We start from the raw sequence: 144,179 nt of genomic DNA, 5'->3' as shown, positions 1-144,179 counted from the left end.
ACAATGGAAGAGCAGACAAAGTACTAAATTAAGGACTGTGTCTTGGGATGTTGCTTCAGCGGTTGATCATGAGATGTCTAATTTTGCTGTTTTCTGTATTTTGTGTTATTCTTGCCTTAATGCTTTAATGGAGCTTTATAATCTCTCCCCATTGGCTCCTTTATCATCATGGCGGGTCTTAATATTAGAGAGGATGTTGATTAAATGAAAACTTTCCAGAGAAGCTCTTTCTCTTCATGTTACGTTTTGGATTTATTCAGTAGTTCCTTCTGAAATAACTGGTGTATCATGTATACAGTATCATAGAATAATGACCATTAGAGTTAAATGTTCTATACAGTAAAATTATTGTTAAAAAGTCATTTGCATATATTATCCACCTGCATGTGCCAATTCTTGTTACCAACTTCTGATGTCACACACAGTTCTTTCTCTTTTAGAATTGTGGAACAAATGCAAAGTCAACAGATCAGCCAAGAAACCACAAATAATACAAGTGGTAGATAAGTGAACAAATCCACTTCCAGACATGTTAGAGGTTTTGGGGTTAAGAGGTTTTATATGTATAAGAAGTGAAAAGAAGAGATAAGCCAATAAAAGGAAAGCATATTATTTGTTTTGAGAGAATGGGTAGAGATTTTCAGGAAATCAATGCTCTGTTCCTTTATGTCTCTTTCTAATCATGACAACATTATCAACTGTCATGAATCTGAAATAGGTGTACCATTTGGCATGCATATGAAATTGTAATGAAGTAAGATGTTTGTTGACTGTCACTCTGATAGCAATCATAGATACAACTAGTTTTGGGTAGCCTACTTAAAGAGGGAAGGACTTGTGGCCTTCTGGTGTCCTGGCCTCAAGGATAAAATCATTAGTATAGCATAGAAATCCAGCTAAGCAAAGGAGGAAACATAAAGGTACAGCAGTATAAACCATTGACTTGCTATTTATAAATTAATTTTTAAGAAGAGGGTTTGTTAGCTAGTTTGGGTAGTTGATTTCCTTTCATTGAGTCAAATAATTTGTGGAAAATGATACACAAATGATCTAGAACATAGATACATAGACTAACCCCTTATTCTTTCATTAAATCAGATGATAAAGTAGGAGGATAACTGGAATGAAGTTGTAATAAAGAATTAATGAAATTGACTATGATTATAGATTTCACACTCAAATTATGATTATAGCCATGGCAGCATATCCTAGAGACAGAGATCTGCATGGAACATACTGTAGTGGTTTTAACAGGCACAATTCATATGAATGTTGTTTTTAAAGTCCTTTACTGTAAGGCTGTCTTTTGGGGGCATTCTATCTCTGGTAGTTACATTCTAGATCTACCTCTTCCCCTCCCCTAAGTTTTTCATGGAAACTTTGAAACTTCATAATGATGTATAAGTTCCTTATCTAATATGGTGGTTTGTAGTGTGGCCTTTAGGTATAAGTTCATGATTGGGAATCTTAAGTTAGTATGATAGAACTCATAGACTCACCAGCAACATTTGTGGTACTATGAATATCAATATTTGGAAGTTTCTTCTGATGGCATAGAGTAAGTAGTGTATTTCATAGCTTCTACTTTTACTTTCATCATCTTACACTCAAGTATCTTGGAGATGAAGCCACCATTGTATCTACAATTGAAGAGGCTCTAATAAGGAAGTTTTTTATAAGTCCTGGGCAGAGTTCACCTAGCTCTTATTTTTACCTAATCCTTGAAGATATTAAGTATTAAATAATCTCTCTTTACATCTGCAGAAACTGGAACTTGTGATGATATTTCTAATGTCCCTCCTTAGATTTTAGTTTTCTTAATGTTTGTTGAACAAGAATAATAGGAGCCTGTGCCAGCAATTGAAGCTTCTAAAGAAGAAAAAGCAGATATAGCTTAGATGATGAAAACCCTGTTTTTCCCCCTACCCATTATCTCCCTATCCTTTCTGTCCCACTTTGTAAAATATCTTGGTGGCCCAATGTTCCCCCAAATGAAACTTTCAGGCAGCAGCTCTTCTTGTCTTATCAAGACTTCAAGCCTTTGGCTGCATCTGACAACTTTCTATGAACTCTCCTCTTCCCCAAGTTGGCCTTCAAACGGCAGGCTATCTGGACCCTTAATTCTGGTAACAGAACTGAAGCCTGGAGAGGGCAAAGGACTTGTCCAAAGATTTGAGAATAACAAAGTCTAGATTCTGGAAACTGCTTTTTATCCAATATATTTCAAGCTCTTTAAAACACCTTGATGAATAGCTGGGGCAAGGTTTTTTTTTTTTTTTCCCTTCTTCATTTGTATAAATGAGACAGTTGAGAACCAAGGAAATGAAACTGCTGGTTCAGGGCACATACACACACATAAAATAGTGGCATATCTGGGATTAAAGGCCAGGTCTTTGGAATTTTGGTAGGGCATCATAATGTTCTGGATTGGGGAATCCCAATGAACAAGGCTTGGTTACTGACCCTGGAAAGATGAAAAGTCATTGAGTGGTAAAGGCACGAATGGAAATTGATTATTAACATGACCACACTGGGAGGTACAAAGGCTTAATGATTTGAAAAAAAAAATTGCCTTTGAAGAGCTCATAGTACTCTCAACATTTTGAAGGAAAGACAAACAAAGGTAAGGATTGGGGGTTTCCATGGTAGCAGACAAGGTTGTCTGGGTCTGTCTGTAGTCTGGTTGAGTATTACCTCATACTGTTATCTCAGGATCTGTCATCCAGAGGTATGGAAATGCAAGGAGGATCTGTCTTGTGTAGGATCTACTTTTGGCCCTTAAGATTTTCATTGATTATACCTGTTGATACTGACTGGAGGGGAGGAAGTCTATGGATAACTCAGAAGAAAGGAAAACAAACCAGATGGAATCAAACAAATGAAGTTTAGGTAGGTCAGTGACTGGGCCTTTTTTCAAGTACTCACTGTCAGAGATCATCGATTTCTATGGAATGGGCAGAAGGTAGGGCTCTGCTATATTGAGTCTCACAAGAAAGCACCTCCTGTATCATTTATGACACCATCATTCTTTGACATTGCAAACTTCCTTTTGGAGTTGAAATTGTAAAATCTGTAGCTATTTTGTTCTTCTTTGTTATAATCTATCTAAGGATTTGGGCCAGCCACAGTTAATACTGTCTTTGAATCTACCTTCATTCTTGGCCTGAAATATATGCTTGGTGAATATTTGTTGATTGTCTGGTTTTGGAAGTCACATAAAGGCTAGAATATTTCTAATATAACTTCGGATGTTAAAGTGTCCTTGGTTCTTGACACCAGGTTAAAAAAATATCATGGGTAATACAAATTTGCAAGTCTCCTAGTCTAATCAGGTGTTGTGTAAAATTTGTATCTTGATTTGAAAAAAATTCTGTGTGTGCCAGCAGATTCTGACTGGTGGAACACAAACATAGGGATGAATGTGAGGTTTCAGGGTTCTGGCGTAGGGTTTGTGGAATGCTATCTAAATTGTCTCCAGAGCTTTGTGGTGCCTGCCAAGCAGGAAAAAAATGGCCATAGTTTTCCTTTGAAGGGTTTTATCTTTAGAACTTTGTGTAGAGTTTCCTTAGGTAACACTGCACTGCTGAAAGCAGACCCTTGGAAACCAAGGATGGATCAAATACCAAGTTTGTGCTGAGAGCCAGGGAAGCGGAAGTCAGGTTAGGCAAGGGAAGAAAATGGAGAGAGGGTGAGAGGAAGGAAGTAATAGGAAGCGTAAGCAATGTGAGAAGGAGTCTGGACATAAGGTTGATGCTTAAACTGGGAAATAAGCCTGCTGTTGGCTTGGCTGGTTGTCATCTCCTAGATGACACGCTGTTCAGAAAGAGTTAATGTGTTCCTCCACTGAGGCAAGCCTTCTACACTGACTGTTTCAGCACTAGCTTGAGAGTCATCAGGTTCATCTCAGACATTCTGTTCAACTTAAATTTCACTGATATTAAGAAGCTAAGAATCATTTCAAACTTTTCCAAGTGTTTGTAGAAACATGACAGATTGTCATGGGACAGCAAGGAATTTAATACAAATAAAACAGAAGTACAGTCATGTCTGAATTTTAATATCTGAGTCATATATTGAGGAAGCTACTCTAAAACAACTACATTTATTGAGGACCCACTGGGGGAAAACACTCTAGATAAGTTTGGATTTGTAATTTTTTTAGAAAGGAAGAGGTAAGCTTTTGCATTGGAGTGAGTTGAGAGTTTATGAAAGAATACTCTGGAACAAACCACAGTTTTCACTTGGGAAAAGTTTGAACCAGCTATGGTATGTCAAAGTAATGTTATAGTCATAGTTTGGTGAAGATAATCCGAGGATTTCCTGTGGGAACTTTATTTCTCTACCCTCTCTTAAGTACCTGCTTTATTATCTTTCAAACATAAATCAAATTGTGCCTTTGTCATTGGGATTGTGTGAAGATTAAAGATGATTATTTATATAAAGTGCTCAACACAGTGCCTGTCATATGGTAAGTGCTTCATACGTTTTGGCTATTAATATTCTTATAGGTCTAGTTGTCTGCTTTATTATAGCATTATAATTGGCTTTAAACTTCATATTTTGATAAATTTTTCTTTACTAAAAGCACCTCCAAGTTACTGTTAGATAATATATTCTGAAAGGAATTTAAGGAATTAATCACAACATTGACTTTTAAAGTTGCTGCAAAATATTTCAGCTATGAAAGTAAAATAAACAATGATCCAGTAGGAACTCATGGGCCACCCTACCACTTAGTATAACCAAACATTTATTGATGCAGTCCCTTATTTATGGCTTACTGCTTTCATGTCTGGGTAGTTAATAGGATTCTGAATTTGGTGCAAGTCACAACCATGTTTCATTATTGCTGTTACATTTGGAACTATCCAGAAAGAACATAATACTTCCTGGACTTTTGGAAGGAATTGCTTTCTGGATCCCTTATTGATACCCCAAACCAAGGATGCCTAAGCCACTTACATGAAATTGTATATTTTCCTATAACCTACTTATATCCTAGTCTGTTTTTAAATGATGACTGAATTGTTTTTCCCATCAAAGTAGTTGTTATAACACATTGTTTAGGGAAAAATGAAAAGGGAAAACTTGTTTGTATTTAGTATACATCCAGTTTTATACTGTTAAACATTCTGCATTTGTGGTTGGTTGAGTGTGTAAATGTAGAAGCTGTGGCTGTGAATAACTGACTGCATATCATTTGTTTTACATTATTTCAGCTTCATGTACAAGCCTTCTTCCTGTATTAACTCTTCTGCAGCTGCTCCCCCTTCAACCATTATCTATTATAGATGCTAATATAAACTTATATAGTATAGAGGTAAAAATAGCTGTTTATTATCAAAGAGATAGTTCTTTTCTTATTGTAAAAGTGAAAGGGATTATATTTCAAATAGTAGATTTAAGACTGTGTTTAGGTAAAAAAAAATTTGAAGCTTTTACCTATAATTACAAATTAGTCACAAATATTATGTACCTTTTCTGTGATTGTTTCCATTTGCTATAAAGAGAGTATTCTAGCATGAGAAGTGGGAGCTACACTAATCTATCATAATACGATTTAGACTGTAGTAAGGAATTATGCTGATCTAGCAACATGGTGAGAGTAGATTCTTTTCTAAGGTCCATGACCTCAGTAGACCTGGGAAGCTGGTTAAGTTTCTAGTACCAGGCATCTTGGCATGATTTCCCTCCTGTTGAGTGGACCTTAAGCCCAATTAGATGGCTATTTATTGCATATCTTGCTATGCAGGTAATTGTCATGTGGGGTTTTATATGTGCTGTAGCTAGGTAGGACTGTTTGTTTTCCCCTCTTGACAGCTTGCTCACTGTTTTCTGGTGTAGAAATCATCAAACTGTAGTGTTTTCTGTCCCAATATATACACCTACATCACCACTCTACCACCAGGGATCAGGGAACTTTGTGTAAGAAAAAGCTGAAAGACTGTTAAGAGCCAGAACACCTAGAAGTGTGCAGTGAAAGTCTTTCATAGAAATGGGTTCACAAGCAAGACCAGAATAATGGCAATATCAATGGGAATGTTAACCATGGATAGGGGAAAATTTCATAGTATCCCTCTCCTAGACAAAGAACTAATGACTGCTGGGGGAAGGAGAATTAACCTCTTCCAGGGATGCAACCCCTTATTGGTTATACAATGAAGAGTGATCAGTCTTGAAACCATCTATACACAAACAACAAAAGCAAACTAAGCAGGTTATGTACATATATATTTACACATATTGCAATAATAATTGAAGAAAAAGAGTATATCAACTTGAAAGTGGGGGACATAAGAGTGGTTAGAAGGAGGGCAAATGGGAAAGGCTAAAGGGAAGAAAAGGATAGGGGAAAGTGATTCAATTCAATTAAAAACATATTAATATAGTGGGTAGCCATTTCAGCTTTGATCTGGAAGTTCCAACCCCCATTGAGGCTTCAGTAATTGTCATGCCTACAAGGCGGGGCTGAGAGAGGATGTTGAAGACCTGGGATCCGGATGCAGGGACTCTCTTGGTTCCTGGACGCTGGACGCTGGAGGTAGACCAAGCAGAGTTCTCCAGAGAACACCGCCGGACTGCTCCACACCTTTCCCAGACCCTGTAAACTATCCCTTCACTTGTAAGTTACCCCACAAAATAAACCTCCCTTTTAACTACATGGAGTGGCCTTAATAATTTCACCAATATATTAAAAATTGAAAATAAAAATATTTTGTACCAAACATACAACTTACTAAACCTTGGCTGGGTGATTTTATTATTAGAATTTTCAAAATTCAGAGTAAGTAACAGTTGCTTGGATTAAGAAACTTGGCATCTTGCCCATCAAGTATGAAACTGTCATGAAAAATAGTTCATTTCACAGAAGGTATCAAATGAAGCATCTGTGAACTATGCTCTTATGTGTATGAATTTAAGTGTTTAATAATATCCTAATTTTTCATTTTCAAATCCTGTTTTATATTTGTGCAGTGTGACATTTCTCTCTTTTGTTTATTTTATTTTATATTATTGAAATTCAAATTAACAGTTTCCCTTCCCTCCACTCTTCCCACTCTATCCTCCCGATCTACTGCTCCTCCATCTCCTTTCAGAAAGTAGCAGGCCTCCAAGGGTTGTCAATTGAACATGGCATAGCAAGATGCAATAAAACTAGGCAAAAAACCTCATGTTTCCTCCTCATGGAAAACCCAGTAGGAGGAAAAGTACCCCAAGAGCAGACAAAAAGAGTCAGAGACACACCCTCTTCCCCTGTTAGAAGTCCCATAAGAACTCCAAGCTAACAATGACAACATATATGCAGAGGACCTGGTGCAGACCCATGCAGGCTTTGTGATTGCTGCTTCAGTCTCTGTGAGACCTTTTGAACCTTGCTCAGTTGATTTTGTGGGCCATGGTCTCCTCTTAAGAAAAATCACATGATATTTAAAGAATAGGTGTTTATAAATTGTGTTTTGGTAAAGTTGCATTGTTACAACCTGTCAAAGATTATTCCAAGTATTCATTCCTCAGTGTTTGAGAGGATTCCTGTACTTTTTTCTTAAAATTCATTTCTAAAATGTTCACTATAACACTGTCCCAGAGTTGTTGCTGTTTTTAAATTTTATTATTATTATAATTACTTCACACTATTATTATTATTATTATTATTATTATTATTATTATTATTATTGGTGGTGGTGGTGGTGGTGTGTGTGTGTGTGTGTGTGTGTGTGTGTGTGTGTATGTGTGTGTGTGTGTGTGTGTGTGTGTGTGTGTGTGTTTGTGTGTTTGTGTAGAGGACAATTTGCAGGAATTAGTTGTTCCCATTATATCAATTCCTAGGATTGAACTTAAGTAATCAACCTCAGCAGCAAGCTTTTTTATCCAATGTAGCTATCTCATTGGTGTGCTAGATGGAATTTTGAATAGTTCTGTGTTTCTCTTTTAGGACCAGTTTGTAGCTTATCAGCTCAGATATAATGTACTTGTTCTTAGATATCCATCTTGCATTCCAGAAACATTGGTGATAGGAATCATTCACAGTAGCATTACATATCATTTGTGAGGGGTTTGGGTCAGTTGAGGTTTTGATACCTGGCCAGGTATTTGATGTGTTGTTGTTGGGTATAATTCATCTGGCAGGTTATTATTACCATATTTCTGAGTGAGATGTCTTAATTTTCAGGTGTTGACATCATGTATACCTCAGATACTGGTAATAGAAAGTTATTCAGGGAAAATTTAGAAGGTTGACATAAACTAAAATTCTATGTTGCTATGATTAATGCAAGGTTGACATGTTAGTTTGATGTGCATGTGTGTATGTGTGTGTATGTGTGTGTGTGTGTGTGTGTGTGTGTGTGTGTGTGTGTAGACATATGATTTTTGAATTGACTTGCTTACTTTTATCTATGTAAGTAGGATATGTTTGAATTGTTGTTTGCCTGTTATCTTCCCATAAACATTTATCAAATGTTAGTATTAATGCCTAGTATAATGTATATAGAAATTATGTCATCTTTGAAGAATTCACTCAGGTAAGGGAGACAGAAAAGTTGTGAAGTACTTCATTTGACTTCCTATATTGTGTGTTAGAGGAATATAATAGAAAGAAGTATTATTTTATATAGAATAATTTCTCAACGGAGACATTTTCAGAGGATGTGAGTCTTGGTGAGTGAATCAGAATTTGCCACATTGAAATGGAAAAAAGAATATCATTTGTAAATGCTCAGGAGCATGAAAAGAATGATCAGCATGTGCAGGGGGTAAGAGCAAGGCTGGGAATATTAACAGAGTCTGGGTGAACTGATTACTTTTGTGTTACTGTTTCCAGATTACCTAAGAGAAACAAATTCAGGAAGGGAAGGTTTCCTTTGGACCACAGTTTCAGAGGGTTTCAGTCTAACATTATGGCAGGGAAGGCAAAGTACAGCTGCTAGGTCTGCACTGACAGGAACGTATGTTGGATTGAGTCAGAAGCATGGAATGAGGCATGAAATAAGGACACTTACTGTCTAAAAGGTTTACCCTATTTACTCACTCCTGACAACTGAGCCCCACCCCAAGGTGTCCAAAGCATTCCTAAACAACATCACCAGCTGCAGACTACACATTCAAAGCATGAGCCTTTGTGGGACATTTCACATTCAAAACCATTATACTGGGTCGGATCATGAAGGACTGCATATCTCATGGTAAGAATCTTAGACTTATTTTTTGGTAATGGAAAATGGGTTGAGAGATTTACATAGGAGTTGAAAATATGTCTAATAGGTTTTATGACTCTCCCCTAAAATAGTGAGCTGATAGTAGCAGATAGGGACCTCTTATGATCTGGTTTAGTCCAATTAACCTGTTGACGCAAAGTATAGTGGCTCAGGCCTATGATGGTTGATATCCCATTTGATTAAATGATAGAAGACTGAGTCAAGAACTGAGAATTTAAAGCCAACACATCTACAAATGGAAACCTTGTCTAAAACCAAAATATTCCTGGAAATCAGTTAAAAAGGTGTGGATTAAGTCCTTGCTCTACTATCTAGTAGCTATGTCATCTTGAGAATGATAAGAATTCTTTCAAGAGTACTTGGTGCAATGTAAGAGCTATTGGATTAATGGATTATTTATTACCAAAGAAAAGTACACAGTGATTCTTTGTGGTCCAGTGTTTTCTAAATCAAACGACACTGTTTTAATTTTTCCTTATAAGAGTGCAGATCTGGGACTGAGCCCTGGGTCCCTGGCTATACTGTTCTTATCATTTTTGCTTTCATAGACTGTACTTTTTGTCTCTTGAAGCCTTTGCTTGATGAAAAGCAGTTGAGCCTTTTGTTATTGTCAGTGTTCAGTGCCCATTGTCATTTTAGTATTGGGGACACCTGAAATTAAAATTAAAACAGAGTGGTTGTTTGGGCCTGCTCCTTTCAATTGGTATTTCCAGAAGAGCCCTTATTCATAATTGTCTGGTTCCAGAATCATGCTATATACGTGTCTATCCCTTTGAAATAACTGATATATTGTCCAGGCTACCAACATTGCTCATTTCAGCTTGGTAAATACATCACTTCATTGGTGATCTTTAAATGATGAGTTATGGTCTGCTTTGTGTTCAGCACAAAATGTTCTTAGTAGAAAAGTCTCATAGTGACTCTAAGCAAGGCTATTTTTTGTTCTCCTCTGTGGCTTTTGCCCACATGCTTGCTTTCTGTGTAGCCAGAGCCCCATCATTGTAGCCGACATGAGAAGTCCCACTAGCAGAACATGGGAAGTTGCTTATAAGGAACAGTACAGGTATGCTAGATCTTATATGGAATGAGAAGATCTCTTTCTGTGTTTGCTATTTTCTCAACATGGCATCTGTGCTAGTTACCTGAGACTGTAGTGTCAAATGTTTACAAATTTGGTCCCTTGGAACAGCAGAAATGTATTCGTACTTCTGGAGACTACAAGTCTGAGCTTAAGCCCTAGTAGAGTCGGGTTGCTTCTCAAGACTCTAGGGTATTTCCTTGATGGTAGTGGGTAGCAGTCCTTGGAATTTCAGTCTGTTTTCTCTGTGCTACCAGAAGCTTCTATTTGTGAGCATGTATCTTCCTTTCTCTGTGTCCATGTTTCTCTCAAGTTGGAGGCATATAATTCTTTGAATTATAGCCCACTCTGATCCACTCTGACCTCATCTTAGCTTGGTGACTCACCAAGACAAAGAAAGTCCCGTTTCTAGGTATTGAGGGAGAGTATTTGAATCTTTCTTTTCTCGAGGACACAATTTAATCCACAAGAGTGGCTGCCTGTATGTTTCCCCTTCTTCTGATACTGAGGAAAATGAAGTCCATTTTATACAGTAGAATAGCAATAATTTTATTCATATGGATTAAGTACCATATGAACCTGAAAAAGGAAGCTAGAAGAAATTATGTCTATTCATTTTAATTTCATGCATTGAGCCAAGGTACTTGAATAAGTCAGAAGTCTGATAAGGGATAGAGAACTTTTCAGGATCCTCAGATTTTTTTCACATTAAGTTGAAGACCTTTAAAATGTCTTCATAAGAATGTTGGAAGTTGTGGCAGAAGAATTTCTTTTAGCAAGAGACACTGAGAAAATTCCTATAAAACCAAAAGAGCTGGAAAAATCAAATCCAGCTTGGAACTGCCTATAACTGGCATTCTTGGCTGTTTATAGAGAGTGAATTAACATGTCAAACCCTTGCCAGATGCCAAATCTCTCTTCCATGCATTTCAGTTGAATCTGATCAATATTTGAATGAGTTGTTAATCTGGAGTAGGCCCTGGGGATTCACTGATTCAAAGGGTAAAGGCTAACCCTGCCTCTACTGAACTCACAGTCCAGTGAGCCCTTAAATACTCTTGGATTCATTTATCAGAGGTCTGAAATTGAAGGAAACAGGAGGGAGATCCAGTTCAACTTCAGTCCAGAGTGAATGTGTGTGTGTGTATGTGGTGGGGGAATAGAAGGACTGTGACTTAAAAGGAGAAGGAAGAAGGAGTCATCCAGCAAAGAAAGAGTGCAAAATGCTGGCAGAACAAATACATTCCTCAACAAGAGGAAGGCCATGGGTGAGAATCTGCAGGTGAGCAAGTGACAAAAGCATGGAAATATATCCAATTTTGTCATAGGAGGGATCAAAACTATTAAAACAATCTCTCAAAGATTTAATTTCCCCTCCCAGGGCAATGGGAAGTCATTTCAGCTTGTCTAGGCCAGGAATGATCGATCATTCAGGCTTGGGACCCTTAATTTCCAAATGAGAATAAGCATAACCTAATTTACAATTTGTCCATTCTGGGTCAAGTCATTATTCCAGAGCTGCCCACCCACCCTGGACATAGGTTCACAATTAGCCCCAGTATGTAGCCCATGCCCTAGAGGTGGACTGTTCCCATTGGTACATTAGTTTTTAGGTTTTAGTGTATGGTTACAGACTTCTGTGTGTGTGTGGCCTGTGCGCTAGTCCCCACAGGAACTCTTGCAGCTCAGTATACACTGACCTTGCTTTTTAATTTAATCACCCTGTAATTACCTCAGGGCTTCCTCCATCTTTTGTGCTTGTTTATCCTGAACTTTCTATTTCTTCAGATCTGTTTTTACCTTGATTCCCATGATTTAAAGACTAGCTTCCTCTTGCTGAAGTGATACTAGTACATAGATGCACTCGTTAATTGTACCTCTGTGCATGGTGCCCTTTGCTCTTGTTGGGGCAATGAAGGAGTTTATCTCCATTTTTCTCCAGATTGTTATAATTTTTCACTACTGTTCTGCAAAAATGTGTTTTTAGTGCTCATGCCCAGTGGCTACCCATGAAGTTTCAATAACAAAGATATATTGATTATTTATTTATTTCTTATGTATATACCTGTGCTTTATAAGAGCTGGCTGCTGCTGTGAGGTCACAGGTGTGACACATACCATCTTCAAAGTCAAATCTCACATGGTCTTCAAAAGGAGGGGTCTTGCACATGCCCCTAGATTCTAGACTTCTGTTTTAAACATTGAGTACCAAAGTAAGAAGGAAAAAGAGAGACAGAAAAAGATCTCAGAAGAAAAGCATGTCTTTGGGACCCCAGGAAATCACCCAGGTCCAGAGCAGACTACGAAAAGTAGTGTGTATTGATTGAGGAAAAAGGTGCAGAGGGCGGGAGGGGCAGTGTGAGGAATAACAGAAGGACCAGAGCCAAGCCACAGACTTTGCCACCTTACTCTGCTTAAGTTCTCTGGTCTTGAATATGTGGCATTCCTGTAATCATCGAGACATTGTTGGGTTTTGAGTTCATCTCTTCTGCGTTGGTTTCTCTCTGAGAGTGAAGCCCTTGTGTTTGTCCATTCTGGTAACATAGTCAGGCCCAATCATTTGGTGTTCTGTGGCTCATAGGTGTCTCACAAATTATCCAACTGTTGAATAAAATTATAAATATGTTAATACCAGCTTTTTCCAATAAAATAACAAATGTTACATCTAAAAAAAGTAGAAATACTAAGTTTACTTCTTTTTATAGCATACAATATTATTAATTTACATTTTTAAGTGAAAAATGAAACTACAATTTAATTAAAAAGTTAAAACTTGTTAATAGTGAACTTTTGCATTTATGGAGTAACTAATTTGTCCCGACCAGCGGGATCTTCAGCAGAGACCCTAGAAAGGGGAATGGTGAATGAAAGGGACAAGAGACACAAAGAATTGACAGCAAGACAGTATTCTGATCAAGCTGCAAAAGTTTATTTTTCTCAGGTGGGTTTTATAGTTAGCAGACCAGGAAACGTTCTTTGGGAAAAGATCAGGGGGCTGTTGAGTTGCCAAGCAACCCAACCAAGCAACCTAACCACAAAACATTGTTACTAATGGTCACTGTAGCAGAAAGATAAGGAAATGTTAAGTTATTTTCTAATAACTCAAGACTTGTCCAGGCATGTCAAAAGTTTCTGGTTAGTGGCTCAATACTGGACAACAGAAACTTAACTCAGACAAACAATATGACATGGCTCTTAAAATTGTCCTTGACACTAATTTACTCACAAAGTATAAAATAATTATACAGATTACTAATTTGTAAGCACATGCCATTTTAATGACAATGTGATCCATTTTTTTCTATGACTCAGTTTGGTCTGTGACTCTCAATTAGTTCAAACTAGTTTCAAACTCCCAATCTTCCTGCCTCAGCCCCACCATGTCCAGGTTTAACACTGTGATAAAAGTTTGGATTTAAAAACTATTTAGAGTGTGTGTGTGTGTGTGTGTGTGTGTGTGTGTGTGTGTATCTGTGTGCATACCTGCGAGTATGTGTGTGCACCATGTGCACAGATGATCCCTCATAAGTCAGAAGACAGTGTTAGATAGCTAGAAATTGAGTGACTGGCAGATATTCACTGTCATGTGGGTGCTGGGAACCAAACTTGGGTCCTCTGCAGGAGCAGCAAGTGCTCTAAACCACTGAACAATCTCTTAGCCCCATGATCAAGTTTCAAAATGTAATTTAAAACTGCTATTTTTACAAAAAATAAAAATTATCTTCTTGCAGATGTATTTACCCAACTATTTTAACGTGTTTAATATGGGGAAGTGACTTCAAATTTATCAACTCTTAGGTAGATTTATTTATTTGATAACCTAATGCTATAGTGAATAATATTTTTAGAATTAAATAATAAAATAAACCAAAGATCAAATTTCAACAACACTCAAATGATAACCAATGACTGTCAGTAGATAAGCAGCTGCTACTTTGCTTTATATCATCTATATGAACGAAGTACTAGTGAAGGACTTGGCCTACTGCACAGGCTAGATGAGAGAGATATCCAAAAGGGAAAGAAAACTTACATTATTAGGAGCCCCCACAGCCAAGCAAATCCTCTTTGGCTCACATCTCTGGAAGTCAATATGGACAGCTAAAACTGACAAGTGGCCACTTAACAGAATATCAGAGAAGCTTATGTGGCTCTTCCTCGAAAATGTACCAGTTACTACTTTCCTTTTCTGAAGCAAATACTATTGTGGAATGTAGCTAATCTTTTTAAGGAAAATTAAAAAAATCTTCCTAATTCCTATCGGTTTGTGGGTTTGAGGATCACTTCACCATGTGCCAGATGGTGTGACATCAATCTTTTAAATTACTAGGCTGACATTTCAGAGTTCTTCTGATTCCATCTTTTAACAGGGTTAGTAGCTATTACTTTGGATTTTTGTTAGGGACCTATTAGTAGTAATTCTTTCCTCCCTGAATATAGTTATAGGATGTTCAAATGTATCTGGGGTCTGCAAAGATGGCCTAATGGTTAAGAGCACTGGTTACTCTTGCAGTGGACAGGGATTCAATTGCCAGCCCTCACATGGCAGCTAACAATCACCTGTTCCAGGGAACCTGATACCCTTGTCTAGCCTCTGTTGGCCCTGCAAGTACGTCTTGCAAGTGAAACACTAATACACATAAAAGAAACATAAATTAATCTTGACAAATATCACTAGAGAACTCTTGTACAAAATCTTTGTGTAAAGTAAGATGATGGAAGTTCTGAATATGAACCATTTAGAGGGTATCTTTTACTGGGTAAATCGGTGACTGATTCATTATTAGTTGTAAAGAGTTTATAAAAATACACATGAAGCTTATTTCTCTTAATGAGCTGCTAATGTGCCTTTAGTGGAGACTCGCCTTTGAGTAAGGGAGAACAGATTTCCAACTCATAGAAAAAGTAAACTATCAGGGGTACCTGTGCTGCTTTCAGTGTTGTGGATGTGCATCTGGTCAAATAATCTTATCAAGTAGCACTATTCCACAGTGTTTTTAAGTAGTGCTAATTAGCATTTGGTTTGGAAAATGTAATTACTTGAATGGGAATTTTGACCCAGATATCCAGCTGTTATTCTTAGCACACTTTAAACTTAAACACAGTTTTCTTTCATTATACACCCTAGACAGATACAATGAGTGGGAATCCCTTACAAATGAGAGAACTTTCAATCCCTGAGTCTGTTACACAAACTATTCTTAATATAACATAACATGTAAGCTCCTTTTTCATCTCAATTCCATATTTCTATTGCAATTTTACATCCTCAATCTCATGTACTCCAGTATTCTCTATTATGTAGATAGGCCTAGGAATGGAAAGCCTTTAAAATGGTGCAAATGAATGATGTGTTAAGTATTACAATTTAAAAAAAAGGTGGTGTGAGCATTCTGAAAGAATAGAGGGAGATGAAAAGTTGAAAAAAGCAGAGGAAAATAATCCTGAAGGGAATTTATGGGTTTTGTAAATACATCACCAAGTCATCCAGATTGACAGCAAAAAAGGTCAAGGCCATTTTAACATTACAGGGGACCAAGCCCAAGTTGCATTTGAAAAGTGATGAAGTTTTGAGTAGCTCAAAATTGTACTTAAGATTTGGTACTGGTGACAAAAATGAGTCAACGCAGGACTCTATGCCACCTACCTGAGTGTCTGACAAATTAATTGTTATGGGTAGGGAGTTCAGGACCCTACTAGACCCTTCCCATGATTATCCTTAAAAGTTCCAGATATCCAGGCTTCTGGGACTGCATGTAAGACATATTATGTAGGCACATCTCATATTTGAAACATATTCATTCAAGTGAATAGCTCAAATGCAGATTTCTGAATGTGTGTTGTTGAACTTTACTGACCATTGAGTGCTGAAGACAGACACACAATATGTACTTATTCATGTTTTTCAACAAAACCTTTTGGAGATTTACTATAATATTTTATAGATTCATAAACTAGTAGCCACTGACATTAGAAAGCCCACTTATACTGCAGCTTTCTGGCTCTATGACTTCGGAAAGTATCTTTAGGGTAATTGGTTTCAGAGTTGTTCTTTTATTTTCTTCATTTGAAAACTAGACTTGGTGATTTGCTAAATGGGCTACACATAACAAACATACTCTCTTACCAGGGAAATATTACCCTTGGTACTGAGAAATTTTAGCATGAGTTATAGTGCCTAAATATAAGAAGGCCAATTTCTGAGTAGCATATATATATACATTTCTATTCTAAATAAGCAGGTGTGCATTCTGGATGTGACTGGCCATGTAGATGTGGGGTGAGAGGAGAAGAAAAAGCACAAGAAACATATACCACCCCAAAAAATAATAAAAAGACAAAACCAGAAACCATAATATACAAGCAAAAGGACAGTAAGACAAAAAATACCCAAACAAAGCAACATGAGGCAATGGAGTGCATTCTGTGTTGGCCATCTAATGCTAGGCATGAGACTTACCCTTAAGTGTGGTTAATATACTCAAAGGGACTTCAAGGGAGAGAACTAGTTTTTTCTTTACAAGCAGGTGCCATTTACAGATAACTTCTTGTTTGCAGGTGGTAGCCCTCTCATTGCTGTTACTCTGTCTGGCTTGAACCTGTGCAGTCCCTGTGTGTGCTTCCACAGACTCTGTGAGTTCATAAGTGCATCAGTGCTGCTGTGTCTGGAAGACACTGTTTCCTGGGAGTCAATCATCACCTCTGACTATTATTTAAAATTTGATGTTTGACGTTTGTGTGTACCATGAAACTGTCATCATGATTAACATAATTAATAATAATTAATATAATGATACTTTCCTTCTCTTTCCAAGGTCTCCTTTTGAATCCTTCTTTCTCACCTCTCCACCATTATGATGACCATACACCTATTTTAGGGAAGCTTCTAATGCTCATTTGAGGGAGACTGAAATATCTTACCTTTTCTGAGTACAATGCATCTATAATATTTAAGTTTCTTCATGTATCTCAAGAAAATCAATATATCACCACTGAATGTAGAAGCAAATATAAGAATCTTTCTGTTTTCCATTAAATTAGGCATTGAGGAGATTTGCAAAAATATAAACTTTTTTTTCTTATTTTCAGTTTTGTTTTTTTAAACTGGTAATTTTTCATAAAATATAATTATTTTTGGAAAGAAAATTTGCTTTATTCATATGAATATGTACTAGGTATATGATTGCCAATTTTAAGTTAAATTATACCTCCATAGCTTTTAAAATTCTTTCCTATTTTGATGTTTTTAATTTTTATTTATTTATATTTTGTTTTAAGTCAAGTCTTGTTATATAGTGCTGTGGGATCTCGTTCTGTATGCTGTGGATATATGCTGCTCTGATGGTTGATAAATCAAACACTGATAGGCCAGTAGCCAGACAGGTAGTATAGGTGGGGCTAGCAGATTAAGAGAATTCTAGGAAGAGGAAGGCTGAGTCAGGAGTTGCCAGCCAGAAACAGAGGAAGTAAGATGACAAGGCAGAACTGAGAAAAGGTACCAAGCCATGTGGCTAAACATAGATAAAAATTATGGGTTAATTTAAGTGTAAGAGCTAGTCAGTAATAAGCCTGAGCTAATGGCCAAGCAGTTATAATTCATATAAACTTCTGAGTGATTATTTTATAAGCAGGCCATGCTACTGCGGGGGCTTGGCAGGACCTAAGAAACATCTGACTACAGTGTAGCCCAGGCTGGCTTTGAGTTCTGGGTCCTCCTTCCTCTTCCTATAAGGTGATGCAATTACAGATGTACTCCACCATGCTTGATTCAGGTTTTATCTTAATACAATAAATAGTGTCAAATATAACCCACAGCAATAAAAGCTTGCTGTAGTACTCGTGTATCCCTAGAAATCTCAATTTCCTTAGAATTCTCCCACTTCTCAATTATTTTTAAGATTCTGAGATCAGGGGTTGGGGATTTAGCTCAGTGGTAGAGCGCTTGCCTAGCAAGCACAAGGCCCTGTGTTCGGTCTTCAGCTCTGAAAAAAAAAAAAAAAAAGATTCTGAGATCAAAATATTGAGTGCCATTGTTATGGAGGTTTTGATGCCATTCTAACATTGATGGAATTCTCCCCATAAACTGTTGGTCCTTATGGAGGTTCTTTGCCGTAAGCAAGAACATCTCAAGATTTTACAGGATTTGAGAGGGAAGCTCACTATGTAGCCCTGACTGGCCTCAAACTGCCTTAGCCTTCTGGGAGCTGGATTTCCAGGCATATACTGCCATGCTTGGCTTTGAACCAGATATTGAATGTAGTACTTACCAGAGATGCCCTTCCAGAAAATACGTTCTTATTTCCTCCATACCTGGCTGGGCTGTGGTAGAACTTCATCAAGATAAAGTCAAGACTGTCCAGAGCAGGGCTGGACACAGTCCAGGGTTGATCCAGGCTTTCCTAGGCTAATAGGCTTCCAGTAGAAATAGTTTGATTGTGGTGGTGAGGGTAGTAGTGCCTAGTGAGACAGAAAGGGAAGGGTGAGAGGGAGCACTTATTATGCATGGCCCATACATCTATCCTTTTGATTGAATAGTTTTCAGTTTAGGAGTGGATAGTTTCTAGAGCTGATCATTGGCAAAGAAAATATGTAGGGAAGTAGGGACTAACAGATTTGGGGCTTGCAGTTATGTAACTGGGAAGCAAGATAAGACTGGTCTTTGAACCTGATACTGCACTAGAAAGGTTGGGTAGATACATGCAGTCAGCAAGTCTTAAGAGATGTTGTGCTTGGAAGTTTCTTTGGACCAGTATTTTTTTTAATGTGTGTGTTGAGACAAAGACTCACTGTATAGCCTAGGCTGGTATCCAACTCACAACAATCCTATTGCCGTACTTTTCTCAAAGCTGGAATTCTAGGCATGTGCCACCAGGTTTGGCTTGGAACCAGATATGGAATGCCATACCTATCAGAACTCGCTGCCTGCAGTCCTTACTTGGAGGAGTTTGGGGCTTATATACAACTTGGATGGAAACAGTATCCAGCACCTAGAAGCTCTTCATTAGTTTTCCTTCATGTGCAGAAAACATTTGGTTTAAGTACATGCAAATTGGAAAGAAAGGGATTATCCTTCCTTAGCTGAGCCTTCATATCTTCTGCAGAGGGATTACCTTGCTGAAATATCCCCTCTAGCCTCAGTAAGTATTGATGTATATACCTCTTTGACCTGTGTTAAACTTCCATTCATTTGAAGATCTCTAATCCAATATTAGTGCCCATTCCAGTGGGAGCAGGGGTGCACTGGCTATTTTTACAACTGTTATTATTTTGTAAACATTTCACTTTCAGCAAGGCTCATGTTATGGCTGATGTGTGGAAACCTGTTCATTTTTCCAAAGCATGGCACACCTAGAAATGTGTTGAGTACCCTGCAGATGACTATGGAGGCATTAGGGATTTTCCAAACTATTGGATCTATTAATAGAGGCAAGAGACATGTGGAATCAACAACCTAGATTACCAAATAAATATCTAGACTTAAATGAGTTTAAAGACCTTGTACCAAATAAATATCTAGACATAAATGAGTTTAAAGACCTTGGGTTCCCTTTTGAAAATCACTATAACATGGTTCAAGGCAAGACATTTCCCATAGGCACTGCAATCCCATGAGTTCTTTGTATTGTTTATTTGTTTTATCAAGCTTGAAGACAGTATTTATATTGCTAAGCCCTAGGGCTGATTGTAAAGCTCAGTGTTAGAGTGCTTGCTTAGCTTATTCAAGGCTCTGGGTTCAATTAACAGTACCAAGGGGAGTGCAACAAAAATTACACTGCCAAGCCCTGTCTTTGACACTGTGTTTTTACATTTTTCTTGTGAATGGCCTTGGATGATTCTCTAACTACTTATTTTTCTTTTCATTTAAAAATCTATCAAAACTTTCTGTTTTTCTTAGCCTTCAGCTCATGTTTTATGTGGATAATGACAACCACCTATACAATAGAAGTAAGTTATATTTAGCGAGTGTTTATTCTGCTCTTTTTCTACACTAATATATTTAACCTTTATAGCAACCATTGAGACAGGCATTATCTCTGCTATTTCATAGGTGGGGAGGAAACTAAGGCTCAAAAAGATAAAAGCAGTCACAAGACTTGAAAATAAATAGGCAGTCCTTGTTATTAATCATTGTAAGTCTGAAAGCCTGGAGCCATTTATTCCCTTAAACTATTAAGAAATAAATATATGCTATTTAGTAGCAAGTTTTGAAGAACTGTGTGCTTACTTGAGGTATTCTTGTAAAGTATTTTGTTACTTTCTGAAATTTTACACTTTGTCTATTTGATTGTCTGTGGTGCCATTTATGTTTTTATATGGTGATATTTTTATCATTTCTCTCTTTCAGTTGTCATTTTTATCCACAGAACCTGTAACTGATTATCTGTGCTATTTTTCACTTTACAACTACAATATTTACAATAAACATCTCAGTCATTGCTTGCAGCTTAGAAAAAATATGATGAAACACATTTATTGTAACTGAGTTTTGGAAACAGATGCACTTCAAAAGAACCAGTGTTTATAGTACCAGTTTAGGTCTCACAGAAGGCACAGGGTTGGCTCATTTTTCCTCAAGGCTCCTCTATCAGAACATTTGATTTGAGCCTTGAAATGTCTCTGGTCAGCTTTGAACTTCAAGGACCTCTTTTTTTCTGGTCCTGAGAGTAATTGGTATGTGATTCTCAAAGTGAATCAAAACCATGTTCTGTGTTTACATACCATAATGTTGACTGAGTTGCCTTACCAGACTCTTGCTTTAAGATGGTTACTGTTGCCTTCTAGGAACCAGAAAACTTCATAGCATAGATTTGATATCCATCTTCATGGTTGTGATAGTTAATCTTTATGATAAACTCAAGAAGACAGAGAAAGGCCTAGAGAGTTATTTAAACCCATCTCTGGCTATATCTTTATGGGTATTTCCAGACAATAAATCATTCAATATCCCATCGATGGAGTAATTTATTGTTGGAATCATAATAAGACAGTATGATAGGCCCAGGGTAATAATAGCAGATGGAGCCTAGTTGAAGGAAGTAGTTCACTAAGGACATGTCCTTAGAGGCTGTGTTTTGTCCTGTTTCTCATTCTATACTCCCTTTCTCTGCTTCACATCTGTTCTGTGATTAACAGCATATGGACAAATATGATGGACGGAACCCTATGAATTGATGAGCCCCTATCAATCCTTCTTCTCTAAGTTCTTTCTGTCAGCTAGTTGGTCACAGGAATACAATACAAAAGTAACATGTGAAATTGTTTATTATGGATGGAAATAGGACAATGAAGAGTTAGAGATGAACAAGTTAGTGACAGAAGGGTGAAAGGCTGTGAAGAAGATGCACAAGCCACTGGACACTTGCCTTAGTCTAGAGATTTGAAGGCTTCCTTAAGAAGTGTAACTTTTCTGCTGGGATGGATGGCTATGGAAAGGTTAGTCTATGGTAAGAAGAGAGGCAAGCATTATGGAGAGTTGGGCCAACATGCTAGAGGGCATATAAGTACCAGAAGTACTAGCATTGTGGTAGTAGAACAGAGAGTCCAGCAATCCTAAAGCAGAAGGAGCAAAGGTGTTGTCACAAAATGATGCTGGATTTGAATCCTTTTCTAAAAGGAGAAGGGAGTCATTAATGGTTTTAAGCCTGGTATAAAATGATGCAACTTACATTCATATTTTGTGAAGGTCTATGTAGTTACAATTCATTGCATGAATAATTATTGAACATTTACTACATTTTAGATATTTTCCTAGGCTGTAAGAGTAAGCCAGGGACTAATTGACAACAAATGTCTTGCCCTTGTGGAATTTACATTCAATGAGGTGCAGAAAAGTAAGCAGGGTGTGACTTTGGAGTACCCAAGAAATAAGGAATGCTGTGACATGTGGTGATATTTTATTTGTGCTGAAATGTGGTGATATTTAATTTGTATGTTAATAAAGTTTGCCTGGAGATCAGAGAAAATAGCAAGCCATTTCAAGTAAACACAAAAGTCAGACAGTGGTAGCACATGCCCCTAATCTGATCACTTGGCAGGCAGGGTCTCTATGTGTTAAAGGCCATATTAGGGAACACAGCCAAGCTTGGTGACACATACCTTTAATCCCAGTACCAAGCATAGACACCTGGAGGTTTGTAGAGACAGGCAGTGACAAGGAAGTGAGGTAGTTGGGCAAAGATAGCCAATGAGAGGGCAGAACACCAAGGCAACAAAAGCCTGGGTAGACAGGAAGTCGTGGCATTTTGGAAGCTGCAGAGCTGGTGAGGTAAGGTTAGCTGGTGGCCCTCACTATTTCTCTCTAAATCTTTCACCCCTATATTTGGTTCCATGTTTTTTTTAAATATTTAACAAGATCTCTTGGAAATTCGGCAACAGTGACAAGTAGCAGAGGTCCAGGATTACATATAGGTAAAGGGTACTAATTTATAGGGAGTAATAACTTACAGGAGATGGCATTTTTAGCAGAGGAAGTGGGAGAGGGAACCATGCAGGAATATATTATTTTAGACAGAGACAAGAGCAGGTTCAAAGACCCCAAGGAAAGAGGTAATTGCTATATTTAAGGCTCAGTGAAAAAGATAAGTGTCTGGGGGTACTGTGAGTATCAGAGAGTGATGGGAAGTGAAATCCTGAGATAGCATGAATGAGAGTATGGAGAGCCCTGGCAGTCAATATAGCAATTTTAATTTTCATGCTGAGTTAGATAAGAAGCCACAAGAGTTGATGTAGCACACATGATTTTTAATTAAATTATTCTGATTACCACTCTTCCCGAAAACTGTGCATATACTCAAGAATATACATGCTGCCAGATTATGCTGTTGAAGTAGAATGGAAGACCAATATAGAAACAAATGACAAGAAGAACCAGGGAATTGGTGTATACTGGACATAAGACCAGAAAGGTATAATGCAGAAAACATTTGAAGGAGGGAGAGTGTAGAAGCAAGGAAACCCATTGATTGGCTGTTATATTAGGCTCTTTCCAAGTTACCTTTGTGTATATGTGACAAAAATACCTGCAAGAGAAAACAGAAAAGAGGGAGGAAGGAGTGGAGTCCAGGCCAAAGGGTGCCTATCTCCAGTTAAGCCTTACCTTCTAAAGTATACAGATGTGACCAGCACAGTAAGATTTAAATCTTCACTTTCAGTCTGTGTTACACATAAAAATTCCAGACTTATTAACTATCTTTTCTTTTTGTCCCCTTTCCAGCTTTCATGTGTCTTTCTAAATCAATCCTAGTTCAAACCAAAGCAATTTTACCTACCACACCAAAACTATCCTATGTTTTGTGTTCCTGGAAAATCACACCATCATGTTGCTCCATCCAGACAATGAAGAGTCATCTTTGACTCCTTCTTTGTCCTCACAGAAAAATTCTACACTTGGCCCATAGTTTACTCATCAGCCAGTTCTGTGGATGAGCTTGTTGTCTTAGTTAAGCAACTTGGGGAGCAAAGGGTTAGTTTCATGCACACTTCTGTATAACAGTTCATTATCAAAGGACAGGAACTCAAACAGAGGTAGGAACCTGGAGGCAGGAACTGATGCATAGTATATCAAAGATGTTGCATACTGGCTTTCTTCTCATGGCTTACTCAGCCTGCTTATAGAACCACCAGGCTAGAGATGGCACAATCCATCATGGGCTGGGTCCTTACTCTTTGAACACTAATTGAGAAAAGACTTTACAGCCTGATCATATGGAAGCCTTTTCTTTCTCTCTTGAGGATCTTTCCTCTCCTATGACTCTAGCATGTGTCAAGTTGACATACAACTAGCCAATACACTTATGATCTATAATATCTGCCTGCCTACAGCTCTGCAACTTCAAACCAGCATTCAGGTACCAAGCCATGAATGCCTTTTGAGAACTTTTGGAAACTTATTTGGTATGTGTCTAAAAGCATTTTGGGGTTTTTCTTTTCTTTAACTATATCTTTTCTGCTACTCTCTTCTACTTATTTGCTTCTGTTCCATTCTTCCAAAATAGCCACTTGTGGTACTATGAAAAGAATGGCACAGTATGTGTATTAGGCATCCAGGAAATCAAATTCTAGCCTTGTTACTGGGACTCTGAATATGCTGGCTAAACTCCTGGAGACAGTTTCTGTCTGTTAACCATTATAAAAAGGATGTTTGCTTACTGGATTATTGTGAAAAGTCATGGGATAACATAAGTGATTGGTCTGTCTCATTGTCTGCCACTCATTCATTCTTCATGCATTGATGAATGAATGAATATTCTGTATCAGGATCAGTCCTGGGAATTATGGATTGTGAAGAGAAGAGTTGACATAGAAGGCTCTCTTTTGAAAGACTAGCTTACATTATTGTTTGTTGGCTGTCACCTGAGAATTTGAATTTCAGAAGCTTCTCAACAGTTTTTTAAATGACAAAGTGTCTAAATTGTCTGAACAATGTGGCTCATGCAGAACACTTCTTTTCATTTGGGATGTCTGGAACGTTGTTGTATGTTTGCCAGAAAGTATCCACATGACCAACTTCTGCCTGCCAAATCCTTGAGTACTGAGTTTAATGATCATTCCTGGTAAATGAAATTTCATGTGTCACTGCAGTTTGCTGTAGGAATTAAGTGTGTATTGCAAGAAGACCCTTGCAAACTTTACCTATTTCTTCCGGGATTTGCTTTATGTGTGCGTTCCTGTTTGCTGATTTTACTTTGTGTATTTTTGTTGAGATAAATTGGAGATGTGATTGTGACAATTTCCTGAATTCTGAGAATCCTAGTGAATCACCAAACCTGGGAGTGCTCTTGGGCCTTCTGGCATGTAGATATAGACATTTCCTTTTCCCTTTACAAAGTTCACACTTTAGATAGAAAACCTGCCATAAAAGCATGAAATTACAATATAGTGAGTCAAGTTTAGTGACCTTGAGTAGCACAGAGTAGGAACATTTACCCCAGCTCTAGTGGGGAGAGATAGGAAGAGATTTGTGAAAGGTTGATCATTTCAATTTAATTGTGGCTAATCAGAAGTTGTTTAATGACTTTATGCTCAGTTTTTGTATATTATAGTCTCGACAGTGAACCACAAAGTCCCTTTTTTTTTTTTTTGAGCTGAGGATTGAAACCTGGGCCTTGCACTTGCTAGGCAAGCGCTCTACCACTGAGCTAAATCCCCAACCTACAAAGTCCCTCTTTTTAAGGAAAGCTTGACTGTTAATTGTTGTTGCTTTTGTTTTGTTTTGTTTTGTTTTGCTCCTTTGGGGGGCCCACCACCCAGCTCCCACATAAATCACACAGGGAGGTTTATTCTTAATTATAATGCTTGGCCTTAGCTTGACTTATTTCTAGCTGGCTTTTCTTAACTTTAAAATGTCTCATTTATCTTTGGCCTTGGAGCATTTTATCATTCTACAGTCCTGTATACCTTTCTTTCCTTCTTACTCCATTCCTGGCTGTGCAGCTTGCTGGCTGGCCCCTGAAGTCCTCCTCTTTCCTCTCACATTCCTTCCTCTCCCCCCCCCCCAGATTTCTCCTTCTACATCTCTCTGCCTGTCAGCCCTGCCTATCCTTTCCCTTGACTTGCTATTGGATATTCAGTTCTTTATTAGGCCATCAGGTGTTTTACACAGGTATAGTAACTCAGCTTCACAGAGTTAAACCAATGCAACACAAACAAAAGTAACACACCTTAAAATAATATTCCCCAACAGTTAACAAGTTGACTTGTGTGCAAATCGTGATACTATTTGATAACCATGAATATGTGAGGAAACTGCCTTTGTGAGATAAGTCGAGTAAAACAGTTGTGTGGGAGCTGTTTTCAACCAAGACAGGAAATCCACTAAGATGTAGTAGCATATGCAAAGTATCAGTGCTAAGAAAAACCGTGATAGATCCTGTGACAATTAAGTAAGTCAGCAGTGAAAGAGTGAAATGTGAAGGGGATGTAGGAAGGAGCTATGTTTTGATAGGTAGTAAATGCAATATTGAAGAAAGATGAATGGATGAGGTGAGCTGTATTGAGAAATAGGAGAAAAGTTGGACTTGGACAAATAGGATGATTGCTAACTGGGATTTGAACATCCACATGAGGTAGAGAGCTTGCATATGTGGTGGCATCATTTGGTGTGGTTCATTGGCATGTATTCTGTCGTGTTACCTGGGATTATTGCTTCTCCATGTGGACAAATTAGAAGGGAAATATGTCAAAGAAGTTAAGAATATTGACAAAAATTGACTGATGTTCTAAACTACAGTATCTAAGATGGAAGGTAAGAGGGCTCTATTATACACTATAGAGACCTCAGAACTCCAGCTCCTCTATGTTCTATACAAGTACTATGTAAGTAGGAATAAAACCCCAGTAAAACTAGTAATAGAGATTCATTTTAAGAGTGGGTTTGTTCTAGATGAGTGTAAACTCCAGGAGAGAGTGTGCATATTCCATAGATCAGCATATTTTACAAGTTATGGGTGGGTACATCAGATGGGTGGGTTAGAGCAAGATGGGGAGAACTCTGCTGTAGCCACTGAATACCACCTCACATTCTTAGCCATTTGGCTGGTCAAAAACTGGGATTTTGTTAAGCTACTATGTTCTGAAAGCTATTTATCTATTTGTCAGGATGTTAGGTCCTACACAGTGGGGGAAGAGAATGACTATTTAGTAGGCTAAAGATTGCCCATGACCAATTATAATCTGCCTTTAGAACTACAACATTCCAGCCTCTCAACATCATTGAAGTTTTAGCCCATCAATCCAATTTTACAAAAACATCTTATTTCCAGGAATCTTCATTCATAGTACCCATGTGCCAAAGCCACTAGTGTATGTAAGAAAGTGTCCACGAGGCCTTAGGGAAAAGCAGAAGATAGAGCAAAGTAAAATTTAGTATGACATGAGATGGACAGCCTGTCTTTGTTCCTTGGAAATGTATACACAGTAGCCACAGGATCAGTCCTCTCACAAGATGCCCCTTAATCCTCTGTAATTTCTTTGCTCTAGCCCCCTATTGATATTTGGTTTTTGTTCACAGTCCTCTAAGAATTATCATCAACTTGAAAAGTCTGTTAGTGCAGATTTATACTTGCCTGGGGAACCTGCTTACACAGGCCAGGCAACCCTGCCTCTGGAAATCTGCTCTGATTATTTACCAGCAGTATTTCCCAAATTGTAATTCATAAAAAATGCTGGTTCTTCAATACGTTGAACAATGAAGGGTTCCAAGGCCAAACACTAAGAACTGGCTCTCTTAAATATTCGTAATCTTTATCAGTTTCTAAGAAATCTGAGAACATGTTCAGTGAGAATGCTTTTGTATAACCTAGCATTATGAAAAAGTATTTGTCTACAGGAATATTTCTTTTCCACCAAAAAGTGTATGGATTTTTCTCTTATGAACAATGGCCATTTACTTAGAAATAGGTGCATATTGCAATTGTTGTATTTTTACTCTGCTAATAGGAGATATTAAATAGGAGATGTTAAATAGGAGATGTTAAATCACATCAAATATGAATTCCTGCACTTGATAAAAATTAACACATTGAAATATTTTACTTAAATTGTCATTCTTATGTTAAGTAGCAACATTATGGAATTAACTAACAACATTTCATTTTCTTTTGGAAAATTTTTCATAGTTAAGATTAGAATCTGAAAGGGAAAACATACATTTCTAGAGTCTTTTTGCTCTTATTTTAATTAAAAAAGGACAGCATAAATTTCAAACTAATCACATTATTTACTCAGAAGATAATGATTAAATTTGTTTACAAATATGTACAATTCAGTCACAAAAATTAGTAATATACATGGATTTATCTGATTCCTTTTTAAATATGAAAAGATAAAGGTACTAAGAAAGCATTTGATTAAGCCATACTAAGAAGTAAACAGCAATTAACAGCACACTCATAAACAAAACAAAACAATAACAGCTAACACCTTGATTCTGAGACAAGTGTGAAACTAATCATCCATACTTTTCAGTAAGGCAAACAAGATTTTGAACTTTTATGAATTGAATAGAGCAATAATGTGGGGAATTGCTTACATGGTGCTTAGAGGGAGATGAGTTTCATTAAATGTTTGTGTTTCTCAGGAAGAAGAGGTAATACATAATGAATTGTGCTTGCACCTCCTGTCTTCAAGTAGGAGCAATGCCAGGAGGCAGAAACAGTGGGTGGATGAGTAATAAGCCTGAAATCTAAAATGAAACTCTGGAGAAAAGGCTGATAAATTCTGTAGATGATTTTTAAAAATAAAATTTGCAACTGTGTGCCCAACTTAAAAAAGGAGGAGGGAAACAGATTCATTAAATTAGGGATGAGATGGAAAGTCTGACAACAAATATAAAAACTTCAGAAATTTGATGAGAAACAGTACTTTCTACTGTATACAATAATCAGATAAATCAGAATGAGAATACATGACTCCCTGCAAAATTACAAAATATAAAAACTCGTGCAAGATTAAGTAGGACACATGAATAAATCAATACCAGAGAAAAATACAAGAAGTTATTGAATTATTACCAAGTAACCAACACATCCCATGGATCTTTAGCCCCACTAGATTAATATGGAAGAAGAAAGGCCCATGCAATGCTAATAATGATTTTATACTGTGTGCTATTGTTGACTAGCAGGCTGTCTCTGCTGCCACCATTGCCTCTCCCTCCTCTTCTTCTTTTTCCTTGTTTTCCAGATGTTCCCCATCCTTTTCCTTCCTCTCCTTCTCTTTCCTCTTCTTACACACACACACACACACACACACACACACACACAGACACAGACACACACACATCCCTGTATACATATATGAACATATATACACATATACATGTTCTAATCCATTTACAAATTATATATGGAATTATTAGTCTGTTAGTAAAATAACTTAACAACTGATATATAGGCTCAAGAAAGTTCAGTAACTTGCCTGAATCATACAACAAATAAATGAAGGATCTAGGATTTGAGTCCAGAACTCTGAGTACAAAGTTCAGTTTTTTCCTATTCTATATTTTCTATGAGAATAAAAATTTTTTCTCATAAACTATTTTTAGATGTTTAACTGGTACTAGTTTATCTAATTCCTAATTTGCACTTTGAGATGCCATTTTGTCAGTATTCAGATTGGAAAAGATAAAGATCAAAACTTATAGGGTGAGCCTTACCTCTGGATGTTCATTATTATACCACTTAAAATTTTATCTGTATTGAGCATGGTGGTACATGCCATTTAATCTAAGGGCCTGAGAACTAGAAAAGGAAGGATCATGCATTTAGGGCCAGTATAGTCTATAAAGTGAGCTCCATACTAACTTGAGGATGTCCTGTCACAAACGAATTTAACTCAGGAATATAAGATGGGATAATAGGATGGAAATAAATATTCTAATCATAATATGAAAATATAGTCAAAACAATGTTTGTGGCCAGTGGAAATAGCCACAAACATTGAGGACCTGAATCCAATAACCATTATCCATATAAAATCTAGCTGGGGCTTTGTATACTTGCAATTCCAGTGTGGAAGAGATGAAGACTGGAGAATCTCTGGGATTTGGTTGGCAGCTAATCTAACTGAATCATTGAACTGAATCTGTATCAGAAAAAAATAAGGTATAAAGTGATTGAAGAAGACAACATCAAACCCTGGCCTCTGCACACATGTGTACACATACCTCCCACATGAGCATGCCTACTCACATACACACACAGAAAAAATTACTCATCTCAATGGTTATTGAAATTGTATTTGGCAAATGTATCAATTACTTTCAGAGAAACCTGGAAAAGAATATGAACTTTACTTAAATATAAAATCCAATACTCTATTTTATGGAAAAAAGAGCATCCTCATAAAAACAAGAAACATTAAAATGATGAAGACATATGAAGTTGAGTATTATTCTTTCCAGATCTGTGAAGAATTGTGTTGGAATTTGATGGGGATTGTGTTGAATCTGTAGATTGCTTTTGGTAAGATTGCCATTTTTACTATGTTAATCCTGCCTATCCATGAGCATGGGAGGTCTTTCCACTTTCTGACATCTTCTTCAATTTCCTTTTTCAGGGACTTAAAGTTCTTGTCATATAGGTCATTCACATGCTTAGTTAGAGTAACCCCAAGATATTTTATATCATTTGTGGCTATTGTAAAGGGTGATGTATCTCTGATTTCCTTCTCAGTCTGTTTGTCTATGATGTATCTCTGATTTCCTTCTCAGCCTGTTTGTCTATTGTATATAGGAGGGCTACTGATTTTTTTGAGTTGATCTTGTATCCTGCTATGTTGTTGAAGGGTTTTTATTAGCTGTATCAGTTCCTTGGTTGAATTTTTGGGGTCACTCATGTATACTATCATGTCATCTTCAAATAGGGAAAGCTTGACTTCTTCCTTTCCAATTTGTATCCCCTTAATCTCCTTATTTGTCTTATAGCTCTGGCTAGAACTTCAAGTACTATATTGAATAAGTATGGGAGAGGGGACAGCATTGCCTTGTTCCTGATTATAGTGGTATTGCTTTGAGTTTCTCTCCATTTAATTTGATGTTGGCTGTTGGCTTGCTGTAGATTGCCTTTATTATGTTTAGGTATGTTCCCTGTATTCCTGATCAAGAACAGAAAGGGAGAACAAAGAATAACAGACCATGATAAATGAAGACCACATCAGAACAGGAATAGGCAGAGCGCTGGAGAGGTCCCCAGAAATCCACAATGATACATCCTCTGCAGACTGCTGACAATGGTCGAGAGAAAGCCTGATCTGACCTAGTCTGGTGATCAGATGGCCAAACACCCTAACAGTTGATCTGGAACTTTCATCCAATAACTGATGGAAGTGGATGCAGAGATCCTCAGCCAGGCCCCAGGTGGAGCTCCAGCTGTCCAATAGTTGAGAAAGAGGAGGGGCTGTAAGAGCAGTAATTGTTGAGACCAAGATTGGAAAAAGCACAGGGACAAATAGCCAAACGAATGGAAGCACATGAATTATGAACCAAAGGCTGTGGAGCCCCCAGCTGGATCAGGCCCTCTGGATAAGTGAGACAATTGAATAGCTTGAACTGTTTGGGAGGCATCCAGGCTGTGGGACCGGGACCTGTCCTTAGTGCATCAGCTGGCTGTTTGGAACCTTGGGCTTACACAGGGATACTTTGCTCAGCCTGGAAGGAGGGGACTGGACCTGCCTGTACTGAATCCACCAGGTTGAAATGAATCCCCAGGGGAATCTTGGCCCTGAAGGAGATGGGAATGGAGGGGAGGGGATGGGGGAAGTTGGGGGTGGGGGCAGGAGGGGGGAGGACATGGGAACCCATGGCTGATGTGTAAAAAATAAAAAAAAAATGACCAATAAATGATGAAGACAGGACTAAGATGCTATCATTACAAAAGTAATTTTAGGAACATGAGCCATAGCCATTAGTAAGGAAAAAGAAATCAGAATGCCATCTGCAAACAAACCCAATCCATTCTTCAATAGTCCTAGCACCTCATGTATATCAGGCACCATGAAAGGTACTGTATCTACTCCTCAGAAGGACTGTGTATATCTAAGACATACAAACTCATCACAAGATAGTCGGTATAAATGAGCCTAGCAACATCATAAAATCCAAGAGAAATTAACATATGATTTTCATTGCAAACAACTGATAAATATAATGAGGAGGTAAATTCATTTGCACTGGAGACAGATACATTAAATAATTGGATATTAATTTAATTTGCGACATGAGATTTATTTGAATAAAATTATATGGTCCTTATGGGAGGAATAAAAGACAATAAATACAAGGAGAAATAACTTGCTTCAACTGCAAAGACAAAATATGGGACAATTATATTTGCTGAGTTACTATATAAAATCAGTACATGCCAACTAAAGGCCCAGTACAATACTTATCAAATGTAATGTATTGCTAGGAAAATTCATCAAGACAAATAGGCAGGCAGAAATGCTGGTTTTCAATGTGATTACTGGAAGTCATACTGTCATGTAGTTTTTCCACCTTGTTTCTGTATCTACCCTGTTGCTAGCACTGTGACCACATAGTAAAAAGCACTCTTCAAATATTTGGTTGAAAGGGATCCTTATTGCAGGGTTTTGAAAATGTCCTAGGAACAAACTAGTAGATTTCTGAGAAGTCTTAGATAATTTATGAGATAGAAGTTCAGAGACTGACCCTCATTTTTAAGTAAGGCAGGAGTGATCATAGTTTGAAGAGGAGGGTGAACCTTGAGCTAGAAGTCTGCCTATATATGACATTATTTAAAGGAAGAGAATGCTCTACCTGTATGACTCAGTGTGAGGAAGACTTGGAGAGTGTAACCATGACAATGGAATTCCTTAATCACTATCTTCTTAAAGTAGTATGAGAAGCTTAAGTGAGTATAGCAGTCTGTGGTCTCCTTACTTTCTGTCACTGCTTTGGGTATGGTTCCTCTCACTTTTCTTCTTTTGGGGCCATGTCTGGGATGAAATCTTTCTTAGATCCTCATATTAAAAGTGCCTTTCTTTACTATGCACTTATGCAATAATTTACTTACTCTATATGGCTTACCTATAGCCATTCAGAGCCAATATATCTTGATGTATATATAATTAATGATAAATATACTGCATGGTTTCATTATATCAATATATCTCTCTCTCTCTATCTATCTATCATCTATCATCTCTCTCTCTCTCTCTCTCTATATATATATATATATATATATATATATATAACTTATATATGCATGTATGTATATATGTATGTAGGGGAGAGTGAGGAAAATGGATTCAGTTAATTACATGTCTATAAATATGTATAGCATATATGATTATAATAGATATTCATACATATTCTACATTACATACACACACACACACAATTTTCTCCTGACTGTTTTGCTGAAGAATCATGTTTGGGAAGAATGACTGCATAACATTAGACAGAGTACCTTCCCAAAGAAGCTCCTATTTATTTATTATTTTCTAGCACCAGGGACTGAACACTGGGCCTTCTGCTTCCGAAATGAGTCTTCTAACACTGAGCTAAATTATCAACCAAATTAAATGCAATGTTTTGACTGATCATAATGTTGCCTTGCCTAAATAGCTAGTGCAGGTGCCAGGATGTATTGTTGAGTGTCTGGTAAACACTTGAAGTGAAATGTTCTCTGGCCATTGTTATCATTGTTTTAAGTAGCAGTTATAAAACATTTATTAATTTCCCTATTTGTTAGCTGCACTGGGAACCTCTCTAGTCCCTGGTGACTGACTAATAGAATATCTCACAAAGGGAAAGAAGTAGCTATTTATGAATGAATTTTAATTTTCATATGACCCTATTTCCTCTGCCTATTCCTCAACCTTCTCTTCCTCCCTGCCCCTACTCTTCTTTTTCCTAAGTCTATCTCATTTTGTTTGAAAGAGGCTCTTACTACATAGCCCAGGCTTGTCTTGGACTTGTCATCCTCCTGTCTCAGTCTTCTAAGTGCTAGGATTATAGTGTGTATCACTATACTCAGGAGACAAGACAAACAACCTTCTTATCAGCATTTCATAAATGAGAAACTTGAAGTTAGTTAAATTATTCAAGGTCATAAAGCTAATGAACAGCAGAGCAGAAAGTTTACTGAATGGCTTGACTGTTGTGGATGTAACTCTGTATAAATAAAATGCTGAATGGCCAGTAGCGAGGCGGGAAGTATAGGCAGAGCAAGCAGAGAAGAGAATTCTGGGAAGTAGAAGTGGAAGACTGAGGCAGAGAGACACTGCCAGCCACTGTGATGAGAAGCAACATGTTAAGATACTAGTAAGCCATGAGCTACGTGGCAACTTATAGATTAATAGAAATGGGTTAATTTAAGATATAAGAACAGTTAGCAAGAAGCCTGCCACGGCCATACAGTTTATAAGTAATATAAATCTCTGTGTGCTTACTTGGTTGGATTTGAGGGGCTGTGGGACTGGCGGGTGAGAGAGATTTGTCCTGACTGTGGGCCAGGCAGGAAAACTCTAGCTACAGCTTGACTGTGCTGAAGCCCAAGCTTCTAATACTTATTCCATTTAGTAGGTGGAACCTTCCTACCCCATAAAGTATGCATGGGTCAAATGAAGAAGGACACTGGTGTGGAATAGTACATACTCCAGACAGGCTAACATATGCTCCCCAGGAGTAATTTACATCAAGACTTTGGAGAAAAATTATAGTAGGCAATTTGGAGAGCCAGGTGGGCGTTTGGATTGGCAACAGAGAATTGAGTAGAGATTTTGGTCTTATTTAGGGCAAAGACTACAATTCTCAAGCCTTCTGAGATCAGGAAAAATTAAGATAGTAGCATAGACTTAGACGATTTGGAGAACACACTTGCTCTTGCATACAGAAAAATAAGAAGCCACTTACTGGGTTTGGGGAGTCTCATTCCAAAGATGGTGAATAACACTGGCTTATGAGAACTGGATCCCAGGACCAATGTAATCCAAAAATTTCTAGTCTTTAAAAAAAACTGACTGCAGTTTATCTTCCCTGCTCTCCCCCATTCTCTCTCCCAACTACCCACTGCCACCCTATCCACTCTTCCTCTATTTCTATTCAGAAAAGGGAAGGCCTCCTATGGCATCAACAAAACATGGTATATCAAGTTGCAGTAAGACTACGAACCTCCCCTTGTATTAAGGCTGGACAAAGCAACCCAAAATTAAGAATAGGGTCTCCAAAGCCAGCAAAAGAGTTAGAGACAGGCACTGCTCCCACTGTCAGGCGTCCAACAAGAACACCAAGCTACACGACTGTCACATAGATGCAGAGGACATAGGTCAGTCTCATGCAGGCGCCCTGGTTCACATTTGGTAAGCTCCTTTGAGTCCAGGTTAGTTGATTCTGAAGGACATTTCTACTCCTAATGCTGGGATTCTTAGAAATGTATAGTACTAGAGCTGAAAGTCCAGTTTAAAGAACTTCAGACATAGGCACAGATGTAGAAGTAGAATCAGGATATAGAGTCCACAATCATATCTGAAGTGTAATGAGACCTAAAGTAACATCAAAATTTGTACCAAAGTAAAAAAAATATTGCAGGATGGATAAACATTCTCCCATTATATTTCTTCCAAATTTTATGTTGAAACACTATATTCTATAGATCTAGGTACAATCAGAATACATATATAATACATTTAAAACAGGTTTGACTCCTGGTGTTCCAGGGCTTGATGGAGTTATGATTATGTGTATCTTCTAAGCTCCCATTGCACTGGCAGAAGTAGCTACAGGTATCTCCTTTACTTCTGAAAGGCAACATCTGAAATTTGAAAGTCATGCACATCACAGGCTATAAATAAGCTTCATTTTGTTCCAGTCATGACTGTTTGCTTAAATATAATAATTATTCCCTGTTGTTTAAGATATAAGCATGCTTGCCTTTCCCACTCAACTATGAGGAAACAGTGGCTCATAGGAGTGAAGTAACTGCTGAAGGACAACTAGTCGTCAAATCATATCATGGGAACAGATGAAGAATCCTAAGTAGATACAAACACTTGTAGCAGGTACCTGGGGTATGCATGCCATCTGATATGTAGGTAACTTGGAGTAAGGACGCATGGATTGTGCCATGAGAACCAGGACTTATCCTTGCACCGTGCACTTATCACCTGCCATTTATTCCTAACACTCTACACATTTCAAAAATATTGGCCCTACAGAAGCCTGTGTACCTGTTAGCCATGTGTCTTCATTTATATAGCCTCTCCTAAGGCCTGCCCTAGAACAGATCCGGTACCTAGGCCTCATTTGCTTAATCAGTTTACCTAGAATTCAGTTAAGGGCCAGGGAACCACATGGTAAATGTAGAAATTCTTCCAGAATGTATTGGCATTTCCTCAAAGGCAAAAAATTGTTTTCATTCTTCACTAATTATTTTTTAAATGAATGGCAAGTGGATTGCTACAAAATCCATAATTTTGCAAGTGGAAAGAAATCACAGAACATCATTTTATTGCCAAAAAATTGTTGGTACTGGAGACAAAAATTTTTCTTTTTTTCTGAATCAGATTGGAGACATTTGTGAAATAATCAGTCCTAAATATGAATATTCCCACAGGGAGGCTGTTTCTAGGGAGACTTAAAAATACTCCTGAAGTCAGATATGTAGCAATTTCTATATTTATGGCATCTCCCCTTGATTCCAGTATGGATTTTAACTGATGGACTCTTGTTCCATGTCATGACTATTTTGTTCTTATAATGGACAAGGCATCTTTTTTTTTTCTTTCTGCCTTGTAGATAGCAGCATAAAACATGCACCATGTGCTTTGGGTAATTAGATTCCTGTTTTGGAGTCTGATAAAATGTTTGCTGTCTATGTGGCTTGGATGGGGCTTAGCAATAGCATCTCTTCCCAGAAGAAGTATGTCAAAGAGCTTCCATTTGGAAGCTTGGGTTGGTTATGCTCACCCATATTTAGCCTGCCCTTCACTTCCTGTCTATGCTTATTTCTGTATCCTGTGTGGCTTTTCTGGCTTGACTATAGTACTAATAGTGACTATTGAGTACAAACTGTACACAGGGCATCAGTGGTGGTTTGAATGAGCTCCCCTTTAGGCTCATATATTTGAATGCTTTCTTCCCTATTGGTAGAATTGTTTGGGAAGGATTAGGTGTGCCTTTGTTGGAGGAAGTGCATCACTGAGGGTGAACTTTGAGGTTTCAAAAGCCCAGACATTCCCATTTAGCTCTCTGCCTTCTGCTTGTGGATCAGATGTATCCCAGCTACTTTTCTACACAATGCCTGCCTGCCTGATGCCATGCTCACCACCATGATGGTCATGGTTCTAACCTTCTGGAATCATGAGCCCCCAAATTAAATGCTTTCTTTTATTAGTTGACTTGGTCATGGGGTTTTGTCATGACAGTAGAAAAGTAACTAAGACAAATAGACTTCTAACTGAGCTTTAGGAAAACCAGTGAAGAACTTTTCATTGTTTTCATTTTCCTGATGAAGAAAGCAAGACTCTATGAAAGGAGGTACTCTGGCCAGGCTGACTCACAGTAGGAACTACAGAGCTTTGATTTGACCCAGAATGCTTAACACTAGAGTTGTTGTGGTTTTCTTTAAAAAAATTATGCATATGGAATGTTTTGCCTCATGTGTCTTTGTATCATCTGCATACAGTGTCAATAAAGCCCAGAAGAGGATTGCAAGTCCTCTTTAATTGGAATTACAAATGATTGAGAGACACCATTCAGGTGCTGGAAATTGAACCTTGGTCCACTGGAATAAGAGCCAGTACTCTTACTTTTTTCATTTTATTGAAAATAGATATTTTTCTCACATAATATATTCTGACAACGGTTTCTCCCTGATTTACTATTCCCTTCCCTTTTCCCCTCCCATCCAGATCCACTCTCTTTCTGTCTCTCATTATTAAACAAGCAGGCTTATAAGAGAAAAAAACGTAAAAATAAAATATAAAACAAAAAAGCAAGATAATATAATAATAATATGATAAGATAAAACAAAAACTAACACATCAGAATTGGGCAAAACAAACAAACAAACAGGAAGAAAAGGGCCCAAGCATAGGCACAAGAAAGAGAAATCCACTCATTTCCACGTGGAAGCCATTATATATGCAAAGGACCTGGTGTGGGTCCATACAGGCCCTGTGCATATAGCCAGAACTCTTGAACCCCAACCCATCTCTTCAGCCTTTTCATTGCCATTTTCATGTGAGTGGTCAGCCTACCTGTGAAAGGAACACCCTGTGCTCACTTATAGGCCCTGGGTATGTTGTGGACATCCAGAGAAGTATTTGAGGATTGAAGGTATCAGAGTTGACAACCATGGAGGTATTGGAAGGACTGTGCAAGGTTTATCTTAGAGAAAGACTTGAATGTTTGTAAAAGCTAAATTGCCACATCTTGTGGGCTTTCACTATGTAAAGATTTGTGTATATTCATGTATTATCTTAATTGCCTACTATTCATTGCATTGATGAGAGAGAGTTTCATGTCATAGGATTATGATGATGGCTTCGAACATGACAATTCCTGATAGACAGAAAGATTGACAGAAAATTCTTAGACACATATACTCATAACTTGCAGGTAAGAGTACTAGACACCATACAACGATATATGGGTTTCACATGTGAACATAGTGAGCCAGCAAGGCTGTGGGAAGAAGATTTTGTAGTATCAACAAGAGGAGGTTTCCTGCTTCCCTGGGAGTATGTGACTGATTAGTTTGAGTAATTCTTCAAGCTGGCACAGAATAGAAACATATTACACGTGTGCAAATAAGAAGTATTCCTGGTCCTTTCAATAAGGAGAATAAAGGTCCTATGTGCTGGAGCAGAGGGGTCGGGGAACATGTGATCAGGGTGTTTGAGAGCCTTCTGATTTTTCTAAATGTCAAAGCAGCACCAAATGGTAGGCCATGATTTTAGGCAGTAGACCACATTTATTCAGCATACACTGAATACTGAGAACTTGTCTCAGTGTTGGAGATACAGTGAGTAAGAGTCTGGCATTCTAATAGAGAAAACACCCCATAAAATATCCAACATCAGATTGTGATCTGCCCCTTAAAAAAGCAAAAGATGGGGTTAGTCTTATAGCTAGGGAAGTTCACTTTCAGGAGGATATGCTTAAGTTGTGACCCCAACACTGTGTGGGACCGTATGAATTTGAGAACAGTTCTGGTTTGATCATGTAGGGGCTTCTCAGTGATAAGAACCCTGGGATTTGAAAGAACCCAATAAAACATTTTAAAAGATTTTTGAAGAGGGAGATTATGTGCTCTTTACCTTTTTAAAGGGCTGAATATTTGTCTTGTCTGAGGACAAACTTTAGGAAGACATAGAGGTGTTACCCAACATATCTAGCACTTGGATGGAGGTAGTGAAAAGTGATTGATTTAGGGAAGCAATTCTCAGCCAGGGCTAACCCCTCCTCCAGGGACATCTGGCAATGTATGGAGACTTGTGATTTCCAAAACACAGGGGTGCTAGGAGCCCCTCATGGATTAAAGGTCAAAGAGTTACCTGCTCAAAATATTAATAGAGCTAAACATTGCTTTAGAGCCAAATTCCTGAAGATATCTCTAAGAAAAGATTTCAGGATTTGCTAATGGGTTGGATATGAATGTGATATGCAAGAATGATATCAGTGATTTTGATCTGAGGGACTGAGTAAATGACATTCTATTTACTAAGAACAGGAAGCTTGGAGGAAGTTTTGGATGGCAGTAATCAGTTTAGCTTTGAATAGTACAATTTTGAGGAGCCTGTTATGTAGCCAAAGATATTTTTAATTTATTTAAAATTTTTTTCATACCAACTACAGTTCCCCCTTCCATCCCTCCTCCTGCTACCTTCCACTGCCCCCTCACCTGCTCCCCATCCATTCAGCTAAAGATTCTTTAAAGGAGACTGAGAAGTAACCAGGGAATCAGGGAATGGGAATCATTACTGGTTGCAGTCCTGTTCAGAAAAGGCTTTAAGTACCAGATTCCACAGGAAAGTTGAATGAGATGAGAACTGAAAATTGCTTTTAAGGAAGTAGCAATGGGAAGTGAATGGTAAACACTGCACACATAGTTCCAGTGAAGTGGTATCAGTGAAAATCTGCTTTGAAAAGGTTCTGCCCTCCTGTGTGTTTTTAACAAACTGCTGCATTTCTTTGTGGGTCTAAAGAGACTTGAAATTAGAGCTAGTTATATTTGCTTCCAAATAACCCACTGCCATGATCGCCATCTCCTGTTTCAGACAATGGATCTGAGGTTTTGTCATAAGTATATCTTCTGTTTTCTGACACTTGCATGTCATAGGGACTTGATGGTCCTGAAAGGATGTCCCCTCCCAGTGTTAGCAGTTTTCTAAAGATTGAAAACTAAGTCAGGTGTGCCTTCTTATATCTCTTGCCCTACCACCTCCTTTATGAAGCTCATAGAGTCTTATCCATTATCTTCTGCTTTAATTACCCCAGGGTTAATTAGGATGAGAGCCCTTGGAACTGAGTCCCTGAACTGAGTAAAACTAGACAACCCTAAACCTGCTTGCTTACCTTACTTCAGCTGGCTTATAGAGACCACAGTCAAGGCCCATTTGCCTCCTGACTGGTCCAGGTTCTTCCTCACCTGGAACTATATGGTATGGAAAGCACCCCAAATTTAGGGTACTGTTAGTATACAAACTCTTTCTATCTTGATTCTCACTTCTATTCTATGTTTTCTTGCTATTAACTGGGATCTAACATTCTGAATGCCTTCTTCATGATCACACAAGTGAGACCATTTCCTGAATCCAAATTTCCCAATATAGACTCATGCTTTTCCTCTCTATCCTTCCATCTCTTTCCTTCTCTCTCCTTACCTTTCTTCTCCTTCTTCCTCTATGTCTCTATCCCCTTCTTTCCCTTTCTCAGCCTTACCTACTTATTTTACACTGGGTGTGGAGATGTCAGTCTCAAAATGTCCCAAACATGTACATCTATTTTGATTATTTCATAGGAAATGAGCATTGGTACCACATTCTCTGACAGGCTCTGTCTATTGATGAAGAATAGAAGAAAATGTAATCAATTATAGTGCTGTCAGAATCATTGCATTGGAAACCCTAAGAGGAAAAAAACAACAATAAATGATTATGTGCTTCTCCCAACACCACTCTCTACTATAAAATGCTCCTATCACAGGCAGAGAGTCGGCCTTCCTTGTCAGGAGAGTGCCACCTGAAATTATTAGTGAGTAAAGTTATAATTGTACGTTTGTGGTTTTAAAATGAGTAATACACTTGTCATTTTCCCTGCCTCCTCTGCCTTCATTAGTCATCTGTGTTTCAGTTGTGAATCTCCTTGTCAGTTCAGGCATGACTTCAGGCTGAGGCTAGGGAAGCAGGGGTTTAGGTCTTTGGAATGGTCTATAACCCACAGGGACATACAGCTGCCCATGGCATATCCCAAGTTAAATGAGATCAGAGCCCAGAGACAGTTCTTAGGAGGCCTGTAGCAGTGGAGGTTTAAAGTTCTTTTTCTTTGGCTGGTACCTGATATTTCTGGTTGGTGGCTAAAAAAGGATATAGCTTGAGGACACAAGAGGAGTCATAGTTTTTCAGGGACCATAGTGTTATTGATCTTTGCATCACAACCTGTGCCCCAAGGCAGGTCCCGCTACCCAATTGAAAGAGCCAAATTAAATGTGGAAAGCAGAAAAAGGAGGTTTACTAAATGTGGCCACATTGGGAAGAGAGGCAAAGAGATCCTGCAATACCCCTATGCCAGTCAGTCTTTGGGTTCTGAAGTGAGATCAAAGTTTAAATAGAGGGCCATTTATATGCACATCTAAGTAGTCCTTGTCTAGATGTGACACTACCCACCACTGACCCATCATTATTTAGGTTTCAGTTTCATCCTGTAAGGTGGTCTGATAAGAAAACAAATTCTTCCTCTGGATGGTGTCTTTCTCTTCTTCCAGCATGGCATTCCTGAAGAAATCCCTTTCTTTTTTCAGTTCATCATTTCAATAGTCCAATAGCCAGGTTGAGAGACAAAAATATCTCTTTAGAATAATATAGTTTAAAGGCTGGAGATATGGCTCAGTCATTAAGATCTTTGTTGCTCTGGCCGAGAGCCCATGTTTTATTCCAAGTCAGAGTCATCCATAACTCTAGTTACAAGGGTTTGAAGTCCTCTTCTGGCTTCCTCATGCATCAGGGACATATGGTGCACATACATACATGCAGGCAAAATATTTGTACACTTAAAAGTAATTAAAAGTAAAAATGAAATTAAAATTAGAATGCAGTGTATTAATTATTAAATATGAACTCTGGAACCAGACTAGATTTCAATCCCAAATCTTCTTTTTATTGGTTGTTGAATCTTGGGCAAGTTATTTAACATCTTTGAACTTCTAATTTTTCATCTGTAAATATAGGAGCAATTATATCTACTTACTAGAGCTGATGTGTAGATAAAATGAGTTTGAATGCAAGAGGGAGGGATTTGGAAGATGAGAGACCAAACTGCCTAAGTTCAAACCTGGTTTCATGGTTTACTTGTCAAGAGACCCTTGGCAAGTAAGTGCCTTTAACTTTTTGTGCCTCATCTACTAGGTTGGGATTAAGATAATAGGGTTGTTGTCTAGACTAAATGTGTGAACCTGTATCAGCCAATTGAAAGGGCACATGACACATGGAAAAACGATTTACTGACTTATTTGTTGAAAAGGTTGTTTAGATGCCTGCACATATTGCTACTGATTGTTTATAGAAGTAAACAAAGGCCATATGGACAGTAAGAGTTATAAATACTGTGTGCTTTAGAATCCAGCAGAACAGTGAAGCTGTTAGAGATGGGGGTTTCCAGAAGGCATCACAGAACATGCATCCCCTTAGCATCTGTGGGCTTACTGGAACTGAGTTTGAATCCTTGTTCGGCTCCCTGTAAGGGGAATGATCTTCAGCAACTCACATCACTTTTCTCTGCCTCTTTTTCTATATTGGCAAAATGGAGTTGAAAGTGTACCTTTTGGATATGTATCTAGGATCACAGCTCACTCCATTGTTTCTGTGATAAAATAAGGCAGCATATCATGGCAAAAGGGTGTGACAGAGACATTTCTTGCCCTCATGGTATTCAGAAAGCAAAGAGATGTAGAAGAAGGAGCCTGAAATAAGTCTCCAAGGATGCAACATTAAATGATACACTTCCTTCAATGAGGCCCCATGTTTTTTTTTACATCACCTCTTAACTATTAAGTTATAAATCTGTAATTATTAGTTCACCTAAAGATCTAAGTTGATCAGTTCATCACATCAGAGTCCTCATTGTTCAGTCTTCTGTCAATAATTTTATTAATGCTCTAGGGACAATGAGTCTTCAACACCAAAACAAAAAGACACAGTGCTGTGGTTCGTAATCAGCGAGTGGAGTGTTATTTAACCCTTGCTACTTACTCATAGAGTTGACATTAATACAATTAATACAGTCTTTAAGGGAGTGAAAGTTACCAGTGAGTATGAAATATAGAAAAAAAACTTGAAGGGTTTAAAGGAAGGTTTAGACATTGGCAAAGAAAGGCAGGAGGGGGAGAAATTTTCTGGGATTTCTGGTGGTGAATTACAGGCTAGTTGGGATAATTGGACAGGTTCCTATAATGGGAGATTAGGCTGAATTAGAGAATGAAGAGCACTGGATATTAAGATAAGTATATAATATTTCTTTTGATAGCCATAATGGCACCAGTCATTGAGTAGGGCATGTGAAAGAGTTTCAGAAATATTATATCAGTTTGACTCAATGTCCAAAACTGTTAAAGCAGAGAGGATTTGATGATCCTTCTTTGTGTATTGGCCCTACTTCTTGATATATACATTTCTATAAACTTAGAAGCTACTGTTTATCTCTGGCCATTCAGGATCCCTGTTATTATTACTTCCTGCAAGAAGCCCTGTTGCCATTTGTTCCCCATTTCCCCATTTTTGTACTTGCAGAAAAGTGTGCAATCTCCAGAGGCTCTTATTTTGCAAATCTGTGGAATATTGTTCACGATGAAACTCCATCATCTTAGGGAGTCCCTAGTGGAAGAGAACTGGCCCGTTCATTATAGCATCTTATCTCCTACTCCAGCCAAAATTAGTTGTTTGTACCAAGGAGTTGATCCAAACAACATAGAACAGTGAGAAAACAGGAATGCTTTATTAGGCAAATGAATAGGTAATAGGGGAAGGATAGATAATTCATTTTTATGTCCTGAGCAGTAAGGAGGTATCTATGGGATACAACATATGTACGCATGTGCTTACATGTGTGTGTATGTGTGCTGGATTTAACTTACAGGATTGTATGCCTTTCTGAATAGTGGTAGGCTCCTTGGGAAAGGGGAAGAAGCACTTGTATTTCAACTCATCTACAATCCCTGTAGCTTAAGAAGTGTTTCTCAAACGTTGTAAAGTAGCAGCATCCCATATTCAAGTAAAATTTTAAGTGAAGGACAATGGATGAAAGAAGGGATAAATGAGTGGAAAAACAGGAATACAATAAATAATATGAGAGACATGATTATAACATACTCCTTCTGGACCATAATCTCTTCTTTTATAGCATATGGGAAACTTTTAAATGGTATTTCTCAACCACTAACATTTTAGACTTAATTTTCTTGCAGCATTGGACTGTCACATGCATTTTAAGATACTCATAACAGCCGCTTCCCAGTTGTGACAATCAAATATGTCTCAAAACATTACTAAGTCCTACTAGAATCAGGTGCAAAATCACCTCTGGTAGAAAGCATCTTCAGTTCTCATTTAATGGTAGTTGTTATTTTGTTATGATTCCCTTTGGAAATCCTTACAGTTTAGCAATTTTGCAGCTCACATGGTGACTATTATTCTTACTGTCCAAGATGCTAACACAATTATCTGATTTTCATATTTCCTTTTTCATTTGTGTTTCCCAGGGAAATCTATCAATCAGGAATCAGGTGGTTGCCATGGAAGAGACTGGAACATGTTCAATGTGAACTTTCTTTCCTCCTGCTGTATGTTCTTTGATTTAGCCTTTTTTGCCTCACTAACATTCCCTCCAGTATCCTTTTCTCTCTTCTTGGTTAATGAGCAATAGTATAAAATGTAATTTTTCCTTTTCCTTTTCCTTTTCCTTTTTTTTCACCAACTAGGAGCAACAAGGTTCAACTTCCAGAACAACTTGTAGTATTGCTTTCATGAAAATCAGTGTCTAGGATAGCAATGAGAAGAGACACTTCTATATTAATATTTATAGTTTTTTGCAAGATTCATGAAGATGGCAAGAGTATTTATGGGGAACATTCAACTACCAGAGTGGACACTGCTGCAATTCGATTGTTATACTCTGTTGCATACTAATTACCTCAAACAAGTTGGTCTTTTGGGGCAAATTAGAAATATTGGTTTGTTCATTTTATGGAGGAAAAACACTGATGGGAAAATAATATTTTAAAAGTGAGAAAAATAAATGAAGGATATTAATCATAGTACCATAATCTGAGCCTTTCACTGTCTTAGAAATTGTATATTTTACAGGAAAATTAGCAATGATATCTCATTCTGTATTCCATGTTAAGATTTCAAAGTGGTCCACAATCACTCTGGTTGGTTTTGCTATTTGCAACTAGTCGATGCTCAAAAAAGTTTTGTGGAGTTATGTTAGCACACAGATCAATAATTTGTCCATTTATTTTTTGAATGAATGTATCCCTTGTAGTTTTGTTTAAAATGAGAGAAACATAGTTTGTCCATGACATCACCTCAAGCTTGAACATTCATCTAAAAGTGTTAATTAAACTCCTGTTATGTGTCAGCCATGTGCTGCATGATTGTGAACCAAGCAGTCTGTAAAGTCAAAAAGTTGATATTCATACTTGAGGAAACAAAATGAAAAATGTCAAAAGAATGAAATAAATACTTGTTGAAAACCAGTAGGAAGTACTATGAAGGAAACAAATATTTGAGAGGAGAATTTGTATCAGAAAACCTATTCAGTTCAAAATGGCAGAAACCTTTCAGAAGAGTAGACCGACCATGTAGTTCTCACATGACAGAAATCTAGAGGTGAGTAGTGCAGAGTAGAGGGTGCTCTCTATATAATGTCACCAAAACACAGACATTCTCCTTGAGCTTTCTGCTGTTAGGATCCTCCAGAATCAAGCTTGCTTCAAATCCTTAAATTTGTTTCTTGGTCCAACTTACCTGTTGGTCTTTTAATCAGGGAGGAGATGGAAGAGTCCAAAGGGCCTTCCTTTTCGTTATGACATTTCTGTTAGAGAACAATCTTTAGAGCCTCACCCAGCTACTTCCATTTACTCCTTGCATACACAGAGGGCTTAGGCAGGTCTTTTACCTAGCTGCATAGTCACATTGAATAAAATGGCATCTTTGTGGTTAAGAAAATGGCGGTTATTGGGCAAATATGAAATAGAGTGAAAGGATGTGAGGGGTATGAATGAATGGTAATAATTTTTGAGGGGTGGAAGGCTGTGAGGAACAGGTTTGGTTAATAGCAAAAGTTTACTTTGGGATACATTGCCTGTGAGATTGTTGGTAGATTTCCTGTGGAATCTGCAGGAAGACATATGACTACTTGACTTTCCATGTCCACCTCCAGGATTTCATTAAAGAAATTATGACTAGAAGGAGGAGTTGGGAGAGTTAATGTGAACATGCAATGTGTAATACACATTCTGTTAACTTAGATTGTATTTTATGTATTACTTAAAATAAGAAAGACACATTTTTTCTTCCTTGCTCCTTTCTAGAACTATCTAATGAGTACAAAGTACTGTTCTAAATAATGTGCATATAAGAAGGTAGAGAAAAAAACCCAAATATCTCTGTCTTTATGATAAAGAAGGTTGAGAAGAGTTGGGTATGTGAACTCAAACCCAAGATGCTTTCCTATTCACATGTCTATACTACCCATTACACCATGAATCCTTGTGTGCAAAAGATTGTTATTAAATCTGATTGCTCATCTTCTGACCCAGGACCAGGGATTTCATCAGTAAATGTCCATCTGGTAATCAGAACTGCCCCAGCTTCTTTCTTTTCACAGAATTTAGTTGTCAGGGTCAAGGTTTGGGTCCACATATCAACCTATTTCCTTTTGTTGGATGAACAGTTGCCCCTGATTCATCTAATTTGTATGTCTAAATTTTAGATAATCATGTTTTCCAAAGAATAACTGTTTTTCTTTTTTGCTTAGTGGGGTTTGTTTACTCCAAGCCAAAATAATTCTGACTTGCTATGCAAACAATTTCATACAGAAGGTATTTCCTCCATGAATGTGAATTTTCCTCATTTTCTTTTTAATAAGTCAGTTTCTAGTTCACCAGGACTCAGGGCTTTGGAAAGAGACCTCAATTCTCTACTCTTCTCTCAGTAACTCATGATTTAGTCACTTGATGGCTTGTCATCAGAGTTGCAAAGACATTAATTATTTAAATTAAGCAGGTGTTAAGAAACTCCAATGTCAGTTTTGTGTTGCCTAAAGACACCAAATAATTTGAAGTAGTGCAGCAGGAAGAACTCTTAGTCATCTACAGTTCAGTCTCCCTAATTTTCTGGAGGAGGAAATGGAGATTCAGAATAGCAAAGGCATTTGGCCAAGTCAAGCAGTTAGTGGCCCTATATCTGCGTCTCACTCCACTGCTCTTTCTACTCAGTCACGCTGTCACATGTACACTATGTAAAACACATTATTGCCAGGTGTGAAGAATTGTGAATGTGTCATCACTAAAGAGGAAGGAAATGATTCATTAAAATTTAAGCTTGCATTCTGAATAGTAGACCAAATATAGTCAATCACCACCTGGTTTCAAATAGTAATATTTACTACTGAATGGCGTAGCTGTTTGAATTCTTAAAAAAAAAAACATATTAATGATTCTGCCAAGGTTTGAGTATGATATAGCTAAAAGAGTGTAGTAGTCGAGCGTGTGAGATGGCATGTTTCTAAATTGTGACTTCACAGTCTACTCGCTTTGTGAATCTTTAATTAAAATTTCTCAGAGCTGTCAGAGATCCTGGCTGGTATAGGTTCATATACTGGAAGGAAGAGAGAAGCCTGGGAGATGGGGAGGTAGTGGTTTGTTTTGGAGCTATAGATTATTGCTGAATTTTGCTATGTCTCTATGAGTAACCCCAGCCACTAATAATGATATTTGGGCAACAGTGTTGACAGACATAGCTATTGGATACAATATCTTCAATTTGCATTAGATGTGAACATTTGTCTCTATGTATTTTATCCTGTTTTGTTACTATTACAAACACTTTTATTTTTATTTTATTTTCTGGACTAGTACCTAGCCTAAATGATGTGAGATGCACATGTGTGTTCACACAAGTGCTTAACACAGGAAGTGCATGTTGTGCTTATCATGCATGAGGTATAGTTTTAGATTCTGGGGATTAATTATAGCAGAGTGATACAGACATGTGAGGGAGAATAAGCAGAGTGCACTGGAGGAGATGGGTTGTAATACTGACAACTGCGCTTTTTCTGGCACTCACTATGGGTTAGCAATGAGTAGGTATTATGTGTACATTACCTCACTGCATTGGTACAGTTGACTTATTAGACAGGTACTTTTATTACTTTCCTTTACAGTGGAGAAACTGAGACTGAGGAAATGAAGCAACAAACCAAGGGTCACACAGCTAGTATATGATAGAGCTTGGATTTGAATCTAGTTTTGACTAGCTCCAGGAAAAAGAGAAAGAGAGAGAGAGAGGAGAGGGAGAGGGAGAGGGAGGGGGAGAAGGAGAGGGAGAAAGAGGGAGGAGAGAGAGATTTGGAGTCCTGCATATAAATGTGCGTGCACCCATGCAGGCCTAGCAAAGTTGGTATTAGATATCTTCCTCGATTGTTTTCTACTTTATTGAGATAGGGTCTCTTGCTGAATCTTGAGCTTGTTAATTCCTGCTGGTCTATCCAGGCAGCTTGCCAGCGGGATCCTCTGTCTCTGTCTCCTGTGTATTGAGATTATAAAAGGCTACCAATCCTACTCGCTTTTATGTGTGTTTTGGGGATTAAAACTCCAGTCCTCATGCTTGGTGTGGCAATATTTTAAGATGAGAATTGCTAAGGGTTACACATGTGGGTCTTCAAAACAAATAATCATTGAATTGTTCTCTTTAAAGGAGTGAATTGTGTAGCAGGAGAATTAAATCTTGAGTTGTGATTGTAAAAAAGTAAGGTTACTAAATGTTTACTGCCTATTAAGAGCTTAGTACATGTGGTCTAGTGTTGAGTTTTGTAAATAACTATTTTATTTAATATCACGACAGCTATGTGAAATAAGTATAACATAGCCCACAATTTACAGCTGAGGCAATGAAGGCCAAGACTCAACTTCAATGTCTGTTTGACTCTAAGGCCTGTGGGTTTTCTGTCCTCCTAAAATAAGGAAGTAAGCAGTTTTCTCTTTGGTGTTAAAAACAAAACAAAACAAACAAACAAACAAAAAAAAAAACAGGACCTCAATTTTTGTTGGTCTTAGAATTTATCCTTGTTTTTCCTCCCAAATGGTTTTAGAATAAAACTTTGCAGTTTTTCTGACACATTACAGCCTGCATATCTTATTTTTCTAAGTAACAGCTGTGGAGGAAGGGGTTTTTCACCCATTAATTTAATGATTAAATTTTAATATGTCATGTAATAACTGTAGATTGAAAAATGCTTCATGTGTAAGGAATTTAGAATGGGGAAGATGTATGAGCTATTTGTTGTGCTCATTTTTGGCAATGCTGAAGAGTTTTATTTTAAATGTACTGTTCATTTTGGGTGTTCTGTTTTGTTTCTCTTATGTAAACTTCTCCCATTTATGACAAGCAGCAGTGTGCTTTTTTTCCTCTAGAAATAGATAGCATTCATAAACTGAAACAGTTTCATTGGGGACATTTTCTGTGGTGTTGCAACAGAATTTTCTTGGCAGAAATGCTAGAATCCTATAAAATACAGCTAATATTGATATACTTTAATCAAAAATTTTTGTTTAGAAGTAATAAAGTCATTCACTGTTAGGCGGCCCCAGTTCTATCCTTATCATTGCTGCTGAAAACATCATTGATCTTTGGAGTCTGATGGCATGCCTTTATCGCCTCAGATTTTCTTTCCTTCAGAAAATTTCTGAGGGTTAGAAAAGAACCAAGGATCATCAAACCTTGTATCATTGGGGTGCTGTGCTGTGATGAGCCATCTTTACTCATATCTAATTTTTCAATTATGAGCTACCTTCTAGTCCCCATAGCAAACCTTTGTCAGAGAGTCTGTGACTGTCCCCTTTCTCTTCAAGGTAACCAGAAGGTGTGATGCAGCTTTGTCCTGTTTTTGCAGGTTTGCTCAGGATGGGATACATTTGCCCTCTCCCCTCCCCCTAGGCTTTCTTTTTACTCCCTCCTCTCTTCCTTCCCCGATCCCTCTTCATTTCTCTAATCTCCTCTCTTTACTTTCCCTCTCCTCTTTTCTCTCCTCCCCTTCCTCTCCCTTTCCTCCCCTTATCTCCTCAGCTCTCTTCTCTGTTCTCTTCTGTTTCATTGGCAACCAGAAGCCTTTCTGTATTTGGAAATAAATATTAATGAGCTTGTCTCATCTCTTAGAGGAGAGGCAGATATCACTGGACAAGGTTCTAAGTATGCAGATAATGGAAAGTACAAAGTTTATGGTGTTTCTGATACCATTTCATCTCGTTTCTCCATTGCTTTCATCATACGTTTTTCTTCTAGAGAACCCACTTACCTTATTTAAAATGCCTTGTTTTTTGTGTATATGACTGCACCGATTTGTGTTTATATTTACATATGCATGTACATATGTCTGTGGATGTATTTGTATGTTGAAGCCAAAGGCCTCTTATTATCTTATTATGTGAGAGAGAATCTGTCACTGAACCTAGAGTTAGTGACAGATTTGGCTAGAGTGGTTGGTCAGGAAGCCTCAGAGGTCGTTTGTTTCTGGCTTCCCACCTCTTGGATTACAGTTGCCTTGGTTTATACAAGGACTTGTGGATCTGAACTCATGTCCTCATGCTCATACAACTGAGCCACCAATGAAGCCTGCCAAAGTCCTTTCTTTAAAAAAATCTCTATGTACCATTGTTACTTAAGTCTATTTGCATATGTGCAGAATGAAATCTGAAAATATACATTGAAGTGCATTAACCTTGGTTGTCTATAGTTGGTACATTTATAACACATTTTAGTTGATATAATTTACTTGCACGTGTATTCTGATTATTTCTAGCATAAGTTGGTAGGATTTTTGTTAAGATAAGAAAAATGACAAAATAAAATATTGCCCATGATCTGAATTGGCATATTTTCAAAAGCTGAATCTGTAATATGCCTTTCCTTGTGCTCCCGCCTCTGAAGCAAGCAGCTACAGTGTTCTTCTAGGAGAGCTGCACAGGCAAAGAAGGGCTTCTGAGGCATTAGTGTTTCAACAGCCCTCTACGTAGAACATTTGCCTAACTGCTCAGAGCTGACAACTGTAGATAATCAGAGGTCTTTAGGCTTAGGATATGTGAACCACAGGATGTATTTTTGTACATTATTCCCCATGCATACAGTGTGCACATGAAGTGAATGCAACAGCAGAACCATATTTTCTTCAGGTCTCTGATTCTTCAGGGATTTGGCAACGGGCATTCTTTGTGCTTTTCTTGTGAGTCTTGTTATACAGTCTAAGCTGACTTTTGACTTGAGATCTTTCTGCTGCCACCTCCCGATTGAAGGGATTACAGATGTGGGTCACTACACCTGCTTTAAAATATACTATTTTATGGCAAAACCAGTCTTCCATCATGAGAAGAGAATTTGTGAAAAATGAGAACTATCATCTGTGTAGGTTGTCCACTTCCATCATTGCTTTTGATCTTCAGCCTTGACAGAATAGCAGTTGTGAATTCATTTTACAGATAACAAAGCTGAAGTCTTATGTGGGTAGGAAGAAAGTGACAGAGCCAAGACTTGAATTCAGATTTTTTGGCTTTTTCTACTTCTCCACAGAGTGTTCATTAATTAAGCAAGGTACTACTAGGTGCTCATTAATATGATCGCTATTGCTGCTTCTGCTTCTCATTATCTTCCTCTTTCTTATGACCAGTTGTGCCATCATTGTCTTCAATATTTTTGTGTCAGTTAATATTTTTATATTCACAAGGACAAATACCTATTTGTGAGTAAGTCTTCCTAATCCATGTTTACAAGACTCTTCAGAAGGGGAGGAATTGCTACCAAAGGCACACAGCCATTCCCTTTTCATTTCCTTCCTCCTTCCATCTTTATCTTGTTCTTTAGTTACATTTATAAATATTTATTTTTAAGCTCTCCTTCCAAAGATACACTTGAGATTCAGGCTTAGCCTTGGCAGATGGCCTGAGAGGGCAGCTTTCATAACCCAATCCTTCTCTCTTCATCAGCAAAGGAGAAATATTTCAGGATCAGCATATTTATCAGTGACCTAAGGCTTTTTGATTACTTTCCATCTGTAAGACCTAGGTTTATTTTTCCTCTTGGCTTTTTAAGAGGTTTCTTGTAGATAGTGTGTTTGTAATAAAAAGCTAATTGCTCTAATTTTGGGGAAAGTCATTGTACAGAAACAATATGCTTTTACCCTCACAGTTATGGTTTTATATGTTAACTTACTATGTTGTTATTACAAGAGGCTGGAAGCCATTTATGATGGTACCTAGAATGGGCCTCTATCACAATTTCTTATTAATGTCAATTTATTTCTCCATAGCTCACCTGTCCATTTTACTGGGTATCTTAAGGGAAGGACTATGTCTTAATCACTACGTCCCCAAGGACTCATCCATACTAAAGGCAGAACATCAGTGGAAAAATACCATGATCTCTGTGCAAAGGATAATTACAAGCTGGTAAAATCTGGGCATTTCTAGAGGCTTCCTCACTTGTTCATCAGGAGTAGAAGTGGCCACCACACAGATGCTGTGCTGGGACTGTTCCTGATGTTTCTTCCATTTCACTTCTTGGAGTCTTCTTGTTTTTTTCTCCTTAGTCATCATGGTGTTTACTGCATAATTCAATACAGTCCATTTGACAGGGCAGAGTTGGAAACCCATCTATAAGGAATGTCAAATCCCAGCTGAACCCCACATATACTGTGTTAGGCATATGTTCATCAATAACTTTGTAATCCTAACTAATGCCTAGAAGTCTCCTTTACCTGGGGCTATTTGGGGTAGGAGGGAGACCTGTGAGAGGAAGAGAGGAAGGACTGGAGAGAGGCCTCAGGTAGTAATATGAGAAAAGATATCATTCATTTCTCGTTGCATTTAGGATGATATTTAAAGTCCTGTGTAGATTGTTGTGTGAGAAAGTATAGGACATGGAATGAATGTTGCCATTAGGGAATGAATGCTAATGAAAGTATGCTTTCTAGAGACGTGAGCCATTATCTTGCTTTATCTTCCCACATTGTCATTTTTCTAATTAGTTCATCATTATTTTACTTTTAGTATATTTCTCCTGCCTGAAATACCTCCTTGCTCTTTGGATGTCTAAAGTAGGCTCCAGTCACTGCCTATGCATACATAGTTCTATATAGTAGCCTGTCTTATGGTTTGTATTGCTGTGACAAAACACCATGACCAAAGAGCAGCTTGAGGAGGAAAGGGTTTATTCAGCTTACACTTTCATATCATATTTGATACAAGGTTTCTCTGTAGCTTTGGAGCCTGTCATGGACTCCTGGACTAGCTCTATAGACCAGGCTGGCCTCGAACTCACAGAGATCCACTTGCCTCTGCCTCCTGAGGGCTGGGATTACCACCCGGCATGGAGGCATTTTCTTAATTGAGGTTCTCTACTCTTAGATGACTTTAGCTTTTGTCAAGTTGACATAAACTAGCCAGCAGACTGTAGCTTCAGGGAGCTCTCTCTTTCCTCTCTGTCTTCAGGCTCTGGCTGTGCTGTCTATCCTGACAATTTAACCCTCAGTTTTTCCTGTTGCACACTGATTTATTTCCTTTACTGAACTGGTAATCCCTTAAGGTCAAGGATTAAATGTAACTCATAAGCATAATAAGGAGCACAATAATAATCTCTATCATTTGTTTTAGTCATTGTCATGTACTAGGCCCTGACCTAGGTCTTTTTATTTATTTTTATCATGTATGTACTTATTTGTTTGTATACATGTGTGTACCAGTGTGCATGCAAATGTTGGTGTGTACATATGGAAGCCAAAACTCAACCTTGAGTGTTTTACCTTGACATTCTCCAACTTTTTGGAAAAGATCTATTTGTTTTGATTTTATATACATTATTGATTGCCTGGATGTATATATGTATACCATGTGTGTCTGATGTAGAGGTTAGAAGACATTGAATCCCCTGAAACTGGAGTTATGTACAGTTGTGAGATGGCATGTAAGTGCTTGGAATTGAACCTGGGTCCTCTGTAAGAGCAGCAAGTGCTAATATAACCACTGACCCATCTCCCTGGTATATCTACCTTATTATTTTTAATTGCATTATTTATTTATATAATATTCTGTGTGTGTTTGTGGTGTGTCTGTGTGTGTGTGTGTGTGTGTGTGTGTGTGTGTGTGTGTGTGACATGCCACAAACTGCTTGTGGAAGTCAGAGGACAATTTGTTGGAAATAGTTTTCTCCTTCCACCCTGTGGGTCCTAAGAATTGAACTCATACTGTTAGACCTGGTGGCAGGCACATTTACCTGCAGAGCCTTCTCTCTGTAGGTTTTGAGACAAAGCTTCTTTTGGAACCTAGAGCATATTGATCTTGCTAAACTTGTTAGATAGTCCCAAAGATCCTTCTGTCTCTTCCCCCACCCCTGACACAGTGATGGGATTACGGGTATATGGCATTGTGCCTAGCTTTTTTATATTGGTTTTTGGGATCTGTATGTTGGTTTCCATGTTTGTGTGCCAGGCACATTACTGGCAGAGTTATATTCTTAGCCTGGCCCTTTCATTTGGTGACAAAAAGGAGTAGTCATCAAGGGGCCACTGTTACTTTTGATCAGTGTCTCAATAGGTATGTGACAGAACCTATATTGATTGGATGTTAGGGTTCCTCCTATTTTCCATTTTTAGAGAAGAAATTAAAGTGCAGACAAATAAGGTGACTTTCCAAGAATCATATACTTTATAAGTACAGAAGCAGGGGCTTTAAAATCAGAACTTCTGTCTATACACATATTTTTATTTTCCTCTTCTGTAGTGTGGCAGTAGTGTATGTTGGGACCTCAACATGCTGTTTGATGATGATAATTATCATGTTATAAAACAGTGGGGAAGGAAGAGATGTGCATGCATAAACAACCCAAGTAGCTACAGATACTACATTGTATTATAAATGTCATAGATATTTTGAGAAAAGTCATGACTGCTTCATAGGCAAGAGAAAGCTTGTTCTCTACCTTCAAGAAGGAGACAATATAGTAAAGGAAAGAGGAGACAGACAAAGACAGGTGGTAAGGAGAGGCTCCAATCATCCTGTACAGTCATTCTCCTGCATTGACCCAAATTCTCAGAGAGGCTTAGTGATCTTTTACCACCACTGTTCAAGAAAAGCAGATAGTTGCATAATATGGAAGATGGCTTGAGGCTTTGTACTACGCTTATGTTTCTCAAAGGGACAGGGAATGAAATTATGTAATGATAATGACCATCAAAATTACCTCAATTTGTAAGTTCTATCTTCAATACATTTATATTAGCAAATATGTCAACACCATTGTTAACAGATATAATTTGGGAGAGAGTTCACAAAAGCAACCTTCTATCTATCAGAGTGTGACTCATGTATGGACACACAATGTTCTTATGATGGTAGCAAGTCAACTCTTCTTGGGAGTTATTCTAAGCAAAATCCTGTTCTGTATCAGTTAAATAGAGCTGTGGCATGGTGCATCTGGTGGTCTGCTGAAACAGCAAACTTGATTTTTAATCTGCATTTTCCTTCTTGTACTACAAAACTGGGGCATTAATTGATTTCATCCATTGCAGATATTATATTTGTTCTGAAGAGTTTATACTTCCATACATTGTAATTTTTAATCCTCAAGCTTTCAGTTTTGTTGAAAGGCAGCAATAGCAAGCCCATCAGATGTTCTTATTCAAAACTGAAAACCCTTTTCTCATGTAACAATATGATAGCATGTCTGATTACAAAGCAGAGCTAATGGCATGTGTTCTAAACAAGTGCTGCAGTGAAGCAGCAGTAAAATAAATCACATGGCTTTTAGAAATCTGAAGTAACCTATTCAATAGTTTTGACTTCAAGATGATTAAGAAATACATTTATTGATTTCCAACCAAATCAGAGTGTTAATAATCTCTGTAGCAATGACACAATATTGGCTTCTTGTCACCACAGCTTTGTGGAGAGCACAGGTTTTGATACAAAAAAAAATCCAAACATTTGTCAGCAGGTCAGAGTTGATGCCCTGTGCCCGGCACATGTGAGGCTGAACAGCAGATTGTTCCCAGTCTTGATGGGGTCTTTAAGTTTCAATAGACACAAGTGTATCTGAGTCCTGAATGAACCCAGAGAAACCACTTACTCATTTGATTTGACTTTTCTGTTTCCTGTCTAGATGCTAATCCATAGCAATCACCTTTCCTCACTCATGGTAGATGGGAGAAGAGTGCAAAGTGCCTCATGTTAAAGTTGAGGGCCAGTCTTTCCTTCTCAGCACACAAGAAATCACATGCCTGAAGCCAAACTGTAGGAAGGTTGTGATGATTTCTCCAGAGCAGTGCTTGTCTGTTTCTACACAGTGATCCTTGCAATGGAGCTCTTCACTGTGTAGACCTGGAATCCTGTTGTTCTTGGATACTTGAATTTTGCAAAAGGCAATGACCTTCTTTTCCTCTTCCCTGTGTTGTAGTTATACTTAAGAAGTCCCAGTTTGACCTAGTTAGGACCAATATTGGGATGATGATCTGCTTTCTTCTATGCTGGCCATGTTTGGGCCTCCTGATCAAGTGCCTCGTGTTTCTAGTTTATATTCTTGTTCTTCCTTTGTTCTATGTTTTCCGTCTCTTGCCCTTCCCCTCTTTATTTTTCCTTCTATCTCCCTGTTTCCTTCCCTGACCATTGTCAGTACATTTCTGTCACTTCTAATGTTGAGTTCCGACCCCAGCAGAGGCTCTGGAGCCCAAAAGGAACACTGAGTTCTCTACCTGTACTTCTTGCAAAGCAGCTGCAATTGACCATATTGGGGTACCTAGTTGGTTTGTTCTCCACATTTCTTTAACCTTCTGCTATGTCCTTAGTACATAACTGTTGTACATGGGGAATTAGTCTTCTGAGCTTTTCTGTGAACTTTAGCTCATACCCAGTCTCTCTTGAGCCATGCTGTGATGAGAAATCACTTTTCCATTCAAGAAATTATGTTTCTTATTGGCAATACATGGTGTGTGTGTGTGTGTGTGTGTGTGTGTACACTATGCACATTTTTTTTTTTATTGAGGAGCAGGATGGTAGGTAGGGCCATTGCATTGCATTGTATGGGTGAGGCCCAGCCACATTTACTTGTCTCTCAATTGCTGTCAGTATTTCAAATGATCCTTTTGGGCTTTAGGAACTTAATGATCTTGGACCTAGTTCTTTTCATGATCAAAGGTCTTGTAATAGCCAGTTTCCTACCTCTTCAGTTTATTTTTCTTTGCTTTCTTCTATATTTATAAATTTCTTTCTGCAATCTCATGGCCAGTATAATATTTCTAACAGTTGAATCGGTGCTTCTGTGTTTGAGGTATAAGTAGAGAACCTAGTGATCCTCTTGTTCTACAACCTCAGCTGGGGACAGAGTGTGGCAAAATAGGCTCTAGGACAGAAAAGTAAAGTACCTATGGCTGGTAGCCAGCAACTTGAATGAACTCTTGGTTCTCTATTAGTATCAGTAATACAGGTTTAGAATGCAGAATACTTGTTTTTGAAATTGGATAATATTATCCCCTGCAGCCAAGCACTCCAGGTGGAACCTGCTGTTGTGGGTAGCATCTTGGCAAGGTTTGTTGTTTTAAAAAGAGATTATTTAAGTAAGATATGTTCTTTTCTTGTAATTCCATTGTTCTTTCCCACTTGTATTATAAAAAGCAAAGCTAGGTCAGCTAGACCTAGTAAATACCTTTTTGCTTGATCCAGTTCGTCTATTGCATTCTAAGGACAGGACAGAGATGGTTTGTGCTCGCAGGCAGCTAGTGCCCAGAGAAAAGAAATCAGGAAGCAGAGATGAACTTGCCAGTTACAGTCATGAAAGATACTCTCTATAGGCTGAGGTACAGGCAGGATACTGTTTTTCTTGGTGCTCTGGGGACAAGGGAACTAAGGGAAGAGTCCTCACAGACAGAGAGTAGAGACTTCCCAATGCTGACCTACTCAGATTCTCTTGCTTTCTCCATCTCTTCAGAGATCTGGAAGTACTGGGATTCCTTTAATAACCTTGAGGTGGCCCATCCTCATGTCACTGCCTTGGGATAAACCTGATGCACTTCCCCATGGAATATCAGTGCAGCACAGCACCATCTTCCTCCAAAAGTGTTAAATGCTTTAATTTTTTATGAAATGTGTATACAATGAGTATATTTAGCATATGCATGGAAAGATAAAAACCAAAACAAAAAATATATCTCCCTTGTAGCTTACCAGTACCTTACATCTTCCTTGTCATGGCAGCGGCTGGCATTATCTCTCTCCTAAGTCTTCCACTTCTCTTCTCTGCTTGTCCCATCTGGCTACTTCCTGCCTGGCTACTGGCCAATCAGTGTTTTATTTATTAACCAATCAGAGCAACCCATTTGACATACAGAACATCCCACAGCAAAGACCCGAACCAGAAGTGGGTACAATAATCAAAGGTCCTTCCTCAGTGACCTAATTCTGTCAGTTTGTCTCCATATATCAAAGGTTCCACAACCTCCCAACACATCTCCATATCCCAAAGGTTCCAGAACCTCCCAACACAGCACTACCAGCTGGTACACCAGGGTGTTCAAATGCAGGAGTACTTTTCTTGATGATATTTATTACAATATTATTTTTAATGTTCCTTTCAAATTCTTTCAGATCTATGAACTTCATTTTTTTCACCAAGCACAATCAAAGTTTTGCTTCTATTCCTTATTCTCTCAAATTTTTCCACAGCAAGTGGCTTTTAAGAACTGTTTAATGGGTTGCTTATATGTTTGTAAACACAAGCTGGCTATGAGTCCATGGAAGGAAGGCCCTTTAGTATCTGTCCCTATACTAAGATCACAAAGAAAGACATTATTCATGATCTAGTACATTCAGTGGAACTGAATTAAACTCAGTGTACTTAATTAATGGATATGAATTCTGGAACTATGTGAAAATGTCTTATCTCTAAAAACTCCTCATGAATCGACTAGATAAAATCTGACAGTTTACCATTTGAGCTTCATTCATTTATCGTAACTATGTATGGTCTTTATTAAATGTGCTAAGTTATCTTGGAAAGTGGAGGAGATGTTGTTTGGGGGGATTGACACCTAACCCCAGTTTTTCCTACTCTCTAACAAATAAGTAATTTGCTAGATCTTTTTAAAAAAATAATTTATACTGACAGAACATGAATTAGGAACATACTGAGTGTCAGGAATGGTACAGAAATTGAGAGCTTAAGAAATTTAGCTAAGGTTATTCAAGTAGTTGAATATCATAGTTGAAATTCAAAGGTTCGATGGATTATGTTCATCTATAATGCAAGCTATCACTTTTTTCACTACTTCTTCCTAAAATCTCAGCTGTTTATTGACTTTTTTATTTGAGTAGTTTGTTTCTGGTGCTATACTATCCTATAATCAAGTTTTCAGATATTCTAATGGTCAAAAGAGACATCTTGTTTGTTGTGTTTAGAATCTTCTCTATCTTGTCCTAATTTGAAGAAAGGAAGCTTCTTTTGAGAGACATTTTCTAATGGATGCAAGCCAAAAGGCACCAAAGAGGGGCTTTATGAAGGAGAAATGATATCTGAGTCGTTCATCTTTTTATCATTCACATCCTAATATTAGACTTAAGTTCTACCCTTGTCATCACCCATGGCTTGTAAAGTTCTGATTGGCCAGTGGCCAGGCAGGAAGTATAGGCGGGATAAGAGAGTAGAGAAGGCTGGGAAGTAGAAGGCTGGAGAGACACCGCCTACCGCCGCCATAAAAAGCAACATGTAAAGACATTGATAAGCCACAAGCCATGTGGCAAAGTATAGACTAACAGAAATGGGTTAATTTAAGATAGAAAAGGTACATAATAAGCAGCCTGCCACGGCCATACAGTTTGTAAGCAATGTAAGTTTCTGTATGCTTTCTTGGTTGGGTCTGAGCGACTGTGGGACTGGTGGGTAAGAGAGATTTGTCCTGACTGTGGGCCAGGCAGGAAAACTCTAACTACAGATTCGATTAAGTTATTTTGAAGAGCTCAAAATATCTTACTATTTATGTAATTCAGAGATTTTCAACTTTGATCCTCTTTTTAAAAGAAATTAGATTGTGCTGCCAGAGTTCATGAGCCACCTGCTGTCCTATATGCCAGGACTCCCCTGAGTGCTTCTGCCACCTGTCCTTACCTGATTCCTCTTGCTCCCCCTTCTCTTACACACACACACACACACACACACACACACACACACACACACATGCTCATTCATGCTCACACACACATACATACTCATACAAACACACAATAACTTACTTTAGATTTTTATCATATCCTGGGTTGTTAGGCTGCTATAACAAATAGCATAACCTTCATGGACAGCTTGCAAACCACTGATTGTGGTGGGTACTGTGTTCCCTGAAATATTGTGTATTCCCTGAAATAAACATATCTGGGGTCAGAGAACAGACAGCTACTAGAACAAAGCCAAAAATGGTGGCTAGAAAATGGGAAGAGTAAGCCATAACAGAAGTTGGGCAGTGGTGGTGCATGCCTTTAATCCTAGCTGGATCTCTGAGTTCAAGGCCACTTTAGAAACAGCTAAGCATGGTGACCCATGCCTTGAATCCCAGTTCAGCTGAGATTCAGGTGGAGGAGGACTCAGAAGCTTCCAGCCTGAGGAAAAAGGATCACCTGAGGAACTAGTAAGGTGAGACAGCCGTGGCTTGTTCTGCTTCTCTGATCTGCCAGCATTCACCCCAATAACCTGCCTCAGGTTTGATTTTATTAATAAGACTCTTTAAGATTCATAGTACAAAACTATAAGATGCCACAAACTGTGGCCCTCCTTGTTGTGAAACACTAACAGACTTTAATAAAAATAAAATCCAGTTTTTAAAATAATTATGAGTGACAGAATACTAAGGCAGCCATAGTCCTCTCCCTCTGTGAGAGGTCTGACATAGCAATCAGATAACTTCAGTAGGGCTCAACTGAGAAGCCCTTGCTGAGATCTCCATGTGAGGAGATCCATTCAGCTATCTTGATGTTCAGGAGCCCAACTCCAAGAAGCCAACCTCAACACACAACTCTTTTCTTCTAATCAACTTTAAATAGTGGGAGAAAAAATAAAACAAAACCCCAAATCCTAATAAGGTTAAGACAAGGCAAAGAGCTACTCTATAGATAAAACCTCCACAGAGGTCAACTGAGGAAATCCAGAGCTAGAACTGAATCATGTGGATTTCCGTGAATCCCAGACAGTTGTGTAACACCAATGTCAATTATTTACACATAGTTTTACATTGTGTGTCTCTTTCCTTTTTGGAAAAACCTACCTAGTACAAGCCACCACATGCAGAGACTGCTCAATGAGTGTGTTGGTTCTCCACAGCCCTTGGTGTAGTACAGAATCCAGCCAGTACCATTCTCCTGCGTTACTTTGACATGGGATTTTGTTTCTGTACATTTGGCTGCAGTATTGGTGGTAGAATATACTTTGATGGATCATCTCTACTTCTGTATTTATTTATTTATTGCTAGACCTCAACCACAGTCTTCTCCCCTTCCACTCTCTGCCTGTAGGATGTAATGTATGTAGTCATGCACTTTGTATTAATGTATTAGAAATCTACAGATCTGTTTTGCACTTTTTATAGTGTTGGATACTTATAATGAAAACTTTTACTCTAGGGAATTGAATAAATTTAGTCTTATTAGGAAATTAAAAAAAAAGATTCATACTACAACCGATATTTGTTGCTTATGAGTTTTCAGCTAGGAAGTTCAAGTTTAGTATTATGGTAGACTTGGTATCTATTGAATGTTTACTTCCTGACACATAAATTGTGCCTTCCCACTGACTGTCATGTGAAGTGTGAAAGAGTGCTCTGTGGTGTAGCTGAAGTTTTCCTGGTCCCGCTAGGCTCCCATGGTCCTGAGGTCCTGTAGCTGCTCAGACCCAAATTGTAGTGGATAGCCATCCCAGCATTGGCCTGGAAGTTCCAACCCCCATTGAGGCTTCAGTAATGGTCACACCCACAAGGCAGGGTCTGGCAAAGCAGCGTCCAGGATCCTGGAACCGAGAGAGAGACCTCCTCCCAATCCTTGGTCTTCCGCTTCCTCCTCCGCCCTGCCTTGTGGGCATGACCATTACTGAAGCCTCAATGGGGGTTGGAACTTCCAGGCCAATGCTGGGATGGCTATCCACTACACCAAATAAACACACAGAAGCTTATATTAATTATGAACTGTTTAGCCTAATGGCTCAGGCTTCTCACTAGATAGCTCTTATATCTTAAATTAACCCATTTCTATAAATCTATACCTTGTCACATGGCTTGTGTCTTACTGGTACTTTATATCTTGCTTCTTTTGGCAGTAGCACACTTCAATTCAGAATCTAAATTATTATGTGGAGATGTGGCAAAATTGCAAATTGGTGTCATGTGAGTTAACAAAATGTTCCAAAGACTTCTAGCTGCCTCCCTCATGCCGAGGCTACTTTGATTTTAGAGAGCAGATCACAGAAAACTATAACTTCCAACTCAGGGCGGGATGCATTCAAGAGTCATTTGATCATGTCTCTTTTTAAATTAATCCATATAAAGAACAAGTAAGGTATAATTTCCTTGGCTGCAGATGGCAGTGCATTTTTGTCTCTCATATAAACAAGCTGGTTTATGGCACTGAGACAGTTTGAGCAGTGTAAGCACATACACTGCTGTGTTAATGACAGTATTTTGGAAACCCAGACGAAACCTTGAGCTTTCTTGGGATAAAGTGTTAGAATCAAGCATTACTGAGTTAATCCATAACCCACTGTCCATTTTCACAACTGAAATAACTCCATCACACAAGGATGAGATTGTCCAGTACTATCAAGGCATGTAGCTAATGTAGCAAACATATTTGGGTGCACAGAGTCAATTTAAGAAAATGACATGAAGGCTCATCATTTGATCTAGCTTACTATTTATTTCAAAATAATTTTCTTTATTTCTTTTTTTTGTGAGACAGGGTTTGTCTGTGTAGCTTTGACAAATAATTTTCTTTAAAGTAGTCCAGCAAGTTAAATGAACACCAAACAGGAGCAAATTATTGCAGAAAGAACATTGGACAGGGACATTTGACTTCTAAATGTGTTCAGAACTTGTGTGTTCTCCATTTTGTAAAATAAAATATTTGAACTTTTAATCCTAACATCATGTGATAATGATTAAAGCATGATGAGAACTGTGCTTTTTAATATATATATATATATATATATATATATATATATATATATATATATATATATATATATTTCCCTAAAACACAAGGAAAGGTTTCCTTTAAATTTTTGATCTATGTGTGTAGTGTCTGTACATTGGACAGACAAAACCAAAAGAGGGATTTTTTTTACACCTTTAATAAAGTTACTGTTATACAATGCCCATAGCTTAAATTTGCTTTTCAACTGAAGTGAAACTCATATAACATATAACCCACTTAAATACAGCATATAGCCCATACACAATATTATTTACCCACCAACTCTTGTCTAGTTATGTTGTATCTATTCAACAGGAAAGGAAACCTCATAGTTATTTCCACAGTCTCTCTCCACTCCTTCCCTTATCAGAAGGTTAATTATGCATACTACATTTTTCTATCTAAGAAAGTGAATTTGATAGCAACAGAATGGTGCCTATTTGTGCTTCCTGGAGGGCTTAGGGCCCTCTAAAACAAACATATCAGCCTTCCAAAATTTGGCTCCTTTGAGCTACTTAGTGCTAGCTTCCCTATGTGTTGTTACATGGAACAATTACAAGTTCATTGCTTAAAAGAAATGATTAAAATTTAGGTGTGGAGGTACATGCCTTTAATCCCAGAACTCAAGAGGCAGACCCAGGCAGATCTCTATGATTTCAAGGTAAGCCTTGTCTGTATATAGAAAACTCTGTCTCAAAAGAAAGACAAACAGACAAACAGACAGAAAGAAAGAAAGAAAGAAAGAACAAAACAAAGAGGGATGAAGAAAGGAAGGGTGAAAGAAAGAAAGGTTACTTAAAAATGTTTGAGAAAGTGCTCCTATAACCAAAGAAAAAGTGAAGACCATCTAATTTCCAAGTCTAGGGTGAGTGATCATTTGGTGTCATACCTCTGGGCATTTTCCCATGCACTTTAACATACATGGAATATATTTACCAAAACAGGATTATGTGGTACATGCTTATAAACTGTGTGTGTTTAAATCAATACAGCAACTGATGTGATAACACTTTCAAAGTTGAAACAAGAGAAGGGTGAGTTAAAGGCAAGCCTGGACTATTAAGATCCTTTCCCAATGAAATAGAGAAAGGAAAGAATCCAAGACAATTTTATAAAGTACAAAACAAGACATTTGTTTCCCCATGTCATGAGTTCAGTAGACTCCTCATGTACATTAAGAGTTAGTGCAAATTAAGTTGTGGGGCTAAGCGTCCAAATAAATTCTTCATTTAAGAGACAAAAGTTATTAAAGAACAAATTAGTTGAAGTTCATTTTGTTTTACACTGAGAAACAAGTGACAACATGTGTTATTTATTTTTTAGGAAAAGAACTTCTAACATAAGGCGTATCATTAGGACTCCATAAATAATTTTTTATTGCTAAGTATATGGGGTAAGAGAAGGCATTGAAGGTTTTATTCCCATTTGGCATTTAGAGTCCTTGATTAGTTTCAAGTTTCAAGGATATTTGCTAAATCCTTGATCTGTGTCATAATTGGCTCTATTTCCCCACATCACAGACTCAAACTAGTGACTACCAAGTCTGTGAACTAAGGGCAGAGGTGCACAGTTTCTTGGAGACCAAGTCATGTCTCAACTCCCTGCATTCTCTGGTGGGAAAAATAATCCCAGGCATGGAAAGGGAGTTATCTGCTGAATCCAAACTGGGCTCTGAAATGTCTATGTTTAGTGGTCACATTTGCAATCTTCAGTGTAAGTTATAATCTCTTTTGACATGTTGTATTAAATTATTTTTCCTTATAGTCACTCCATCTTCCATGTTTATACCTTCCATAATCCTTCTTCCTTTCATTTCTTTTTCCCTTGTTTTCTTTCATTTTTTCTTTACTCTGACATTCATCATAATTTTTGAGGTGTGGTTCATATATGTTGAAAATTCACAAGCTTACACCAGTGAGCTCACCTGACCCTTCATCCATCTGTGAAGTGCCCAGACTCACAATCACTTCCTTACAGGAGTCAGTTTGAGCCAACAACCCCTCATCATCGAGGCTGACTTATTTCTAGAGCACTGTGCATGTGTATCCAAGCTTCAGCTCCTTTCCTGAGATCTTTTTGGAGTTGTTTGAAAGGGAAGGATTTCTCTGGTACAGCTTTGGGCTCAGTGACAATAAAGGCAGGAAATGACAGTTTTCCTGTCATTGAATCCAGATCAAAAATAAACATGTTCTTGAAAAGCACACTTTGCGTATCTTCTGGCCAACCCTGCTCTTTGGGTCTCATTCACAGGTACTGCTTAGCCAAGTTCTGTGTAGATATCCCCACAGATGCCTGGCGAATGCCTCCATGAAGATTATCATGTTTTAATGTCTCAACCTTCTAGTATACTAGTTTTGTTTTTCAAAAGAGTTGGATCGAAGTATCAACACACAGAAGATCATTTCATACAGTGAGAAATTTATGAAGTTAAGAGGGGAGTCAAGAATGGCTACACTATTTGTGGTATAAGCAACACCAATGTGAATCCTGTTCTTAATTGATAAAGGGAAGACTCAAATTTTGAGAAAATTTGTAAGGGAAATCCAAGATTTCAGGTTTTAGATATGTAAAGATCAAAATACATATGAGACAGGTATATGAAATAGGTAGTTGGATATATATGATTAGAGTTCAAAGGGAATATTGGGCTGGAGAACATATATTTAGCAGTTATAAGCAATGAGATGAGACTGGCTGAATTAATAACTAAGAGATGTGATGAAGTCTGAGCATTAGGTTCTAGCGTATTCTGACATTGCTGGGGATTGAACCCAGGGCCTCCTTCATAGTAAGAAAGTGCTGTAACACTGAGTTGTATGCATGGTCCAATAGTAAAGTTGTCTTAAATGGGACTACAGGGAGGTTGTGGATTATCACAGTATTTCTTTTTTTGGTGTTGTTGGTTTTTTGTTTTTTTTTTAGTACTATTGTCTTTTATTTTATTTTGCATATGGTTCAATCCCTAGAAGTAAGTATTCATTATTTTTCCATAAGTCAAAATCATCATTTACTAAGATTGGAATAATAGAAACAAGTTAATAAAATTATCTAATTATCATCCTTGTAAAGCAAATTGCAAACACGAAGTGATGACATTTTATACATATATAAATGGTGTAATGAGATTTTATACATTTTTTTTAGATATTTTCAAATTTTATTTATTATATTTGTGTTTTAATTTTACATATCAGCCATGGGTTTCCCTGTTCTCCCCACTCCCACCCCTGCCCCCACCTCCCCCCCCCAGCCCCTTCCCTCCATTCCTATTTCTTATGGAATAGTGGGAATCAAAGAATGCTTGGTGGAATATGGGGAACATTTCAAAAGGGATTTAAAGGAGGTGAAATGGAGTACCATGTATGGATGGACAGCTCTCTCATGAGCTGTTCTCTACCACAGAAGGGAAGGATCATATGGTAGGTAGCTCAAGGAGTGGGAATGCATGGCCAAATACTAGTTTTCTTGTTTTAGAGAAGGGAGTTAATATAGAATGGGGATGATACAGTGATATAGACATGAATGGGAAGAGCAAAGAGTAGCTTCTGTTTTGGGTAGCCAAGAAAGGATGGGAGCCAATATACTTCACAGATACTGATATTCAGGTAAATAGGACAGTGGGAAGATACGGGTTTTCTGTCTCTGAAATAAAAAGCCTGGGTATTTGTTGGAGACAAGTAAAAGAAGGAATTAGAGGTATAAACACAGAAAATTATGAAAGTTCTCCATGAAAATAGTTGGTAGACATCATTAAAGACTCCATTTAGGGCTCAAGTCCATCAGTGTAAAGGAGAAAAAGCAGTGCAGTTGTGTTTTCCAGCAGCACTAAGCTGCTTCGGAGCAGGCATGAAGTCATTGGAATTGGGTTTAACTGGGTTGGGATTTTGTCAGACATATATTATGGAAGAGGGGAGCATGGAAACTAAGGGTTAGAAACAGTCTTCTTCTAGGAGCCTTCTTAGTCTCCAAATGTTTGTCCAAATTATTGGTGTCATCTTGCATTTTAGAACTTTGCAGATAATACAGCTATGTAGACATGCTGATGATATCCTTCCTAGCTACAAAGACAGTGAGTGTTATAGAATAAGAAAACTCCAGAACTTTATGTATATCAGCAAAAGAGATTGGCATTGGGTTTATAGAATGCTTAATATTAGGAAACTTCACAATAGATACTTGGGGGAATATGATGCTGCCTTTAAACGTTTCATTTCCTTCCAATGCCACTAATTTGATCAGTGTAAAATTCTTCTGGTAATTTAATGATGAAGAGTAAAGACCCTCCAAGCAGTAGTTGAGGCGATTTCCATCATCATCATCATCATCATCATCATCATCATCATCATCATTGTCATCATCATCAAATGACCAGAAGACCCAGTAAATCCCTATGCCATTTATAGGAATTCAGTATAATTACCATGAATTTTACGTGAAGTTTGTCAACTATAACACAGATAACCATCTTTGTAGCTAGGTTTTAACCCAGAATTTTATGATCCTTATGCAACACTATTTTAAAATTTGTGTGTGTGTGTGTGTGTGTGTGTGTGTGTATGTGTGTGTGTGTCTGTGCTGTGCCCACATGGATGTCCACATGAATGTAAGTGCCTATAGAGGTCAGAGGTGTTGAAACCCTGGAGATGGAGTTACATGTTTTTTATTCAAATCTTATATGGTCTTTTAATTAAAAAAAAAAACAGAGCCAAATACCAGGGTGAAAGCTGAAAGATTAGAGAAGAAGAACAGCCAGCCACTAGTTCTTATCTCTACAAAATCCTCAGTCTAAAAGGAGTGAACTCCTGTTTCCTCATGCCTTATATACCTTTCTCTGCGAAGACATCACTTCCTGTGATTAAAGGCATGTGTGCTTCCCAGTACTGGGATTAAAGGTATATGACACCACTCTGTTTCCAGTGTGGCCTTGAATTCACAGAGATCCAGATGTATCTTTGCCCCCCAAGTAATAGGATTAAGGGTATGAGCCACACTGCCTGGCCTCTAAGTCTAATCTAGTGGCTGACTCTGTCCTCTGATACTCAGGCAAGTTTATTATGGCACACAATATATCACCACACATGTTGTTGTGAAACACCTGATATAGATTCTGAGAATCAAACTAGGGGTCTCTTGAAGAGTTGTATGTGCTCTGAACCACTGAGCCATCTCTACAGCCCCATACTCAATGTTCTTAATTACTCCTTCACTGTCTCTTAGTTCCTAAGAATTTACACCTTAAAATTAGTATGCTCATATATATTTATTTGCTCATTGCAACTTCCCTTGTAACTTCTTTGTGCTCAATCACTATGTTAGATGTTGGTTTAGGAGAAAGGATGAATGGAGTTCTGCCCCAAGTCCTCTATCCCTTGTTTGTATAGGGCAGACAAATTTCTAAATGGCCTTATTAAATTTAAAAAAAAAGCCAAATATAGGAGTGAAGGCATTTGAGAGATCAGGGAAATAGGGAAAACCATGAGCTAACCTTGCCTCACCAACTCTGCAAATTCCAAGGAGAGCGACTTCCTGTCTACCCAAGCTTATATGCCTTGCTGTTCTGCTGATTTGCTCTCTGTCTAGCTATATCACTTCATCTTCCTGGCTATCTCTGTCACTTCCTGTCTGTACAGGCCTCCAGAACTCTATGGTTGGTACTGGGATTAAAGCCATGTGTCACCACGCTTGGCTCTGTTCCCTAGTGTGGCCTTGAACACACATAGATCCTGCCTGCTAAGTGATAGAATTAAGAGTGTATGCTACTACTATCTGACTTCTTCGTTAACTTAAAATGGCTTGTTATTCCCTCTGATCTCCAGGCAAGCTTTATTTATTAAAGCACAAATTAAATATCACCACATTTCAGCACAAATAAAATATCACCACAGTATAGAAATTCTAAAAGGGATAGGGATGGGAAGGGCAGGGGATGCAGATCAGCCAGTAAAGTGTTTTCTGTGTAAGCATGATGGTCTGAGTTGGATCCCTAGAATTTCTTTTTTTAAAAAAAGTCAAATGTGGTGGCACATGCTTATATTTCTACCACTGGGTAGGCATAGACTGTTGGATTCATTGGTCTTTCTAGCCAATCAGTCTAGCTTACTTGCAAAGTTCCCAAGGAAACAAAAAGATGCATGATACTTGAGGAATAATAGCTGAGATTGTAGTCTGACCTAAACAGCATGCATCCTCTTTCCTACATATTTGCACCTACACACACACAAAAGAGTAAAAATCTATAAGTGGCTTTAGGGAAGCTGCTCTTTGTTTAGAAGGGGTTCCAGAGACTTTTCTTCTGAGCCAGTGGTTCCTGTTCTGATGACTAAACTCATAGAACTTTGTTTCTTCCTCCTTCATCTCCATGTCTGATTATATCTTCTTGTTTTTCTGGTGCCATGTGTACTGCACTACCATTTTGTTTAACCTACCCTGCCTCTGTTCCTTTCTACTTAGTCTGAAATCTGTTCCTGGCTTCTACTTTACCAGACTAGGCATGACATACTTAAAAGTATGTTGAACAGTGTATATTTTCTGTCCATATACTACCTCCCTCTCCCATAACCATCCATATCCAAGAGTCTTATTTCAGTGACATTTAACCCACAAAAACAATGATTGCTGGGAAAAGGTTCTCCCTAGCAGAGCTGATCATGATGAATTGGGGGAATTCTGTAGATTGCATCCATCCTAAGCAGGAAATTAGCTATGCTTGAATTCAGCTACTACATTTTGCTTGCTGTAATCTTTGTCCACTTTTCTACCAAATGTTTTTGTAACAGTGCAGAAGAAATATACACAATTGATTAGAGTAGGCATAATTTGTGCATACTTCTGCAGTTTTTATTGTAGTTATTGCTTTAAAGGCCAAATACAATCCTTTAGCCAATTTCATTCTTCTATAAAGTTTCATTTAAACAGTAGCCAGTATATTTATGTGTAAATTGGATCATCTTTCAATGATAGCTTCTTATTGTTAGTATTTTAGTCTTCTGTTTGCCTGAGAAGATTGATTTGGCATTATGGAAAACCATTTGAACTGAAAAAGTCCTCTGAACTTTGTTCCCTAATCTTATCAAAGAAAATAGAAGCAGAACATGTAGACAGAAACCTGCAAATTAAATTTACCTTTACAATACCAATGTATTTGATCTGCATTCATTATGGAACTGGGACAGTAGCTGCTTCTTGATTCTACAATAACATTGAGTTTAGATCATTTCCCAAAGTCTTTGGGGAAAAGAATTGAACATGTTAAGTAAGAAAGGTAATAGCCATTCTTTGCTATTAACAGTATATTATATAGATGCTATCATTGTCTTTCCACCCTCATTTATTGGGAGTCCTGTGTAGAAGCCCTGTCTCTGAAAATGGCTGGCCTATCCTCACTATGTGATGATGATGGTTAGGGTACACCAATGGCAGAAATAGTGTTAAATGATCTCACAGCTTTGTGAAGGTCCAGCACAGAGATAGTTCTTCTCTCTTCTATCTCTCTGTCTCTGTCTGTCTCTCTGTTTCTGTCTCTGTCTCTATCCACCTCCTTAATTTACTATTAGTTAAGTACCCATCATAATCACTATGAAAACTAAATAAATAAACAACAAACCAACAAATCTCTTCAGACTGAGCTATCATGCTTAAGATGTACTAAAGAAGCTGATTCAGCAGTTCAATGAGCCTGATCAAGGAGACAGTGGGAAAAGAGGAAATGAGATGGGCTTTGGTCTGAGTTTAGACCCCCTCACTTGTTAATCATGTGCTCTTGAACAACTGTCCACTTTCTTTCTGAGCCCCCTCAATTTCTTCATTTCAAATAGGAAATGCCTGTTTTCCAAGGGTCATGGACAGTTGTTAGTGAGACAGTGCACAGTGACCATTATATTGGTAACAAATACTTTTAGTATGTGAGTGCTTCTTGTGACTAATTCTTAATTGCCAATCATGCCTTTGCTTTTAAAGAAACTTATGCACTATTTAGAGGTACATCAGCAAACTACTCTCAAGTTTCTCCTCCTCTACTGTTTTAGCTTGGTTTTAGGAACATGTTTTGTTATGTCAAGTGCAATATTTCAACACTTGTACATGGTGGGCACAGACCATAACAGGAGAATCAAAATTTCCCTCTCTGCATCGTTTCTTTGTTGGGAGATTTTGAGCTCCTCCAAGTCTTACTAAATATATAAAAGGAAATTTTGAGCTATAGCCACCCCATTGTGCCATGGGATACTAAGACACATGCCCTAATTTATGTCTTTTACCTGTTATCCAATTTTCCTTCATCCCCTTTGTCATCACTCTTCCAAACCTCTAGTAATCATTAATTTACATTCAGGCCAGCCTCTCTTTTAGTTCCTTATGTTAGAGAACATGTGTTGTTTGTTGTCTGTTATAAGATTTCTTTTCAAGATGCCTTCCTCAAGTCTGTGCTCAGGGATTGTTTCTGATTTCTTTTGCAATTATTTTGCTTAATAAAACCAAGCATATGTATTTAGGTATGTATATATGGATCAGGCATTTATGCAGTGTCTGGCACTGGGCTATGGGCTGGGAACACAGAGATGATGAAGCACTGTATGCAATCTTTATATGGAGCTACCTAATACTGGATTATGTTCTGAAATGAACTTAACAGAATTTCCAAATATTGTATGGCACAAATTGGGTGTGAGATTAAAAAGTGGGTTTTTTCCCACACAGCACTTCCCCTTTTATTTTTTTTTTTCTAAAAGGAAGGTTTTAACTTTTACATAATAAAATTACAGATAACAAAACAATTATTAAGCAAGAATTATAGTTATAATATCTAGTCTATTTATAATAACTAGTTTATTTGGCAAAATTAAAGAAGATATCCTATCTATCTTATATTTGTGAGTCTAAGGTTTTATATCTAACTTATCTTTTATCATAACTAAGGAAAATTGTAACTTTCTAGCTTCAACTACATCAAAGACTTCAGAAGGATATAATGTTACCTGAGAAATGGGAAAAGGACACAAGCAACTTTTGGGAGTCTTGCGACAATAGACAGAGACAGCTGGCAGCCTGGACAGTCACCTAATGTTTCTTTGTAAATTGGGGCGTCTGTCTTCAGCCCACAGGTCTAGAGTCTCTCAGTCACTTGTCTCAGTGTCCTGTAGAATGTCTGGCAGTTTCCTCTGTGAAGCAGGAACCTGAAGGACCATTTCGCCAAACAAAGTTCAGTGGTCACCTTTCTATGGGTCCTGCATGTCCAGTTGATCAAGCAGTCCAGGCAAGAACAGTTTCTTGCCCAAATGGCTATTTTTGCCAAGGTGAAGATAAACTCTATATAGAATGTCTTTGATGCCCATCCTCCTCTCTGAAGTAAATCAGTGCTGTGAGGAGCAGACATGTCTCGCTGTCCAGAAAGTCTACATTTTAAAAATATTTTAAATGCCATATTCTGTAGGTCTTTGAAGTATTTGAAGATTACTTATCTATCTGAAATATATCTAGGTATACCTAGAAGACTTAACTAACATGGCTACAAGTATAATTATCATAGATGACTAATTATTAATCTATTTTTAATTATCCATTACAATTTTATTTTTTTCTTTATTATTATGTGTTTTAAATTTTATACATCATCCATGGGTTCCCCTGTCCTCCCCACTCCTGCCCCCATCCCCACCTTTCCCCCAGCCCCTCCCCTCCATTCCCATGTCCTCCAGGACCAAGACACCCCTGGGGATTCATTTAAATCTGGTGGATTCAGTACAGGCAGGTCCTGTCACCTCCTTCCAGACTGAGCAAAGTGTCCCTGTGTAAGCCCAAGGTTTCAAACAGCGAGTTCATGCACTAAGGACAGATCCTGTTCTTACAGACTGAGTGCCTCCCAAACAGATCAAGCTATTCAATTGTCTCACTTATCCAGAGGGCCTGATCCGGCTGGGGTCTCCACAGCCATTGGTTCATAATTCATGTGCTTCCATTCGATTGGCTATTTGTCCCTGTGCTTTTCCAATCTTGGATTCAACAATTCACGCTCTTACAGTCCCTCCTCTTTCTCAACTATTGGACACCTGGAGTTCCACCTGGGGCCTGGCTGAGGATCTCTGCATCCACTTCCATCAGTTATTGGATGACAGTTCCAGATCAACTGTTAGGGTGTTTGGCCATCTGATCACCGGACTAGGTCAGATCAGGCTTTCTCTCGACCATTGCTAGCAGTCTACAGAGGATGTATCATTGTGGATCTCTGGGGACCTCTCCAGCACTCTGCCTATTCCTGTTCTCATGTGGTCTTCATTTATCATGGTCTGTTATTCCTTGTTCTCCCTTTCTGTTCTTGATCCAGCTGGGATCTCCTGCTCCCCTAAGCTTTCTTTCCCTCAAAACTTGCCCTTTGTATTCTTCTCTCATATCTTACATCCTGACTGCAGTTTCCCCCTTCTCCTCCCAGTCCCTCCCAACTTCCTCTGTCCCCCAGAGCCACTTCTTCTCCATTCCCCCTCAGAAAAGGGCAGGTATCTGGGGAATCTGAACCAAACATGGCATATCAAGTTACAATAAGATTAGGTACATTCCCTTGTATTAAGGTTGGACAAGGCAACCTAGTAAGAGGAAAAGGGTCCCAAAAGCAGTCCAAGGAGTTAAAGGCATCCTCCATACCCACTGTTTAGGAGTTCCACAAGAACACCAAGCTTCATATCCACAACTATATCCAGAAGACTCACATCAAGCCCATATAGGCTCCCTGTTTGTCAGTTCAGTCTCCATGACCTCCTATAACCCAGGTTAGTTGATTGTTTGGGTTTTCTTGTAATGTCATTGACCCCACTGTCTCCTACAATCCTTCTTCTCCATCTTCCACAGGATTCCCTGAGCTCTGCCTAATGTTTGGCTGTGGGTCTCTGCATCTGCTCCCATCAGTTGCTGGATGAAACCTCTCTGATAGAGATTATGCTAAACCCAATTATAGCAGAGTATCATTAGGAATCATTTTATTGAGTTTTTTTCCCTTTGGCCAGTCATAGTTGGTTCTATCCCAGGTCTCTAGGCCATCAAGCCTCTGATTCCTGGCTCTCCAGACAGTGTAAGGTGTAGAATTCCTCTCATAACATGGCTCTCAAGTTGGACCAGTCATTGGTTATCCACTCCCACAATTTCTGCACCAACTTTACCCCAGAAAATCTTGAGGGCAGGAGAAATTGTACATCGAAGATTTTGTGGCTGGATTGGTGTCACAATTCCTCTACTGGAATGTAGACAAATTTCTAAATAGTCTTATTAAATAAGAAACACAGAGCCAAATGCAAGGGTAATAGCTGAAGAGATCAGAGAAATAGCAAATAGCCATAACTAGCCTTAGCTTACCACCACGCCATCTTCCCAGGTAAAGACCTTCTTCCTATCTAACCTCTGCTTTTATTGCCTTCCTGTTCTGCCTTCTCATTGGCTCTAAGCCCAGAAACATCACTTCCCTGTCACCACTTGTCTATATAGACCTCCAGGTCTCTATGGTTGGTACTGGGATTAAAGTCGTGTGTCACCACAATTGGCTGTGTCCTTGACCACACAGAGACTCTGCTGCCATGTGATCAGATTAAGGCCTTATGGCAACACTTCCTGACATCTCTTTTATGCCTTGCTATGACCTCTGATCTCCAGGAAAACTTTATTTATTATCATGCAAATAAAATATCACATTTAAGCACAAATAAAATACCACCATACTGGAAGCCTTGCCTGGTTACAGAAAATGGCCTGCTCAGGCTTGGTATCCCCCATTACTAGGAATTTTCACTAGGGTTACCCTTGCAGATTTCTGGGAGTTTCTATATCACACACAAAAACATTTCCAAGCAGATATATTTTTATAAATGAATCAGTAACTAGCACTCTGTTGATAATTGTTATTAATATCTCAGAGGCTGTTTTCAAGCAGACATGTTTTGGTAAGTCTCAAACAGCATTTATTCATTACCACCAATAGGTCTGGTAAGTAGGTAAGTGAAAGCAACAAGAAAGCACTGACATTAATGTAGAATAGATGCACGTTAATGAAAGCTTTGCCCCAAATGCCACTCATTCTGTCTTTTTATATTACAATAAATTGATCCTAAATGCAGTTCAGGTGTAGTGATATGAGAAAAAGTGACCTGTAGTCCAGCTAAGCTTACCCCTTCAAATCTGAATATCTCAGGTCATACTTTCTTCTAGCCTGTAAAATTTATGATTAATACTGCTTTCTCTGTGTGCTACAGTGGTAGGCTGGCTGAAATACATGTGATACTAATGGGCAAACCTCAGAGAATGATTTGTCAAATATACCTTCAAAGAAGAGAGTTATTGAATAATATTTCCTAACGATCAGAGGATCACGGAGAAAAGAAATGGAACTTTCCCCCTTCCCCAGTTTCCAGGTGACAGTCATGTCACAGCCTTTTAAATGACTCTCTTTTTGTCTTTTCAGTGTTCAGTTCTGTACATTATCGTAACTTAGTAGAAACATTCTGATAGCTGATAGCCAAGTGTTGCATCTTGTTCTTAAAATTCATTTAATGCTCACATTTCACCAGCTGATCAGATGACAGAGGAGAAAACATTAGGTAATGAAAATGATTACATTAAAGCAAACTAATCTTTATACATGCTGAAGGTGGTGTGTTGTCCTTCCTTTCTTTTGAATCTTGGTTTTCAGATCTGGTGAACATAAAAGCAAGTATATACTGGGAAAGCAAATCATTAGGTATCCAATGAATGCATTTTGTATTTCCATCCCAGTGTATTTAATCCAATGATTGTACAGATTGTATTTGGCCATATGATAATTAGGCTACATTCAGGTCAGAAATTTCCATTTTGTACTTTTTGGGTTTTCAAATCCAGAATTTACTAATGGCTCACAAATTGCTTCAGTGAGAGGTGACCAGAGAAACCATTTATGTGATGTTTTTGCTAATGGCTAACTTAAATATAGGGAACTCCATCTGCATGGATGGAGTTCTAAATGGTGAGCAGAGGGCACCAGGATAATAATCAGTAATGTGGGTTGCTTGTTAGATTCAAGCCATATAAAGGAAGATATTTGGATAAGTACACATGCATATAAACAATTTGTCACTGATGTGATATGGATAATTTCGTATACAAGTACATTTGGGTTGAAAAAGAAATTACGGACTCAAAACTCATGGCAAACTGAAAAATAGGCAGGAAGGGAGGCATATGTAGTCTGTGGACTAATTTAGAGCCTTCTATTTCTCCTCTACATCTTTAGATTTCATTTCCTTCTTCCATGATTATTTGAAGTGCTCACCCCATATGAACCAAGTGGGAAACAGTGATTTTTAAAACATTGAGGTGTATATAAAGCCAATATTACTTTCTTACAACAGGCTCATGGACGGTTGAAAGAGGACTTCAGGGGAATAGCCATCTTTACTGAAGTAGCTATGCCCCAGTCATGGTGTTTTAAGGTTTTTCAATGTGTCTTCTACCTATAATTAAGTTTCTTCCAGGGCAGAAAGCAGTAGCCAATGCGTGTTTAGGTTAGAAATAACCCTGATGAATCCAGCAGTATTATCCAGTGTTATCACTGATTAATATGAATCAGAAAATTAGAGCCAAGTGCAACAGAGGGATGGAAAAGGACAGAAAATGGAGCTAGTGTGAAATAGGATGGACTAGGGGATGCTGAATTCCAAGGTTCAAATCCTAGATGGATCACTTACTTAGTCATGATCTTTTCATAGTTTAATGTTGTCAAGAAGAACTGGTAATAAAGAAATCTCTGCATTTGCCAGATAGCTACTAAATTTCACTATGTCACAACATGGTAGATCCTGTAAAGGAAAACTACATGTTACTAGAGACCTGGCTCAAACTGGGACATTACTGATAGAAGTTCATGTCCCTAGAAAGTGAAACTTGAGTTGGTATGTGAAGACTGAACATAAAAGAGGAGTTATTTATGCTGTGGTGTGCAAGGGGAACAATCATGAAAGAAGACATAGCAAAAAACCATCTTTTTTGCTATTTTTATTTATTTATTTATTTTATAACTTTAAAAAAAATTTTATTTACTAATCCCAGTCCCCCCTTCTCCCGTCCGCCCACAAACCCCATCCAACCACTCATCCACTTCTAAGAGAGGGTAAAGCCTGTCTTGGAGGGTCAATAAAGTCTGGCACACTAAGATGAGGCAGGACAAAGGCCCTCCATACTGTGTCAAGATTGAGCAAGGTATCCTACTCTAGGGAATGTGTTCCAAAAATCCATTTTGATCACCCAGGATAAGTCCTGGTCTCACTGCCTTGGGCTCCCCAAATAGGTCTAGCCACATAACTGTCACCCACATCCCAAGGGCCTAGTTCAGTCCTATGCATGTTCCCCAGCTGACAGGCCAGAGTTCGTGAGCTCCCATCATCTTGGGTCAGTTGTCTCTGTGGTACCAAGTTACCATGAAATATCTTGGTAGAAGGAACCTGGTGCTAGGGAGTCCCCAAGGATGATACCAGTTAAGACTCCTAGCAATAATGGAGAGGGTACCTGAACTTACCTTCCCCTATAATCAGATTAGTGACTACCTGACTGTCATCATAGAACCTACATCCAGTAATGTATGGAAGCAGATGCGGTGATCTACAACCAAGCACTGAACTGAGCACCTAGACTTCAGTTGAAGATAGGGAGGAGGAATCACAGGAGCAAGTGAGGTCAAAATCATGATGGGGAAAACCACAATCTATTTCTAATGGACTACTGAAAAGCCAACACAAGAGACAATACATCAAAAGCTGAGACTGAGGCAAGAATAAAGTAGTTGAACCTTCCAAACCCACTTTTCCTTAATAAAGCACTTGATCAGAGTGTAAGGCCAATGGGAAGCCATTGCCAGGTGTTATGAATGAATTCTTTTCAGTAGGTGTCACTGTTAAGTATGAGCTGGAAAAGGGATTAAAGCAGCAGCTACTCTGGCGGTCTGGAAACTAGGTAGCTGTTGGCAGTAATCTAGAATATACATGTTGAGGACTTGATCTAGGGTGGAATGGGAGTAACGAGGGAGAAAGAGATGGACTTTTTTTTAAAAAACAGGGCAACGTTCTTCATCTTCTTGAGCCTAATTAGGTTTATTACTCTTCACATTTGGCTAAGTGTATTTCATGAACCAACAGATTCTATTTGTGCTCCTATTTGCTGCTGCTGTGTGTACTCTCACTTTAGGATGCAACGTTTCAACAAACAGCTTGTCCTCATTTGTTTGATGCAAGGAAGATAGAGCTACGTGAGAATCACTCAAATTCTTGAAAAATTGTATTTGGTACAATCCATGTTGTTTGGTAGTCTATGTGAGTTGCACATTTGTGATTAAAAACTGCTTTGAAGTGAGTAAAAGAGTATTGATGTGACACTACATTCCTCTCATCCTAGATTATGAACCCAAAGGACCAACAGAAGACTTCCCAGCAGTCAGCAGTCATTACACAGACACTTGTTTAGGAAACTGATAGTGCCAGCTACCAGAAAAGACAACCCGGCACTACACTTTTTTCAGAGTTATGAGCACTTCTAAGCATAATTAAAAAGAAAGTGACTTTTAGAGTTTTAGCATCTTCCTCTAAACCTTTGAAACTTGACAAGAATTTCTTGTCTGCTGATCACACTATACCTTGTAATAACTTCACACAATGTCCAAGTGGAATAGGAAACAAATAGCTTTGTGAGTGAAGACCTGAATTCAATGTGCCCAGACAGCATTCACAGTGGATAGGAGAACAACACTTCCCCTAGACACTTACTTTTTGTTCAAATGCTTCAGTTCCATTTGATTTCTGTTCTTTGAAGAGTAAGTTCTCTTGGCAAGATCTTGGGTTTGACCTCTTCATGGAAAATAGGGAAAGCCTAAGAACTACTTCCTCTTTCTATTTGGTTAAGTAGGGACCCTTTATTCGTATTTTTTAAAAAGCATTTACTTATATATTTATATGTTTGTACTCACCCATGCATGCTACAGCATTAGTATGGAGGTCAGAAGACAACTTGTGTGAGTCAGTTCTCTGATTATACCATTTACATCCTGGGAATTGGTCTTAGGTTCTCAGGTGTGGTTGGGCAAGTGCGTTTACCTGCTGAGCCTTCTTGATGGCTCCTAGACTTTTCTTCCTTCTTTTTCTTATTTCTTTAGATGGGTTAATTTGTTTTTATTTATTTTTTCATTCTTTGATAAGTTCATATACACAGTAAAATATGATTATATAAACGCCACTTACCTCCCAATTCTCCTCGTATATATTCCAACATTTTCTCCCAACTTCATGTCTTCTTTTATTATTTTGAGTGGCCCACTAAGTACATTTAGTGGGGCCTATATGTTAATGGGTGTGGGGCCATCCACTGGAAAACCTACCAGTGACAAAAACCTCAAGAAATATCAGTTGTTTTTTATTGTATTTTTGTTTTTCCTAATAGGGAGCCTGAAGCTAGTACACAAGATTCTGCAATACAAGAAAGAGACAACTACTTTCTAACCTTAATAAATGGGAATATAGGTGGCTGGACTAACATTTATTATTTATTATAATTTTCATGTGTGCAAGATGGCTCAGCAAGTAAAGATGCTTGCTGTCAAACTTGATGACCTGAATTTAATTTCAAGGATACACCATAGAAAGAGAGAACTGACTCTTGGGAGTGAGTTGTCTTCTATATGCAAACACATTTATAGATTTACACACACATACACACACATAAACACACACACACACACACACACACACACACATTTAAAAAGGTTGAACCTTTCTGTATGTTATCTACCTTAGCCTAATATTCTGGTTTGGGCTTATGAGTTTAATGTTCTTATTATTATGCTTACTACACAAGTGAGAAAATAGTCAAAGAAAACTTGAATAACATGTCCAAATTTGTACTGTGCTCTATTTGACTCTAAAACATGTAGTCCTTGCCTGGTGCTGGGCGGCATCAGCTATGTATTGTTGAGTTTTGTTACAAGAAAAGCAGAGAAAAAACTCAGGTTAAAAATAACCTTCAGGAAATAGAGGGAGAAATGCAAGACAAACAAAAGAGGTTAAAACAATCCACAAACTAGAGTAAACAAACCAAAAACAATCAACCTGCTGATTTTGAGTTGATACAAACAGGTTTACAAGAGTATTGTTGAAAGAATAAAATTAAAGCTTTGTAAGATGACAACACAGGATAGATTTATTTTGTTTATAAAATGGAACATATTGATCAAAACAAAGAATTCATGCATGGCAGCAAACAATAGGACTAATGTTACCAACAAACAATTATAAATAGAAGTAACCACTGGCTACATAAAACAATAGTATTACTTTCAGAGGGTTAAAATAAGATGGGGTTGAAATTCTAGGTGAGAAAACATGGAGGATGGGGAGAAGGAATAAGATTTAAAACCTTCTATACCCTTTCATTGTATAGGAAGATGCTAGCAATGTTGATGTATAGTTAGGAGAATTAAATTAAAGCTATACAAATCAACTCAAGGTGATTTTAAATATTGTATGTAAAAATAAAACTCATGAAAATACTATGGAAAAATATACAGACGAAACCTCTATGACCTTAATCTGGCCAGTGATTAAATATTTTTTTGCTATAACCTCAAAAGAACAGGTGATCTCAGGGAAACTAGATGGAGAACATGAAAAGTCCACCTGTATGAAAAATTCTAATATAACTTTAAAATGGCAATAATACTGATTTTAAATGTTCCATAACATTAGAAACGTGTTTTAAAGTACATTCATTTGTGAAGCACGTTTGAAATAGTATGTTATCACAAATATCAAGATTTCCTTTTCACTTTTTCTTTCTTTGTTGAATTTTTAATTTCATGTATATGTATGCATGCACTAACACATGTCTGTGCACCATGTACATGCCTGGTGGCTTGCAACAGCCAGAAGAAGGCATCAGATCTCCAGAGCCACAGATGGTTCTGAACTGACATGTGAGTACTGGAAATCAAACCCAAGTCCTCTGGAAGAACAGCTAGCGCTTTTAACTGCTAAGCCATCTCTCCAGCCACCGTTTTTTTCTTCTTTTTGAGACAGGGTCACACTGTGTAGTGCAAGCATATCTGGAAAATACTAGTCTCAAAATTGTCATAATCTTCCTGCCTCAACCTCTTGACTTTAGTTACAGCTACTCTGGATGCTGAAGCAGGATAATTGTTTTAGCACAGTTCTAGACCAGACTAAGCAATGTGGCAAGTCCTAGTTTAAAGACAAACTTCCTAAATTTCTATAATATGATTCATAGACTCTACCATTATACTACTGTAAAAATGTACAATGGAAAAAAGAAAGCATCTTCAACAAATGGTGCTGGCATAACTGGATGTCAATGTGTAGAAGGCTGCAAATAGATCCATATCTGTCACCGTTCACAAAACTTAAATCCAAGTGGATCAAAGACCTCAACATAAATCCAGCTACACTGGCCCTGATAGTAGAGAAAGTAGGAAGTACTCTTGAACGCATTGGCACCTGAGATCACTTTCTAAATATAACACCAGTAGCACAGACACTGAGAGAAACAATCAATCCATGGGACCTGCTGAAACTGAGAAGCTTTTGTAGAGCAAAGGACACAGTCAACAAGACAAAGCGACAGCCTACAGAATGGGAAAAGGTCTTTACCAACCCCACATCTGACAGAGGGCCGATATCCAGAACATATAAAGAACTCAAGAAATGAGACATCAAAATTCCCAACAGTCCAATTAAGAAATGGGCTATAGAACTAAACAGAGAATTCCCCACAGAGGAAGTTCAAATGGCTGAAAGACATTTAAGGAATTGCTCAACATCCCTAATTATCTGGGAAATGCAAATCAAAACGACTCTGAGATACCACCTTACACCTGTCAAAATGGCTAAGATCAAAAGCACAGAAGACTGCTTATGCTGGAGAGGATGTGGAGCAAGGGGAACTCTCCTCCACTGCTGGTGGGAATGCAAGCTTGTACAGCCACTTTGGAAATCAATATGGCACTTCCTTAGAAAATTGGGAATCCATCTCCCCCAAGACCCAGCTATAGCACTCTTGGGCATATACCCAAGGAATGCTCAATCATACCACAAGGGCATTTGCTCAGCTATGTTTGTATCAGCTTTGTTTGTAATAGCCAGAACCTGGAAACAACCTAGATGCCCTTCAACTGAAGAATGGATAAAGAAATTATGGTATATATACACAATGGAGTACTACTCAGCAGAGAAAAACAATGACATCATGAGGTTTGCAGGCAAATGGATGGATCTAGAAAAAAATCATCCTGAATGAGGTAACCCAGACTCAGAAGGACAAACACGGTATGTACTCACTCATAGGAGGATACTAGATATAAAACAAAGATGACTAGACTGCTACACAACTCCAGGGAGGTTACCTAGAAAACGGGACCCTAGGAAAGACCCAAGGATCACCAAATGACAGAGAAATGGATGAGATCTACATGAACAACCTGGACGACAGTGGGAGTAATGAAGGGCAAGATTTGAGGGAAAGAGAGCTTAGGGGAGCAGGAGATCCCAGCTGGATCAAGAACAGAAAGGGAGAATGAGGAATAACACACCATGATAAATGAAGACCACATGAGAACAGGAATAGGCAGAGTGCTGGAGAGGTCCCCAGAAATCCATAATGATATATCCTCTGTAGTCTGCTGGCAATGGTTGAGAGAAAGCCTGATCTGACCTAGTCTGGTGATCAGATGACCAAACACCCTAACAGTCGTCTTGGAACTCTCATCCAATAACTGATGGAAGTGGATGCAGAGATCCTCAGCCAGGCCCCAGATGGAGCTCCAGGTGTCCAACTGTCGAGAAAGAGGAGGGTCTGCAAGAGTGTGAATTGTTGAGACCAAGATTGGAAAAAGCACAGGGACAAATAGCCAAATGAATGGAAGCACATGAATTATGAACCAATGTCTGTGGAGCCCCAGCTGGATCAGGCCCTCTGGATAAGTGAGACAATTGAATAGCTTGATCTGTTTGGGAGGCACCCAGTCTGTGAGACCAGGATCTGTCCTTAGTGCATGAGCTGGCTGTTTGAAACCTTGGGCTTGCACAGGGACACTTTGCTCAGTCTGGAAGGAGGTGACAGGACCTGCCTATACTGAATCAACCAGGTTTAAATGAATCCCCAGGGGTGTCTTGATCCTGGAGGACATGGGAATGGAGGGGAGGGGCTAGGGGGAAGGTGGGGTTGGGGGGGAGGGGGGAGGACAGGGAACCTATGGCTGATGTATAAAATTTAAAACACATAATATTAAAGAAAAAAATTAAAAACATTTCAACCTCTGATCAAGTCATTTTAAGGATTTAAAATCTGTTTTAGAACAGCAAAGCATTTTGAATGTTGATAGATATTTGGAAAAAGGACTTGTATGATTGTAGATATTTGTTGACATGGTTATGAAATCATTTTTTAAAATCCAGGGCAGTCTTGGCCCAGGAGGAGATGGGAATGGAGAGGAGGGGCTGGGGGGAAGATGGGAGAGTAGGAGTGGGAGGGGGGAGTACAGGGGAATCCATGGCTGATGTGTGAAATTAAAACACAAATATAATAAATTAAAAAATAAAATCAAAAAATTAGGAATTCCATTTCACAGGACACAAATCTCAAATATGCAGATGTATATGCTAACAAGTTGGAAGATTTTTATAAGTACTGAATTACCAATTGAAACCTACATCTAAAATAAGAAAAATGGTAAAGAAAATGCTGTGTCCATAAGAATAGCCATTCAAAGATGGAAAATTTAGTGAGCAAAATAAGAATAAAGTAACTAGAAATAAAAAACCAGTGGACAAGAAATATTTATAACAAACAAGGTAAATAATATTAAGATGAATCCACTTAAACATGAAAAAAAGCAAAACAGCAAAAAACCCCAGATAACTGGTTTACATGTGTATGAGTAATATGTTCTCTAAATGTAGAGAATTCTAAAGGAAAAAAAATGGTTCTTTACAAAAATAAATATACATTAAAAGAAAATTAACCACCAACACATTCTAAAGCTCTTTAAGAAAAAAATGCTTTGCATTTAGAAGAACTAGAAGAGGAAAATTAACTTTTTAAAAAAAGCATATTAAAAAAGATTTCTGAAGTACAGGTTGATAAAACAATTTTACACAAACTAAAAGGCTGTGGTTAAAAGTAACAGCAATTGCACTAGTTTGTTTAATGATTGAAAAAAATTAACAGAGAATTGTTGAACTCAGGATGTCATCATCTTTCAATACCATACATCTCTTTCCCTAGCTATTTATTTAATTTGTGGAATTACACTAGAATTAGAGACTTGCAAGATAATTACTGATTTGGAAAGTGGGAAATCTCACTCACACCATCAGTAAAATGGAAAGAAATGTTCCATGTAATATATATTATAACTTTATGTTACATAATATTTCATGTAACAAAATTAATTGAGATATATAACATGAAATACGTTTTCTATTCTGAAGAAAATAGGAAATGCCATTGAAGAACATTGGCATAGACAAAGAAGAAATAGACATTTTAATTGTTTAGAAGACAAATATTATAAAAAAGTTAAATTCTTCATAGAAAAATCTGAAATTCTTCTAAAATTCACTTGAGAAGATTAAAGGGGGGAACTTCAGCCAAATATCTTTTGGAGAAAACAAATGAGATGAAAATAAAATTTTTGTCAAAATTCATAAATTATGATTTATCTATATTAATAGAAGGTATGATTTCAGTATTGAGAGAATCAGATATAACAATGTAACCAAAAATACCAATGCACCCCAAAGAATGTTAGAAAAAACAACTCCCAGGAGTGAAAGGACACTCAGCTAGTTGTAGTGACACAAGGCTGTCAAACTAGAATTCAAGGGGCTGCAGAAGAAGAACTGCCTTGGGTTTGTAAGTTTAATACTACTTAGGTTCGAAGTGAATTCCAGGTCAGCCTGGGCTACAGAAAGGTAGAAGTTCTTGGTGGATAACATTGAGAACACTGCAAATTAATAAAAAAAAAATAATGTCCAGAGACAACTGGCTGTTCATATAGAAAAAACCAAAATATCCCAACTCACTCCACACCTCAATTTAAGACGGACTAAAAACCTAGGTATGAAAAATTAAAAAAACATATTTACTTCCCAGTGTTTTAAATATTTTAATGTTTGGAGGGTGAAGATTTCTTAAAACTCCAAGAGTAGACTGTGAAAAAAAACTTGATAAATTTCAACTCATTAAAAACAAAAATAAAAACTTATTTGTTAAAATATATCACAAAAGAAATAGAAAATAATGACCTATGGGCTGATAGAAGATATTTTTAGTTTCTATATGTAATGAAAAATTGATATGTAAAGCTATAAAGTATTTGAAAAACCATTATGGAAAAGGCAAACAGTTCATTAATACTTGTGCAAAGGATGTGGCCAGAGAAATAATTTTTCTTTGGTAAATACCTAAGACCCCTCTTTTAATTGTTTACCATAAAGACATCCTTGTGTTTGATACACAAGCGATACACAAACAAATGTTTATTGCATATAAAAATAAATGTCTAATGGTGTGGAAATGGATAAAGAATGGAAGACTATTTGGCCATTTAATTGAATGAGCTATATTTGCACAAAAATGGAAGTTGAAAATAATTAGGTAAAAGAATGCAATCCAGGCAAGGGGATGTAGAGTTCATTTGTGCAAGGGACAATTGTCCATTCCTACAGGAGCTCTTGGGTCTTTGTATATTAGGCTATGTGCAACTACCTGAGGAGACACATGACAAAGTTCAGTCCTGTGACTGACAAGCTACAAACAATGAAATAGGAAAACCCTTCTGGACCTTTCCAGACTTTTAACAAATGAGAATAGTCTCCTATCCTTGAAGAAAAGACCAGCAAAGCACTATCTATGATTTTGGTGGTGACTCAGGCACACTGTATGATGTATTCTGCTGAGGACAGTGAGGGGTCAGATGACTCAGGATTCTAGATTAAAAGCCTCAAATTGCAAGCTGAAGAAAAATAGCTTAAATTGTGTGATTTTTTTTTTTTTAAAGAAAAGCCTTTCTTCTTTATTCATCACTGAAAAGTTTTTAAAGAAAAAGGCCTGGTGGTTACTTTTTTAAATCACTTAACCTTTGAGTTGCTTTTTGTTAAAGAATCAAAAAGGATTTCTCAAAGTTCGGCAAAAAATTCAAGCTTTTGACCATACTAATAATGAAAGTGATACTCAAAGGTCTTTTCTTTCTCCTTTCTCCGCACTTTCAAACATGAAAGATGAAGTTGGCTCTGAGGAGTAACTTTTTGCTTGATTAATCCCCTTGAACTCCTGTAACTTTCTAGAGAGAAGAAAAGGAAAGGCCAACAGAGATCAAATGAACACCTCATCCCATGCAGCTGCCCATGCTCCAACCACCACGGTTTAGATGGTGGGTCTGTGGGTCCTGGTGTTTGATTGAAAATCCTGTCTGCATATATGAAAGAACATCTATAAATTATATATTCATTTGGAACTTTCCTTCTGTTCATTCTGGAAGTTTGTAATTGTTCAATGGAATAATTGATGTGTCTCTGTGCTTGTAAACAGTACTGGTGATTTAGTAGTTCTTTTTCTTTTTTATAACAAAATATCTAAGAAGAATCAACTTTCAAAGGGGAAGTCTTTATTGTGTCTTCTGATTTCAGAGGTTCTAATTCAGAATGGGCTGGCTCAATTACATTTAGGACTCTATCATGACAAAACCATCATAGTGGAGAGAAACAATGGCAATTAGGAAGCAGGTGGAGAAGAAATCAGAGAAGTGATAATTCTCTTTAGAGATAGGCAGCAGCTATTTAGTTCTACCAGATCCACTTCCTTTAATAAGAATTTTTATTTATTTGTTTATTTAATTTGTGTGCATGCACACATATATACATGCATACATGTGTGTTCATGTGTGCCTCTGTGTGTGTTAATGCATGTGTGTGTTCAAGAATCCACCAAAGCCAGAAGTAGGCTTTGGGTACCTTGGAGCTGGAATTGCAGGTGATTGTGCGCTGCTTGATATGGGTGCTGGGACCTGAACCCATGTTCTCAGAGCGGTAAGCTCTGTTTACCACTGAGTATTTCTCTAGTTCCATGCTCAGCACCCTCTGCCCCTGCCTAATTCACCTAAAAATTCTAGAGTGGATTAATTAATTGATGTTGTTGCAACTCTCATAATCCCATCATCTCTCAAAAGCCCATCATCTCTAAAAATCAAGCCTTCTTGGGATATTTTTAGTCAAACCAGAAGAGATGTAATTTTTGATGACTTGTTTTTTATTTCTCCTTAACTTATGTTGGTATAATCCTCACATCTGTGTAGAGGAATTCTTAATATCATTAACTAATTGGTAAATTAAACATCTGGATAGGAGATTGAACCCAGTCAACTCTCTCTCTAAAAAAAAAGGGAAAATTTCTTTTATCTGTGTAACTGTAACTTGGAACACTGGAGAATTATTCATGACATTTCATATATATGAGATAATGTAATATATAACTTTTGTGTATTTCAAAGTCATTCATGTTGTAGTGAGTATTGGTATTCCTTCATTCTTCTTTCCAATATTAATACTACATTATATAAATGTACTAATATCTGTTTATCACCTCCTCAATTTATGACTATTTGAATTGTTTCTATGTCATGACTTTTATGAATGATTTAGCTCTGTAGATTATATGAAGTCATATATTTTGAATTCACTTGTTTATCTGTATACTTGTTAGTATAATTATTGGGGCATATAATTATTGGGGCATATTGGGGCAATTGTTTTTCTGTTTGGCTGTAATATGATATACTCATACCAGTAGGGTGTAGGAGTTTCATTTGTGTTCCAACCTTTTTAATGCTTCTCTTTCATTTTAGCTACTCTGGTAGATATACATACATACATACACATACACACACACATATATACATTCTTATGTCCATACACCTTATACATGTAAATATTCAGAAAACAACTTCAAGACTAACTTCTGTCAATTAAACTAATTTTAGACTATTTAAAATGCACAGTTTAATTGAAGCAAATGTTTCTCTATCTTTTCTAAAATGTCCTGAGAGCCATGAAAAGTGAGCTCAGAGGTTACTCCTACTGTAGGGCCTCCCTAATTGAGCTGTCTTTAATAGGTTTACATGTGTGGTTTTGCCCTGACGGCCTATTTCTTTTATGGCCTTTCAACACAGGCCAAGCTGGACCTAGTGGGCAGATCTGTTGAATTTCTCCTGTTTTAGGCTCCTTTCTAGGCACTTCCTCCATTCAACTGTTCTTCCTTGCCCTGTTAATTTGCAGAGATTGAAATGAATCTTTAGAAGGGGGTAAACCTATTTCCAGATCTTAAATTGAGAGACAAAAAAACAATCAGTCTACTGCCATTGAGATTTTGCTCCTTCACTGAGAGCTAACATAATTTAAGCCAAAAAAGAAAACATAAAATGACTTTTTAGCAGATCATTTTTAATGACATACATATAATATCTTGTTCTGTCTTATACTCTGATCATGATTAAGAATTTCAAATAGCTTAGGAAGAATTAAGAAGATTTACACCCACATTATTACTCATAACCACTTAGAGCAGAGAAAGAAATCTTTTTAAAAGATGTTTATTGCTTTCATACCAAATGAGAATCTGAATTAAAATGATTCCCAGAACAATCTTCCATGTTGAAAGTACATTCAGCAGTTTTCAAAATCTCTTGTAATAACAACAATGCTCTGTAATTTCATGGAATTTGTGTTTTTTCAAAGATGATTAAGAAAAATGCTATCAACATGAACTTTCTAATCCTCAGCATGTGATGGCTGCATCAGTCTTGTTTCTGCTTCTCAGATAGAGTTATTAACATTACAGTGGCTGTCCAGGCATCAAAGATTCACTTCCTGCTTTCCTATGAACATACTCAACCATAGGTCTTTAGTGATGGTTTTGGTCCTTGGCATCTAGCCTGTGGCATGTGATCACATACATTTATAGAAAAATTATTTGTGGAAACCAATTTGAGCTAGATCATACTTACTTGGTTCTAATTCTGAGACTCACTTCTAGATACGAGTGTGGACCAGGGATAAAAATAGTGTGCTCTATCAGTTTACCAACCCTTCCCCTAGTCCAATACTCTTTATTTCTGCATTTATTGAAAGGGTATTTAAATTAGTTTATTTCTAACCTTGTATTTGTTCTCTCTCTCTCTCTCTCTCTCTCTCCCTCTCCCTCTCCCTCTCCCTCTCCCCCCCCCCCCCCCCCCGTGTCAGTAAGGTATAGTATACTAATTTTATTATTTTTAACTTAAGGTTTTCTTTTATAAATAATCACTATTACTGATGCTAAGCTCTTATGAACCAACACAATATTAACTACATTGGAAAGAATGTTTAAATACAATAATAAATATTATATGTCATATAAAGATAAACAGATGAATGAGTTCCAAAGCAAGTCCTGCTATCTAAGAAAATGTAATAAATAGTTTCAGGATAGTTTACAAATAATAATTTCTTCCAATCATATGTTTACTATTTGCTGCAACCTGTCTTATTTATGGTTCCTTTCATTGTTTGTTCTTTTGTGACCCTATATTAAAAATGGTAGCCTAAACTAATGTTGTGAAGCATTTCTACTATGTCATTTTGTAAGATTTCATAGTTTCTGGTCTAAGATTTAGTTCTTTGAGCTATTTGCAGTTGATTTTGTTTACAGTGAGAGGAAGGAATCTAGAGGTTTTTTTGCATATGCATAGCCACTCATAGCATAATTTATTAAAGTCTATTTTTTTCTGGTGTGTGTGTGTTTTAGCCAAAAGTCAGTAGATCTATATATATGGATTAATTTCTGCATTCTTGAATCTTGATCAGTTGGTTTATGTATCATTTTAATGCTGCAACTATATTGATTTGGTTACTGTTACTTTGTGATATATATATACACACGTTTTTATTAATTACATTTTCTTTGACATTTTAGTACATCTGTAAAATGCATTTGTTCCTTTTGCTCAGGATTGCTTTACCTTCTTAGGGTCTTTTGTGGAAAGAAATGAAACTTTAGAGATTTGGAGATTTATGCTGAATCAGATCTTCAATACCATACTCTGGGATTCATGCCATAAAAGAAGAAAAATTTTTGCCAAAATGGTTTTCATTACAGAACTGAAATCAGCCATATATTTAACATGGATGGACCTGTGAGAAATCAGTGCTATGCCTTACCTTTTAGGGCAAATATAAGACAAGGAGATACTGACAGGTCGACTTCCAGGAAGGAAAAATGTCCTTTGACTGGGAGTTCAGGGGCTTGGCTTCAAATTTTAGATCAGTTACTGCTTCATATTGAAACTTCGAGTAAGTGGCTTTGATGTTCTGGCTTTACTTCCCACTTGAGAAGATGACTAATTTAGTCAGATCCCTTAATTGGAAGCTATATTCTGCATCCAAAGGCTTCACATAGTAATCTCATAGTAATCACAGAGAGGAACTCAGAGATCTGAGACATTATTCCCTCACCTCCAATTGAAACATCTCTCTCTCTCTCTCTCTCTCTCTCTCTCTCTCTCTCTCTCTCTCTCTCTCTCTCCCTCTCCCTCTCCCTCTCCCTCTCCCTCTCCCTCTCCCTCTCCCTCTCCCTCTCCCCCCCCCCTCTCTCTCTCTCTCTCTCTCTCTCTCTCTCTCTCTCTCTCTCTCTCTCTCTCTCTCTCACACACACACACACACACACACACACACACACACACACACACAGACCCTTACTTTTGTCTTAGATTGAGATGAGCAAAGTGTTCTAATGCCTAAGTTAGGTGGAAATCTACGAAGACAACTGATCCTTGGAGTTCTTTGGAGCTTATGATTCTCTGATACCTGAGTCACCAAACCAAGTATCTGAGACATTTAGTACAATATCTGCCTGTTGCATGTAAGCCAGCCTTAGGTCTTAACTTATGGTGGTACTAGAGAGTTCCAGTGATAAATGTCTTATGTGCTACTTAGGTATACCTTATACATGGCTTACTAGATTCAGTGATTTTTTTAAATCATTGGCAAAAGGTCAAAGTGACTTACTGCCATTTTACATCTGTACATTTCTATGCATGATATATTTAAGGGCCCTAGAATTTGGTCAAGATACATCCAGCACCTCCCAGAAACCAAAATGCATCTGCAGCATACATTCCATTTAAAAATATCATGAGCTCCCTTTCAGAGACTCTTGCCACTAATTTCACTTTACTTCATGGCACTTGTACTGCTTTTGTACATTTCTCTATTTTCAGATATGTTATCTATTTCACCTAGTTATTCATCCATTTCTGCCTTAGTCTTCATTTCTGTAGTCTCTGATACTTTTGAGTCCTGTGCTAATTCATAGGAAGTCTCTGTTAGGTGCTGCTGGTGATTGAGAAATACAATAAGCTACCCTTCCTAGTATGTTGTTGGATTTGGGACACAGTGTCTTGAAATATTACTGCTTCAGGTTAAGACCTGAGAAAGAAAATTAACTGCTGTATTGTAGATGGCTGCTAAATGGAAAGACTTGCAGAGTGTAAATCTTATTCTTATTTCTTTTATTGCACCATATTTCACTGTATCACATTGTCTTGTCAACACATATCACTTCTCTGTTGGATATTGTGCATATACACCGTCATGTTAATTCAGGTAGCTTGCTCAGTGCCAAGCACTGGATTTGGCTAAGCACATATTCTTTTAATAACTGAAATGAAACAGAACTATAACGTGGGAGGATATGGTTCAAAAAGTGGAAAATTGTGAGAGTTGTCCTAGGACTCTGTCGACATAATAAGAAGATAATTTTAATTGGTTGGGCTATGAACTGTAGCAAGAAAAGATTTCCATTCTTCCCAAATAATATCAGTTTTAATCCAAAAGGCAGTGTAGATTGTTCTATTGACTGCCTGTCATACAAATGGACAGATCCTAGAAATCAGTAGAAGCGGCAAGGGGTTCTAAAATGCGTTGTCATCTGTGCCAGGTATGGCTGAAGTCATTTAGTCAGCAAGATAGAAATAACATCTGCATAGGCAGACAACTTAGCAGACTCAAACTGATTTTCCTCTGTAGCCCAGCTGCCATTGTAACTCCTGGCATGTTCCTAGCTGAAAACTTCCAAGAATTGCAGGACAAAGGCATGCTTTCAGGGTAGACCAGAAGTGGTGGGACAGGATAGAAACTAAGATTGAACATTATCAAACAATTGATAAGTTCCCATTAGCTCATTGATGTCAATAGAACCAAGTCTACAGTTTTGCAGCAATGGGGGGAGCTTGGAGAACAGCAGGAAAATTTTAAGTTCAAAGTTAGGTTTATTTTAGCAATGAAAAGTCTGATTCAACAATTGGTAATTTGTAAGTATGAAAAATACTTAATATTTTTAGTTGAAATAAGAAAGCCATGTGATCAATGATACAGCCAAGAGAAAATACAGTTTAAACACTTGGAAAGAATGCTCAATATTAAGTATATTGGAAATAGAAACCCATTTATGACATGGTGAAGCAAATTTAACATAAATCAAAAGTAAACTGGGAAGTACAAATGACATTTCTCATAAATCACAAATAAGACAAGGGTTACCCACATTATGACCATGTATTAACATAGTTTTGTAGACTCTAATTAATATTGTATGTCTAGAATAGGAAACAAGTTTTATAAATGGAAAATATTACAACACTTACTATCATATTAAATATTTATAAAATCAAAATCATTGTAATAAAGAACAATCTAATAGGATAGTTTGATGGAAAATAAATAGTAAGAAAATCAATTGGTTTTTTGTGTTCCCACATTAACTGCATAAAAACAGGATGAAATTCCATTAACAAACAAGGTGATAGTTTAAGAAACACTCAACAGAACAGAATTAATTAAAATGTATAGTATCTTTGAAAAGTTACAGTTTATTATATAATGGAAAACAAGATCTCTATAAAATGAGAGACATCTCCAAATCTTTGCATGGCAGGAAATACTACTTGAAATACTGTATTTAGTTTTTAAAACTCTAAATGATATTTATATAATTCATATGGAAGAACAAATGTACTAGAATTGTTTGGAATTCATGTAGACAAGAAGAATGTGGAAAATATTCCCATTAGATATTAAATTAAGTATAAGCAAATGAATACAAACATAGGCAAGAATACCAATAGAAACATAGGCAAGGAAATCAATGTAGCAAATGGAGAATACAGATCTAAGTATATATGGGCACCTGCTATATGAAAAAAGGTGTTGCTGAAGTCAGTAGGTAAAGAGTGGCTTTTTCAGGATACAGTGTTAGAAGGCAATAAAAATAGAACTGCTTCTTCACAACACAAAGTAAATTCTATGTGCACTAAAAGCACAATATAAGAAGATAACTAAGTATTAGAAAACAGCACAAAAGGATATTTGTATGATTAGTTATCATTCCTTTAACATGGTGTGGATTCACATACTTCAAAAAAAGTCTGTGTAAATTCATAAAACCAATGGAGAGAACACTTTTGCATATATTTCACTGTTTAAAAAGGTTGATGTAGCTATTAGATAAAATTTTACCACAAATTCGTTAAGAAGAATTCCCTAATAGATGAATGAACACAGGGTATAAAGAGACAATTAGTTTGTTTATTCTTTGAAATTATCTGTTTTTATTCTTTGAGAATTATATACACCCCCATCTCCCCTTCAAATTTTCTGTATAATCATTTAAGATATCCCCATTTCACCTTCATTTCTTTTTCTTTGTATTTTTGATAAACCACCAATTCCAATTTGTGATGCTTATGCACATGTGAAGAGAGACATATTTGTAAAAGCATTTTAATTAATAAAATAGCTAGAAGGAATTTGAATGACCATCCATAGAGAAAATACAAAGATGCAAAGTTTCTAAGTTTGACTCATCATGATGTAATTACAAATCAAGTGAGACATCTTACATTATCCCCAACAAAGCACATTAAGAGGTTTTATAGTTGTCGAGGCTATAGATTAAAGATACTGTCTTGTACTGGTTAGTGGTGGTACAAATACCTAAATATTTTGGGAAACAATTGTTGCAGTATTTTTAAGACTTTCATTGCATATATGCTTTGTTTAAGTAATCTTACTTCTAGGATCTGCAGAAAAAAACTGTCAAAACATTTATTTGGAATATGAAATTTAGAAGGGAATGCAAATGACCATCCATAAGATAATAGCTTAATAAATTTACAATTATCTACTTTGTACTAATATGCAACTAGCAAAAATATTGTAGTTTAATCTATCTAAAGCCTTGAAAGTATGTCCACAATAATACAGAACTAAATAAAACAAAAAAATTACAGGTGCCTATATAGTGTGATCCATTTTGTTCAAATAGATATGCATTTTTTAATATGGAAATTGATTATGGTTTGTTGCATCAGCATTTGGTGTTGGAAGAATGACATGAATGCCATTCCTTTTGATAGTGTTTTTCCCTATTGTCAGAAAACCATGAGTCAAAAACATCAAGAACAATGTTATTAACACGGTGTTGTGGTTTAATAGGTATATCCTCTATAGACACATGTATTTGAATGCTTGGCCCATAGGGAGTGGCATTATTGGGGGTATGTGGCCTTGTTGGAGGAAGTGTATCACTGTGGGGGCAGGCCTTGATGTCTCATATGTTCAAACTATGCCCAGTGTGGGACATGGTTCATTTTCTGTTGCCTGTTGGTCAAGATGTAGAGATCTCAGCTACCTCTCCAGCACCATGTCTTCCTGCCATGAAATTTATGGACTAAACCTCTGAAACTGTAAGCCATCCCCAATTCAATGTTTTCATTTATGAAAGCTGCCATGGTCATGGTGTTTCTTCACAGCAATAGAAACCCAAACTAAGACACAAGGGTTAAAAAGCTGTTGTAATACAAGGCCTGATGAAAGTAGTCCTATTACAGAAAAAATAAAGCAACACTCATGGACTACCCAGTGTGGGTCAAGTACTATATAGGAATATCAAACCATTATGTTAACTTATTCCAACTCCCATCATCATAAGTATGTAGTGCTAACTTACCTATTGACAGGTTAAAAAAAAAGAGGTTTGGTGAATTTGAGTAACTTGTTTAAGGTTATACAGTCTAAAAGGGACTGAGGCATTTGTTATGGTAGTTTAGTGTACAGTTTAGTAGCATTTTATGTTTTCCAAACATTGTGTAAGCAGTACTTCTGCTTAATTCTGAAACAACTTCATCACACCAGAAGAAAAAAATCTATATTCATTTCCCTTTTCAAATTGCCTCTCCCTTGATCCCTTGGCCAGCACAATTTCTATATTCTATTTGTGGCTTTGCCTATTGTGAAAATTTCTCATCGAGGGAGTCCACAATATGTTGTGGCTGTCATGTTGCTTTCATTCAGCACAATATTTTCAATAATTCATGCATGTTATAGCATGTGTTAGCATTTAATTCCTTTTTATGAATGAAGAATATTTCTATTGATATGTGTAACAGTTTTTTATTCACACATATGTTGGTAGACATTTGGACTGTCCATTTTTCACTTTTTGATTATCACTCACAGTGCTGCTATGAACTTTTATGTTTAAATATTTACTTGAATTTTAAATTCTTTTGCCTAGTAGGAAAAAAATCCCTGAATCAGATGGTAATTCTATGTTTAACTTGTTAATAAATCAGTAAGGTTAAATACTTGTGATCTTTTAATATTTGTTATTTTTCATTTCATCCTTCTCTGGGTAGGATGAGTCTGAGGTGGATTAAAAGCTATGACCATTACTTCAGCTAAAGTTTTTACATGTGTACACACAAGACAGGGAAATAAAGTACTCTCTACTCCATAAACAATTCATAATACATATTAATGAATTAAACAATGGGCTAAAATTGAAAAATCTATGATGTGCCCAAGTGGGACAGATATTGCAGCTATAGAAACATGTAGAATTCTCCTTCCTTAGATTCTAAAAGTAGAACATAGAATAATTTAATGAAACTATAATGCATTAATCAAAATCCAGGATTAATAAAAACCCAACTCTGTGAAATAGAAATATAATATTATACACTGATGTCTTAAATGATAAGTGACCTCACTTTCATATTATATCAGTCCCTAAAATATTTAAAAGACCGTGAAGTTTTCACATAATTCAGCTGAGATGAACACTGTGGATACTGTGGGACACTGTGGATAAATTAAAATGTTTCATTTGTCTTTTAAAATAATATTTAAATTAATAAATGAAACAGAATTATTACCTGTACTTTAGTATTAAAATAAAATATTCCATAAATGGATGTTAATAGGCAGGCAATATACATTTTGATAATCATGTGGTATTTATCAGCTTCAATTTATATCTGTGAGAATGTACTATCATATATAATGGGAGTATATCTTCATGATCCTGAGTGTGGCTACTACCAATGACCTGATTCTTTTTCTACCTACTCCACTTGGTATAAAACTACCAAGGACAGGGTACTTATTCTTGGTGCAATTCCTGGTTGAAACCATCCATTTCTCATGGATTTTCCATTGTGGACTCTAAACCCACATTCAGCATGATTGGGTACCATGTTAGTATGAGTCCAAAAGAATGTCCATCTTTTGCTAAGAATAAAAATGCTATTGTATAGAGAGCATAATTTAGGATTTGAAATGAAAAATAGATACAAGTAATGATGGCTCTTTTATTGCCCTCTGGGTTTTATTTTAACCAGGTAACTTAGCTCTAACCTTCTTTTAATTAATAGTGAAATGCCCAGTGTTGTTAATATCAAAATGTTATATTCTGATAGGTCAGCAACATCACTCATGTTCTTGAATAGTCAGATGAGTTCCTGTCCTTATAGCCAACTAAGCAACACAAATAGAGTGGTGTGTGTGTGTGTGTGTGTGTGTGTGTGTGTGTGTGTGTGTGTGTATGTGTTTATATTTGTGTAGATATATGTGAGTGTGGATGCCAGGGAACAACTGGATATTGTACCACAGAGTTTGTGCACTTTATTGATTTGTATGTATGTATGAATGTATGTATGCATGTATGTATGTATGTATGCATGCATTTATTTATTTATGTTTATTTATTTATTTATTCATTCATTCATTCATTTATTTATAAGATAATGTCTGCCACTGTCCTGGAACTTACCAAGTAGGCTAGGCTGGCTGGCCAGCAAGGTCCAATAATCTGCCTGTCTCTATTTTCCCAGTACTGGGATTTCAAGTATTGTGCACAATGACTCGTTTTTTAAATATCGTTTCTAGGGAATGAACTTAGGTCTCTGTGCTTTCAAAGAAAGAACTTTATTGACTAAGCTATCTTCCTATCTCCAACTTCTGACTTCTTAAAGGACTTAATTATTTTTGTGCTTGTGAGTTGTTGTCTGCATGTATAAAAGTACAGAATGGGCATACAAGTACACGTGGTGGTCAGAAGAAGGCATCTGATCCCCTGAAACTAGAGATACAGACAGGAGCTTCCATGTGGCTGCTGGAATCTGAACCTAGGAACTCTGTGAGAATAGAAATTGCTCTGAACCACTGAGCCACCTCTCCAGTGCCCCCATTGGTGTTTGATATTTTTTTTAAAAAAGAGAGGGAATTTGTTTTCATTCTATATGTATTAGTGTTTTGCCTAAATGTATGTCTCTATCATGTATGCCTGTGTTTGCAGAAGTTAGAAGAGATTCTTCAGATCCTCTGGAACTGGAGTCATAGATAGTTGTCAGTTGCCACATGAGCTGTAGTAACCAATCTCAGTCCATTCCTCTAGATGAGCAAATACTCTTAATAGCTGAACCATCTCACTAGTTACTGATTTTTTCTTAAAAGATGAGATATAATTTTCTGTCAATAAAGTAGATAGTTTGGTGAACAAATTCACTTCATGGTTTTTCCATGTTGTTCTACCTATAGTCATTCAGGCTTATAATCTTTTCAAATGTCAGCTTTTCCATTACATTAAAATTCCATTTGGTGTGGTTAATAAATTATAAAAATATCCATTATGATTATTTGAAGATAGTTAGAATTATATAATTAATTATAGTTGCAATTAGGACAGAATCTCCTTTACCCCAGTAGTTAGAGAAATTTTATGAAGTTATATAGGTATACACAGAATTGCCAACCAAATGTGTAACCAGGTACAATGCTGAGTATACACTAAATGTTCAATAAATACTAGTTAAGTGCATGCTTGTCTGTAGTAAGGCAAAATAAATTCTAGAATCTATTTTCAGGTGCCAATAGGAAGAGTCTATCTGGTGGGTGAGTGTTCTGAGAGAAATTCTAATTATGGAATTGCTAGCCACACAGGGATGCACTGCATAATCATGTCTTTGGACAACAAAAGACAGCATTTATGATGATGTTCACATAAGATCATATCCTCCAGTTTCATTTGAGCCCTCCTAATTTAAATACACTCTCTGTCATGTTTGCACAATGATGAAATTACCTAGAGATGGAGTGGCATGACTCTATAAGCATCAATGCCTCTTTATGCATGTTATAATCCTAGCTAATCCTCTCAAGAGTGCTATCCTATTCATTTAAATGTGCTGTCATAGAAAATGGATTTGACATTTCTATTATACATAACAGGAAATTAAAAAGAACCCTTTGCTGTGTTAGCATGCAAAGTTTCTTAGTCAACTGAAGGTTGTCTACACTTCTATTTTCTTAGGTGATGCTAAATTCCCCTCCCCCAATCCAAGAACATTGATTCTTAAGTGTCTTTTGATGTTTTCAATCTCATGTAGATGCTATCTCTAGTTATAATGCATCTTCCATGCCCACTCTCCTGCACCCACTCCTTATGCTGTAGTGCAACAAAATTCCTCATTTTGTGATTCTCTTCATTGACTTTTAAAACTATAGATGGTCTCCTACCTCTTTGGCATATTGTTACTACACTCATGTGATCAGGCTGGGAAGTGACCAGGCTTCATCTGTAAAAAACAAATATATAGTATCACTTACCTTGCAAGCTATGTGATGATGAAAGAGAATAGAGGACTGGAAATATTTCACACAGTCACTCCAAACTCCTCTTAGATGCTATCTCACTGATCTCTTTTTGTTCAATGGAGTATAGTCAAGGATCTGGAAAGAAAGCCCTCCTTTTGTCTGGATGCTCTCTAAAGTTGCTAGGATACTTAATTCACTCATGACATCCTGAGCAAGTTCTTATTGTATGACCATCAGTGTCCTAGAGACCTAGGATAGACAGATCAACATCCTTGCCTTCATTTAACACCCATTACTTAAGTAGAAATTTCTAAGGTAGCCAGAAAGGTTTTCATCTTTCTTTACTAGCACCCTACTATTCTGTAATTCTTTGACGGACTACCTTGGTTCTGATGATCCCCACTCCCACCCCACCCCCACAATTCTGACTACCTGTCTTCAAACTCAAATCATACTACTTCAAGTGTCTCAGAGTTGGGCTTGGATTGTAGGCATGTTCTACCACACCTAGCTTTAGTTCTGCCTTTCTCAGTCATTTCTTTTGATGGAGAACATAGAAGCAAAATATGCCTTTGACTTTTGCTTCTCCTTCTCACCTGCTTCAAGTATGTTCTTCTTCCCCTTCATATTTCGTCTTTTCAAGAGGATCTGGGGCACATTCTTTTTAGAAAGTCTCACCTGATTCTGGGCATTGGTGTCTCTCACACTGTGGCTCTAGCACTACTTGAAAAAAGGAAGGGGCTTTGGAGTAAACAACTGAACATGAACTGAAACTTCACCACTTCCTCTGTGTGTGTTCCCTGTAAGCCTATAATCAGCTCATCACCTTTTTGTGCTTCACTAGGAAGTAGAGATCATGGTTTCCAATCTGCAGAGTTGCCATGGGCATTCAGTCAAAGAAGGTTGATAAACTACTTTGCTCAAGCCCAGTACAAATAAGTGTTCTATAAATATTAGTTGTTACTGGTGTGAACCATAGAACAATGGATTCCTGGATTCAAATATCCCTTCCATGCTTCTAACTGATTAACTTTCAGTGAGTTACTTACATTCACTGATTATTGGCTTCCTGTTTTGTAAGAAGAAATTTAATATCTATTCATCCACATAATTTTCATAAGGATTAAATGAGATTAAATATTTAATGATACTGCAGAACATAGTCTTTCCACTGTTATGTCTGCTGTTCACTGCTAAACACACTTAAGGCCTTGTGCTCAGTGTTGCAAAGGTGAATCACAATGAAGAATAAGATACATTGATCCCTTGCCCATGTGGAAACAGAAAAGCAAACAAGTTAAATGACTACAAATGAAGAAAAATGATATAAGGGAAATAAACAGTACTATTACAAATTCTAGTTATCTAATTTAAATCAGAGAGTCACCAAGGACTTCTTTTAGAGATCTCCACAGTCCCAATGATAAAGAACAGTGGGAACTAGTATTTAGATCAAGGTAAGCACATACAGAAAGGTTTTCCTCCCTTCTCTCTCTTTCTCATTCTCTTTCTTCCCTCCATCCCTCCTTCCTTTTCTCTCTCCCTCCCTTCCTTCTTTCTTGTCTGTTTGTCTTCCTTTGCAGTGCTTAATATTGAATCTAAATCTTTTTACTATTTATTGTTTTTAATTATGTGCACATATGCTGTGTTTAAGTGCATACATACATATGAGTGCAAGTGCCCAATGAGGCTAGAGGTGTCAGATCTTCTGGAGCTAGAAATATAGATGAATATGAGTGGATATGGATGCTGGGGACCAAACACAGGTACTTCAGAGGAGCAGCAAGTAATCTTAACCACTGAACAATTTTTCAAGATACTTATTTATTTATTTTTGAGGCACCCTATTCCTAAATTTCACAGGCTGGTCTTGGACTTACTCTGTTAGTTAATGCCATGACCAAAAGCAACTTAAAGAAGAGAGAGTTTATTTAGCTTATACTTCCTAGATGGAGTCAATGGTGTCCATCATTATGAAACAGAGGCATGGCAACAAGCAGTAGTCATGGTGACAGGAGCAGGAAGCTAGCTGAAAGATCACATCTTGAACCCTAAACACAAAGCAGAGACATCAAACTGGAAGTAGGTTAGACTGTCTACTCCGAAAGCCTGCCTCCAGTGACCTACTATCTCCATCAAGGCTGGAATGCTCCTCCCAAAGCTCCACTAATTGGAAACCAAGTGTTCAGATACCTGGGGGGCTTATTGCTGATTCAAATCACTACATTCCATCTGTCCCCAAACTTGAAATCCTCCTGCCTCAGCTTCCCCAGATCTGGTTTAGAAATGTCTTGAAGTGGAGGTAATCTGATACTGTAATTATTTTGTGTGAGTCTAGCTAGACTGTTTTTCAAGAGTAGAAAGCCAGCTGTGGCCATTCTCAACTAGACAGATCAATGGCATGAGACTAGATAAGGTGCACGGTGACTTTTCAAAAATTATACTCAATATTTTTTCAGTTGTGTGGAGTTTCCACAGGAAATGCACAAGACATGAAAAGAAAGTGATTAGAAAATAGCATAAAAACGGGTCTACTTAGCTTCCTTGGCTCTGCATGTAGTATTCTACCCTCAGTTTCAGGACAGAAATTCTCACCTAAAACTTGCTCACTACCAGGCGCTATTCAGGAAAGAGTTTAGGGTTAAGAGACTGCAACAAGGTATGTAACCAAATTTCTAAATGGTTTTATTAAATAAAAAACATGGAGCCAAATATGAGGTTGAAAACCTTTCAGATCAGGGAAATAGTAAGAGCCACCAGCCAACTTTACCTAACCAACTCTGCAACTTCCAAAATGCCACAACTTCCTGTCTACTCAGGCTTTTATTACCTTGTTTTCTGCCCTCTGATTGTCTATCTTAGCCCAGCTCCCTCACTTCCACTTCCTATGAAGCTCTGTTACTTTCTGTCTGTCTGCACAAATCTCCAGGTCTCTATGGTTGGTACTAGGATTAAAGGCATGTGTCACCACACTTGGCTCTGTTCCCTAGTGTGGCCTTGAACACAGAGATCCTGCTTGATAAGTGATAGAATTAAGGACGTGTTCTACCACTGCCTGACTTTTGTGTTTACTTAAAATGGCTTGCTATTTCCTCTGATCTCCAGGTAAACTTTATTTATTAATATACAAATAAAATGTCACCATATTTCACCACAAATAAAATATCACTACAAATGTCGGAAAATGTATCCTGTGCTGGCTGTTTTTGATCAACTTGACACAAACCTAGACATATGTGAGAGGGGGAAATATTCATTGAGAAAATGTCTCCATAAAATTGCCCTGAAAGCATATTGGTAAGGCATTTTCTTGATTAATGATTGATACAGTAGAGCCCACCCCATAGTGGGTATTGCCACCTTTGAACATGTGGTCCTGGATAGTATAAGAAAGTGGGCTGAACAAACCATGAGGAGCAAGCCAGTATGCTTCATTCCTCTATGGTCTGTCTCTGGAAGTATTTCTTCCCCAAGTGCCTTTCATGAGTTATGGTCTTTATTACAATAGACAAGAAAAAACTTGAGCACATTCGAACACAAGCTATGGTAAATCCTTCCCACCCCTTAGTCTGATGAGAGGGGGTCAGGGAGCATTTAAAGAATGGATATCAACTGCATGGTTCAATCTTGCTCACAGCAGTGGTCTGTAACAGAGGGATGAAACTTAGCCCAACACCTAGGAATCTAGCAATGAGGACATTTTCTCCATTACTCCATCTCTCTCTCCCTCCCTTCCTTTCTTCCCTCTCTTGGAAACACTCTACCTATTGGCCAAACCCAACTTGAAGCCAGAGTATAATCAGTCTTCTGTGAGCCAGTACATGTGGAGAGGGTAGATTGTAATCTAGAGGGATGAATCAAGGAATCAAGGCTATCCAGCAAAGTGCTACCATATAATTTCACTAGGCTCATGCCTCCCCAAAGCTCACCATGTCCTAATCCCTGAAGCGTGTATGTTATCTTGCAGTGTGAAGTAGAATTTTACAATTGTGAATAAAGATATTGCAATGTCTTCCTATTTCTATATTGTTTTTCAGTTATAGAGAACAGGCTTATGAACATTGTCTATTTAATAGTCACAGCTACCTTGTGAGGCAGAAATTATTTCCTTAGTGTATGGATAGGTGAAATGAGGGTAAGAGATATAAAAGGCCTGATTGTAGCTAGAAAATCCAAAGCTAGAACCCAGCTTCCTTGGCTCTACATGTAGTATTCTACTCTTTCAACACTGTGCTTTACACTACAGAGCAGTCTGACAGTTACTGGATAAGTAGGTGGTGATGTGTAAAGTGGCAAAAACACAAAAAGTGGTGGCAACGCTTTGTCTTTTGGGCTTAACACGTTATACTGTTAAGTTTGAGGCTACCCTCAGTTTCAGGACAGAAATTCTCACCTAAAACTTGCTCACTACCAAGCAGAGTTCTGGGTACCCCAGAGACTTGGGGTTTTGGAGTATAAATGTGAGATGATAAGTTCTTTAAATCATAAAAGTTGATTGTTCATGTAAAATATACATTGAACATTTGACTTATAGGTGATACACTAAAGGATTATGAGGGTATAAAAGAAATTTAAAATAATGGCAAACCTCCTCCAAGTAGTACTACCCCAGCAATGATGATCCATGAAACCTTATGTCTCAGAGAAAGGAGATGTGGACAGAACTGACATTTTGTAGACTCCCAGGGGCCTGGCCTTTAAGGTTCCAAGCAGAAGGTGGCTGTGAGAAACAACAGATTGCCATGGGCATGACAGCATCTGGGCTGATTCAATTTCTAAAGTGAGTTGGAAAAATTGGAGGTCTATCACTCATGAGGCTCCAACACATTTGTGATGACACTATGTTTTTGTTTCATTGACAGAGGTCAAAATCAATAGAATTCTTAAATCCTCCCCAATTTCAAGTGTGCTATTACTCCTTAGATCACTAGTGACTTTCTCTGTGATCCTTAAGCATTTGTTTGACATAAAAATGACTTTTGAAGTTTACTTACTGATCCCTTGGCCAACTGAGGATACTTCATATTGGTACTGCCTTAAATACATCATCTGGAATTATTGCACATTGAGCTATTTCTTTCCAGGGATGCTAAGAAATGTGTTTGAGTTTCCACAGGCTGCTATTGGGGAAAGTTGAGTGAGGAATCACTAGTTTTCTGTTTGTTTCTTTAGAAAGCATTCTTTCTGTGTGAACTGAACACATTAAAGACCCTTGTCCTGGAAATTCTCTGCTAGCCTCCTAGTCCTACCATCTCTGAGTTGTTCTTTGGCATTAGGCCATCAACTGCCAGTAAAGCACTCTCCATGATTCTTCATTGGGGAGTCATATTTATGATAAGGATAGAATTGGGAGCATTGTATAGCACGTTCTATTTTTATTATTATATTTATTTTTCAATTTTATAGAGGAGGGAGGACAGGGGAATTCATTTTTTTCTATACACTTTATAAAATCCCATGGGAGGTGCTGCAGAGATGGCTCAGTGTTTAGGCACATTTTCTGTTCTTATAAAAGAACCAGGTTCAGTTCAAATCACCCACATGATAGCTCATAACAGTTTGCAATTCTAGTTCCAGGGGATCTCATACCCTCTTCTGGTTTCTTTATGCTTCCCCATTAATGTGGTACACACACACAAACATGCACATGTACATGTAAACACACATATATACATACACCAAACAAATAAAAAACCCTAGGATGGGGAAAACTGTCTTTCTCTTGAACAAATAGTATTCTTGGTAACTTATAGACATATAAGCTTTTGTAGTGAACATTCAGAGCAACTGAGTAAGAAAGTTATAATGTTTATTAGAAATATTAATGAATGGTCCACCCTCAGGAATTCTTAGAATTCTTCTAAGGTAAGGATAACTTCAACTTCCCTTCTACCAGCAGTGGTCCTAAATGAGAAGGCAAAGTTGAATATTACTGGTGTAATAGGACTAGGCTTCCTTTTGCTTTGGTGACTAGAAAGCTCATAATCCTATTTGAGAAAGTTTCTAGCATCTATGTAACTTCTAGAGTACATGTGTAGATTCTGGTATTATCTGGGCTTGATATTGCTAATATTTTTTATTAACCCTTTTAATTTCTTTGCCTATGTTTTAGACAACATTACACCCTGTAGCCTAAACTAGACTAGAACACACTGGTCTTGCTGCAGAAATAACATAAAAATTGTCCTTTGTGATATTATCATATAAACACTTGCATATTTCTTTCATGTTTAATCTTAATAATATTGTTAAAAAGGAAATTTAAAAATCATTACTAACTCCAATTCCCAACAGTGTAGTTACAGTTTTCCTGCCTGGCACACAGTCAGGACAAATCTCTCTCACCCACCAGGCCCATAGACGCTCAGACCCAACCATGAAAGCACACAGAAACTTATATTGCTTACAAACTGTATGGCCGTGGCAGGCTTCTTGTTATCTACTTCTTCTATCTTAAATTAACCCATTTCTGTTAGTCTATACTTTGCCACATGGCTTGTGGCTTTCTGGTATCTTTGCATGTTGCTTCTCATGGCAGTGGCTGTCAGTGTCTCCTCCCAGCCTTCCGGTTCCCAGCCTTCTCCTCTTCCTTGTCCTGCCTACTGACCAATCAGCACTTTATTTATTTTAACCAATCAGAGCAACACATTTGACATACAGAACATCCCACAGCACTTCCCCTCTTCTTTTTTTTAAAAGCAAGGTTTTAACTTTTATGTAGTAAAATTTCAGATAATAAAACAATTATCAAGCAAGAATTACACTTACAATTTTAAAGAAGATATCCTATCTTATATTTGTGAGTCTAAGGTTTTATATCTTTTATCATAACTGAGGAAATTATAACTATCTAGTCTTCAACCATATCAAAGACCTCAGAAGGATATAATATTACCTGAGAACCGGGAGAAGGATGCAAGCATTTTTCAGGAGACTTGCAAAAGTAGACTGGCAGTCTGGACAGTCACCTAATGTTCCTTTGTAAAGTTAGGGCATTTGCCTTCAGCCCACAGGGCTAGAGTCTCTTGGTCACTTCTCTCAGTGTCCTGCAGAATGTCTGGCAGTTTCCTCTGTGAAGCAGGAACCTGAAGGACCATTTTGTCAAGCAAAGTTAAGTGGTCACCTTTCTATGGGTCCTGCATGTCCAGTTGATCAAGCAGTCCAGGCAAGAACAGTTACTTGCCCAAATGGCTATTTTTGCCAAGGTGAAGCTAAACTCCATATGAAGTGTCTTCAGTGCCCATCCTCCTCTCTGAAGTAAATTGGTGCTGCCAGGAGCAGACATGTCTCACTGTCCAGAAAGTCTAAATTTTAAAAATAGTTTAAATGCCATATTCTATAGACCTTTGAAGTGTTTGAAGATTACCTGTCTATCTGAAATATCTCTGTGTATAGCTAGAAGATATACCTAACATGGCTATGAGTATGATTACCATAGGTGACCAGTTATTAATCTATTTTTAATTATCCATTACAATTTTAAATGAGCTGTACAAACATAATACCTTAAACAAGAGAAGAAATATACACACAGTATAACAAAATTAACTTTAAGTTTGTATCAATGGACTAAAATCTATAACAATGTAAAACATTTTAAATGAGTTGTTGCTCTTTAGAAGTAAGTTCATTAATCTACCCTTTCATCCTATCATATGTATATCATATTCCCTTTTTATCTTTAGAAAGAGAATGCATTTATAATCAACCTGTTTTAAATAAAATATTGGTTTTTCTCTGTCCCACACAAGAAGGCTCTTCTGATTTGGGACACAAAATTCTCTTAACCTTTTCTTTTAACAATGTGCTTGGGTTTAGAGAAGGAGTGAGCCAATTCCATCTCCAAAGCCAGCTGGGAATTTGGGCGTAGTTTTTCTTACTATTTCCTGCTGGAGGGGGGCGCTATATCTTATGGGGACACAAAGAAAATTTTAGGATTATGGAGTAGTCCGTGAGGGTAAACCTCTGAGCCAGTTGCCTTGAAACCATTCTGGATGTCCGATCATCTGGGCCATGGTGTCATCCGAGACTTTCAGGTGGTCTTGGCTGATCAAACCTGATGTATCTTAATCTGGAACAAATCCACAGCCTCTGGCTTTCTGTGGAAACAAAAGCAGAGACTCTTTTCCAAAGCAACATATCCTTATATCCAAATTTTGAAGTCAAGGTACCTTTAAAATTTACTTATTTGTTTAACTCAACAGCTTTTACAATCAAATCTTTTTGTGCAGTTAAAAATCCCAAAGACAAGACAAACCAGATTCTCTGTGTAATCTCCATCTCTGTAAGACTGAAACGCTGCTGTGGCTGCTGGCTCTTCCCACCTCAGCTTCCCAACATGGCAGTGGTACAGTTTACTGCCAGCTCTGGGTCTGGAGCCATGTGTACCATCAACTATCAGAAGCAGTTCTATCAAAGCAGCGCATAGCCCACAAACCTTTTTTTTTTTTTTTTTTTTTTTAACTAGCAAAGGCTAAATCCAACATGCAGCAGAGTAAAGTGCTGCTTCTAGATTCCTCATTCCCGCCACACTGCAGGTCAGACTCACACGCCAGGAACCCGCCATAGTAGCTCAAACAGGCAGGCTGCCGCTAACTTGAGAGAGACAACTAGGAAGCTGTTTTAAGCTCCGTTTTAGAATCTTTTTTTCTCAGGTTTTAGGTGGGAACTCTTGCCAACATGTTGGGCACCATTTGCAGTTAGAGTTTTCCTGCCTGGCACACAGTCAGGACAAATCTCTCTCACCCACCAGGCCCATAGACGCTCAGACCCAACCATGAAAGCACACAGAAACTTATATTGCTTACAAACTGTATGGCCGTGGCAGGCTTCTTGTTATCTACTTCTTCTATCTTAAATTAACCCATTTCTGTTAGTCTATACTTTGCCACATGGCTTGTGGCTTACTGGTGTCTTTACATGTTGCTTCTCATGGCAGTGGCTGTCAGTGTCTCCTCCCAGCCTTCCTGTTCCCAGCCTTCTCCTCTTCCTTGTCCTGCCTACTGGCCAATCAGCACTTTATTTATTTTAACCATTCAGAGCAACACATTTGACATACAGAACATCCCACAGCACAACAGGATAAGAACTTTCATTTTTTTAAACAAATTTTTGTCCTCATAAGACTTCTCTTTGAGAAAAACACAAACAAACAAACAAACAACAACAACAACAACAAAAACAACGGGTAGAAAAATAAGTGTTTAGGAACATAAGCCAAATCTTGAAGATCTTGGAAAATCACATTTTCTATTGATGATTCATGGAGGAACAACTGGACATTTGTTTTAGTGTATTGCCATGGGCTCTGCACTCCTCCAAGAATGTGTCCCTATTTATATCTTTAGGCTTTGAAGCCATTCACTACATCCTCTCCTCTCAACCCCCACATACAATTCCAGTCACACCATGCATCTCCTAGTTACTAGCTCATGGTCTCTCTACCTATGGGCCTTCATGTGTACTTCTTACTCTGTCAGGATTACAGGCTTTCCTTCCTTTCCTCATACCTAGCCACCACCCCCCATTAATTCCATGTATTGGCCTAGATGCCACTTCCTGCTGAAGCTACTTTGTCTTTTCATAATATTTTCCCTATTATTGGGTACTCTTCTTGGCGTGAAACTTGTTTCAGTGGCTAGTGATTACTTGGGGAACATTTGTCTCCTTGCTAGACTATAAGTTTCAGGACATGGGATTAGTTGTATCATATTTCTATCAACTAGTACAGTGCCTAGCACAGATTCAATTTTGCTAAATGGATTTTGCTGCAGTGATTATATGTGCTTTCAGCATTTGAAAGACAATTGGAAAATACATGTAATGCTGGAAGAAGTTATTTTTAGAGAAGGACAGACATGGTTATTTAGTGAGAAAAGAAAGGGTTTAGGCACGTACTATGTACATGGATGTCACTTTTCTCTGCTTTTGATTTTCTCTGCAGATGTATTAAAGATTACTGTATGACATGGACTAATAGAGAAAAATCAGTTCATCTCAAATTAATTTTTAGTTTTGACATTTTCTCTGTGTTAGAAACTATATATTATTAGTTGGTATTCTGAATGCTTCCAAAACCATTACCCACTTCAATAATTTGTAACAGTTTCTAGAGTTTTGAGCTGTGCAGGAGCTGTTTAGGAAGGCAGAGGGGGTAACTTAAGTATTATAAGTGCAGAAGCACAGCATTAGGGATCGACCCTAAAAGAGAACATTCAGTCACATTGCACATCTTCCCCAAGAAGATTTTAACTCCTTTTCCTTTAAGAAACAATCTATGATAAACTAGAAATAGACTTGAACTTGGAATCAAAGTTTTCTCATCTTTCTATTTCCTAATAGTGTCACTTTGGGCAAGCCAGTGTATCATTTTGACCTTTCTTGTCTTTAGTCAACTTCATGGCCATTTGTTGAAATTTTTCTTACCTAAATACCTGACTTATCCAAGTTTTTAAAATTCAAATGTCAAGGAGGGCTTGATCTTTGACATGATGAATAAGTGTGAATTTCTAGCTCTTTCTACTCAAAATTTGTGGCCAAATGTAACCATTTTCATTTCATTCATTAATATTACTTATTTATATAGTGTCCTTATGCAAATAAGATATATAAAGAAAAGTGTCAAATATAATTAACATTTCAAAATAAAATTTATGTATTTGATAAAGCAAGAGCTAACAGAAACCCAATTTTGCTTTGATATAATCCAAATGCAAATGGGGAGTTTTTCCCACACAGCTGAGGATAGCAAGAAGGTCTACAAACATAAATTAGTTGCTGAATATGCTCCACATATCTTTTTAAATACCATCAAACTCTGGCCCTCTAATTATTTTACCACACCAGGAAAGAAGAGCTGGCAAATAAGCCCAAGTCTTTCTGCTACCACAAAATTCAAAGAACAGAACACCTATTGAAGTCCTGCTTGGTGTCTTTGAAATGTTTGTGATCTTTCAGCTCAGCTCAGCATGTGCAGAGTTAAAAACTTGCAACAGGAAGATGGAAGAGAACTGAATAAGGAAGCATCCATCTTTGTCAGTTATCCTGGATGCTCTGTCACTGAGACCAGACCTAAGCAGCAAGCAGTGGGTACAAAGTACATACATAAGCTCCCTCTCACCTCTACTGGCATAACCAAGATCTTTAGGCTATTCAGTGACTTTGTTGGTTCCTGCCTCCCAACTGATGCATTCCAGAGTCTAAGCAAAGGCATCTTTGGTCCATGGCACTGAGGATTCTGTCATAGTTTTTGAAATGTCATGTTCTTATTTATTACCAGTCTCAAACTACTACCTTGGGTAAGAACACATTTTATACTCATTTGGTGCTGAAGTGTTCTGAGAGGCTTCCTTATAGTTCGAACGCTGGGTTTCAAACTTTGCTTCAAGGAGCCCTAGAAGTATAATATGGAAGAGTCTCAAGGGCTTCATAAGTAGGAAGTTAGAGGATGAATTGTTTAGTACCCATGAAATAAGTTCCATTTTAATGTGCATTCCTAATTTGGCATCAGCAGGATATTTTATTTAGAGAAAATGATTCTGTGGCCAAAACAATTAATGGGGGAAGCATCTGCTTAGCTATGTTATATAACCTTGGAGGGTAGAAGCCTAATCAGCTTTATTTATACTGTTTCATACCTGTTGTCATTCATAGATATATTTTTTCTCTGCCAAAGTAGAATGTAATCTCATGAAGATCACTACCTTTTGTGTTTATGAAGAGATATCTAGTTAGTTCCCACTTGGTATAACTCTGCACCCTTCATAAATTTGTTACTCTTTCACTTTTTGGAGCTGTCATTTATGAGTATATGGCCAAAGTTGTAGAACCTAACTACCTTGCAATATACCTTTAAGCCAGATGGCTTATACATTCTTTCAAGGGTTTCTGATGTCACTAAGACCCAACCATGTATTCTTAAGACAAGAATCTCTAATTGGAGAGAGATTTTTCTGATGGACCATATGGATTATTTGGTGTATCTGGAGTTTATCTGGTCCTGCCTGGCTCACAGTCAGAACAAATCTCTATCACCTGCCAGTTGCTCAGAACCAACCAAGTAAACACACAGAGACTTATATTGCTTATAAACTGTATGGCCATGGCAGGCTTCTTGTTATCTAGTTCTTATATCTTAAATTAACCCATTTCTATTAATCTATAAGTTGCCACGTGGCTTGAGGCTTACTGGTACCTTACATCTCGCTTGTCACGCGGCGGCTGGCAGTGTCTCTCTGCCTCAGCCTTCCACTTCCCAGAATTCTCCTCTCTCCTTGTCCCACCTATACTTCCTGCCTGGCTATTGGCCAATCAGTGTTTTATTTATTAACCAATCAGATCAGCACATTTAACACATAGAATATCCCACAGCAATTGGGGCGTAAATCAGAAAGGAATAATGCATTTTCCCCAAATACATGGGACTTTCAATATTGGAAAATTCCATAAGTGAAGCAATACTTGATTCCTTTACACATATAGATACTAGTTGTCATGAGGGGCAAGAAATCATAGCAGGGAAAAAAGCTCACTGGGTTCCACTGACATCAGTCACAATTACCTTTAGATATTAAAGCTGCCAACCATGTCCACAGATCCTTGGGCAATCATTTAATTTCTATGCATCTCAATTTGCCTCTGTAAAACAGGACTGCTGTTATTGTATACTTTATCATGACTTCATTGAGTTATTGTGATAAGTTAGTGGGATACTGTGCAAATCATTTAACAATGTATAGAGGATGAAACCCTTGGTGAAAATGTCAGTTTCCTAAAACATGCTGTGTATAGGGTGCCTGAAATCTGTAGAAAATTGAGTGCTTTCTTGGGCTCTTTGCAATTGTGACATTGATTCTCTGGTGGTTTAGTCTGTCTTCTATGTTTAGTTGAATTAAAAAGAAACTGTTGTCATTTTTTTTTTTTTAGGTTTTCCCTTCAAATGAGTTTCATGGATAAAATCTTGGGCAATGACTATGTTTCTCCCCAGAGGTCACTTAAAACTTTCTTAAAATGTATTCAGATTCTTTGAAGAGATTTTACATCTTCACCACAAAGTGGCTTTGCATGTCCCTTAGGGAGGTGACCAGCCCCTGACCAAAACTTCTGACAATCAGTAGCCAAATAGTCTTGGGAAATACTCACTTATAGAATTATGACCAGATGAATTTAGTTTGTGATGTTATTTAATGTCAGGCTTTTACATAAGCATATCAAGTATTGTTCAAAAAAAGCAGATCTTTGAAATTCCTGTCTTTTGCCCTGGAGAACCATGCTTCCCTGTATTCAAGTCGTCCCTTTGAATCTGTGTTGACTATAAGCCTATGTGTCAGATAGGAGTGGCACTGTGTGTTCTTCCATGCTAGATTGTAGATATAGTTTGAGTTTCTGGGAACGAATATTTTAGTAGGGGCTAAATTTCAGGGAAGAAGTGTAACTGCATTGTGCAGAGGAAACAATTACCAAAGGACATGGATAAAACTATACTTGCTCCTAACTGTTCCTACTATTCCTCCATGAGGTACCACATTCACTATGTGTATGAACAGATACCATCTAATGTTAATTAAAAACATCCAAGACATCAGATTCCCCCAAGTATAAACATCATCGCTTAGCCCATTTAACCCACAAAAACTAGAGCACATTGTTTGGTATTACTGTTTTGAGGACATGCTTTTACACAGCAATAGATAAGTCTACATGTCTAAATTTTACAAGGACAGAGGCACATGTAAGTGTTGATGAAATGAGTACAGCTCTTTACAAGCAAAGTTTGTAGTAGGACTGCTAGAGAACATGAGAAGCCATTCTAATAGAGCCCACTTTGTTTGTCATTGACTCAAATTACCAAGATGAATAATATTGTTTAGTATTGGGTTAAGTCAACTGAAATGAGAATACAGATATCTCTCCCACTGGGCTCCTTGGCTTCCAAATTCATAGTTTTTTTTCTTATCTTTAGATTTGTTTCTTTTGAATCAAGGTGTCATTCTATAGACTCAGTTGGCATGGAATTCACTATACAGTCCTGACTGGCCTCAAACTCACAAGCAATCCTCTTGTCTAAGCCTAGTTAGTGCTGGTATAACAGGGATGAACCACCACATCTGGTTGTGTTATTATTAAGTTCTATGGAGGATTCTATCCAGACTACACAAAGTCAAAACTAGAGCTGCTGTGGGCCACTTGCTTTTATAAGTAAAGTTTTCTTAAAGTAAGCTTATTTGTTTATATGGAGGTCTGTGGCAATTTGTATAAGAAACTCCCCCGTAAGCTCTGGTATTTAAATACTTGGTCCTCAGTTCATGGAGCTATTTTTAGAGGAGGATAGAGCTATTTGCAGCCCTGTTGGAGGAAAAACATCACTGGTTGCTGGCTTTGTTCATAGCTTTGTCTCTCAGTTTGCTTTATCTGCCTATATGTGCAATTGAGATGTGATCTCTTAGCTTCCTGTGCTGGCTACCTGTTCCCATGCTTATCTACCAGAATGACTCTACTGGAGCCATAAGTAAAGCGAAGCTCTTCCATAAGTTCCTCTGGGTCACACTGTTTTATCACAGCAACAAAAAGTAACTAATTTATGTTCCATTACTGGTTTTATAAGAACAGAGATGTATAGTGTAACCAAGGTTATATGACAATTAAAACCAAAAACGTTCCCTCTGACATTTATTGAAAATGTTTGCCCAACCCTGACCCAAATATTTACCTAACCCATTGGTAGTATAAAATTTTATATGATGCTATACTTAGACTGAATATGAGAACTTCTTGATAAAGTCCTAACTTCATACTTCCTGAAGATCACCAAATAGGCAGACTTAGACTTATTTAGTTCATTTAAGTTCCTATTGTGAACTAGCTATCAAGATATGTGCTTGTTTTACATTATACAATAGCATATTCAATAATCCTTTGAGGTATTCTTGTTTCTACTTTCTAGAAGGAAATGTGAGACTCTTAGAGAAAGAAATGATGTCCTTAAGGCTTCTGATATGACTGAGTTAGAATGTGAATCCAATCTATAGTTTCCAAACATTTGTTTCTTTTTCTTCCACCAATGTTTCTCAAATGTGTGTTCTTATATCATATATAATATATATTATATTATATCACACACACACACACACACACACACACACACACACACACACATATATATATATATATAAATACTCTTTAGCAGAATCTTTTATGTAGAGAAGTAACTGAGGTTTCTAATATGAATAAAACAAATGCAAGCAGAGTGTATTTTATCAGAGTGGTCATGTAGTAATAACACTTTTCTTTTTCACTTTTTTCTCTTGACATCCTTGAACTAAACATAGAATGGACCTTCTAAGGTTATAATTAAATAGTGTCTGTTTGAACTCACCGTCATTTTGATTTTCTCATGATACAGATGCCCGATTTCTCTTTGGCAGCAAAAAGTCAAAGGCTATTATATCTATTTAGTAAAAAATGTGAATGCCTTCATTATCCCCAAATTCTGCATTTCCTTTTCAGGCTCAAGATTATCTGTTTGATTGGCTAAGTTAGTCTGCTTGTGTGATGGTTTTATTTGTGATTTTGCTAATATAATGTAATTTTATTGAAAAAATGAATTATAGATCTAGAATAATTGTTCAGGGGTTAAGAATACTTGTTGCTTTTGCAGAGGAATAGAGTTCAGTACCCAGCATCCACATGGTGGCTCACAACCTGTAACTCCAATTTCATAGAATCCAAATCCCTTTTTTGCCTCTGCAGGCACATCTATGGTACACATACATACATACATACATGTATGCATACATGCATACATACATACATTCAGACAAAATGCTAGTGGGGCAGTGGTGGTGCACACCTTTAATCCCAGCACTTGGGAGGCAGAGGCATTTGACCACTGTGTTTGAGGCTAGCCTGGTCTACAGAGCGAGTTCCAGTATAGTCAGGAGTACACAGAGAAACCCTGTCTCAAATAATGAAAACAAACAGACAACATGATAATATACGTAGAATAAATAAATAAATATAAAATGAATTATATGAAATATACTAAAGTTACATTGTTAAAGTTAAGTATATTAACAATTCAATTAACATGATGCTGATTAAATGAACTATATAGTCATTGTGTTCTGGGCTTTGCATACATGATACATTTGTATCTAAACCTTAAATATTGATGGTTATCCCTGAATAGAGAGTTTCTGTTTGATGCTACTTGACTTAGATATTTCAATATTATTTACAGCACATGTGCAGAAGCCACTAGTTTATGAGGAATATTGGTGTGAACTGTATTGTGCCACTTCATGGCATTTCACATATTTGAAAAACAGTAAATGGTTGGGCTAAGAGAACATGTGTATATTGGTCCCTGAATTCCTTTCCTGAGAGTCTTGGCTTTTATTTTTATTCTTTGTCTGCCTACTTTTTCATGCGTTTTTTTTTTTTTAATGGTGACATTAAAGCAAAGGGTAAAAATGGCCCTTGGCCTTTTATTTAGCATTTATATCTAATATTTAGAGATGTATATCTATTTATCAATATTGAATGAAAAATTTACTTAAAGCAAACCTGTCTGTGTTTTCAATAAACAAAGCACTGGTGTTAATTGATGTTGCAAATGCCATTGTCAGCAAGTATATCAAGTTACAAACTAAATTCATGAAGTAAGTGCAAAGATAAATGTGATTATATTTAGGGACAAAATGGTTTGAGACATTTAAAGGCTTAGTATACCACAGAGTTTATTAAGCATGTAGTCAAGTTTCTAATCATTTTTATTTTTAGGAAATGTAGGGGAAAAGAGCTTTGTCCCATTATTGAAAAGTCTTGTGCCACCCTGAAATTCAAAAAGATCAGTGCTGCATTATGTAAACAGCTCTGTATCACTTAGATTGCAAGTGACAGCATGTTTTATAAGGTCTAAAGAAGATTACATAAGAACAAATATTTTCCCGAACAATCAAATGCCACTTTGAATAAGGGGCACAGTAGAGAAGATGCAATGGATATGTGTAATGTGTGCTAAATTTGTGATTGCCTTGGGCACTACTAAAGCCACACTGGGTAATTTCACTTGACAGCCAAAAAAGAGGAGCTAAAGGAATGTGGCAGTTTCACCTCCTGTGTCTATTCACAAACTCCCATGGTGACCTCATTAATCTTGGGAGGAGAAACACAGAGACGGGCTGCATAATGCCAAAAAAGACTGCTTGCAAAAATCAAGACCTAGTTCATCTGTCACTGGTTTTCATTATGCTGGTGTTTGGTAACTTTGTAATGGGCTGTGCCAAGGTGTACTAGGTTATGGTTTGCAGAGAATGCTGATTGTATGCTGGATAGAGCAGCAGCCAGTGGTCCCCATGCCTGCTGTTCCTATCAGCTGTTGGAGCACAAGCTCCAGCTCTCCCATGTCTTGGGCTCCTGGTTGCTGGCAGGAATGCTAAGAAGGCACATGGAGCAGCCACCAGACCTCCCACCAAAGGCAAAGAACTAGTGGGGTGGTCATTTACATATTGGTTGAAATATCCCTGAGTTGTAAGCCCTGACCTCCCTCTGAGTACAATAGATAATGGGTAGGAGTGGTGTGCTTTACTCTCTCTACTTTGTGTTTTCTTCAGTTGGCCAACTGAGAAGGACAATTAGTAACTTTAGATTTTAGTTCAACAAAATTTTACTTTGTGTCAGGCAATGCTCTGGTCACTGAAATTTTTATCTCATTTAATTCTGAAAAAAATGGGTAATATTTATATATTTCCATTTTAAAATTATGAAATCAAAGGCTGTTCTAATATCCTGTACTGTGGCTCTCAAGTTTATAGAGAAGTCATTAACATTTTTACAAATAGCATTACATTGCACAATGTGATATAAAGATAATAAGGGGATTATCTTTTAAAAGGCATGTATCATTGTTAAAATCTTAATTGGGCATTGAAAATTATAACAAGAGTGTTTCAATGATGAAGTGGCATAAGAGCAAGGAATTCGGAACAATGAGAATTTGAATATAATAAGCAGAATTAAGCATCTACATGCCAAGATTAATCCAGAATGTTGTGGCAGGCATTACAAGAGTGCCCTGAATTACAGAGATGTAACTATAACTTTGCATGTGCATTGTTACAGGTACCACATTTCAAGATGTGAAAGTAGCTAACAGTGTCACACATGTAAGAATGCTCTAGAATGGTAAAGCCTAGCACTTACCACAGGATTTTGGGGTTGGGAGATCAATGCTGATCTTGCCATTATCCCCTCATGTAAAACTAAAAGGACCAGAAGTCAGCAGATCAAATTTAATATGAGTAGGAGGTGGAAGAGGAGAGAAGACTATTGCAAATAATCTGTTCTTCCAAAGGTTTTGCTAGGGAGAAGGAAGAGTTTGGTTTATAGAGAGAAGACATCCTCGAGGAATGAGCACTTTTTACACATTCAAAAATAACTAAGTATTTTATCATTTGAGAGGAAAAATGAGAATAGCTTGAGCTTCAGATGGCATCTGAGAATCTATGTCCCAGAGGCCACCAACAACAGCAATAATTATTTATATATATTTATAATAAGATGGAGAATGTTAAAGGGATCAAAACTGAAAGTCTCAGTTGTTTTGATGAGACAAGCATGCTGGCCAAATATTAAAATTGGAATAGGCAGCTGTTGAGCTGGGGCTTCAGGCAATGCACAAACTTTTCTTACCAATTCATTGATAATAGAGAATGGCCTGAGGAAAGGTATAAAGGAATGTTACAGAAACTTCAGGAAAGTGTGCAGGTTATAGATTTTTTAGCTATTTTATTTTATTTTTGACATTAATAATATACTTACATCATTTACCCCTTCCATTTTCTCCCTCCAAACCTTACCATACACACCTCCTTGCTCTCTTTCAAGAATTTTTTTCATTAATTGTTGCTATACTTATATGTTTATGCAGAAACATATATATATATATATATATATATATATATATATATATATATATATATATATATAACATGCACTGTCTGTATAGTGTTCCTTGTATATATGACTTTAGCGTTCACCATTTGACACTGGGTAACTAATTACTGTGCTCTGGCCTAGAGATATCAAGGATCCTGGATGAGAACCTATAATCATCACTTTACTAAACCAAAATAATCCCCACTACACTCTAAATATTTGTCCTCATACCCATAGATAAATGTAGTCTTTACCCCTCATCAAACAAACTTCTTTTTGCTATAGATGGAGACCATTACAGAAAACCACAACCAATCAAAATAAGTTGTGGAGCTTTGCCCAATGGTACATCTACAGATCGACTTTCACACCTAAGACTCAGGGAATATTGCAGAAAAGGGGGCAGGAAGATTGTAAAAGACAGGGAGCTTAGTGGGTATTTAATGATGCTAGACTTCCTAATGGGTATGAATTTCTCTTGTGTGTATCAGAAAGGATTACAATAGGATTAAATTAGGATTTAGAGTATGGGGAAGGACAATGGTAGAAAGAGACGGAGGGAGCTGGGTGAAGGGTTAATAGTTTGTATTTGTAGTCAATATATACATGCAGGCAGGGAAAAAAGTGAAGATAGGAAATGTATGATAGTCTGAGAGGAAATGAAGGTATTGGTGGATTGTAACATTCTCTGAAGATAGTGTTAAGGTGACTGGATGAGACAGTAAATGATGTTCCAAAGTTATCCTGAATAGGACATGACTATTGAAGTTATTAGGATGTCTGTAGAAGTATACATCAAGAACACAGTTTAGGACACCAGAAGTTTTTACATAAAAATTCTACAATCACAATGATATCTTTTAGTCAATAAGAACCAGATAATACTGAAATATGAAGAGTGCATGGAAAAAGAACTACTTTTAGTTGAGACCCTACGTGGGAGTTAGACAGGTTGCAGTAAAGGTACAGAGGTAGAGGAACATTCTTTCAAGATTCAGAAAGCGTAAGAATTCATTAAAGATCCAGAACATAGTTTAAAAAAAATTATGACAAAAGCGAGAGCTTGAAACAGAAGGAAACATAGGGGATAAAAATGAGACTTTACATAAGGAAGGAACTTATATATTGAACAGACTCTAAGAACGACAGGTATGGAATGGAGGAATATTGAGATTTGCTGGCTGAGGAGAAGCTTTATGGGCTTCCTTTTAGTATGGTGAAATGTTTCAAACTAAGTTACTTGCAAGAAAGTAGTAACAAATTTCAGGTTCAATAAATAAGATCCTCATCTTTATGCAAATATTTCTTACCAGTATGACATTTTGCATGAATAGAAATATCAAATAATAAACTTTTTCTACAGTCTTTTAAATGTACTCCATGGAAATTTCTGGCCAAAATTATATTTGGACAGCAGTGAGCGGACTTCACTGATTCTTGCTTTCCTATTTATTGGTAGCTTGGTCTTCTGTATCTTGACTGTCTTCATTGTGTTCTTCATCAACACAACCAGTCCCTTGGGGGAAATTTTGTTCCCATAGACCAAAGCCAGACATGCTTTAAATCAAGAGATATGCTTAGCAAGTGTTTATCAATTTTATTATGATGCTTAACTAGTATTGAGGCAGGGCTAAATTGGACTATTTTATTATGGGTTATGTACAAGGTCTTAAAACTTGAAATTTCCTGCTTTAGCTTTATTGTTGGGATGGCAGCCACATGCTACCATGTGCAGTATAGAAAAAGCACTTTTTGTTCCCCCAGTTGGACATAGTCATTGTTATAATTTGTACATATTATTCAATAATTTCATATCTATGGATATGTCTGTTTTAGCAAAAATGAGAACATAGCCACACATTGTCAACTTTTTCCTGATTGCATCATGAAGATGATTACATCATGATACTCAGTGTAGTGTTCTATTGACTAAGCATGTCCACTGCATATTGAAACTATTTTCTCATGCTATTTATCTGTGTTATTTTATCTTTATTGAGCTATGATTCAGGCTAGTATGAAGACCCTAAGAAAGAAATTAATATTGTATGCAATAACTGCTTTTAAGTTCTTAGAAATGTAATGAATATTTCAAGATAGTCTATCTTCCACTCTTTCTTTGGTTCTTTCTTTTTCCAGCTTCCTACAAGGGCACTCTGTTTGCTGTTGTTTTTATAAAGTACATTAGATATCACGTTTATATTTGTAATAACTTTGCTGTGGATGTTCCTAATATGAGACCACGGGTCAATAAATCCACTGGCCAAATCCAGCCTTCCTCCTAGTTTTGCATTACCTTACCAGCTAAAAATTCATTTTGTACTGTTAAGTGATAGAAGAATATTTTAAGTTTTTAAAATAATGGTCTCTTGTGAAATATGAAAATGATATGAAGTGTAACTTTTTCAATCCATTAATAGTGCCTGTGGTGCTGCCACAGCTTCTTGTTTATATTATGTCTGCAACTGCTTTGCCACTATTGGAGCAAAGTGCACTAGTTCCATTGGAAACCACATGGTCCACAATACCTGAGTTTCTTTCAGGATTTTTTTGTAAGAATGTATTGATGTGTTCTCATTTAAACCTTATGGGTTTAGAGAGTTTTACTGTAGCAGGAATCTTAAAGAGTCTTATTAATAAAATCAAACCTGAGCCCAGTTATTGGGGTGAATGCTGGAAGATTAGATAAACAGAACAAGCCACAGGTTCCTCTCCTCACCAGTTCCTCAGCTGGTCTTGTTTCCTCAGACTGCAAGCTTCTAAGTCCTCATCCAAATGAATCTCAGCTGAACTGTGCTGCTCAAATCCTAAAAGCTTAACCAGCCAAATGCTTCTAGTTTCTGGTCTTCACGCCTTATATATCTTTCTCTTTTTGCCATCACTCCCTGGGATTAAAGGCTCACTTCTTGGGATTAAAGGTGTCTGTCACCAGGCCTGGCTGTTTCCAATGTGGCCTATAACTCATAGAGATCCAGAGGGATTTCTGCCTCTGGAATGCTAGGATTAAAGGCGTGTAGTAACACTGCCTAGCCTCATGTTTAATATTATGGCCATCCTGTTCTCTGACCCCAGATAAGTTTATTAGCATGCACAATATTTCGGGGAACACAATACCACCACATTTTATTTAACAAGATGGTTACAACTACATATTACAGATAATGTCATTCATTTTACATGACTGAAAAATAATTAGCTTATATGCTCTACTTTAACATTGTAACTCTGAGCAGCTGTGAGAATCTTTGGTCTCTAAAATGGGGATACTAATAGGGACAATGGTATATGTAAGCTGTGAGTGATTTGAGGTACTTGGAATTCTGCTTGGCTAAGAACAATAATAAGCACCATATAAGACTTTAAGGTCTTTATCTAGTATCTCATTGAAAGGATATACTTACTATTTGTTTTAAATGGGAAAGACAAGCTTGTTTCTTTTGCAAAACCCCATGAAAGTGGATACTGTTCTCCTTTTGGATCTCTGGACTTAGTGGGGATAACTTCTAGTACACCTGGTGGTTAACTGTTGCTTATTATGTTCCACTTCCTCTGCAGAGTCACTATTGGCATTACTTGGGTTACAAATTTCATGTAAGGAATTTCAGTAAAAGAAGTGATAAAAAACTGGATTAGATAAACAGTATATGAGGAAAATAGGCACTTGACATAAAAGAGTGACAGTTTTTTAAGGAAATACATCAGAATTAGATGAATATTTAAATTTAAGTAGATGTATTAAAATAGTTTTCAAATATGTTGTACATTGTATGCATTTAAGTAGACAAGTAGAAATGCTTTCCGAATCCAGTTTTCACCAAAATCAAACTTTGGGATTTGTATTATGTTATGTAACTTGCTAGGTTCCTTTTGTACTTCCCTTCTCTACCTTTTTTCTTTTTTACTGAATTTATAAGGACCTAGTCTTTCCACAAAGACTAATTATATAATGCTATTTCCTTTACTTCATTTCCTGTATCCCACCCTTTCCCAGAAAGTCTCTTACCATGCTTCATTGACTATCCCTTTCATATCCCTTACTCTTTAGACATTCCCCTTTAAAGATTTTTTTTTCCAGAAAAATTTGCCATTGTTCTCTGATATTTGGAGGAACACAATGCAGAATATTTAATGTGGGTAAACAAAGCCAGTCATTTATGTTAGTTCTCAACATCCATGGTGAAATAATACGAAGTTGATGTGATGACTGAAGTATTCTCTTATTTTACTATTTATGGTGATTTTTCTGTATGAAATATTTTCTGTGAACTATGAGTTAGTTAGACAACATTTCATTTTCTGAATACACCAATGGATAGACCTCTTTCCCTCCTTTTTTCCTTCTCTTTCCATTGTTAGAATTTGTTACTGGACATAGGAATATTGAAAAGAGCTTGTACTGTTTACCAAAGCATTCATTGTGAATTTGCAGACATTTCTTCATGCTTAGTATGTGACTAGCTTTTCTAATGTCCTGTGTGTGCTTGGACAGAATGTGTACTCTTTAATTATTGAGTGCAGATTTCTATACGGTTCAATTACATCAAGCTTGTTAATTATGTAGTTCAAATCACCTTTGACTATTTTTTTTTGCCTGATTGAGTTGTCATTTTCTGAGAGATGTGTGCTAAAACTCCCGTTATAATTGTAGATTTGTGTTTTCAAAATTTTTGTGTAATTTATTTTTAGGCTACAAAATTTATTGATATGTTACATTTAATTATCATATAATAAGTACTTCTTTTGCTAATAAATCAGTAAAAAATAAAACTAAAAAATCTGTTAGATACATGGTAATACTAAGAGATAAAAAGTAATATTTTATTCCTGAAATATGTTTTAATACTTTGCTTGTGAAAAATATCACAGCAATATCACTTTGGGAAATTGAATGACTATTTGTTTCCTTCATTCTACTTCTCTACTCCCCCTTCCATCCAACTCCATCCTTTCTTCTTCTTTTTTTTTTTTTTACATAGTTTTGCGGCTCAACAATGTCTCCATACCTACATTGAAGTTCTCTTATAGTAGGATTTTAACCCATTTGGAATTTGGAGAGTTACATTGGGCAAATGCCAAAAACTATTCGATGTAAGAATAATTTACTATCTGGTGTTCCATAGAAGAAGGGACAGTTGGCCATTTAACATCCTCAGATGAAGGGTTGAGATGTGCTTGGATGTTCCAAAGGATTTCATTCACTTAAGTATAGGGATTTATGTCAGTGGTTCACAACCTTCCTAATACTTCAACCCCTTAATACAGTCCTTTTGTTGTGGTGAATCCTAACCATAAAAATATTTTTGCTGCTACTTCATAACTGCAATTTGCTACTATTATAAATGGTAATGTAATTATCTGTGTCTTCCAATAGTCTTAGGTGACTTTTATGAAAAGGTTGTTTGACTCCCCCCCTCCACCAAATGGGTCATAACCCACAGTTGAGAAACTGCTGATTTAGCTAGTATAGATAGACTCTAAAAGACCTAAGAGTTTCAGATATGACTTGGGCCTCTATTTTGCAGGAGGTCATACTATCTACTTTCAAAGCTAGCCATTCTGGCCTGTTACACTCTACTGAGCCATTACATGTCAACTAGGATGCTCAACGGATATGATGCATATTTTAAGGATTTGGATATAGCTATCTGTATAGGAATATATTTACTTCTAACAGCACAGATTTGCACAGATATTTGATGCAATCTGGAAAACATTAATAGCCTATCGTTCTCATGCTCCATTTATTCAACTTGTTCAGTACCAAATGGGATATAGGAGCCATAGTACCACATATAGAGTTCACTTTTTCAAGAAGCCACATCTATGTGCCTCAAATATGAACCACTCTGAAATAATGCCACCTTAAGTACACTTACCTGATTTAGATTTACTTGAGACATTCTGTATGCTCAGGGAACTGAAATGTGAATACATGTGATATATCTTAGAGGACATATCAGCACCACTTGTCCCATTTGAAGGGCTGGTTTGTGTGTTAAATGAGATGGTATAGTACCTGGTGCTTCATAGTTTCTTAATGAATTCTGTGTTCTTTCTTCTCAACTCCATGCTCATATCTAATACCTTCATTCATGTAACAAATCAGGCACTATCTCGTGTGTATCTGCATATATATGTCTGATATGTATGTCTCTGGATGCACACACACACACATATACACACACATAATCTTTATAATGTTGATAGATATGTAAGATTAAATTATTTTTAAAAAATGCAGAGACTGTTTACCACAAGAGTCCATTTCTGGTTTGAAGGACATGAGTATTTTGGGAAGATATAAAAACAAATAGGACTGTGAAAGGATTTCCTGCATTTGCATCTTTCAAAACACAGAAACTCAAATTAAGAAAGAATATGTTTGTGTCGTAGAAAGCAATTGCACCTTGAGTGGCCCATTTCTTCATGTAGTACCATGCATTAAACTTACTGGAGATGTGCTGGGACAAGGACTGGGAGGTTGAATGGAAGTACAACCTAGATAGGACATCAGCAGGGAGGCCATGTGATTGGCCCCGAGGCACCTCACAGACTGTCATCTCAAGTACTGTTGTAGAGCCAAATACTGAAGTGAATAAAATATGTTGTAGTTATGCATGGGAGACCTCCCAACCCAGCTGCCTTACTCTGAGGTAAAGCTAAAATGGAAAGGCTAGAGAACAGTAGAAGGCTGGGCCAATTCTATCACTAACTTCTGTATAGTAACTTTTTTTTTGCACAGGGAAAAGCAGAGATTGCCTTCCCTCTCTGCATCGACTTAGCAGCTTCAGGTTGGGAGGAAAACAAGAGTGTAGAATGCATTCATTTTCTACTGACCTTGGGGAAACTGCTTCAACTTTCTGAGGAGCAATTTCTTTATTTGGAAAAAGAAGAATAGAGTCATTATTTTTCTTTTTCTTACCTTATATTGTTATCCAAATACATATAATATCAAGAAGATAATGTACCTGACTTCACCCATTCACATAATTCATATTTAAGTGGGACTAGAATGTTTACATCAACTCAAGGAAGAACAAAATGATACAAGTAAAACATTTCTGCACATTATGATATCAAAAATTAAGAAAAGGACAACCTGTGTTGATAAGAGTGCAGGGCCATGGATGCTTAAATTTAGGGATGAAACAATGCTGTTTTTCTGGGGTCTGCTTGGCAGTCATTAGGAAAACCTTGAAAATTGTGAAGCCTTTGATCTAGCAATTTCACTGGAAGTAATTCATTTGAAATAGAGAATCAAAAATGTGCATCAAGCCATTTTTTAAAACAAGGAAATTGGTTGTGAGTTTATTTCTCCTTGTAAAATATTAGAAAAATCCTCTTTAATAATCAGAAGTTAAAATGCATATTTAGAGAATTTTCATCGATGTAGGGAAATGTTCTCAGTAGTGGATGTTCTTCTTTATGTTTCTTTTAACATACTGTATCAGCATTTGCAAGAATAACGTTGAGTGAATAGAACAAAAGAGAATTAGTTTGTAATATAATACATGCTCTCATGAGATATCAAGCAGGGTTAAAAACCACAAGTCTCCAGTACCTCCTATTTAAGTCTATAAAAACTTTGATGCAGCTACTACGTTAAAAAACACATTGTATGTTGCATGTCAGTAAGTCAAACTTTCTAGGAAGATTGACTTTTAAAAGATAGTAACAATGATATGCATTTAATATTTGTTTTTTTCTAAAATTCATATGTTGAACCTATATCTCTTAGTATCGGGATATTTAGAAATTAGACTATGGGAGGTGATTATGTTTAGGTGAGGTCATGAAGACAGGGCTCAGTGATTGATTTTGTGCCCTTACCAGAAGAAAGGAAGTCTGCAAAGTTTCATTTTCTACCATGAAAAGACTCCACCAGAAGGCAGCCATCAGCAATGAGGTTGCTTGTTTAAGACATTGTATTCTTAGCATCCTGATGGCAGACACAGAAAAATAATGACAGCAAAAGTAGACAGACTGCTTTCTATTGTAGGGTTACAATGGTCCCTTAAGGAGCTAAATTGTGACATCTCTAACCACCAGAAATAGTTTCAATAAATGTAAATGTATATATGTTGATTCCAAGAAGAAAAGTTGTGTCAGTTGTAATGATTTGCTATTTATCTGCTCTGTTAGGTCTCTGGTACTGTAAGAGATACTTTTATATCTCAACTCACTTCATCCTTAAGATAACACTTTGTATCATTTCATTTTTATCTTTTTCTTTGTGGTATTGTATATTGAATCCAGGGCCTCAGGCATGCTAGCCAAATGCTTTTCAATTGAGTTACATTCCTAATTCTTCCTAAATTTTGTTTGAGACAAACTTTCTAAATTGCCTGGGTGACCTGGAACTCACACTCCTCTTTCATCAGCCTCAGGAGTAGCTGGAAATGCAAGTAAATTTCAAAAAGTTTGATTTCATTAAATTGTTATTATATACTATGGCATAAGCACTAAACAATGCAAATTCCCACTTTAGAGCATAACATAGCTTTATGATGTTAGGTGCCTTCACTTATCACCTACAGGGTATAATGAGGAAATGATTTCTAGAAGGTGTTTTAATGTTTGATTGTGAAATAATTTTAGGCTATGGGAAACTAACAAAATTAGCACAGAACTGCTGTATACCTTTCATTAGCTGGATTGTAGCTTCCATTGAGATGTTGCTACTTATTCTATAATTGCCCATTCTGTGTTAAGGATCCCATCCAGAATCTTCTGTTGCATTTTTTTTTATTATTTTAAAATCCCAGTATATTTTTGTGTGTCTTATTTGCCTCATCTTTAACCTTCAATTATTACTGCTTAGGTATGTTTCTGAATGTTCTTCCATGTGACCTAGTATCTCTCTCTCCCTTTCTCCCTCCCTCTTTGTCTCCTCCTCTCTCTTCTCTTTCTCCCAGCTTTAGTGCACACTAGGCAAGTACCTGTCAGCTAACCACTCTCATACCTTTATGATGTTCTGCAGTGGTTAAGTTAAAATGACAGAGAAGTAATATGACCTGATTTTACATATATATATCTGATTTTGCCATGTCTCATGAGTGATATTAATTTTGATGACTTGATATGATGTTAGCAGTTTACTATGTTAAAATCTGATTGTTTCCTCTGTGTATTCATAGTATTTCTTCTAGTTTTCTATCAGTATTGTAAAACATTCTGACCAAAATTAACTTTGGGAGGAAAGAGTTTACCTGGCTTATACTTACACTTCATAAACAGCAATTGAGGGAGTGAGGGGCAGGAACCTGAAGACTGGAATCATGGAGGGATATAACTTTTGGACTATCTTGGTCTATGGCTCACTCCATGATTCATTCCTGAGCATGTCAGGATTACCCTCGCAGGAACTGGTACTGTTCACAGTCGATAGGTCGATAGGGCCTCCTGTATCAATTAATATTCAAGATAATCCCTCACAGACATGCTCACAGGACTCACTTTAAAAAGGCAATTCCTTGGTTGAGGCTTCTACTTTCAGATGGCTCCAGGCTATGTTAAGTTGACAGTAAAGCTAATTAGGACAAGAAATACTCATGTTAATAGCAAGTTGTTTGTTTGTTTTTTTTAATAGTATGCTTGCTTTCTGATTCATGTGTGCATCTTTTGCCTGCATGTATGTCTGTGTACCACATGCATGCTGTTGTGCCTGAAGAGGTCAGAAAAGGGCATCAGATCCCCTGGAACTACTGAAATTATGAATGGCTATGAATAACCCTATAGGTGGCTGGGAGCTGAATTTGCATCTCCTTCAAGAGCAACAACTGTTCTTAACCATTGAGAAATCTCTCTACCTTCTATCTTTCATTTTTTTATGTTGTTACTTGAAGTATTTTCTTATAGCAATAAAATCTAACTAAAACAAGGTCTGTTACAGTTCCAAATGAAATTTACGTTTGCCGTAGTTATATAAGGGCAAAATAAGACACAAAAAGGTTACAAGAAAATTGATCACAGGGAAAGATTTCTCCTAATCACTTAAATTCTATATGCCTAATAATTAAATATATACCAGATTAATAAATTTGGCTACATGAAATCAAAGACTACTATGATCTAAAATCACCTTAAAAACAACTGATGGACTGGAAATATATTTGTAATATAACACAAAAGGTTAATATCCATGGTACATAATTCACTGTTAAATTTAATGATAAATTTAATGATTTAAAAACATGACAGAAAAACTGAAGGAAACAATTCATGAAATTTTAAACTCAATCATGATTAGAAGAGTGCAAATTAGTATGCTGAATTGCCATTTATTTCTTATCAAACTGGTAAGAATATAAAGTCTGATAATATGTAATGTGTACAAACAGGTATTCTCATCATTGTTGATAGATGAAAAAAAGCACAGTTTTCAAGACAATATATAGCTGTGTTGCCTATGTATCCTAGGCTGGTGCTGAGCTTGTCCTTTGTCTCATTCTCTACATAGCTTAAACTATAAGCACACATCACAATGCCTGGATACCAAGAGCTTTCTCTACTACTTACACAGAGTTTATACAGTAATTGAAATATAAATGTGTTTCATTTCTGGTGACATTTTGGGAAAAGGCCACTTTATGGTGTCCCTGAAGATCACTGGGAACACATTATATCATGTTCATAAGTACTTGAAATATGTCCCCTAATCTTTCCTTCTTCCTGTTTCTTTTCTTTCCCTTCCTTCCTTCCTTCCTCCCTTCCTCCCTCCCTCCCTTCCTTCCTTCCTTTCTTCCTTCCTTCCTTCCTTCCTTCCTTCCTTCCTTCCTTCCTTTCTTTTTTATTTCTTTCTGCATGTCCTTTCTCTGGAAAAAGGAAGTAGAACTATATTCATTTATGATGTAGAATATTTGTTTAATGATGCAAAGATGTGATGAATTCTTTCATGTTGCATTTGTTTAACTCTGTGAAGTTGTGTTGATGTCCCTGTCTAAAACACCTGATTGGTCTAATAAAGAGCTGAATGGCCAATAGCTAGGCAGAAGAAAGAATAGGCAGGGCTGGAAGGCAGAGAGAATAAATAGGAGGAGAAATCTAGGGAATGGAATAAGGAGTAAGAAAAGGAGGAGAGGAGGATGTCAGGGACCAGCCACTTAGCCACACAGCCAGCCACAGAGAAAGAAGCAAAGAATGATATGTAGAATAAAGAAGGGTAAAAAGCCCGTTGGAAAAATGTAATTCAAAGAAACAGGAGAGGTTAGGGATTTAGCTCAGTGGTAGAGCGCTTGCCTAGCAAGGCCCTGGGTTCGGTCCTCAGCTCAAAAAAGAAAAAGAAAGAAAGAAACGGGATACTTTAGGTTAGAAAAGCTGACTAAGGACAAGTCAAGCTACGGCTAGGCATTCATAAGTAAGAATAAGTTACTATGTATTTATTTGGATGCCAGTTGGTGGGCCCCATAAGAGTAAAAAAAAATATTACAATATACTTATCAAGGTAAGTGTAGAAGAATTTCTAAACAGTCTTATTAAATAAGAAACACAGAGCCAAATGCAGAGGTAATAGCCAAAGAGATCAGATAACTAGCAAAGAGCCAGGACTACCTTATCTTACCACCTCACTGCCGTATTCAGTGCCAGTAGTCCATGTACTAAATAAACCTGAATTCCACTAGTGTTTTGTCATGATTCAGGATTTTAAATTCTGGAAATTGTTGGTATTTTTGGAATTCAGTTGTCCATTCTTCTTGGCTTGTGGGTGGCTTTATCTCTTTTATTAAATTCCAGTCTACCATTGAGAGGTTAGACTCCGTCAGCCTAGTTACTCTCTTAAGAATAACTGTCTCAGCGCCTGTTCCACTGCACACCAGAAGCCATTGGTCCACTGCCTGTTCAGCTGCCTTTGAAAAAGGGGGCATTGTACCTTTTCCAGATTGCAAAGGCCACTTCAGGGATGGTGCCATATTGTCCTGGCCTCAGAGGATGCCTGTTGCTCAAGCCACAACCACACTTGTCTTGGCAAGAACTGGTAGTCCTTTGTTTTGTGTCCTGTTTGTCTATTTTGTCCTGTTTGTCAGTAGTCAATTCGAGGACACTTTGTTGTCCAGTGGCTAACTTTTGTCACAATGAAAGTTAGTTCCATATGCAGTTTCTTCAATGGTCTACTTCTTTTCTGAAGTAGATTGGTGCTGCAAGGAGCAGACATATCTCATAGTCATAAAAAAGAAAAAATTCTAAGTTATTAAAACATTTTAAATGCCATATGTGGTAGATTTCTGAAAGCTTTAAAGATGATCTGTCTATCTAAAAATATATCTGCTTGACCTTGAAAACATACCTAACATGATCAAAAGTTTGATTTTAATGTCTAACTACTTTCATTTCTTTTTATTATTATTATTATATTTGTGTTTTAATTTTACACATCAGCCATGGGTTCCTCTGTCCACCCCCCTCCCGCCCCCACCTCCACCTTCCCCCATCCCCTCCCCTCCATACCCATCTCCTCCAGGGCCAAGACTCCCCTGGGGATTCATTTAAACCTGGTGGATTCAGTACAGGCAGGTCCAGTCCCCTCCTTCCAGGCTGAGCAAAGTGTCCCTGTGTAAGCCCCAGGTTCCAAACAGCCAGCTCATGCACTAAGGACAGGTCCCGGTCCTACAGCCTGGATGCCTCCCAAACAGTTCAAGCTATTCAATTGTCTCACTTATCCAGACAGCAAGATGCAACTGGGGGCTCCACAGCCTTTGGTTCATAGTTCATGTGCTTCCATTCTTTGGCTATTTGTCCCTGTGCTTTTTCCAATCTTGGTCTCAACAATTCACACTCCTACAGACCCTCCTATTTCTCAACAATTGGACTCCTGGAGCTCCACCTGGGGCCTGGCTGAGGATCTCTGCATCCACTTCCATCAGTTATTGGATGAGAGTTCCAACAGGACTATTAGGGTGTTTGGCCATCTGATCACCAGACTAGGTCAGATCAGGCTTTCTCTCGACCATTGCCAGCAGTCTACAGAGGATGTATCATTGTGGATTTCTGGGGGCCTCTACAGCACTCTGTGTATTCCTGTTCTCATGTGGTCTTCATTTATAATGGCCTGTTATTCATTGTTCTCCCTTTCTATTCTTGATCCAGCTGGGATCTCCTGCTCCCCTAAGCTCTCTTTCCCTCAAATCTTGCCCTTCATTACTCCCACTGTCATCCAGGTTGTGCATGTAGATTTCATCCATTTCTCTGTCATTGGGTGATCCTTGGGTCTTTCCTAGGGTCCCGTTTCCTAGGTAGCCTCCCTGGAGTTGTGTAGCAGTCTAGTCATCTTTGTTTTACATCTAGTATCCTCCTATGAGTGAGTACATACCATGTTCATCCTTCTGAGTCTGGGTTACCTCACTCAGGATGATTTTTTTTCTAGATCCATCCATTTGCCTGCAAACCTCATGATGTCATTGTTTTCCTCTGCTGAGTAGTACTCCATTGTGTATATGTACCATATTTTCTTTATCCATTCTTCAGTTGAAGAGCATCTAGGTTGTTTCCAGGTTCTGGCTATTACAAACAATGCTGATATGAACATAGCTGAGCAAATGCTCTTGTGGTATGATTGAGCATTCCTTGGGTATATGCCCAAGCGTGCTATAGCTGGGTCTTGGGGGAGATTGATTCCCAATTTTCTAAGGAAGCACCACATTGATTTCCAAAGTACAAGCTTGCATTCCCACCAGCAGTAGAGGAGAGTTCCTCTTGCTCCACATCCTCTCCAGCATAAGCTGTCTTCTGTGTTTTTGGTCTTAGCCATTCTGACAGGTATAAGGTGGTATCTCAGAGTTGTTTTGATTTGCATTTCCCAGATAATTAGGGATGTTGAGCAATTCCTTAAATGTCTTTCATCCATTTCAACATCCTCTGTGGAGAATTCTCTGTTTAGTTCTATAGCCCATTTCTTAATTGGACTGTTGGGAATTTTGATGTCTAATTTCTTGAGTTCTTTATATATTCTGGATATCAGCCCTCTGTCAGATGTGGGGTTGGTGAAGACCTTTTCCCATTCTGTAGGCTGTCACTTTGTCTTGTTGACTGTGTCCTTTGCTCTACAAAAGCTTCTCAGTTTCAGCAGGTCCCATTGATTGATTGTTTCTCTCAGTGTCTGTGCTACTGGTGTTATATTTAGAAAGCGATCTCTGGTGCCAATGCATTCAAGAGTACTTCCTACTTTCTCTTCTATCAGGTTCAGAGAAACTGGATTTATGTTGAGGTCTTTGATCCACTTAGACTTAAGCTTTGTGCACAGTGATAGATATGGATCTATTTGCAGCCTTCTACACATTGATATCCAGTTATGCCAGCACCATTTGTTGAAGATGCTTTCTTTTTACCATTGTACATCTTTGGCTTCTTTGTCAAAAATTATATGTTAATAGGTGTCCGGGTTGATGTCAGAGTCTTCAATTCGATTCCATTTGTCCACATGTCAGTTTTTATGACAGTACCAAGCTGTTCTTATTACTGTAGCTCTATAGTTGAGCTTGAGGTCGGGGATTGTGATGCCTCCAGAAGTTGTTTTATTGTACAGGATTTTTTGGCTATCCTGGGATTTTTGTTTTTCCATATGAAGTTGAGTATTATTCTTTCCAGATCTGTGAAGAATTGTGTTGGTAATTTGATGGGGATTGTGCATACGAAAGTCCGTCAATGTAATACACCATATAAACAAACTCAAAGAAAAAAAAAAAACACATGATCATCTCACTAGATGCAGAAAAGGCATTTGACAAAATCTAACACCCCTTCATGATAAAGGCCTTGGAGAGATCAGGAATACAGGGAACAAACCTAAACATAATAAAGGCAATCTACAGCAAGCCAACAGCCAACATCAAATTAAATGGAGAGAAACTCAAAGCAATACCACTAAACTCAGGAACAAGGCAAGGCTGTCCCCTCTCCCATACTTATTCAACATGGTACTTGAAGTTCGAGCCAGAGCTATAAGACAATATAAGGAGATTAAGGGGATACAAATTGGAAAGGAAGAAGTCAAGCTCTCCCTATTTGCAGATGACATGATAGTATACATGAATGACCCCAAAAATTCAACCAAGGAACTGATACAGCTAATAAAAAACCTACAGCAACATTGCAGGATACAAGATCAACTCAAAATACTCAGTAGCCCTCCTATATACAGTAGACAAACAGGCTGAGAAGGAAATCAGAGATACATCACCCTTTACAATAGCCACAATGATATAAAATACCTTGGGGCTACTTTAACTAAGCTTGTGAAGGACCTATATGACAAGAACTTTAAGTCCCTCAAAAAAGAAATTTAAGTAGATGTCAGAAAATGGAAAGATCTCCCATGCTCATGGATAGGCAGGATTAACATAGTAAAAATGGCCATCTTATTTTCATTGCTTTATGTGCTAATAGTTGGTAGCAATAAGATTCAAGAATTAGCAAATTTCATTACATGTTAAATGAACTGTGTAAGTACAGTATCTTAAACAAGATTAGAAATATACATGTAGCATTTTCTAACAATCTCAATATTTGTAATAGGTATACAATATATTAAAATCCAAACCAATATAAAGTATTTAAAACTAGTAGTTATCTTTTAAAAGTAGATTCAATAATCTTTTTATCTATATCATATCTATATCTTCCTTTTCTACATTTTTGCCTCTTTGTTTTGTTTTGTGACCCACTGATTTTAATCTGGATTGTCTATGTGATCACACATTAGGATCTATCCACTGGAGCATGGTGAGCTCCCCAGTGGGTATAAAACTGAAGATAACAAATTGTGCTCTTCAGAATCTGTAGCCAATAGTCCTGATGAGAGAGGGGAAGGCCTTATGACCCCTCTGACATCCATTACTCACCTTGTTAGGGCCGGTATTGATTGATATACTCTATTTTTATTGCCATCAGTAATATTTCTTCTAGGATCCTTAGGTGGCAGCAATTCGTTAGCCTTTACAGCTTACTCATGTTAATGTGGCCATTTCCTGATGGTTTAGCACTATATAACCGTGGGCGTGCCCTAGACCTGGAGTCTCAATTTCAATGGAAGTTCAGGATTTATAAAATACCCAAAGACACCTAGATGATGAGATGTTAAGGACTAGAATCAAGTCTATGTGTTCCTAAGGAAGGGTAACTTTTGCCAAAGGTTCAATTTACTCATACATACAGGATTTTGCCTATTTTGGGAGTACATCCTTTCTTCTTACATAGAAGTTCCTTGCAGGTTGCAGGTTAGGGGAGGTCCTGCTGTAAATAAAACCTAAGTCTTTCTAAATTTAATGCTTTTGTTATCCATCCTTACTAAAACAAAGCATAACTTGTGTTTTTTCCAATTTACTGAGAAACTTGGACACTTTGGAAAATATCTAAGCATAATCTTATCCTTTATAGATCACAATTTTGAATCAAGTTGCTTAATTATTTTGCACATGGCCATTAATCATTTTTAAATACATACTTGCGTATTTAGTTCTTTCTAACCCAATGAATTCAATTCATACTGCTGGTATATGCATAGCTATAGGGTGCCATCCACTGGAACATGGCCACCTAACAAAAGCTATACCGCTGAAGAACACTGAGAGTTTTTTTCTCTCCCAGTGGCCATCAATGGCCAGTAACTCCTCAGCTAGAGGTGGGGTCTTGTGAATCCCCTCCATCTCTATGCTGAATAATTGACTAGCTTGATCTTTTGCAGGTTCTGTGCCAGCAACCATAGTTGTTGTGGGTTATATAAAAAGAATACATGAAGTTGGGAGGGGGATATAAGGGAAGTCTGGTAGTATTGGGCGGAAGCTTCAGATAAATATGATCTAAACACATTGTATTCATATATAAAATCAACAAAGAATATAAAATTCTCACTTTACAGGTAATACGCAAAGCATTTCTACAAAAAGAGAAAATCTATATTTTTCTTCAAATGTTAGCCAACCTCCAGGCAATGAACATGTATTTTCCATGTAGACACTTGTAAGATGCTCAAACCTTTGTTCTCAGCACTTTATTAGTTTTAAATGTTTTAAAAGTCTTTTGATAGGAATCCATGGAAAATGATTTAAGAATTTGATACTGATAGTTGTTTTGACTTTTAGAGTCTCTAACCTTTAATAGAGATGGTTTAATGTGGCAGTGTTAAGAACATAGTTTGGGATTGGATAATTTCGACTCTTTTATATATGTTTCATGTATTAATTCCATTGTTAGACAGGTTATTTAACCTTACTCAGATGTATAACCTGCTTTTTTACCACTGAGCAGTAGATCATGAATATTTTCCGATTTCATTTTACTTCTACATTTTTTTATGACTACACAGAGTTCATTGCGTGACTCAACTGTCAAATTTAATCAGTCTCCTATTATGGTTAGATGTCTGTGCTATTTCCCATAGCTATGACTTTTTTTTCTTGTAGCTCTGTCTCTTTTAGACCTCTAATTATGCACACTATTTTCAGATGGGATCTGCCTACTCTTTTTTATTATTATTATATTTGTGTTTTAATTTTACACATCAGCCATGGGTTCCCCTGTCCTCCCCCTCCCGCCCCCACCCCACCTTCCCCCCACCCCCTCCCCTCCATTCCCATCTCCTCCAGGGCCAAGACTCCCCTGGGGATTCATTTAAACCTGGATCTGCCTACTCTTGATGTTTGTGACAATACCAGAAAGTCGCTGCAGCTCAGAAATGACTAAATATGAAAATAAATAACAATAGTTCCTATTTGTTTAGCATCTCAGTTTGCCTAGAGTTTTATTTATTAAGGATATTTTTTATTCATTTTACAAACCAATCACAGATCCCCCTCTCCTCCCTCCTCTTTCCCCTCCTGCTTTCCCCACCAAACCAACCCTCATTCCCTCCTCCAACAAGGCAAGGTCCATGGGGAGTCAGAAGAGCCTGTTACATTTAGCAGGGACAGGTCCAAGCCTCTCTCCCTGCATCAAGGCTGTACAAGTTGTCCCACAATAGGTAGTGGGCTCCAAAAAAACAGCTCATGTACCAGGAATAGATCCTGATCCTACTGCTAGGGGGCCCCTTACGGAGATCAAGCTATACAACTGTTACTCTGTTATCATAGAGCCTTCATCCAGTAACTGATGGAAGCAGATGCAGAGATCCACAGCCAAGCACCAAGCTGAGCTCTAGGAGTCCTGTTGAAGAAAGGGAAGAGGGATTATGTGAGCAAGGAGCATCAAGATCATGATGGGGAAATCTTCAGAGACAACAAAACCAAACTAGTGGGAAGTCATGAACTTTACACCAACAGCTGTAGGTCCATGGTACTGGACTAGGCCCTTTGCCTAGAGTTTTCTTTGGAAGTACTTTAGGTTTGGACATTTCTAAGGTGCATATCATGAGCTGTTGACTCTGTCTGTGATCAAATCTAATAAGGCACTTGTGAAAATATTGGTCATGTTCAACATTGCCTCTTGATATTCTGAACAGGATGTATTTGTAGTAAAATAAGGTTCAAGGACATCAAACAAGTTGCTTAAAGAAACTCTGTATTTATCAATTTGCTTCTAGAGTAGCCAGCTCACACTTTGTTTTAGTAAATAAGAAATCCATTATTGTAGGAATGCAAGTACTATTTCTTTTCATTGGTGGAGATGTTTAAAACATGGTATTGGATCTGGAGAGATGGTTCAGTAGTTAAAACCAGTTGCTGCTCTTGCACAGGACTTGATTAATTCCAAATCCCTATGACCATAATTCCAGGAGATCTGAAACCCTCTCCTGGCCTCTGCAGGTACCCACACTCATGCATACAGTGAGACAGATACACAAATAAAAATAAAATAAATTCTTTTGTGAGTTAAAAAGTTTCCATGCATAAATTAAGAAATATGTTTTCCAAAATTCCTTGCAAGTTGAACACAAATTTTCTTCATATGAGTATGACAATAGATAGCCAGGGAGGCATATTAAAAATGAGAATGTATACACCTCAGACTTCAGCTTCTAAAACTTATACTGATCATCATTAACTTCTATTCTTCTGAGTGATCACTGGAATATTTGAATGTACAGATTAATAATAGTCTGACAAGGAAATGTAGACATTCCAAATTTACAATAGGAAAGATCCCAGAAAAATGGTTCAGAATACAGGATCACTGTACAACTTTCTCCTTCATCTTCTGTTTAAATATGATATACCTGTTTATGATAGTCCCATCATGTGTTTCTGTGAATGTATTTTTAAATGATGAAGTAAGATGGATTAGCTCTTTCTTTCTCCTCAGTTGTAAATGATGTGTTTGAATTGCCCAAACAGAGGTCATTTAGGCTCTCTGTGTCACACCCTAGTTTCAATCATGTATCATAACATCTGTAGACTTCTTCAAGTCTATTTCTTCTGCATGCTTATGAAAACGCAGAGCCATTTTGAATGACAGTATTGACACTCAAAACCTGGATCATTTCCAAAAAGTAGTAACTAATTTTCTTATTTTTATACTTGTTTCCTTCCTAACTTTTTAATGCACAATCCTGCTGTGTGTCATATAGCCAAGGCATCTGCAATAAATAACAGCTTATCATTATATAGCATAGATCCATTTACTTACTCATCCATTATGCAAATACTTAGAAGGCACTTTCTATGTACCTTCTCACCTGCAGTGAGGATTAGAAATCTGGTTTGCTGCTTTAATTGCCAAAGAAGTGTACCACAGAAAATAATGCAATTTGAGACTTGTTAGCATATGGATTGTTGAACTAGAGAGTAGATGATCTACATAGCAGGAGAGAGTAGAGATGTAGAAGAGAAAGAGGTTAATGGTGCAGTCTTTGGAAAGCACCGATTTCAGCTAATGATAGTTAAAAAAAAGTACTCACCAAAAACTTCCAAGACAATGCATTGTGAGTTAGGTGAAAAAAGTGATTCTGCTGGCCATTGCTCACTAGGAAATAGTGGAAACCCAGAGAGAGCTGTTATTGCACTTAATTAATCAAACTATTATTTTGAAGCGTGGCTATTTATAGTATTATAATGAAACATCTTTTATCTTTTCTAAACTATTATACGTTATGAATGAAATAGTTCAGATTGCTGCCTGGACTGAATTTACCAGGTTGAGCTGAATCCCCAGGGGAGTCTTTGCCCTGGAGGAGATGGGAATGGAGGGGAGGGGCTGGGGGGAAGGTGGGAGAGTAGGAGTGGGAGGGGGGAGGACAGGGTAATCCATGGCTGACATGTAAAATTAAATTAAATTATAAAATAAAATAAAAAAATAGTTCAGATTGTATTTGTATTCACTTCTCAATATTGAACAAATTAATGAACAGGATATTTGGTTTATCACCAAATTATTAAACATATATTTTATAGTCTAACACACAGTAATCACCAAGAAAGTTCTTATGAGATTTTTAGGAATTCATTAATATTCTTTGATACACGCCACTGCTATTGGCATTAGTTAATTTAGTAATATTAAGATTTTTAGACATCATTAGACCAGAAAACTTCATTCATTCTTCAAGCCAAGAAGAAGTCATTTTGGTCAGTGACAAAATTATTCAATGAAATGCACACCAGCTAAATCTTCACTTTAGCTGCAAGTTATCGAGTTTGGAATTCAGGTGTTTAAATTTAAGCTCTGGAACTGGATATATGGAGCTACTTGCTTGACTTGGCTCTTCCATTGTGGTGTTGATGCTTCTTTCAAGCTCCAGTAATCTGGGCAGGGTATTTAACATAAGCCTGACGATTATTTCTGGCTTAGGAGCAGAGTTTAGGAGCCAACACTGTTGAGGAAAGAAATGGATGGTGATCCAGGAGAATATAAATTCTTCAATCATTAGATCCTTAGAAAAGAAGAAAATGACTCACCTCCTCCTAAATATGCTCTTGTGTTTTCAGATGAGACACACATTCCTGGTGCATATCAGAACCCTTAACCAGGCGTTTTCTGCTTCTTACCCATATGTCCAGTTCCTTAGCTACATGCTAAGGAGGTTCACATCTCTTGGACTGTTAAATTAATGAGGCATTTACTTCAGTATACATCCTCATATTTTCAATATGTTGTCTTTCTTCTAGTTGTTTTTGACATTTTCTTCATTTCAAATATTTGTTGCTCAACCAGTGCTATAGCAGTATTTGAGATTTGCCCTGAAGTATAGTATTGGCAAGATAATGAATAACATTTTTGTGTTCGTTTTATTTATGTTAATTTTCGATGTTTTCTTCCTGTGATTTCTTGTATTCAATATATTGCTCATAAGCTCATATGTTAAGGATATTGAATATAGCACTTTTCTTTTTTTAAAAAATAATTTGCACTGGAAATTGCAACACTTCTTAAACTCTACAGCTAAGTTTATTGATGTGTCAACCTTCACATAATGCTTCTATTGGGTGGGTAATGTGCCCATCTCCCTTCCTTGTGAAGCTGTACATGTTCTTGATACTGAAATGATTAATAGTATTTGCTAGCTCACTGAAGAACAAATTCAGTTTCAAGTCCATTATATTGGCTGAGGAGAGTGGGTCTATGGTTTTTCTTTTGTTCATTGTTTGAACATGAGTGAAAAGATAGAAATTGTGTAGATGGCAACAAAGTGCTACTTTGGTTATAATTCTCATGATTAGTAATGGACTTAGGCTTCATTGATGCCATTGAGGAAAATAATAAAGCATCTGTGTACACAGGCAGAAGAGCAGTGGCTCTGGTTTTGCAGCTAGCTGGTTTAGATTTGAACTTTATCTTTGTAATGCACAAACATTGTAACATTAGGTGAGTTCTTCAGCTTTCCTATGCATCAGTTTTCCCATTTGTCAAATATGCTTAGTAATGGTGTTTATACAACCATGAAAAATGTTTAATGAGTTGATGTAGAGTGATAAATGCAATAGTTGATTGTAAACAGGGTATATTTTTTAAATAACCAAAGTATATAGATTTGAAGTTCTGTCTGTCTGTCTTTTTCTCTGACACTGGACTACAGGGATGAACCCTCTTGCTCTGCTTTAGTGCTTTTTCAAATCTCTCAAGATATCTTATTGGAAAATAATATTTTAAGCTTTATGACCACATGGCTTCTATTTCAAATGATGATAAATAAGAAAATTATTTTAGGGACTGGAGAGATGGTTTATTAGGTTAAGAATTTGTACTGCTCTTTCAAAAGACTAGGGTTTGATTCCTAGCACCCACATGGCAGTTAACAGCCATCTATAATTTCAATATTGTAGGAATCTTCTACACCCTTTGGTCATCAGGAACTCTTATGGTACACTTGTATGCATGTAGACAAAGCATACAAACACATAAAACTTAAAAGAAATAAATAGTGATCATTTTACTGATAAAATGTTTAATAAACTATTTTTCTAAGATTATAGGTAAGTTGTGACCCATGTTCAGTAACCACTTATAGATAAACATCTTCCTCAAGTTTAGGGATAGGATAACCAAGGTTCTTTTTAATTGTCACTGGCCAGAGGGTAGATTTGTTCTTCCCTTGAAGATAAGCTGGAAGGAAACAGACTTGGATTTCAGTTGCTCCATGTATGGTCTGCTTGTGATCCCTACTTGTCCAGAGTAACCTGAGGCAGAAACTGGAATTCCTTTCTACCTCTTTTGGCCTGTTTGTCTACAGCATTTCTCAGCCCCTGAGTTATGCAGACTAAGGTCTTATAGGGAATTTGCATAAGGATAACTTTCCTTTTCTTGTCTGTAATTGACAAAAGTGGGGAAATGATGTGCTGTTTTTTTTTTTTCCCTATCAACTTGACACAAGATAGGGTCATCTGGGAAGTGGGAACTTCAGCTGAGAAAATTCCTCCATCAGATTGATATGTAGTCAAGTTTGTGGGGTACTTCCTTGATTTATGTTTGGTGTGGGAAGGCCCATCTCCCTGCAGGAGGTGCTGTTCCTGGGCAGGTGGTCTTAGATTGTATAAGAAAGCTGAACAAGTCAAGAGGGGCAAGCCAGTAAGCTGTGTTCCTCCATGACTCTTTCTTTGGTTCCTACCTCCTGGTACCCCCCACTACTTTGACTTTCCTTCATGATGGACTATGTTCAGGATGAATAAGCCAAATAAACTCTTTTAACCCCCAGGTTGCTTTTAGTCGTTGTGTTTTATCACAGCAAGGTAGGAAAGATGGTATAGGAAATTCTATGCTATTTACCAAAACACTGGTTGGGCAGAGGCATGGCAGAAAAGTTACTCAGAGACTTCACTCCTCAATTCCCTTCATTTTCTTTCCTGGCATTCTTCTCTATCACCTCCTCTCTTGGTGTCTCCCTAAATTCCCCGAGAGTCTATGAACTTTAGTAATTTGGCTAGCTAAAGACCAAATGAAGAAACAAAAATTATGGGATACTAGTTCCTAGCTATGAAACTGTGAAGCACTGACTTTCTTGCCCCAATGTTCTTGCTATGACTTAAAATAACCTAAACTTCCTCTTCTGTATAGACCCTCCCATATGGAGGATACTGATGACATCCTTCCTTCCTGTACAGGATGTCTTTAGGAGATCAATTCTTAATGGTGGCATGTCCCCATTGGAGCTCTTTGCCAAGGGGCTACTATGTAACCAAAAGTAAGGTTAGATATGATGCCATTAATATTTCTCCCAAATATTTTATTCTGTTAAGGATGTAGGTAATTATTTTTTGGCTAAAGAATTATCTCTAGAACTGTTCTCATTTTAATAAGAAACAATTACATTATTGCTTTGCTGCTCTTAAGGCAAAATTACAAGAATTGAAAAAAAAAAAACCCTTCATAGTGCCCTGACAAAAGCTCCATACATCATGTTTTTACTTTGCTTCTGCTTGGAAAACAAATAAGCCACAAACCAAAGGCTGTCTTTGTTATCCAATAGTCAAGCCACCTTGTATTATATATTGAGTTTAGAGAAGCTAACATTAAATCTAACCTTTTAACAAAATTTTAACAGTATAAAACTGTATTGATAACTGTAGGGGCAAGGCAATGCTCTTCATACTACTGAAATCTCATGTAAATTGAAAAGCAATTCTCCATTTTTCACTTAATGCCAACTGCTACCCTCCTCTTCTATGTGCTTGACTTTTTAAAAATTCTTTTCACTTATGGTATTAAATATCCTGAAAACAAAGGAACCATAATTTCAGGTTACAGTCAATTACTGTGGCAAAGACAAGGCAGATACCTCAATAGCCAGTTGCATTACACTTAAGAGTGTAGTGGAGAGGGGGCGGAGAGATGGCTAAGAGGTTAAGAGCACTGACTATTCTTTCAGACGTCCTGAGTTCAATTCTCAGCAACCACATGGTGGCTCACAACCATCTGTAATGAGATCTGGCGCCCTCTTCTGTGCACATAATAAATAAATAAAAATTTAAAAACAAAAAAAAAGAGTGTAGTCAGACTTTCCACCAGCTCCCAAATAATGACACAGAGATGTATTTTTTTATTCTTTTCTATAAACTTTTCAACTTGTTTTAATATTTTTGGGGCTCAATATCCTCTTATGTAAATGTTTAAGATTTTTTTCATTTTTTTGTTTTTTTCTTCCCTTACCTTTTTGGAGTAGACTTCTTATTAAGTATGAAAGATTGGCCTTACCTTAGGCTTGTTCCCAACTAGCACTTTTAACTTAAATTAACTTGTTTATGATAATCTATGTTCTACCACGTGTCTTGTTACCTTTCCTCCATACTGTACATTTGAATTTTTCTACCTCTCACTGGTGAATCCCACTTTTCAGAGTCCTTCCCAGAGTTTCTATCTCTGTCCAGAAATTCCTCCTGTCTTCTCCTGCCTAGCTGTTGTTTGTCCCACTCTTTATTAAACCAATCAGAAGGTGCCTTAGACAGGTATGGTAAAACAGAAACATCTTCACACAGTATAAACAAATGGCCCACAACATAAGAGCCACAATAAACTAATGCATATGAGCTAACTTGCTTGCTTATTCTCAACTTGAATTCTCTACTCTGTTCAGAATCCCCTGCCTAGGGAATGTTGCTACCTGGAACTGGATCTTTCCATATCAACTAACTTAATTAAGACCATCCCCATAGACATGTTCATGGGCTTACAAAATATAGACAGTCTCTCACTGAGACTCTCTTCCTATGTGATTTTAGATTGTATCAAGTTGTTAATTTAAACTATCATACTTTTTATGACTAGATTATTTCATGTAGCTTAATATCATAAAAATTCAGTCATATTAGAGTCTAGAACAGGATTTCCATCTTTTAAAATCCCAAACAAATTCATTCTTTTTACACAGTATGTTCTCATATATTTTTATTAATTAAATGAATTAAATAAATAATATTTTTTGACAATTCACATATGTACATAATGTATATTGATGACTCACCTCACAAACTTGTGGAGATCAGGAGGTGAATCTTAGTCATTTTTGTCTATTTTTCATGTTTCAAACTAAGGCCTGGTATATATACTTTCAATGTTTATTTATTGGATATGTAATTGGTAACTCTGTTCCCACTTATCTGGTCTACTCTATTTGACCATGTTTGGCAATTTTTCTATGGACACATAGGTCTTAAAGTCTTCCAAATTTTTGGCATTGGTCAGTAAAACATATTTTTATTGTGCAGGAAACAATATGGATTTCGGTAACATGATATTCTTCTATATCTTTCTGCCTTTAATGGTAAAATTACTCATAGAAGCATCCATAGCATGGACAATCATTCCAGGTCTCTGGAGCTGTTTCATGAGACACACTTTAGTATTTGTTTCTCATTTTGTAGTTAATTGTAGGAACAAAGTGGCAACTGATGCAAAATTTGGTTTCTAAAAGAAATCA

The sequence above is a fragment of the Onychomys torridus genome, chromosome X (assembly GCF_903995425.1).
Source record: "Onychomys torridus chromosome X, mOncTor1.1, whole genome shotgun sequence".
Taxonomy (NCBI): Eukaryota; Metazoa; Chordata; class Mammalia; order Rodentia; family Cricetidae; genus Onychomys; species Onychomys torridus.
The sequence above is the reverse complement of the archived record's forward strand: the minus strand, read 5'-3'. Positions refer to the sequence as shown.